The 121067-nt window shown below is 42.5% G+C and overlaps 5 protein-coding genes and 2 long non-coding RNA genes across 10 annotated transcripts; 4 read left to right on the top strand and 3 right to left on the bottom strand.

Moving 5' to 3' along the window:
* Positions 1-15414: 15414 nt before the first annotated feature.
* yipf4 (Yip1 domain family, member 4) lies at positions 15415-30173 on the bottom strand. 2 transcript variants are annotated; one of them, XM_029127516.3, is made up of 6 exons: positions 29931-30173; positions 28665-28818; positions 28160-28331; positions 27307-27384; positions 27068-27181; positions 15415-15715 (listed from the first exon to the last, which is right to left on the bottom strand). In XM_029127516.3, the coding sequence occupies exons 1-6, from the start codon at positions 29986-29988 to the stop codon at positions 15710-15712; spliced, it is 582 nt and encodes a 193-aa protein (XP_028983349.1). In that variant the 5' UTR covers positions 29989-30173; the 3' UTR covers positions 15415-15709. The 2 variants fall into 2 exon arrangements, with proteins under 2 accessions (XP_028983349.1, XP_028983348.1); XM_029127515.3 differs by lacking the exon at positions 15415-15715 and adding an exon at positions 25720-26198 and having other exon boundaries at positions 29931-30172.
* A 310-nt stretch (positions 30174-30483) lies between these two features.
* On the top strand, positions 30484-32228 carry LOC129603073 (uncharacterized). The gene is made up of 2 exons (XR_008692652.1): positions 30484-31505; positions 31663-32228. It is a non-coding gene; the product is annotated as an uncharacterized LOC129603073 (long non-coding RNA).
* Positions 32229-32381: 153 nt separating this feature from the next.
* On the bottom strand, positions 32382-39455 carry LOC129603072 (skin secretory protein xP2-like). Its single transcript, XM_055502727.1, has 2 exons — positions 32865-39455; positions 32382-32605 (listed from the first exon to the last, which is right to left on the bottom strand). Exon 1 carries the CDS (start codon positions 34971-34973, stop codon positions 33702-33704), a length of 1272 nt encoding a protein of 423 aa, XP_055358702.1. The 5' UTR covers positions 34974-39455; the 3' UTR covers positions 32382-32605; positions 32865-33701.
* On the top strand, positions 39397-40617 carry LOC114841807 (uncharacterized). Its single transcript, XR_003783210.3, has 3 exons — positions 39397-39534; positions 39622-39704; positions 39777-40617. It is a non-coding gene; the product is annotated as an uncharacterized LOC114841807 (long non-coding RNA).
* Positions 40618-42803: 2186 nt separating this feature from the next.
* On the top strand, positions 42804-71395 carry exo1 (exonuclease 1). 2 transcript variants are annotated; one of them, XM_029127301.3, is made up of 15 exons: positions 42804-43007; positions 43295-43330; positions 44444-44610; positions 45083-45202; positions 45680-45803; positions 45984-46121; positions 47040-47252; positions 47559-47647; positions 48008-48110; positions 48199-48376; positions 48581-48767; positions 66849-67329; positions 67464-67562; positions 69903-70099; positions 70923-71395. In XM_029127301.3, exons 3-15 carry the CDS (start codon positions 44450-44452, stop codon positions 71032-71034), a joined length of 2202 nt encoding a protein of 733 aa, XP_028983134.1. In that variant the 5' UTR covers positions 42804-43007; positions 43295-43330; positions 44444-44449; the 3' UTR covers positions 71035-71395. The 2 variants fall into 2 exon arrangements, with proteins under 2 accessions (XP_028983134.1, XP_028983133.1); XM_029127300.3 differs by having other exon boundaries at positions 47460-47647.
* A 5372-nt stretch (positions 71396-76767) lies between these two features.
* Positions 76768-83836, top strand: si:ch211-125o16.4 (neuroblast differentiation-associated protein AHNAK). Its single transcript, XM_029175837.3, has 5 exons — positions 76768-76911; positions 78286-78376; positions 78497-78617; positions 78728-78903; positions 79211-83836. The coding sequence occupies exons 2-5, from the start codon at positions 78374-78376 to the stop codon at positions 83090-83092; spliced, it is 4182 nt and encodes a 1393-aa protein (XP_029031670.1). The 5' UTR covers positions 76768-76911; positions 78286-78373; the 3' UTR covers positions 83093-83836.
* Positions 83457-111429, bottom strand: edaradd (EDAR-associated death domain). Of its 2 annotated transcripts, none has more exons than XM_029175839.3 (6): positions 111256-111429; positions 103199-103260; positions 102209-102251; positions 101871-101941; positions 85182-85233; positions 83457-84976 (listed from the first exon to the last, which is right to left on the bottom strand). In XM_029175839.3, the coding sequence occupies exons 1-6, from the start codon at positions 111311-111313 to the stop codon at positions 84588-84590; spliced, it is 675 nt and encodes a 224-aa protein (XP_029031672.1). In that variant the 5' UTR covers positions 111314-111429; the 3' UTR covers positions 83457-84587. The 2 variants fall into 2 exon arrangements, with proteins under 2 accessions (XP_029031672.1, XP_029031671.1); XM_029175838.3 differs by having other exon boundaries at positions 101871-101944; positions 111256-111428.
* Positions 111430-121067: the final 9638 nt, after the last annotated feature.

Below are 121067 nucleotides of genomic sequence, written 5' to 3'. Positions count from 1 at the left end.
GGCCGGGTTGCGGGGGCAGCAGTCTAAGCAGAGAGTTCCAGACTTCCCTCTCCCCGGACACTTCCTCCAGCTCTTCCGGTGGGACCCCAAGACGTTCCCAGGCCAGCCGAGAGACGTAGTCTCTCCAGCGAGTCCTAGGTCTTCCTCGGGGCCTCCTACCGGTGGGACATGCCCGGAACACCTCCCCAGGGAGGCGTCCAGGAGGCATCCGAACTAGATGCCCGAGCCACCTCAGCTGGCTCCTCTCTCTAAGGGAGCGCCCAGCCACCCTGCGGAGGAAGCTCATTTCAGCCGCTTGTATCCATGACCTTGCCCTTTCGGTCATGACCCAAAGCTCATGGCCATAGGTGAGGGTAGGAACGTAGATTGACCGGTAAATTGAGAGCTTTGCCTTTCGGCTCAGCTCCCTCTTCACCACGACGGACCGATACACCGACCGCATTACTGCAGCCGCCGCACCGATCCGTCTGTCAAACTCACGCTCCTTCCTTCCCTCACTCGGGAACAAGACCCCAAGATACTTAAACTCCTCCACTTGAGGCAGGAACTCTTCTCCAACCTGGAGAGAGCAAACCCCCCTATGAAAGACAAACCACCAAGGCCAGAGACGTCGCCCGGTTGGGGCTCGTATGCGAGAGCCTGGTGGCCGGGCCCCGTGGGCTGGCACAGCCCGAAAGAGCGACGTGGGGCCATCCTCGAGTGGACCCACCATCCGCGGGAGGAACCGTAGGGGGCCGGTGCAGAGTGGATTGGGCGGCAGTCGAAGGCGGGAGCCTGGGCGCCCCAATCCCTGGATAACCAATCTGGTTATTGGGCAGGATATGCAGTTAAATAAAACAAGCCTGCATACTACTGTTAGGCAGATTTAAATAGCCTAGTGACAGAGACAGTAGTTCATTTAAAGTCCTAAGAAATAATAAAAATTAGTACTACAGTGGTAAACTTACATTTCACTAAGTTACTCATGTCGTGGGAGGTAGTGTGTGCGTGAAGTGCCCCAGGAATGCCCTTAACCACTGGTCCCCATTTATTTAGGGACAGAGCCAGCTCCTCAGATGGGGCGAGGGGAGGTGGTGGTGGCCCCACCCGTCTGACGAGCCTCTGCCTTCTTTCAATTAGCTACATTAGAGAAAGAATGTTAAACATGTATAATACATAGATCATGTAATTGTGTAATCAAATCTTAACTTTTTGTGTTTCATTTTGACTTGGGACAGAGTTCTTTTTGCTCCAGAAGGATTATACCTTATTAAACAAGAATATTACTATTATCCAATATTATTCGTATCCCATGGAATTAATAGTACAAAACGATGTAGAAGTTATGTTTAATTTTCCATTTCAATAAAAGAGGAGAGGATAACGTAACGGTAATTAAATAAACTAATTTATTTACTTTCACTTTATTTATTTACTTGATTCATTTATTTATTTTGCCAAGTCAATCTGCTTAAATTTTTCATACGCCAGCATTAAAACCTCCAACTCCGCCGTTAAAATATGCTGCATGTCGCTTTGGCTTTCCATGGTGACTCGTGAATTTGGCGATCCATTGACAATGTCTTTATATATACGTCGTGCACGTGCGTTAACTCTGGGCTACCGACAGAAGGTAGATTAACCTAACTCTTATCAGGTGTTTTGGAACTGACATACCCAGGGTAAGCAGGTTCTGGGTTAATCAACCGAGAGTTCAGGGTTTAGCAGAAGGTTAATCAACCCTGCTTTCTGGAACACACCCCAGGTGAAGTTACCTACAAGTTCCCACGTGGTAACAGGACCGGATGTCAACCGTTCTGGACAGCAGCAGATGACAACAAAGGGCACAGGGACAGAGTGGACCTACCTGAATCCATGGCTTGAATTTTCTTTACTGTTTTCATAAGTGTCACTATTAAGCTAATGTATTGGGCCACTGGTACAATGTCAGTCAGTATACTGTATGCAACCCAGTGTTTTGCAAATCCCTGCAAATCCTACATAAAACGGAATTCAGATGATTCACAGGCTGACATTCGCAAGTTGAGCGTAACATGTGAACATGAAAAACTATCAGATGCAATATCAACACTTATGCTTATGTTGATAGAAAAGAGTCCTCCTGTGAATGGAAAACTGCTTGAGTAGTATATCAGTCAAAATACCAATTCACCACAGCAGCAATCCCTGACTTTTTATGAAACATTAGCCTGCGTCCGTCAGCCTGTGACCGTTTTTTGTCCATTATAAAATGTCTTCACACTGTATGGCTCAGGTTCTGTAATATGAAGTAAACGGTCTGGTCACAGACAGATTGTTTACTATGCGTCTTTTCTGTTTAACTGCGCATTGATGTTTAAATACTCGTCCTGTCTTTGCCACCAAATAGTTTTATGTCATACAGAAATGCTAACGGATAAGAAAACTAAAAGCGAACACACGCTGCATATATGTAGAACCAGACCAAACGTATGAATGAGATGCTGCTGGCTGCTCCGCTTCCGCACTACAATAAAGTGACCATGACTGTTTATCACAAACACGACACAGAAGACGAGTTAAATGGGTGATCTGATAACACAGTAACAACAGACACACAATAACAGCTGCTGGCGTCAACATAGAAAATGAAGACACATTATAAAACAACTGGATTTATTATAACATCGAGTCAAAATGGTCGCAAATTGGCCGCTGCTGTTGTGCGAGACCACGTTATGCTTGTTAGATACATTTAATGCGGGGTGGTGAGGGCAGATCTACCTGTGGCTCAGTGGTTCCGTACGTAGAATTATGGCCTGTTTTTGTTGGAGTGGTCGCGGGATCTGATCCCTCAAAATTTGTTTAAGTGTTTGTGAATGTTTTTATTTATAATTGATGAATATTAAACTTAGTCAAGGCTCCGAAGACAAAATGCAGAAGTTTGACATTTGATCCTTTATTGAAAGCAGAGCATAGCAATTCAGGAGCAGATTCACTCAGTCCTCACTTTCTTTTAGCTACTTTCTTAACTGTAACACGAGCAGCGTTCAGACTGACTTAAAACTTAAATCGTGTACAGATGACAAGACATTATAAAAACATTGGGACACAGCATCGGCATGGAAAGCTATTTAATAGTTTATGATATATGTTTGTCTTTTACACCCGGACTCTGGCTCCATCCTATCTGACTCCCCACCAGACCCAAGGCTGTTAAAGCGAATGCATCTTGTCTTGGAAGCTCTGTGTTCCTTCCTTTGGATAACAAGACATGACGATGCAGAAGTGAGAAAGCAAACATTCTCACTCACAGCGAGATAAGGTGGCACAAACAATTCCATTGCTACAGAGAGACATTCCACCAGAGCCAGAGAAAAGGGTTAAAAGGCACAGACAACTTGAGGATCGTGGGCTCTTTGCATCACACCTTCGTGGTGTGTGCACTGATCTCCCCAGTTGGTTTTTGGTTTGTTGATGTGCACGATCAACATCCATGCTTTTTATTTGCTTTCCCCATTATTATTTTCCTTTATTTTTATAATAAATCTCACAGAAGACAACTCTCTCATCTGCTTCTTTATGGGAAATTTCCAGACAGTTTTGGCGTCTACGAACAGGATCCGCTGCAGGTCGACTGGACGATGTGACCATGGACGATAGTCCTGAGGACTAGGGTCGCTCAGCCTCCAAACTTCTACGGACATTCAGAGTTGGGAGGACTGCTCACCGGTCTGGATCGCCTCTGACTAGATCCAACAAACTGAGAGAGATTTCTTTGTGGAGATTGATTTGATTTGGAAAAAACAAAAGATTGGAACTTTTATTTTTAATTTGGCTAAAACATTTTAATTGTTTGAAAAAAAAGAAAGAAAAGAAATCCTCTATTTGGTTGAAATACTAAATTTGAATTTGGAAAATTAATTAGATCGAAAAAAAAATAATAATCCTAATAATACATGTTCTTAATTAGGTCAAAGTCTGCTCTGGCTGGTGAGACGGTAGTTGCTAAGGGTCTGCTCGTGGAACCCAGCTTTTTGTCTGTACTGAGGATACAGACCAATGTGCAGATCTGAACGCAGTCCAACGGGAGTGGACAAGAAATAAAAGACGGCTTCTGAAAGACGGAGCGCGTTTGCAGGGGGAAGTGTTTTCGAGATACGAGAGACCCGGGTCTTGGAGGGGCCTGACGGTGAGGAAGAACTTCGGAGAAGTCTGTCGCTGATTTGAGCGGTTCCCTTTCTACGGAGACGTCCGTGGAAGAGAAATTTCGAAAAGGTTCCGGCCGGAACACACAAAAATCTAAGGCAGGAAACCGCCGGGTCTCTGAAAGATGGGTTCGGGGCGATCTAAGTCTCCACCACCAGACTGCAGCATTACAAAAGTAAAAGTAATTAAAAGTACAAAGTAAAAAAGTTACTGTGGTTATTAGTGCGTTTCATGTTTCCATGAGCGGGAAACTGGTTATGGGTTCAAAAGGAGAATCACTTAGTGTAAAAGACATACGCACCTTAAAAGAAAAATTAGATACAAAAGATGAGATTTAAAAATTAAAACTAACCCCCTAAAAGAAACAAACAAGAGATGAAAGTAACAGGAAAAAAAGGAGATAACAACTCTGGAGAAGAATTGTTTGCACTCTCACACACACACACACACACACACACACACACACACAGCATGGACACCTCACAGACTCCCACAACGTGGGCTCATCAGACTCACCAGCTACTACAAGCCCTGCACCAGCATGAAACGACTTCAGAGGCCGTGAAAACTGTCATACAAACGTGTGTGTCTGACACAGACACCTGCTTATGACAATCAGCAAAGGAAAACAAGGAAAGAGCAACAGCAGAGTGACAAGACGTTCTCTGACACAGACACTGGTTGAAACAGCAGCAGAGGCTTCAGACGTGATTGGCCCAAAAGAGCTGTATCCGAGGATCCAGGAAAGGTCTGTCATCGAGGAACAACTGTCCCATTGAAAGGCTTCACCCGCTGGCGCTCACATGAGACTGATGGTTGGGGAAGGAGGAAGGTGACGGTTCCTTTTCACGTGATGTAGAAGACAGTACCGCACACACACACACACACACACACACACACTCATACGCGCAATGAAGAAACACGCTTACAGCTGATACACGCTCAAATTCATGTTCATGCTTACAGTATCTGCTTGCAATGAAGAAGCGCTTTTTGCTCTAAAAAATCCCACAGAGTGATTTTAAAATGATGACAAACAGCTAAATGACAACTGCTGCATGACTTTACAGCCTGATGGGTTTAAACTATTTCAATTTACAACAAATTTAGTAATAAAATCTTCCATGTTTCTAAAAAGATTTGTGCACACTATAGGTTTGTCTGGCCAGACTCTAGGAAAAACAAAAAACAAAACCAAAACCAGACTGTGGAAAACAAAAACCAGACTATAGGAAGACTGAAACAGACTGAAACAGAGTGTTAATGACTATTTAAGGGAAGACGACTATTATAGAGAAGTAATAATAATTACTGTACGTACCAGACTATTAAAGAAAAACATACTCTTTCACGGTCTTGTGCAACATCTGACAGCAAGACACCTTAACGTTCATTTTTGCTTTCAAACTTATGCCCAGTTAATTTTTTGGAAGCGATCTCATTCCACTCCAGACGGAGTACAGGTTACATCTACAGACATTCTAAATGATCCCTCTTTTGTTGGTGTTAACTTCAGCTCAGCTGTGCTCTTATCATGCTGAGGGGGGGCTGTAACTGAGGCCCTCACACGGGCCGCATCACAGCTTGTTTCCCATGTGATACGACCTCCAGAGACGCATCTGACCTGTCCTGTACAGCACATGTGTCTTCTGGTCCTGATGATGAGTTTGACGAGTTGAAGAGTTAGGATTTCACGCACACACACACACACACACACACACACACTGACAAACTGACCTCAACTTCCCTCTTTTAGGATGAACGCAGGTCTGCGCTTGCAATTACTTTTACTAACGAACAAAAAGATTTTTGATGTTTATTCTACTGTTCCACACGTCCCTCTATGAAAACATGATGGAGACAGATGACAGGACGTGGGTCATTCGTGAACAGATGTCAACGGGGTGGAGACCGGTGAAAGACTTCTGACCCCATGTGACGTATTCACCTACTTTCACCTACTATTCACCTACATGCTTTTTGAAAACTTTTTTTTATTCTGCCCATCATGTGCAACAAACACTGAACTTGGTACCTCAGCATTCTAATGACACACATTACATTCTTTTGTTTTCATTTTTATTTTTCAGAGGACGCTCTGACCCAACACTAAGCCTTACAGGAAACCCCTGCTTCCCTGTGACCCACACAGAGATATTATGTAGGTTTGATCAGAATGTGACCAGTGGTCATCACACCTAAATCTGACCACAAACCATGTAAACAACAACACCCTCTGAAAGGAAGCCATACTCTGCTCAGGCTGCAGAGTTGATCGCGTTTACTGAAGCTACTAAACTAGCAGAAGGAGAGTCTGTTACCATGTACACAGACTCCACAGATACTTTTCACACTTTGGTGCTCTGTGGAAGCATAGGAAGCTTTTGAAGTCTGATTGCAAACTTATCTTACATCATGATTAGGTTGCTGCTTTGCTGGACGTAATTCTGCTGCCTACAGCTATTGCTGTTTGTAACTGTCCCACTCACACCATCAGTGAGGACTTTGTTTCTGCCGACATGTAGCTGCAGATGCTGCTGCGACGGTCGCTGCCCAACAACCCCTCCCTCTCCTGATCCTCGCTCCCTCTCCTCATCCTCATTTCCTCTCTCCAACTCTCTCTACCCTCTCCTTCCTCCCTCTCCTTCCTCATCTCTCCCTGTACTTTAAACATTTTCTACCTCACAGGAATGCAGACTCTGGCAGACGAATGGTTCCACCTGTAGCCATGGAGTCTGGTTTGGGCCTGATGACAAGCCGTGCCGTCCAAACAGTTTTTCCCCACAATTCAGATTTCCCAACAGGTGAAAACAGTCAACAGGACCATTACACCATCCAACCAGGGTACTGGACGATCGTTCAGTAGGAAGCACTAGAGGTCCAATTGGTGGTGAGGCCACCTTCAGGTCCTTTTGACGACCCACACGGCTGCAAAGGTCACAGAGAGAGCGACTTGGATCCATTCCATCCACTGCAAGAAGGTTCCCGGATCCGATAGACGACCCTCCATCTACATCCCACGGAGAAAACCACCACTAACGAAAGGACTGAGAAGGACGACCCTCGCTGTGCTCACACACGCACTGAGGCGAGGCTGCGTTGACCGTTCAGTTAAAGGTCAACGCCTGAAGCTGCGCCGGTAAATCACACAAACATCACACTTCATACACATGAATATGAGCCGTCATGTCTGTCTGCTCATTAAATATAGTTGAAGTCATCAGTCAGTGGACTAGCTTGTTGCTGCTTGTGGAGCTTTCAGGATCTGCTGTGGCACGTCCTTGTTCATTAGCCAATCAGAGCGTGGAGGCAAATTAAGGTCAAGTTATTTTACTGGAATGCTGACTTAATACGCAGACAATCTGGCAACTAGATGAGGTGAGTACTGGACTTAAATGCAGGGAAGTTATTACTAACAGTTTGCAGGTGGTGAATAATGAGAACTGGAAGAAAAGCTGGAACCAGTATCTGTGACAATTTTTGGTTTTATTTAGTCCATCCTATGCTATCCTAATGTGTGTGATGTTGTTGTGCTGGTGGACAGTTTGAGTTGAGTTGCAACCAGCAGCTGAAACCAAACAAATCCGATAAGCAAACATCCATCCATTTTCTTAACCGCTTACTCCCTAGTGCGGGGTCACGGGCTACGGGCGAGAGGCAGGGTACACCCTGGACAGTCGCCAGTCCATCGCAGGGCAACACATAGACAGACAACCATTCACTCACACACTCACACCTACGGGCAATGGAGAGAGGCCAATCAACCTAATGCACAGCTTTGGACTGTGGGAGGAAGCCGGAGAACCCGGAGAGAACCCACGCAAGCACGGGGAGAACGTGCAAACTCCACACAGAAAGGCGCCAGGACCGCCTCCGGGAATCGAACCCAGAACCTTCTTGCTGTGAGGCGACAGTGCTACCCACCGCACCACCGTGCCGCCCGATAAGCAAACAATAGGCACAAAATAAAGAAGGGATGTACCTTAGGCTGACACATTCATAACTAAACAACTGCTGTACTGTGGTTTACCTGTGAAATAATATTAATACTGATAATAGTGTTAAAGTGTTAAGGTGTGTGCACACTCTCATACAAGCATATACATATCACATTATGTGGTATTATTATTATTATTACTATTATTATACACAATCTCATAATACTTAATATTAGCCATGACATACAACATCACAACAACCATAATCACACACACTGATAGTAATAGTGATAAGTACCAGTAGTACTTAAAGCTAAATTTAGAAAGTTGAGTGCCCCACTATAAGGTTAGTAAGGCTGTAGCTTAACAATGTTCGCCCAAAGGGTGAGCCAGACGTTGGTGCATGAACAGTGCTACTTGTGAAAACCAGGTTGATAGGAGGAGCGCGGCCACTACACCCAGCCAAACGAGGGAAGGGAAGAAACCCAGTAGCCAGGGAGCCCACACACCTTCAGTTCCAGGAGGGCAGGTGTTGCGACCCAAGCCGCCCACACGGAATCCCCCCAGGCAGAGCTGCAACAGCCACAGAGACAGCACCCGAGGTCAGAGTGGGCCACCGTGGGTCAATGCTGTCCGCCCTATGAGAAGGCAGAGGCAAACGCTCCCCCCAAGCCAGAGGGTCGGCCTGAGAGAATGGAGCCTATGGACCCACGGTCCGTAGGGAGCCCACCAGGAGATGCCCCTGCGCACAGTGTGGAGCTCTCCCCCAGTCTGCCACCCCGGAGCGGGGCGGGCCCCATCAGCCCGACTATATCCCCCGGCACCCCCCCCCAGGCCTGCAATGAGGCTGGCAATTGGTGGGGGCTGGCAGGAAAGTGACCACCCAGGCAGCGGATCCACGTACCCCAAGCGGAAAATGGTGCCCACACACACCAATCGCACTACCTGCATACACAGTCACACCCACAGTCATACTGACACGCACTACCACAAAATCTCTCACAAACAACTACTCAATCATACGTGAACCCATGCACTCTCAGATACATTCTCACACCCACACCATTCACTTGTTCTCATTCATGGGGAGGGTAGATCTCTGGCCTGCGTCCCATGTGGCCCCAGGCAGGGACCGCAGCACTTCCCAAGGGGTCCAGTGGACAGAGGTGTCAAAGTGAAGACTCTGTCCACTGGCCCCCTGGATGCAGCCCCCAAAGTCCTGCATGAGTGTGTATGACTAATGCAATTTTATTTATATAGCGCCAAATCACAAGGTTATCTCAAGGCACTTTACAAAGTAAGGTTTAAGACCTTATACAACTAAACCTAATAGATCCCACATAAAGCAAGCCTTTAATTTGTATTATTAATTTAATAAAACCCAGAGATAGTTCAACAATAAATAGAAATATATTATATAAATTGGTGGTGCTGCCACTGTATTTAACATATTGTATTTAACATTAACATGTATTTTTTGCAGATTGTACAGGTTGCCATTGTTTCATTTTCTGCTTAAAAATAAAACCACACTCTTTCTTGCTTCCATCTTTCTGCTTCGTCTGTGTCCTCCTCATGCTTGTATGTTTGGTGGCCCGGATCGCTGAGTCACGTGAGATCTCAAGGCAGGAGGGAGGTGTGGCATTCTGCCTCCGCGCCGCTAGAGGCGCTCCTGGGGCTTTTTGTGTGGGTCCGTTTTAAGTTAATTTCCTGTCTAATTAGTTGACCCAGCTGTGGGTTTGTATTTAAGGGATGTCTTTGTTTCACACAAGTGTTGGTGTGTACACTCGGGCGTAGCTGGATGCTACCCCATTGTTACGCTTAAGGAGAGTTTGATGCAAAGGAGTTCTGGTTTTGGTTTATTTCCTGTCTCACCACGTAAGGTTTGAGTGTCTTGTGTTTATGTTCCATGTTTAGGATTTTGCCCGTGTACGGAGCGTGATTTGTTTAGCCTGTTAGACAGTGCTGTGTTTTGTTTTAGTTGTCCTGTGTTGTGTGTTGTGTTCCATGTGTAGGTTTTTGCCCGTAGTGTACGGAGCGTTTAGTTTTGATAAGGAGTTTAGTTGTTAATAACATTTACCTGCATTGCACCAATTTTTGTTCTTCCCTTTTGTGTTGAACTGAGTCCTGCTGTGCATCGAGTTTTTGTTGTATATTAGTAAAGTCCTTTAATGTTGATTGTTAACTTCTGTGTTTGGGTCGTGCATTTGGGGTCTCCCCCCTCTCCTGTGTTCCCTGCGACCTGGTCTGCCGGTTGCGGCCAGGTGTCTGTGTGAGGGATTACACAGAGAGCTGTGTGCTGTAAGCACGTCGGCCGTGGTGCCTGAACCCTCCGCTCAGTGTGAGCGCGTTCTCCTCCCGGCTCCGTGAGAGCCGCAGCCTTCCCCGCTCGGAGCGGGTACTGTTATTGTTCTCTCCACCGCATCTCCTCTCCTGCCCCAGGGTTCCGTCAAACCCCGCCGGTTTGGAACCGACGGGGCGAGTTCGTAACAGGAGGGGTGTTGGTGTGTGTCTGCTTTGCTCTTCTTAGCATACAGACGCAGGCACGCCACTTATACACAGGCACTTAGAGACAAGATAGTCACTGTAGGTTGCCTATTTGAAAAAACGGCAGCAGTGTGGAGGATATCTGAAAATACGTCATTATTTGCCATTGCGCCGTTTTAACATTTATTTCCGAAATGTATTTCCATTCTGACTAAGCACAATTCCCTATCGAATTTTAGATATCCGTAATGAAATTTTTCCCTTTGAATGGGAAGGTAGTTTCGGATATCCACAATTCAGGTTTGCCTATGTAGAAAGAGAATTAAAGATATCCACAACTACATTTTGCCTAGGCACAATTTGAATTTTGGATATCCGTAATACATTTTTACCTAGGCACAATTTGCCACATTTTACAGATATATAAAATACAATTTTGTATATCTCAAACTAACTTATTACTAGTCATAATTCAATTATAGAGATCTGTAATTATACTTTTGACTAGGAAAAATGTAGTTCCAGATATCTACAATTACAGTTTTGACTAGGCAAAATTCCTTTTCAGATATCTAATAAATATTAAAACCAGTGACGTGCGGTCAGCATAGTCAGGGGAGGTGGGGCCTCACCTTGCTTGACAATACTATAACGTGACAAAAAAAATAAGAATTAATTTCTGTCCATTGATCTGTTTCATACATGTTATTAAAAAAATATTTCAAATATCTTAACATTTTCCTGAGAAAAAATTACTAAGTCTGCGCATTTCCTTATCTAATATGGCGAGAAACCGGAAGTGAGGCGTCAGCGAGGGGTACCTCAGCCCCAATGCTGAGACTGTCAGTAAATGGGCTGATACAAGGTGTAATCCTTTTCTGTTTCACATTTTGTCTCTAGTATAATGTTTGCAGCCTTTTGTGACATGGTTACTTTTCTGATCGCACTAAAACCGACAGAGAAAACTCTGTTAAAACCCTTTAACACAGGGTATCTCCACATATGGGTTTCACTTTTCTAAAAAGACTTGTAAAACAATTCAAGTGCTTGAGAAGTAAATTTGAACCTTGAGTGAAGTATTCTATGTTATCCTAATGAAGAGCAAACCTGTAAAACTGATTAAAGCAGTATTTAAAGTTTTAAAAACAACTTAAAACTTCACTGAGGGTCAAAATTGAAAATTTACACCTCTCTATACTTTAGAATGAGTATGAATTGTGAAAAATACTGTACATGGAGGCTACAGGTCAGGTCTCCTACTGCTATAAAAGACATGTTTCTTCAAGACTAAATATGTTCCTTTAGGTGAGATACTGTAAGAATGATGTGAATCGTGGCCATTATTTATATGCATTTTGACAATTAAATAGTGAAAAATACACACTTTTAAGGTATTATGATTGTTAAATCTGACTCCAGAGAACTTTGTGCCTCACCAGCTATGAACCTCACCACAGGCCACTGGTTAAAAAGGTGCTGTACCTAAGACGGCACAGATGTCACCGACATCGTTTCTGATATCCAAAATTCAAATTGTGCCTAGGTAGAATGTAATTGTGGATATCTGGAATTTCCTTTCTGCCTAGGCGAAACTAAATTGAGTTACATTACGGATATCTAATAAATATTAAAATGGCGCAGTACCTGTGGTATCTGTGACGTCATTTAGGAGGGTAGCCCGTAGGTGCCATACAACGAGAAAAGCGAGAATGTCAGGAATGACGATGGAGGAAGGACCCAAATGCACGGCGTTGGCTTGGTTATAACAAGAAGTTTAATAAACACGGTCGGGCAGGCAGAGGTCATACACGTAGTTATAGCAGTCAGGAACCGACAGGAAGCAGGCAGAGGCGAGGTCAAAAAACAGTCACAGATCAACTCACGGCACAGGCACTATCACGGGCTAGGCAAAGGCAGGGTCAATAACGAAGCAATGTCCAAATACAAGGCACGAGTCTCAGGAATGCTGAAATGCTAGTAGGTGATCAAAGTAAACGATCTGGCAGGGAACTATGGCTAGAGGTGGTTCTTATATACTGACTGATTTGATTACTGATGAAACACAGGTGATGTAAACAAGAAACGGAAGTAAAGCTGGGTAAACTGGATCTGAGCTAAGCAGGAAGTGGTAACAAAATAAAACCGGAACTACTGCGCTAAAACAGGAAACCATAACATAAGTGAAACCAGAGTCCTTCAGAAAAAAAAAACCCAGATCGTGACAGTACCCCTCCCCCTAGGGCGTCTACCACGGCGCCCATGGAGGCCCCCCCCCCCCCCCCCCAAACCAGGGCGGGCGGAGGGCGGTCTCAGGAGGAGGGACCGAAGTCCACAAAACAGAAACAGAAAGTCCATAACCGGGAAAAACACAAAGTCCAGGGATTCCCTCACGGAGGGTGGTGGCGAGGAGAGGGAGGCCGGCAGAGTCCGGGAGGGTGGAGCCAAGTCCAGCCTCCTCCCGACGAAGATGATCCCAGGATCGTGGTGGACGGCGCCGCAGGAGGCAGCGCCACCCAAACGGCAGGAGGTGCCGAGGGCGAGGCCACCAGTCCGGCAGCCGGGACCAGAGACGAAGCCGGGACCAGAGACGAAGACAGAAGACCGGAGCGAGCCGCCAGGAACCGATGCGGCCGGGGCCGAGCTGCCAGGAACCGATGCAGGTGCGGCCGGAGCGAGCCGCCAGGAACCGATGCAGGTGCGGCCAGAGCCGGGCCGCCAGGAACCGATGCAGGTGCGGCCGTAGCGAGCCGCCAGGAACCGATGCAGGTGCGGCCGGAGCGAGCCGCCAGGAACCGATGCGAGTGCGGCCGGAGCCGAGCCGCCAGGAACCAATGCAGGTGCGGCGGTCCGGCACCCCCTGGAACGGCTCCTGCGCACAATTTAACAGAAACGAGAGTCTCTGCAGGACCACCAGTGCGACCTGCCGGAGGTCGTCGGGAAACGCAGCGGGGGACTGCGGCAGGCGTGACCTCCTCCTGGAGAACGGGAGCGGGAATGACCTCTACCGGGCCGGCGGAAACTGGAGCTAGAACGACCTCTATCGGGCCGACGGGAACTGGAACGACCTCTACCGGGCCGACGGGAACTGGAACGACCTCTACCGGGCCGACGGGAACTGGAACGACCTCTACCGGGCCAACGGGAACTGGAACGACCTCTACCGGGCCAACGGGAACTGGAATAACCACTACCGGGCCGACGGGAACTGGAACGGGGGTGGCTCCCTCGTTGGAGCCGGCAGGGCTGCTCGCGGCCTCCTCGCGGGGGCCGGCGGTGCTGCTCGTTGCCTCCTCGCTGGAGCCAGTAGGGAGTGGGACGGCGTCCTCTCTGGAGCCGGCATGGATGCTTGCAGCTGCTGAGCTCGACGGAGTGGACGTCGGGCCTGATTGGGTGTGAATAGCACTAGTTTAACAGGTGGTGCCCTCTGGCTGGGACAAGGCCTGAACGTGACTCGACTGAACCGGACCCTGAACGTGGCAGGACTGAACCGGACTCTGAGCGTGGCAGGACTGAACCAGACTCTGAGCGTGGCAGGACTGAACCAGACTCTGAGCGTGGCAGGACTGAACTGGACTCTGAGCGTGACAAGGCTGAGCTGGAACCTGAACGGAGCATGACTGAACTGGGACTGGAGACTGAACAGAGCACGGCTGAACTAGGGCTGGAGCCTGAGCAGAACACGACTGAACTGGGACTGGAGACTGAGCGTGGCTTGACTGACCTGACTGAGAAGTAGGACCTGGTGTGGCTGCTGGCTGCAGGCCTGGGAGTTGCAGGGCCTCACGCAGGGCAGGTTCCCTCAGGATTAGCGCTGCTGCCTCCCCAAACAACTGTTTCCTGGTGTTCTGGTCTGATGTCGCTTCGATGGTGTTCATGAAGTGAGTGAAAAGGAATAACACCGGAGGAGAACAGTGGAGACGGATGCGCTGGACGGTGCTGTCCGGGATTCCAGCTATCGGTGTGGCAGAGTCAGCCAGCGGACCGGAGAGACCCTCCGCCTGGGAGGGGAGTCGTTCGGGGGCCGTGACCGCGATCTCTGGAACTAGGACCCTGGAACCGTGCCCTCGCCGACGTCGTCCGGGGCGCTTGCGACTGTCTGTCAGCTGAGGCGCTGGGAGCGGCGCGGGCTGGGTTTCCCTGACTGGGTCCGCGGGGCGGGCAGAGATGGCAGCATCTGGGGCTTGGACTGGAGCCGATGAAACGGGGACAGGAACGGGAACGTGAGGCGATGAAACAGCGGCAGGAGCAGCTGCGGAGACACAGGCGGACGATGCGCGCAGCGCGCACGCCAGATCCCTCTGCAGGGAATATAGTCTTTCATAGTACGTCTGCACTCCGGGATACGCACGCCACCAAAACTCAGCCGTCAGCAACTTGATGCCCTGCGTTACGTGCAAAGGTCCGATAATATCATTCTTCACTGAGTCCTGCATCTTTCGGTGGTGTTTTGAGTGTCAGCCTCATATATTTTAATGTTACAGTATAATGTGATAAGAAAAAATTGAGGATTACATCATGAAAATTTCCCTGTATAATTTCAATATGTTCCTGTTGTGGGAAAAGTTATATTTCGTGGCCACTATTTACTTGATAACAAAGTAAGCCAGATAGGAAAGTTTATCCGTAAGGGTCGACCTGCAATAAACTTTAGCTAGTAATTTTGATGTGATTGTGTGTGTATGTGTACTGTATATGTGTTTCCATTTTATTATGTGTAACTCTACTTGCAACACCAATCAAAAGTGTGCAAAACAATTTCCCTCTAATGAATAATGTTATTTGAATCTTAAATATTTTTTAGTTGAAAATGACTAACAAACCCTACTGCTTATACATGTCTTTATTTTATTTATTTCACAAAATACATGCAGCACACTATAGAGATTTCTCTACATACTTTTTATCTAAAGTGTAACAGCACAGTAACAGTCTAAGACACCACTTAAAGGTAGCTGCTGTTATGGCAGATAAATGGACCTGTAACGTTTTCTTCAATAAAGTCTTATATGAGGCTAAGTAACTTGTTCCACACTTGTTGATTGCTTCTTGTTGGAATAGACAATGTGGATAGACAATTAGATCCGTAGAAGGCGGCTCATTTTCATCTTGAAGAGCAGTCAGATCTGACGATCAAAAATACACAAAGAATACAAAAATCAATAATTACATCAACTTGCTTGTGTTCCACCTAATGAAGCTACTGTAGCTTCATGGTTTTCAAAACTGCATTTCTTTTGTGTGTGTGTGTCAGCACAATAGACTTGGTTTGCTAATCTACAACATTGCAGCAAGGAAAAATGGTGAAAATGTAACTGATTAAATCTAAATATAACTACTTACAACAAGATGTTGCATGTCATGTCTGAGCAGTCAGCCAGTTCAGGTTCAGAAAATCGATATACACACACACACACACACACACTCTATTCTCATCCACTTTCCAAGCTCGGGTCCTCTACCAGAGGCCAGGGAGCTTGAGGGTTCTGCGCAGTATCCTTGCTGTTCCTAGGACTGCACTTTTCTGAACTGAGATTTCGGATGTTTTTCCAGGGATCTGTTGTAGCCACTCCTCCAGTTTGGGGGTCACTGCCCCAAGTGCTCCGATCACCACAGGCACCACTGTGGGCTTCACCTTCCAAGCCGTCTTCAGTTCTTCTCTGAGCCCTTGGTATTTCTCTAGTTTCTCATGTTCCTTTTTTCTGATGTTGCCATCGCTTGGTATTGCCACATCCACCACTACGGCTTTCCTCTGCTCTTTATCCACCACCACAATGTCTGGTTGGTTCGCCATTACCATTCTGTCAGTCTGGATCTGGAAGTCCCACAGGATCTTGGCTCGCTCATTCTCTACCACCTTGGGAGGTGTTTCCCACTTTGATCTTGGGTTTTCCAGTCCATACTCCGCGCAGATGTTCCTGTATACTATGCCAGCCACTTGGTTATGGCGTTCCATGTATGCTTTCCCTGCCAGCATCCTACACCCTGTCAGGTTTGGCAGAGCTCGGACCCACATGCACAGCACAGAGACCACAGGCAGAAAGTAGAGTTTACCAGTTTATTCAATGTCACAGACGGTCCGGGTCATACACAGTAAATCGCGGGGCTTCGGTACCGGTGGGGCAGGCTGGTTCAAATCCGAGGGCAGGCAGAGCTTCGGTAACGTGAGGGCGCAGATTACAGTACCGTTAGGGAGTAGGCTGTCTCGTAGTCGGGCGATCAGGTTCGGTGTTCCAGAGCTATCCAAGCAACAGTACAGATCGGGGGCAGGCGAGAGTCAGGAGTCAGAAACAGAGCAGGATCAAAACACGCAAACAGGATAACGAATTGCTGGAAAGTGATGTCTGGCATACAACGATCTGGCAAGGTGTTCTGGGGCTGATGGTGCTTAAGTATACTGAGGATTACTGATACGGAACAGGTGAGACTAATGAGGACCGGAAGTAAAGCTTAAACTAATGCGAAGTGGCAGGAAACCGGAAATGTTATGCAATAAAACAGGATGTGACTCGTAGACGTGACACACCCTGCAGTTATGTGCTGGATCGTCTCAGGGGCCTCTTTGCACAGTCTACACCTTGGGTCTTGTCTGGTGTGGTAGATCTGGGGTTCTATGGCTCTGGTGCTCAGGGCCTGCTCCTGTGCAGCCAGGATGAGTGCCTCTGTGCTGTCCCTCAGCCCGGCCCTTTCAAGTCATTGGTAGGTAGTGATGGGTCCGGCAACACCGATGCGTCGGCGCCTGCGTCGAGCTCTTAGAGCAAAACACTGTGTCGGTGCGCGTATCGCGTCGGGAAAGCACGTGACCGATACAGTTCCTGTATCGGTCACTGTCTGACGCGCCAGACTGTGTTTATAAGGAAGCGCATGTGTCGGGATGCATCTGCCAAATGGAATCCCTGAGCGTTTGCCGTTCATCGTCAAATTCATCGTCAAATTCATCTCATATCGGAAAATAAGGTTTCTTTTTTGATTTAATTTTATAATAAAGTGAAAGTGTATTATTAAAATAATTAATTAATTTTAAAAAGTTTTCACTTGATCTATCTGAATTCAGATTAATTTCCAAAGTGACTCTTTACTAATCATATTGTTTTATGCAGGTTAAATTTCGTATTTGTTCGACAGAACTTTCCTATTTAAGCAAAACCACCTCACAGTGTGTTGACCCCAGCAACACTTCTAGACCCCAGATTTAAATCACTCCGCAGTTCCTCCAAGTGCAATGAGGCCATCAGTAGACTGCAGTCAGAACAGCAGCTGTCTGCACCATCTTCAGGCATGTTATTCAGCATTATTTGTTTCTTGTTGTTTAGAAATGGTGTACTAAAATGGCAGTGTGTTGTTTCTAGATAACCTTTGGCAAGATCTCCTCATTGCAGTGGACAGAGAGACCAAATTTGTTTAAAAAAAACAAAAAAAAAAGGCATCTTCATTCACAACATGTTCACTTAGATTTTTACGTTATGATACACTTTATCGACTGTATCTAAAAATATAAATTTTAAATGTAAATGAAGATATGAAATAATACTATATAACATACAATGGCTTAAATTATATTATTGTATATATTAAGTCACAAAATCAGTGTCATCCTCCCACATTTCTCGAGCCCGAATGACATTCCGATGTCTGAGCTGTAGATCCTTGTGGTGTGGATCAGCGAGTCGATGTCTCGCTCATTCTTACAAGCTGGATGACAAGATGGATGACATCAAGCTGTATGCTTGATGTCATCCATGTGGAGGAGGTGACTTATGGTGGCCCCGTTCCGGAGTCGGTATCCATAGCCAGTCTTGTTTATTATTTGGCTGAGGGGGTTCAGACCTATGCAGAACAGCAGTGGGGACAGTGCATCTCCTTGGTATATGCCACATTTGATGGATACTTGGGCAAGTGGCTTCCCATTGGCTTCAAGGGTGGTTCTCCACAACCTCATCGAGTTTGCAATGAAGGCCCTTAGAGTTCTGTTGATGTTGCACAGCTCCAAGCATTCAGTGATCCATGTGTGTGGCATTGAGTCATAGGCTTTCTTGTAGTCGATCCAGGCTGTGCACAGGTTGGTGTGTCGCATTCTGCAGTCTTGGGCGACTGTTCTGTCAACCAGGAGTTGGTGTTTGGCTCCTTTGGTATCCTTACCAATGCCCTTCTGTGCTTCGCTCATGTATTGACCCATGTGCCCACTTATCTTCTTCTTATATCTGCGATGATGCCTGACATGAGCTTCCATGTTGTGGAGAGACAGGTTATTGGCCGGTAGTTGGATGGGACTGTACTCTTTGAGGGATCCTTCATTATCAGGATTGTTCGCCCTTCGGTTAGCCATTCAGGGTGAGTCCCATCCCTTAGCAGCTGGTTCATTTGTGCTGCCAGGCGCTCATGGATTGCAGTGAGCTTCTTTAGCCAGTAGGCGTGGATCATGTCAGGGCCAGGTACTGTCCAGTTTTTCATACCTGAGACTCTTTGTTGGATGTCTGCCACTGTGATAGTCACTGGATTCTGTTCAGGGAGGTTGCTGTGGTCTTCCCTCAGATCCACCAGCCACTGTGCATCGCTCCCATATCGTTCGTCATCTCTGGTGTATCTCTTTAGGCGGCTGGCCAAGGCTTGTAGCCTTTGCTTGGCAGTTTCGAGTGCTTTCAGGTATGGGCATCTGGCTGTCCCTCTTGGGCATATATATATGCCTTGTAATGATGAGTAAAGAGATAAGTTCTGGCCTAAAAAAGTTCTCACATTCTAGCTGTGACATCACGCACTCTAGCTCACACAATACACACTAATGGTAAAGCTGAGAATTTCTCAAAAACCACCCCATGCTTAATCTGCTATAACTACAGCGTCTCCCTGACCAGGATTCTGGGTCACGTGGTGCTGAGGCTGTTTCACTGATTAGCGCTACTTAATTTAGCCCAAAAGGGTAAACTGTCTGGAATTGAGTTTTACTAATTCATTTAGAATTAGCGAGTCAACTAAGTATGGTTGATTATAGTTTAGTTTCAGTTTCATTGGAGTTTTTTGATGACTTCTAAAGTAACAAAAATCGCTGCTTGTTCGTATTTCTAAGTTTAACGTAAGTTTACAATATTTATCAACAAAAGTAGGGTAAAGAAAAGTAATGTGACGCAAAAAGAGAAGTAAACAAGTTTGAAGAATTATTCACTGGTTAAATACCCACTTAACTCGCAAGATCCCCCAGGTGTCCCTGATCAGAATGTAATTCAATAAAGGGTTTCGGTCCAAAACACACCATAACGAGCCATAACTCGCTGAAATTAGAACCGAAACTAACTTCGGCAATTCAAGATAGAGACAGCAGGGCTTCCGCTTCTAACGAGACCAAACAAGGAGGAAAATTCTCTTGCACATGATCTCCAACCCCCATGCCCCCCTCCCTCCACTCCCAGGCCTATAGACTTAACCTCATAAATACTGTAACAAAACGGATAACGCAGCCGTGTAGCAGAGAAAGCACTGATTACCCGCTGCGGTGGGTAGCATCGTCGCCTCGCAGCAAGAAGGTTCTGGGTTCGATTCCCGGAGGCGGCCCTGGTGCCTTTCTGTGTGGAGTTTGCATGTTCTCCCCATGTTTGCGTGGGTTCTCTCCGGGTTCTCCGGCTTCTTCCCACAGTCCAAAGATGTGCATTATGTTGATTGGCTTCTCTCCATTGCCCATAGGTGTGAGTGTGTGTGAATGGTTGTCTGTCTCTGTGTTGCCCTGCGATGGACTGGCGACCCGTCCAGGGTGTACCCTGCCTCTCGCCCATAGCCAGCTGGGTTAGGCTCCAGCACTCTCGTGACCCCGCATTAGGGAATAAGCTTAGAAAATGGATGGATGGATGAATTTATTGACCCAGATTGTTACATATAAGCTTTTAGGTTATAGTGAACACTAATATAACATTATAGGGTATTTTTACAGCCTGTAATATTTCATTTGAGCCCTCCCTGGTGTCTGCAGGTTGATCCAGGCTTGAGTTGTGTGAGGGTTACCTGGGCCAAGCGGATTATGTGTGTGTGTGTGTGTGTGTGTGTGGGGGGGGGGGGGGGGTAATTAATTAATCATAAATGTAATTATAATATGTCCCATATACTGGTTTCTAACACTATTTAATTTATTTCTTCATATATAAATGCACAATGCTTCTTTTTTTAAATCCCTTTTGTTTTTTTGTCCTGCTACCAGTCACCAGGGAGATATGGGCTTAAGGGAAAAATCCAGGCGAGGGTTTATCAAAAATGTTTTTTCAGGTTTGTGTTTTCTTCTTTTTCTTTTATGTTTCTTTCTTTGAAAACTAGAAGAAGTTTCCTTTCCAATGACACCAAGCTCAATATTGCACCATTGAGGAACTACAACCATTTTAATTGGAATATGCCAAATCGGATCCTAATTAATTAATAGGCTTTAAATAGGGCTCGAACGCTAAGGGGATACCCAAGGCAGTGGTCACATTGGAGAGGGAGGATAATTTCATCCAGTGGTGGAGAGTAATAATAATTGCAAGCCACATCAAAATATAAACGGATCCATCCGTCCGTCCGTCCGTCCGTCCATCCATCCATCCATCCATCCACCCAGTCAGCCACCCAGTCAGCCACCCACCCTCCCTCCCTCATCTGGGGCTCGTTTGCGGGGGCTGCAGTCTAAGCAAAGAAGTCCAGCCTCGGCTTTCCACCCTATCTCTAAGGGTGGAAAGCCGAGGAAGCTCATCTCGGCCGCTTGTATCCATGATCTTGTGCTTTCGGTCCTGACCCAAAGCTCATGACCATAGGTGAGAGTAGGAACATAGATTGACCGGTAAATTGAGAGATTTGCCTTTAGGCTCAGCTCCCTCTTCACCGCGGCAGACCATGAGGTCCCTTTGTTGTTCATGAGTATTCTTGAGTAAACCTGTAGATCAAGCATTCAACATCACACAGAAACCAATCTAATATCAAATAGCATTTTGTACACAGAATACAATGGCATTAGTCTCATGACAGTTGAAAGTTCTGGTGCATCTGAACAAAAATGAAGAGCTTTCTCTTTTTATTAGTTCACATTCCAGGTTTACGATCCAGATCTCCTAGGCTGGTGGGAGAGTCCATCAAATGCGTCTCGCTAGAGAAATTATGAGACAAGTCTTAGTCTGGTTACTGATAAGGTGTTGGAGGACCCTGCTGAGATTAAGGTTGGGTCACCTAAAAGTATCCATGGTCTTTTGATGTCGCATTCAGAGTTACTGTGTTGTTTATGTTAAACTCACAGTTCTGTTGTGAGAGGAAACAGTGTCCTGTGGAATAGACAAGAATTCAGTGTATTCTTGTCTTCTGGTAAATCACAGCTTTGTCTCTGTGGAAGGGAGTGAAGCCTACAAGTGGTGTTAATTTACCTATGTTCAGACGTGGATTGCAACACCATGTCTATGGAACTTTACCTGAGGACATATGTATATATGCATGGCATACCAAATTAACAGAAAACCACAACAACTTTATTTTAACTTTTTAAGAAAGACAACAAGGACAACAATGTAGTGAATCTGGAAACCTGTAAATTAATGAAAACTAACGAATTTAAACTCACATCAAATTGAAGCATATTGTCTCACAAACTCGAATATTTGCCCTCATTGTACAGATAATACAGCAGATAAATTCCTACATGCATTCGGGTCATATTCACCTGTGCAAAAGGTAATTTGACAAGAAGTATGCAAACAACTGTCAACCTGGTTAAGGTTTCAAATCCCAGTAACCACTGCACTCTGTCTTTAGTAAGTGGGCTTGATCTAGAGATAAACACATCACACACACTTCTTTTTGCCTTCTGTGTCACAAAGAAGATCATCCTCATGAACTGAAAAACTAAAACTAAATTATAACTCAGTACTTGAACATCTTGTTAGATTTCACCACCTTGAACACCATTACCATTAATATTAATTTAACACTTAACCACGGTACAGCAGTTATTTAGTTATAATTGTGTCTGCCTATGGTACATCCTTATTTATTTTCTGCCTATTGTTTTGTTTCATTAATTTGTTTGAACACACACACACACACACACACACACACACACACACACACACACACACACACACACACACACACACACACACACACACAAACACAAGCAACTTGTTCTCATGTTTGTGAAAACATGGGGTCTGATTAACAGAATTTGAAAAATGATTAGAATCCTGTAGGTGGCAGCAATGGAACAATTTTGGATGGCAGATCCTGTAAAACTTCAGAGAGGGAAAGGGAGGTAGTGGAAGGCATGGAAAGCTCTTAAGTTTGTGGTGGGTGAACCTACCGAGGGCCTGGACAGGTCTGGACTGGTGTACCTGTGGCGAGCTGGACAATTTAATTTTTAATTTTTACACAAATTAAATCACCACAATTTGTTTACTGGACACTGAATTCCTTGTTTTGCCCACATCAGATACATTTACCTATAGTGCATAAGTGGCATTTTAAACTGAACTTTATTGATAAATCACCACTACAATGGTTTTTATCAAACTTTTGTTAGATTACTGCAAAGTTATAAGCATTATTTTATGTTTCATTAAGAGTTGCTATGATGTATGCATTTGAAGGATGTAACAGTCTTCTTACTGATGCAAAATGTCAAACTCTTCACAAAGCAGACAAGGTAGCAAAACAATAAGGTAGTGCATTAATGGCACAGTGCTTTAGTTTACATGACTGATGTCCTCGGCTGAGCTGATGTTGAAGCTGTTGCTGAAATCTATATAGAGAAGGAAAATTCTGTCTTCCCACTTTATAATAAAGAACACTACTCATTTTTTTTCGTATTTAGCACTGCATTGTTCAGCATAAAGAGTAATACTGGAGAGAGTTGGGAAAAGCAATCTTCATATTCACATGCAACCTTGCAATTATCTCCAAGTCAATGAACAAAAAAAAAGTGGTGTAGCAATCCACGTCTGGACTGAGGTAACCTGACCTACATGTGAACTTAACTCCCTCCTTTGAAGAGCCCCTACGTCCCTTTCAGTCCCCAGAGATAAGGGACCCTGAATCTGGCTGAGACTGGCTTCTATCACCACAGGCACCAATTGACGCCAACATCTCAAAGGTCCATATCAAAGAACCATGAGTCCACTTTGTTGGTCTACCTGTAAATCCCTCAGGATTCCACCTCTGCTTATCATGCCAAAAGGAGAGGCTGTCACATTTATCACCAAGAAGCTGTCTCTCCCAGAACTGGGACCACCAGCCATAAAATGTGGAATGTGCTCATCAAAGAGAACGAGAGACTTCATTTGGACACAGGTTCTGGTTCAGATGCACCAGAACTTTCAACTTCCATGAAACTGATGTCATTGTATTCTGTGGACAAAATGTTTTCATTTGATATTAGATTGGTTTCTGTGTGATGTTCAATGCCTGATCTACAGATTTGCCAGGAAATTCTTAAAGTTCCAAAGGGACTTCAACTAATCACCCTGCTTTCCTTTGTGTGTAGGCACAAAGTTGAAATAGAGAGACTCACCTTCTTTACTTCTTTTAATCTGTGCAACATACACATGGACTATTTCCACCAGCTACAATTCGGCATCCTCATTATTGTATCACATTTTTAAGTGTTACAATTGTTTAATGAGTAATGTCCAGATTAGGTCATTTATAGTTTGATTTTGCTTGCATTTATTATTCGTGTATGTTTTAGTGTTTACTGGGTGTCGCATAAGACAAGACCAGGCATCATGAATAACATTTAATTTGTTACAGCATTGTAAGGGACCACATATAAGACCTTAAGATTCTATGCATTTAATATTGCTGTTTAACCATTCTGACTTCTCTGCTCATTTGAGTGTCAAAGTGATCATTACATGTTTATTGTGTTATGGTGTGATGGAACTTTGAGCGTGATGAAAAGAGGAAAGCTTAGTTATCCCAGATTTAGGAGCGATCCAAATCAAATAGTTTGATTCCTGATCTGAAGAGGCGGAACTCTTCACCACTGGTTGAAGTCATTTCTCCGCCCTGCAGTGACCACTGCCCCAGAGGTATTTAAACCAGTGACACCCAAGGCAAAACGGATTTCCCTCTATCTTCAAACTTCTTTCACTTTTTCCTTTTTGCGTCGCATTACTTTTCTTTAATTTTCCTTTGTTCTTAAATTTTGTAAACCTAAGTTAAACTTAGAAACATGAACGAACAACGATTTTTGTAACGTTAGAAAGTCATCAAGAAACTCCGCGAAACTGAAACTATTACAAGCAGTCCTTAATTGACTCGCTATTTGTGATCGAACCAATTAAATTAGATTCCAGCCCGTTTGCTTTTTGGGTTAGTTTAAGTAGCGCTGACGCTTGGAAACACCTTGGAAGTCCAGCCTGGCTGACTGTTACTTCGCTGAACCCGAGCCGTCATCATCACCGCGGGCGACGATTCCTGACTCAGAGGCCGTGGCACCTGGACCAGAGAGGGCACGCCTGCTCAACCGAACCGGTAACGGGAGACGCTGTACAGCGGCTACAGCCCAAAACTAAGGCAAGACGAACATCTCTAATCCTCTGAGAATTCTGGTGTTTCTCAAAGCGCTAAAATTGAAAATTCCAAATCCATTAGTTATCCTAAGATTTGAACTAGTTAGAGACAAATACTCTTTTCGCTTGATCAAAGCCATCACACACTCAGGTCTTGACCATTCTTTGGGTTTCACTCATTGATTCATTCACTGTTCATCCTCTCATTCTGATCGTTCTCTCATTTTCTATTGTTTATTTGAGTATTTCCATATTATATTATTCATATATCCAGTAGTGTTAGATTAATAAAACGTTAAAAGGAATCTGGTTTTGTGTGCATTGTTCTTCAGATTTAAACAGAGGTCACTGAACCGCGACAAGAATTCACGGCATAAGAGACTGATTTGGTTTTATCACAAGAAAGTGGTTATTGTTGTTCATGAGTGGTAACTCATTGAATTGATATCTGGCATTGACTAGATTGACACAAGCGTGGTTTCAGCTTTAAAACAAACCTGGTGCCCCAACTTCGAGGTATATTAATGTTTTACATTAATATCAAACTATTAATAATTTGAATCCGCTACAGTGGTAAAGTTGAGACTAAATTGCACCATAGAACAAGAAGTCAATACAGTCTATTGTTTGAGCTGTGAGAGTATATGCAATTTATTGGCTAACATAGGGGACAAAACTATATACATACATATACATATATACACACGTATACATACATACACAAACACAAACATATATACATATATACATATATACATATATGTGTGTGTGTGTGTGTGTGTGTGTGTGTGTGTGTATATATATATATATATATATATATATTCCCTATATCCACAGTGTGTACAATTCAACAGAGTTAGAAAATGAAATAGACACCTTCTGAAAAAAATCCTGATTCTGTAGTTTGATTTGTAGTTTGAGTTTCATTGTCCATTGAAACGGTCCAGAGTTTCAGCCCATCCCGTCACACACCAGTATATAGCGACAAGAAGTAGATATACAAAAGAAAAATGGGATATATGAGAAGGGGCTTCTTTGTTTTGAATTCATCTCCAGCAAGCAGCGAAGCAGCACTGTAAGCAGCCCAGAAAACTCCGAACAGCTGAAAGACAAGAAGTTACTACGTTTATCCAGTAGAGACCATGAAGACGGTTGTTGCTATATATAACCTACACTCAAACCTTTATTAGAATGACCCATTTCATCTATTCCTTACTTTATTCTGACAACGCATAATGTGAGGTGATGACCATGGTGTTTTTATTGTTTAATGTATGGCTTTATATCACAAATTAACAAAGGCAGGAACTGCAATCATGCCTTTTCTAGGTCGTTTTTCATAGAACAGATAAAAATTTTTGGTTTTAAATCAGAATCCTGAAAGGAGCAATGAACTGTGACTCAAAGAGGCACTGTTTTTTGCAATCTGGGCTAATAACAATAACAAGTCCAGTCCCAGAAACCTAAACCCACTGGTGTTGTATACCATGCAAAATGAATCAATTGTTACTTCAGTTATCCACTTTTCTCTAGTTTAATAGGCTAAACAACTGAAGATTCCTGTGAAATTAATTAAGCACAGCAGTCTGCTTAGTAGCAGCATAGTTCATTTTTCGGAAAATCAAATATAAAATTTCAAAGCTTTCATGTTTTCATTTGACATTCACAAAATATATAGTAAATGGAATTTTAGGTTTCTGATGTTATTAAATGCCAATCGAGCCTGGTGTTAGCAAACCTAAAGTCTAGTTTGTGTGCCTAGTGTTTAGAAAAGACATGACAATGATGATTCTGTAGCTTTGAAATAGTGCATTTGGTTTACATCTGCAGTGAACGGACTATTTCTAGTCCACCACTGTGCCTGTAGGTTATTTCCTGATGTAAGTAAAATTTTTTTTCCTGATGACAAAATAGTCTTTCTTTGATTGTATGCTTGTTGCACATGTTGTAGCCACATAGATTCCTACTCACTTTGATTAGGGTAGAGACCACTTCAAACCCCCCAATCACTAAGAGCAGGGGGGCTATAACGATCAGAGGAAGAAGAGAATATCCAATTACTCCCAGAACCTGGCCATAAGAAACCTGAATTTGAAAAAACAGAAACAGCTGAGCTTCATACAAATGTCTTTGTGTTTTACAGTAACTATTTAATTTGACTAGTGTTGGTATCTGTCTGGAGAAAATTACTAAGTGGTAAGTGTACGTACTTCACCTCCGAGAACACGAGCCAGGAGAAAGATTGTTAGTGATCCGAATATCCAGATGGTGATAATCCAAGACACAACCTGTCACATCAAAGTAGAGCTCAGTCACTGTGTTTGCATGCACTCGAGTAACCAAAATGTTCTTTATCAACACTGCAAACTAAGTTAGACATGAGAGAAGTCACCGATTTTTTTCCATGTTACTATACACTATCACAGTTTCTGCTCTTTTTGCTTCACTAAATCTTAAACAAATCTGGTCTACTGTTCAGGAGATTTGTTTATTATGAGTCAGAGGTGGTGCTTACTCTAGTCATTTTTACTGTGGGACTTGATCCTTTGACTCTAAGATGCATACCACACAAGTATGTCAGAAGTGTACTCGCAACTTTTTTTTACATTTTGCTAATTAGGCCAATCGTGTACCCAAGCATCAATGGTAAACTGACCAGTACCAACACAGTCAATGGATTTTTATGTCTGTGAACACCATTTCACTTGTGTGTTGCTTATTTACTCAGTTACCTATAATTGGTGTAACATAACATTTAAATTGTATTGCTCTTACAGATATAACTACTTTATTCCTATACAGATGGGCATATCCCAGTTAAGAGAGAATGAGTTTGACATGTCGGCATTCCCAGGATGCCAAGAAGGACGCTGTGACCTGTGTGCTTCCTCAAAGGGGCGTGGGGATCACATCTTATTTGCATACTTAGTGACCCAACCTGAAAACATCTTGTTCTGTCAGAGGACTTGAAATGCAGTTTCAGACAGGCCAGTGAAGGTGATCTACATGTTACATTAACATTAAAGTTGGGTTTTATAATGAAATGCCTCTTGTCTTGCTCACCCTGAACTGTCCATAAATGGAAATCATGGAGAACAGCAGTACCACAGCCAGAGGGCCCCAGAAGTCTGGGTTATCTCTGACCACCTGCCGGTTGTATCCCAGTGATGGCACTGGCATCAATACACAACGAATCTTGTAATAGATGTCCCTCAGGTCAATGTCTAGCTCCTCTCTGTGAACAAAAACGGCACAAGATTATGATGAATCACACACCACTGCAACCAGGCCCCTCAAGACGCAATGTATCTAATTGCCTATATTTTCTACTTTCTATTTTGAATATATAAGTCTTAAAATCTGAATAAGGCAAATGTGCCGAGGTTCACCACCATTTTAAAGAATCTCAAACATGCATTATCATTTCAAATATAGTAACTGTTACAGTAATAGTCCTGTGCCTGTTCAGTATTGTATTTAAGAGTAGGATAGCGGTCTGAGCCTCACAATTTACCTAAACAATCAGGAAGACATTTGGCAGGAGTCACTGTAAATATTATGTGCTTACAGAAGAGGCTTATTCTCTTCATTATCCTCTTCTTCAACCTCCAGAAGCCAGCCGTAGCCTCGCTGCCTCAGAAAGGTGGTAGCATATGGATTTTTACCACTGTCACTGCTCATGGTGAGTTTAACGTCTGGGGCACTGATGGTGCCACTGAAATCTGTGGAGAACATATTTTTATTTAGACACACCTTCATCTGTCACTACTTTTCTAAACTTTTTAGACTTCAAACTATCAGAATTTCAAGTCTAAGTCAATCACACATTGCAAAAATAGTTTAACAGTTTAGATCTCATTATTACATATTGGTTTGTTAAATCACTATTTGTAAATGCCACTAAGGCTATGTTGTCCTATTGCTTCTCTAAGTAACAGACTAAATAAAAACACATCTAGACTCAAAACTATAGAATTTTGAAAATTTTGATTAATAATTTTCTCTTTGATTTGTGAAACTTTTATTCTATTTCACATAAATATTTTCAACCATTAGCTAACATTCATATTTCTCTTGGTTCCCATCTTCTTTTTTACCCCCCTTGCCACATTAATGCGTATTACTAAAATTTTTATTGTTTGTTTGTCATGTGCATTCTGAATAAATATCATTCATTAAAATAGGCTTAATAAATATACTATTCTATGTATATCAAGTGTCTAGCTTTAGCAGACAGTGTTAGAAATCAGAAAAAAAAAAACATTTATTAACACTTTTAATGTCTCCTTGACAATCTGGAACTGGTTTTAAGCAAATGTCTATTAAGGGTGCACACCTGGTCTAATGTGGTCGGCCTAAAGAAAAGTTAGCAAAATGCAAAATTATTTACAATTATTTATTATTTAAATTTCACTAAGTAGAAACTGGAGCCGGTGAGCAAGCAATAGCGCAACACAGCCTTAGAGCACAAATAAACAGACACTGGATAAATTCATAAATAACTCGCTGAGAGTCTGGGTGGGTTAATATTGTCCATGTTGTCTTCAAAACAACTATTTTTGTAACAAGATGATAGCTGTTTTAACCAAACTGAACTCTCCCTTGATTTGACGGGAGGCTGGAATCGGATGCTAACTTTGGATTCGCAAGCTGCATTGTGAAATCTCAACCGTAGTTAAATGTCGTTTCATTTTCACGTGTCAACCCAATCCTTGCGTCCCTCGGGCACTGAAATTGCCCAAACAAAGGACGTAACTAAACAGGTATATGAAATGGTTAGCTAACACTAGCTCGTTAAGGGCCTGCTAGCGCAGGAAGTAGCTAGCCTAGTTACCTTCTGCCTCTGTCGATGAGACGAAAGTGAAATCTCCGTTGGTGGGAGAGAATTGCATGGCTAGTTTGTTATATTACTTCCACAAGCCTTAAGTCCAAAAAAATGATTTAAAGAAGGGGTCTGTAAAAGATATAGGTAAGCATAATGACGCTGTCATTGATAACTGGTCATCAGTTCAGTTAAGCCATCACGAACTATTATCGTTCTTTCTCTAGTACTACTGTGGAAAGAAGGAAGCGCAGAGCATGCTGGGAAATTAGACACGTCTTATGAAGCGTTTAGGGCGAGTCGCACCGTTGGAACGTCTTCTTCTGTGGCGCAATACAACGAAACTCCACACAATATTATAGGTTATATACAAAACTCGTGGCATATTCCGTGTCGCCTGGAATACCTATGATAGTATGACTTTTCATAACTGTTGCCTCAATTGTGAAAGCACATTTTTCTTCCCACATTCCTTCCCACACACCTGTGCCATTTGGATTTTGCGAAGGATTATGTCATTGTGGGTTGTTTGTATTCTTTCGGTAGTCTTCCTCCAACCTGCAAAAAATTTAAATTTACTTAGACATAATGTCCTCTTATAATTTCCTCATCACTGCTCTCCCAACAATTACTTTGACATTTTCTTTTTGTTGCTTCAGCATCCCTGAACTTGACTACTATTATAATCACTTTTACCATTGACCCATCCTCAGTTTGTAAAGTCTGCCCTACACATAGATAGACAACCATCACACACACTCAGACCTACGAGCAAGTTAGAGTGACCAGTGAACCTGATGCATGTTTTTGGACCGTGAGAGGAAGCCGCAGAGAACCCACCCGAACAGATGCAAACTCCACACTGAAACGCACCTGGGGCCCGTTTCAAGAAGGTGGTTTTGTGGAAACTCTGAGTTTGTTAACCCCGAAATAAGGAAAACTCAGAGTTTTCGGTTTCAGAAAGCGGGGTTACTTAAACCCGTAAAGCGGGGTAAGTTTAAACCCGTTTCAAGAAGCGAGGTAATGGAAACTCAGAGTCAGTTACTAGCGAGCAGGTTTTATTCGGGAAACCCAGAGTTTCCTTCGGTCTCCGCCCATTTTTAAAGTGAACAGTGTTTAAATACCTCGTTTAATCTTTCAGTTCATTCATAGATTTCACCTGTTTCCTTCGCGCAGAGACCAAAATGTCCGTTTCTAGAGGATCCTGTAGATGAGGACGATGTATATTAATTCACACGGCATTGAATTTACGCCGCGAGAGGATTTTGACGCCACGAGTTAATTTTCTGTCATATCGCCGTGCATATTTATTTGAGCGGTACCGTTTTTATCGAGACTCCATACATATATTAATAATCTTATTCACCCATACGTCAAACACATCACCCATCGTGACCGCGCTTTTACATCCGAGCAGATTCTTTGTGTTGCGTTACGTTTTTTTTTTGCAAACGGTAGTTTTCTTTATAACATTTGAGATGCTGAGCACATTAGTGAAATCACTGTATGTAGAAAAGTTCGACCTCAAGCGCTTTCCTTGACACAAACTCCTTAAAGCCATTAAAGAGGAGTTTCACAGGATTGCAGGTATGTGGTAATTTGTTTCACTGAGGCTAATCTGAAAAATGATGACCAGTTAATAATATCTTGCTGTGATCTGAAATAAACTGATAAATGTGCAGGTACACTGACTACTCTTTCTAATGGTCACTGTAACTGACGTATCATTGTTTACATCACCAAGATCATATGTGATGCTGCACATATCATAAACGTGAACTCATGAATATATCGTGATTCAACCTTAAGTAACAGGCTGCACTGTGGTAAGTACATGTATGTCCTATACACTTATTTCAATGCATGCACTCACACTCACAGGAACACTTCTATGCAGCACTAAAGTAATGTAAACTTTCTTCTAGGAGAGATTGACGGCTTTCTGCTGGAGATAAGGGTTAATGGCAGCCTACACTACTGACCCCTCACCCAGAACCTGAAGCAGGCCCCCAGCAGCGCTTTAAAGTGGCCCTGCAGAACAAGAGCCCAGGTGGAAATGACCATAGACCTGTTGAAAGCACGTCTTCAGTGCCTACGTCACCTCAGGGAAACACCTGAGAGGTGATGTGAGAGGAGATGTGTTGTTCTCCACATTATTCCAATATTAGAGAGGAGCAACACCCTGCCCTACAAATACAAGACCCTGAGGAGAATCCTTCCATTACAGTAATCTGCAGAGTGGATGGACAGATTTGCTTTAATGTCTTAATCAACCATCACCACCACCACCAATAAAATAAATTGAATAGATGTAAATCATAATTTATTTATTTTTTTCATTTCCTACAAATACAAAGGCAATTGTTAGATTTTATGATTCTTCCAATAATTCATACAATTCACCTTTAACTATACACTCATCTCCAGCTTGTGTTTGGGAATTTCAATTTCTAGATCTGGATTTTCAATCTTGTGGTACAAGTATAACATTTCCTTGAGATTACGTTTATACAACTCTGTAACCGGTAACTTAAAATACAGAAGATTTAGAGTTACATGACATCTTGACATGACATGTTCCTCATTACTCTTACAGAATTGAACTCTGGCATTTACTGAACATCACTGAACTGTGTGCATCTGTGCAGCAGAATGTGACGGACCTCCTCCTGCTGTTCTTCCACACTCTGGGGCAGAGGGGAGATAATAATGTCACTATACTTGGAGATCAAGTTACATCCTTTAAGCTACGCAACATAAACATCAGAAATCATGTGATGTGTATAAACTGTATTAATATTACACTTTATAATACTGCTTATCATAATTTAAGCTTTATTTAGTAGACTCTAGACTCAGACTCTAAGAAAAGTAAAAGAAACTAAAAAATGGATATATCAAAAGTAGCCTACGTAAAAAAATCAAATATATAGGTAGACCTCTTACATTTTACACATGCACTTGTATCCTGGGGAGTGACTGGTTCTGATGAACTCCCTCCAGGAATTCCTTCAGTCTCTGCTTTCCAGTGTTCAGGCTGAGGGCCTTCTGTCAGACTAGGGCAGGCGACGGACCCACATGCACAGCACAAGGCGGGTTGAGGGAAAAATACAGGCTTTATTGCTACAAGCAGAGTCAGACGGTCCAGGTCATACACAGAGAGCTTGGTAATGATACACAGAAGGGAGCAGGCAATCTCAGGTCCAGTAGACAGGCAGGGTTCGATACACAAGAGATCGCGGCGATGGTACAAACAAGGATTAGGCAAACTCACGGTCAAGCAGGGTTCAGTCAGGATCAACACACGGGAGGTAAAACAAGAAATGCTGGGCAGGAGTGCTATGGCAAAGAAAACTTGACAATCTGGCAAGGGACTATGGGAACTGGTGGTGGCTAAATACACGGGTGAGTGATTAACTGATTACTGACAGGTGTGCGTGGTAAAACCGGGATACGGGAAACAGCTGAGGTGAGACAGGAAGTCCTCTCAGGATAAAACAGGAAATGCTATCAAGGTAACTGCAGGACGTGACACGGAACGTGACAGTACCCCCCTTCCACGGCGCCATAGGCGCCATGGGGGGGGGGGTACTGTCACCAGGGCGGGCGGAGGGTGGTCTCAGGAGGAGGGACCGAATCCCTCCCCGACAAGGCAGACAAGCAGGGTGGGTGGAGGGAGGACTGGAGGAGGATCAAAACCAAAACAACAATAATCCACGACAGGGCAGGAACGGGAGTTCATGATGAGTCTGTAACACAAAGAACAAGGTCCAAACTGTCCCTTCACGGGGGGAGGTGGCGAGGAGGGTCTCGGCCGCGCAGTCGCCAGGCCGAGACGGCACATTCCGTCTCCACGGACAAGGCTGGAGTCCCAAGAGGGCGGCGTCGGAACAAGACGCCTCCAGAGGTCCAACGCACGCGCCGGTGCTTTCCATGCGGGCGGTGCTCCAGGAGGCCAAGGAGGCGCGGCGGTCGGCAACGGCAGAGGCAACGCCATCGCCACCGCAGGAAACGGCGACCCCCGGGCAGGGAGTCGCCCCCGGAACTAGACAGCCGAGGTAGCCGACGACGCAGGAGGCAGCGCCATCCACGCCACAGGATGCGCCAAAGGCGAGGCCACCCATCAGGCAGACGAGGTACAAGCCGGCAGAATGCCGGCCCCAAGGAGCAGAACAGACGTGCAGATGCGGTCAGCGCCGGACCACCAGGAACCGATGCAGATGCGGTCGGCGCCGGACCACCAGGAACCGATGCAGATGCGGTCGGCGCCGGACCACCAGGAACCGATGCAGGTGCGGCCGGAGCCGAGCCGCCAGGAACCGATGCAGGTGCGGCCGGAGCCGAGCCGCCAGGAACCGATGCAGGTGCGGCCGGAGCCGAGCCGCCAGGAACCGATGCAGGTGCGGCCGGAGCCGAGCCGCCAGGAACCGATGCAGGTGCGGCCGGAGCCGAGCCGCCAGGAACCGCAGCGGGAGCTGCGACAGGAACGACCCCCTCCTGGAGTTCGACAGGAACCGCAGCTGGAGCTGCGACAGGAACGGCCCCCTCCTGGGGGTCGACAGGAACTGCAGCTGGAGCTGCGACAGGAACAACCTCCTCCTGGAGGTCAGCGGGAGCTGCCACAGGAACAACCTCCTCCTGGAGGTCGGCAGAGACTGCGGCAGGCGCGACCTCCTCCTGGAGGTCGGCAGAGACTGCGGCAGGCGCGACCTCCTCCTGGAGGTCGGCAGAGACTGCGGCAGGCGCGACCTCCTCCTGGAGGTCAGCAGGAACTGCAGCGGAAGCTGCGGCAGGAACGACCTCCTCCTGGAGGTCAGCAGGAACTGCAGCGGAAGCTGCGGCAGGAACGACCTCCTCCTGGAGGTCAGCAGGGCCCGCAGCGGAAGCTGCGACAGGGACGACCTCCTCCTGGAGGTCAGCAGGAGCTGCAGAAGGCGCGACCTCCTCCTGGGGGTCCGCAGGAGATGAAGCAGACGCGACCTCCTCCTGGAGGTCGGCGGGAGCTGCGGCAGGAACTGCAGCCGGCTCCGAGGGTGACAGGGACACGAACGGCATCCTTGCGGGAGCCGACAGGAACGGGAACTGGAACGACCGCTACATGGCCGACAGGAACGGGAACTCGAACGGCCTCTACATGGCCGACAGGAACGGGAACTGGAACGGCCTCAACATGGCCGACAGGAACGGGAACTGGAACGGCCTCGAGATGGCCGACAGGGACAGGAACGGCCTCGACTTGGCCGTCAGGAACAGGAACGGCCTCGACTTGGCCGACAGGAACAGGAACGGCCTCGACTTGGCCGACAGGGACTAGAACGGCGACCTTACTGGAGCCGACAGGGACTAGAACGGCGTCCTTACTGGAGCCGACAAGGACAGGAACGACCCCTAACGGGCCGACAGGAACAGGAACGACCCCTAACGGGCCGACAGGAACTGGGACGGCGTCCTCTCCGGAGCCGGCATGACTGCTTGCAGCTGCCAAACTCGACGGAGTAGACGTCGGGCCTGATTGGGTGTGACTAACACTCGTCAGACGGATGGTGCCCTCTGGCTGGGACAAGGCCTGAACGTGACTTGACTGGACTGGAACCTGGACTAGACTCGACTGGGCTGGAACCTGGGCTGGGCTCGACTGGACTGGGACCTGGGCTGGGCTCGACTGGACTGGGACCTGGGCTGGGCTCGACTGGACTGGGACCTGGGCTGGGCTCGACTGGACTGGGACCTGGGCTGGGCTCGACTGGGCTGGAGCTAGAGCCCGAACGGAGCTCGACTGGGCTGGAGCTAGAGCCTGAACGGAGCTCGACTGGACTGGGGCTGGAACCTGAGCGTGACAGGACTGCGGCTGGAACCTGAGCGTGACAGGGCTGCGGCTGGAACCTGAGCGTGACAGGGCTGCGGCTGGAACCTGAGCGTGACAGGGCTGCGGCTGGAACCTGAGCGTGACAGGGCTGCGGCTGGAACCTGAGCGTGACAGGGCTGCACTGGAACCTGAGCGTGACAGGGCTGCGCTGGAACCTGAGCGTGACAGGGCTGCGCTGGAACCTGAGCGTGACACGGCTGGGCTGAGACCTGAGCAGAACGCGGCTGGGCTGAGACCTGAGCAGAACGCGGCTGGGCTGAGACCTGAGCAGAACGTGGCTGGGCTGAGACCTGAGCAGAACGCGGCTGGGCTGAGACCTGAGCAGAACGCGGCTGGGCTGGAGACTGAACAGAGCACGGCTGGACTGGAGACTGAACAGAGCACGGCTGGGCTGGAGACGGAGCAGAGCACGAGGACGGGGAGCCGCATGAGAACGAGGACGGGGAGCCGCATCAGTGCAGGAAGTCCTCCCAGCAGAGCAAACGTGGAGCTGGGCAGGCTGGTGCATTCACGACGGTCCGACTGGGCTGGGAGGAGGAAACCGAAACCTTCGGCGGTGAGACTGGGGCTGGCGTAATCCGAGCGGACGACGTGGGGGCTGGTTTGGTGTGGAGCGCGCTGTTTAACTCTCCGAGTCGCACACACAATCGCTCGTAGAGACGATGGACACTGGGGCGCTCTAGCACGCTGTCCTCGTCCTCCAAGGTCCACACCGCCACCTCCACGGCGCTGCGCTGGTTTTCCGAGTTGGACGCCCTTCGGTAATCCTCGGCGAGGATTTTAAAATAAGTGCATAGGTCGCTGGGTAGCTCGGCACAGGTAAACTCCATTCTCCCTGCGGGAGAATAATACTCGCCGCCAAAAAAACCCAAGAAGAAACAGTAACTGACCTGGACGGAGGCTGAGTGCTGGCTGGGTCCAAGTCTGGCCAGATTGTTCTGTCAGACTAGGGCAGGCGACGGACCCACATGCACAGCACAAGGCGGGTTGAGGGAAAAATACAGGCTTTATTGCTACAAGCAGAGTCAGACGGTCCAGGTCATACACAGAGAGCTCGGTAATGATACACAGAAGGGAGCAGGCAATCTCAGGTCCAGTAGACAGGCAGGGTTCGATACACAAGAGATCGCGGCGACGGTACAAACAAGGATTAGGCAAACTCACGGTCAAGCAGGGTTCAGTCAGGATCAACACACGGGAGGTAAAACAAGAAATGCTGGGCAGGAGTGCTATGGCAAAGAAAACTCAACAATCTGGCAAGGGACTATGGGAACTGGTGGTGGCTAAATACACGGGTGAGTGATTAACTGATTACTGACAGGTGTGCGTGGAAAACCGGGATACAGGAAACAGCTGAGGTGAGACAGGAAGTCCTCTCAGGATAAAACAGGAAATGCTATCAAGGTAACTGCAGGACGTGACACGAAACGTGACACCTTCTCCTCTGCATGCGTCAGTGGTGGAGGTGCAGGTCCTCCACCAGTTGTTCTAGTCTCTGCCTTCTTTCTGTTGGCTGAGTAGAAGTCAAATGTTTAACTGTGTGAAAACATTACAGCCATGTTGAAAATGCTGCTGCACTGCTATACTCTGCATGCTATTTAGTTATTTAATATGTAAAATATTGTAAAGTCAGGTAGTCTACACCCATGACATGATGGTGCCTTATACCTGTTTGAATTATGTTATTACATTTCATTTTTAGCCATGTTCTTTTATGACTGCAGGATTGCGTCTACATAAAAACTGAAATTAATTTATTATATTATTACGTGTTTTGGGTAACTTTTAAAAACCTAATTAGATTAATGTAATAATTGCTCTCCATAAAATGTATTGGATTATTGAATTATCATTACTTTACAAATCCCACATCAACCACAACAGGAATTTTAAAAATGCATAGACATAACACTGCACTTTTAATTCATACAAACATCAGTATTTTATGCAATTAATGAAATAACTCCTTAGATGAGTGAACAATTACTTTACAAGTCCTTACTTTACGAGTGAAATATAACAACAATACTAAAATTATTTAGTATTTAGTTACTCTGAACACTGTATGATTAAAATGTAAACTTACGCATTGACTCGAGCAGCTATTTTCTTCCAAGCTAATTCTTTCTCTTTTGCCGCTGCAGCCGTGTTGCCTTTTCTACGGATTATAGACTCATAGTCGTTACATGCTTGAGGTATCATATCCATTTCCGGACGTATTTTGTTGTCCTGTTGCCATGGTGACTCGTAATATCTTCACTCCATTGATCAGGGCTTTGTATCGTCGCGGTGCACACGCTTAACTCTGAGTCAGTCAACTCAGAGTTGAAAAGAGTTGGTTTAAGCAACTCTGAGTCAGTCAACTCAGAGTTGCTTAAACCAACTCTTTTCAGCTGTTCTGGAACCGAAAACTCCAGGTTTGCAAACTCAGAGTAAATCAACTCAGAGTTTCGTTTTAACTCAGAGTTTGTTAAACCTCCTTCTTGAAACGGGCCCCTGGTCCGCCCCGGGAATCGAACCCAGGGGCTTCTCGCTGTAAGGCGACACCGTGCCACCCACCATAACCCCAATCAGTTAAAAATTAAACCAGGGGCCCGTTTCAAGAAGGAGTTTTTGTTGAAACTCTGAGTTTGTTAACCCCGAAATAAGGAAAACTCAGAGTTTTTGGTTTCAGAAAGCGAGGTTACTTAAACCCGTAAAGCGGGGTAAGTTTGAACCCGTTTCAAGAAGCGAGGTAATCGAAACTCAAAGTCAGTTACTATGGCAACTTACTCTGTGAACCTAACCTGGTCGGGAGCAGGTTTTATTCGGGAAACCCAGAGTTTTCTTCGGTCTCCGCCCCTTTTTAAAGTGAACACTGTTTAAATACCTTGTTTAATCTTTCAGTACATTCATAGATTTCACCTGTTTCCTTCGCGCAGAGACCAAAATGTCCGTTTCTAGAGGATCCTGTAGATGAGGACGATGTATTAATTCACACGGCATTGAATTTACGCCGTGAGAGGATTTTGACGCCACGAGTTAATTCTCTGTCATATCGCCGTGCATATTTATTTTAGCGGTACCGTTTATTTCGAGACTCCATGACATATGTCAATAATCTTATCCACCCATACTGTACATCAAACACATCACCTGCAAACGGTAGATGCTGAGCACGTTAGTGAAGCCACTGTGTTAGAAAAGTTCGACCTCAAGCACTTTCCTTGACACAAACTCCTTAAAGCCATTTAAAGAGGAGTTTCACAGGATTGCAGGTATGTGGTATTTAATGCGTTTCAGTGAGGCTAATCCGAAAAATGATGATCAGGTAATAATATGTTGCTGTGATCTGAAATAAACTGATAAATGTGCAGGTACACTGACTACTCGTTCTAATGGTCACTGACGTATCATTGTTTACATCACCAAGATAAAATGTGATGCTGCACATATCATAAACGTGAACTCATGAATATATTGTGAGTCAACCCTAAATAACAGGCTGCACTGGGATAAGTACATGTTTGTCCTATACACTTATTTCAATGCATGCACTTGTGGTGGTGTGGAGGTTTGCCCCACCCACCATATAACCTAATTGGCTCCCTGGGAGGCGGGCCAGGCTGGTGCCTTTAAGTACAGGTGAACACCTGATTAGGGCTCTTTGTTGGCCTGTGGCTGGTGCCTATGAGCGCAGGTGAGCACTTTAATAAGATCATCGTGGTTTATCCGTGGCTGCAGTGGTGCGCCTGTGTACGATCGCTACAGGTAAGGGGAGCTGCTGTCTGTGTGGTGATGCAGGGTTTTGAGTCCCCCCCCCCTCAGGCGCAGCGCTTATGAGCGACTCTTTTCCAGAGCCGGACCCCTTCACAGAGCCGGCGTCATAATAAAAGCTATCCGGCCTGACATTAGCTCGAGTCACGGCGGGGGGTGTTCAGGTAACAGACTGATCTTGCCTTTAAATCCCTCGGTTTCTCCCTGCTTGGTAGTTTACCATGTCTTTAATTCAGCGCGCCAGCGGCTGGGAGAGCGGCGCCTCGCTGGTAAGCGACGACTGCGGGGGCAGCGACCGGGACGCACAGCTGCGCTACAGTCCAGATTACCACTTTGGGTCTGGATACGAGTGACCCATGGGTTTGTGCCCTTCCCCGACGCTGCTGTTTCTGGCTTCTTCGGTGTCTCTTTCTTTTTATTGTGTCCCGGTTTCCGCCAAGGTTTCGGTCCTTCGGATCGTCCAAGACCTAAGGGGCGGAAACCACTGTTGGTGTAAGTGTGTGTGTGTGCGCGTGTATGTCTGCGCATTATAACTGTTGATTCATCTCTTATTGTTAATTTAGGTTGGTTGGTTTTGTTTTAGTTTCTATTTTGTTATTTTGTTTATTTTGTTTGCCGTGATTCTGCATGGTGTGATTTTGATTTGTATTACTTTTGGTGTTTATATCACGTAACTTACCTCGTGTGGTGTATTTTAATTGAGAATTATATTTTAAAGAATAAATATTGTTGAGTGTGAACGTCCTCCTTTGCCTCCCCTGGCGTCCTTTCCGTGCGGGCTCTTGCCGCCCTGTCACACACTCTCACTCACGGGAGCACTTCTATGCAGCACTAAAGTAATGTGAACTTTCTTCTAGGAGAGATTGACAGCTTTCTGCTGGAGATAGGGGTTAATGCCAGCCCACTCTACTGACCCCTCACCCAGAACCTGAAGCAGGCCCACAAAAACAAGACCCTGAGGAAGACTCCTTCCATCATGGTAATCTGCAGAGTGGATGGACAGTCAGAGATGTGATTTGCTGTAATGTCTTAATCAACCATCACCACCAATAAAAGAAACTGAATAAATGCAAATTATATATTTTTTTCCATTTCCTACAAATACAAAGGCAATTCTTGGATTTTATGATTCTTCCAATAATTCATACAATTCACCTTTAACTACTGTATACACTCATCTTCACCTTTTGTTTGGGAATTTCAATTTCTAGATCTGTCTTTTCAATCTTGTGGTACATGTATAACATTTCCTCGAGTTTTAGTTTATACAACTCAATAACCGGTAACTTAAAATACAGAAGATTTATAGTTACATGACATAGTTCCTCATCAGTCTTACAGAATTGAACTCTGGCATTTACTGAACGTCACTGAACTGTGTGCATCTGTGCAGCAGAATGTGATGGACCCTCCTCTTGCTGTTCTTTTCACACTCTGGGACAGAGGGGAGATAATAAAGTCACTATACTTGGAGATCAAGTTATATCCTTTTAGGCTACGCAACACAAACACCAGAAATCATGTGATGTGTATAAACTGTATTAATATTACACTTTATAATACTGCTTATCATAATTTAAGCTTTATTTAGTAGTTTACTTACAACATCCTGGGCTTCTGTTGTGACAGGAGGATTCACATATTACCATCAGAATCTGTTAAGACCAACAAAGAACCCAACCCAGAGTCTAAGAAATGGATGTATCAAAAGTAGCGTATGTAAAAAATCAAATATATAGGTAGGCCTCTTACATTTTACACATGCACTTGTATCCTGGGGAGTGACTGGTTCTAATGAACTCCCTTCAGGAATTCCTACAGCCTTTGCTTTCCAGTGTTCATGCTAAGAGGCCTTCTCCTCTGCAAGCGTCAGTGGTGGTGGTGCAGGTCCTCCACCAGTTGTTCTAGCCTCTGCGTTCTTTCTGTTGGCTGGGTAGAAGTCAAAAGATTTAACTGTATGAAAACATTACAGCCATGTTGACAATGCTGCTGCACTGCTATACTCTGCATGCTATTTAGTTATTTAATATGTCAAATGTTGTAAAGTCAGGTAGTCTACACCCATGACATGATGGTGCCTTATATCTGTTTGAATTATGTTTTTACATTTCAATTTTAGCCACGTTCTTTTATGCCTGCAGGATTGCGCCTACATAAATTAAATTCTTATATTATTACGTGTTTTGTGTAACTTTTGAAAACCTAATTAGATTAATGTAATAATTGCTCTCCATTAAACTTATTGGATTATTGAATTATCATTACTTTACAAATCCCACATCAACCACAACAGGAATTTTAAAAATGCATAGACATAACACTGCACTTTTAATTCATACAAACATCGGTATTTTATGCAATTACTGAAGAAACTTCTTAAATGAGTGAACAATTACTTTAAAAGTCCTTACTTTACGAGTGAAATATAACAACAATACTAAAATTATTTAGTAATGAGTTACATTGAACACTGTATGATTAAAATGTTAATTTACGCATTGACTCAAGCAGCTATTTTCTTCCAAGCTAATTCTTTCTCTTTCGCCGCTGCAGCCGTGGTGCTTTTTCTACCGAATATAGACTTGTAGTCGCTATATGCTTGAGGTCATATTCATTTCCGGACGTCTTTTGTTGTCCTGTTGCCATGGTGACTCGTAATATCTTCACTCCATTGATCAGGGCTTTGTATCGTCGCGGTGCACGCGCTTAACTCGGAGTTGCTTAAACCAACTCTTTTCAGCTGTTCTGAAACCGAAAACTCCAGGTTTGCAAACTCAGAGTAAATCAACTCAGAGTTTAGTTTAAACTCAGAGTTTGTTAAACGTCCTTCTTGAAACGGGCCCCTGGTTCTGCTGGAGGTTTTCTTCCTTCCTCCTTAGCTTCTCCACAGTTGCTGTGAAATTCTAATAAATTTAATAAAAATAAACATGAAACATCTTCTAAAAACCTTAAAATCATTGAGCGAAATGAGGCACCCTTTTAATGGTTAATCGGTTAATGTTAATGTACACGGACCGAAAAATGACACATAACGTTAATTTTCCCTTAATAGTGCATTACTCGATATTAACACCGGTGTTCCGTCTTTCACCCAGTGGTAGGAGTCGGAAACTAGCTGTTTAGGCAGAGAGGCTGTTGCAGACGTCTTATAGCGGTAATGTTTTCAAACGCACGCCCTTCATTTCGCCCCCTCCGATTGACCAATAGCAGAACAGCATACTGAATCACCCATTTTGCCGCTAAAACTAAATTCGCTCCAACTTGCTAACTGCATTTGTGACTGTTTACAAGACAACGGTGGATTATTGGCGTCCCAGCCAATAATACGAATATTAATATCACATAGTCTCAGCTCTACACAAACGTCGATTAAACCCACAATCAGTGTTAGGTATGCAAGCAAGGAAACGTGTTGTAACAACGTTACTGACCTACTGTTTGACATAAAGGACGCGGTCAGCTAAAAGGTAAGAAGTGTAGAACTACCGCTAAGCCAGTTCCTAACTGTTCAACATGAGTGTATACTGCTCTAGATAGCCATATAATTACTATTGACCGCCTGTTAGTTCTGACTTAACATACTGTAGTTTTAGCACAATGTTTGCGGCACAACATAACAGTTGTTAAAATAACGTAACCTAAACGCCCAACTTTAAGTCGTACGGCGAGAAGTTATCGTGTTAGCATGCTGTTTTGGTGGATGAACGTATCTTGGTCCGTGGAAGTGTCAGCCCTTTGATTTTTCCTTCTCTAGACCAAGAAAAAACGGTTGTGGAGTTCAAGGCAACAGGTGAGCGGCCAGGGCTGGTCTACTAAGAGTTTACCTCCTGTCAGGTTAAATCACAGTTACACACATCATAGATCACTGCACAGTAATGCTCTGTAATGTGCTTTTCTCACCCTCTATCCCCTAACGCACGTCATCAAACTCTTGAAACCTATTCTGTTTCGGAGACTAAAATGAGAAACAAAATATGTCGCAGCTGCTCATTAGGTAACTGTAGTAGGAGCGTAATGCGTATAACCACATTTGATTTTTACACACGTGGTTCTATGGTGCTTGTTTGTTGGATGATTAGTTTTTCTGACGTTTGATACATAGACATGTAAGTATATTTTAAAGCCCTTGTATTGTGATGCATGTCATATGTAGCTCTACTAACTCAGCAACATCTCAGGAGAGGGAGAGCTAGACTGCAAAAAAGCACTGTACTGAACATGAAGCTGAGCCACACATTGCTTACTCACTGCCCTGGTCTTTCATCTCTAGGCCCACATCAGTTTTTGTCTGACTGTGGCTCTTTGCAAATAGTTTATTAATAATTTAATGTTTGAAACATGATTTTACTCAAGTCATCAATTAGCAATTCAACCAAGTATACACCTAGTCTCTTGAAGGTGCACACACTGAAGTGGAGCTTCTTTATGGAGCAGTTAAGAGAGTCAGTTATGTAGATGGAATTTGCTCGTTTTATTTGCAAGTTTCAATTTCAATCAGTTGTAACTTGACATAAAATAGTGGGGAATGTCAATCATATGTGTATGGAACTAGAAAAAACAAATTATTTATTTTATTAAAGTGATTTCTAAGCCTTGTATAATTTAATGCTTTTGAATATAGTAGGATATCCATATGGCTATTAATATGGCTTTAATAGCCTATTAAAATATTTCCCATTGCTTTAATTAACACTCTCATTGAAAACTGACAGCTCTTAAAGTTACCTCCTACTGGGTATTTAAATTCATTCATACTGTATGAGGCAGTTTGATTAGCCCTCCAAGAATGCTCTTTATTTATAAATTTATGTTGCTATAAGTGAGCTTTGTTAGTATTGCATAAACAGTTTCCTTCCTTTCATATTATGTTAGAACTTCCTGTCACTGTTGTTTAATCTTGCAGTTGAAAATGGGAATCTCAGGTCTGCTGCAGTTCATCAAAGATGCAGCTGAGCCCATCAATGTTAAGAAATACAAAGGCCAGACGGTGGCCGTGGACACATACTGTTGGTTGCACAAAGGAGCATTTTCATGTGCTGAGAAGCTTGCTAAAGGAGAACCAACTGATCAGTAAGCATTTTTAACATTCAAGAATAATGTTAAAAACCCTACTGTACTTGTGACCTGTCAATGGTGTACCCTGCATTTCACCATGTTTTGGGCATCTTTTTATTTTGATTTCCTAGTCTGACTTGAGTAGACATTTAATGCAGCCGTGTGACAGAAGTAACACCCTGGAGTGAAAACAATAAATTACTACAAACACTATCATCACAATTTATTTAAACAAATTAAATAACATATTTGACAACTGAGAAATGAAGGAATGCGTAAAACAAACTTTTAACACACTAAATACTGCTTTTGATTATTTTTTATTGATTGTCTATTAATTTAAGCATTGTAAATCAATGGTTTGAAAACCTCAGTATTTGACCATTTCAGATTTTTTCCAACAACCTTTCTAGGAAAAGTGGTAAGGATGATGGATGGACTGATAAAGAAAACATTGGCGCTTACTTTTTAATTTGTGAAACCCTAGATATGTGCAGTACTGCATGAAACTTGTGGACATGCTGTTGACCTACAGTGTAAAACCCATACTGGTGTTTGATGGACAGAATCTTCCTTCCAAAAGAGAAGTGGAAAAGTCTCGCAGGCAGTGAGTATTAAGCTTAATTTTAGATCCAGGATACATTTACACTAAATCTTATTCTATTGTAAGCTTTTATGGCAAAAGAAAAAAAGCAAAAGTAACGGGAGGATCTGAAGCTTTTGCGAAAATCCTAAAAAGGCAAATCAGTACATGGAAACTGTATAGTCAATCATGAAAGCAATGGTTCTCAACTGGACAGCCTTGAAATGCTCTAAATTGCTTTGTTGTTTTAGTTTTACATTTAATCTGCAGTGCAGGTACAAAAATATATATATATTTTTAAGTGCGTCTAATGTTTCTGTTGTTAAACTGCAGCAGTAAATTGACAGGTTTTTAACAAGTATTTTCTATTATTATTCTTATCTGATTACTCAGTCAATAAAGTCCACAAAAGAAGATTTGAATTATGCAGCCTGTGTACGTGCATGTTGTTGTTTATTATGTAGTTTTATTTATCTTCCATGTATTTGTATGATGCTTTAGGCGCAGAGAAGCCAATCTCCAAAAAGGTCGACAGCTCCTACGTCAGGGTAAACTATCTGAAGCCAGAGAGTGTTTTACCCGTTCTGTTAACATCACACCAGCCATGGCTCATAATCTTATTAAGGTGAGGACTTCTATCCATGTCTAAACATTTTTAATGGAGCAATTGGTGCTGCAGTAATAATGAATGTCATCACAAAAAATTCTACACGGCTAAAAACTATGTTTAATGACATCATAGCTTCACCACAGTTGAATGAATCATACAGTATAGTTGATATTAATTAGTGTTGTGTTGATCCAGGCAGCAAGGTCAAGGGGAGTGGACTGTATTGTGGCTCCATATGAAGCTGATGCCCAGTTAGCTTACTTCACCAAGTCTGATTTGGCCCAGGCTGTAATCACTGAAGATTCTGACCTTTTGGCATTTGGCTGCAAAAAGGTATGAAATGGTCTAAATAAATTTGGGACGACTTTCACATATATTATACCCATATTATTTTGAAAGTTTGCATTGATACTATTTATGCAAATTTTTTTTCTCCCAAACTGTTTTAGGATTGTTGCTCATGTACCACTCTCATTTATAAACTAGCTTCTTTTAGTTGTTTGTTTTGCGGACCGTTGTTCTCCCTCTTTTCAAGCAGGTGACGTTAATGTCTTTATGTTTGCACTACTGCAATCATGTTTGATACTAGGTCACAGGTACCAGGTGGAGAGCCAAGATTATGTATAATCAACTTCATGGGCATTTTAGTACTACTACATGGCTATGTGTGTAGTTGCACACAAAGTAAGATAGATGAGATCTAGCAGGTGTTAATGAAACCTACTCCCTGTTCCAGCCTCCCACCTGATGCTAGCCATCAATGTGGGCATTGTGTGCTTTTCTACATCAAATAACAAGAGGTAGGCCAGCACATGTTCCCCTACTTTGTAGGTGATCCTTGTAGACTCTCTACGCCCTCTACTGACACCAAAACAGCAGTTTTGAAGAGTGAGATACGTGTTGCTTCTGTTAGGCTGAAAGAAACGATGAATGTAATTTCTTATAATACTTGAATATAAAGAAAGACATTTAGGAGAAAGCAATACTATTAGGCATTTAATGCATGTATGTGCATTTTAAAGCTTGTTTTTGTATAGTAGAAGCCTGCTCTTTGAGATTTAGGGTGACTGTGGTCACCAACTGTGGTTTTAGGGTTTCTCTACACAGCCCTGACAACGTGTGACAAATGGCTGACAATGGCTGTTTTACACAGCAACTTTCCACCATTCTTACAGGGGGGGGGGGGGGGTACATTAGACAAAAGCAAACAATTGTTGGTCAGTTTATCAGTCATTGTTCACTGTCATGTAGGTCATCCTCAAAATGGACAAGCAGGGAAATGGTCTAGAGATAGACCGAAGTAATCTGGGCCGTTGTCGCTCCCTGGGTAACATTTTCACCGAAGAGAAGTTTCGCTACATGTGCATCCTCTCTGGGTGTGACTATCTGCCCTCCATTCATGGGATCGGACTTGCAAAGGCCTGCAAGCTGCTACGACTAGCCAAAGACCCTGATATTGTCAAGGTAAGTAGATCAAGTATAAGCAAAAAGGCGTCTTTTTAAACTAATTCAAGGCAGATTGTGTCACATAGCAGGTAAAACTAAATGTATAGTATCTGCCTTTACCCATGATTGCCACTTTTGGCAAACTTTGTTGGTGAATAAAAAGAACATGATGTTTTGCATCCAATTAAAAATTTTAAAACTCACTAAAAATGTTTCTGCATTCAGGTGATCAGAAAAATGGGCCAGTATCTAAAAATGAATTTAGATGTACCTGAACAGTACATCGAGGGATTCATTAGAGCCAATAACACTTTCCTCTACCAGCTGGTGTTTGATCCTGTCAGGAGGAAGGTAGTGCCCCTTAACCCATACCCAGAGCACATTGACCCAGCTGCCCTTACCTATGCTGGACTGTATCCACTGGTTCTACTTGAGCCGCCTTATAGAAAGTGTCACCAATGTAGAAGCTGTTTTGTTACTTTTTTCACAACCCCAATTCCAAAAAAATGATGCTATCATTAAATTCAAAATGTTGGTAGAACGGTACAAACATGGTACATCTACCAATGGTACAAACATTGGTAGAAATACTTCAGTTTCTACATCTGATATGTTATTTACATTCTACTGTCAGATATTTTGAGACCTGCATTCTGATTTAATTCATGTTTTACACATTCATTTTGTCGATTGGGGTTGTACATCTAATCTAAAATATACAAATAGTAATAAGAAACATTTAGCTTTCAGTCCTTAATGATACTTAATTCCAGTAATGTAGGAGATGACAAAGGCTTACAGATGGCTTTAGGAAACCTGGACATTAACACTCTGGAGCAAATGGATGACTTCAACCCAGACATACCTTCTCTGCAGGTATCAGACTGTAAATTATTTAAGAAGTCCTCTTAATCAAATTAATGATGAATTTAGAACAACTGTTTATTTGTTTTTGTTTTTTCAGCTATCAATACACCGCAGTCACAGCTGGAACAACTTGCCAGCCTCTTTTGGGCCCAGTATTTGGAGTGAAGACATCAAATCAGACAGGTTCTCCTTCACCAGAGGGAAGGAGGGAATTGTTAACCTGGCTGGTCTGAAGCTGTCCTGCAGAGAACTACAGGTGAAGAGACCAAGAGAAGGTGAAGTGTTTTACTGATAAATGTCTTGCACCCAACAACATAAACTTTAACCCTATACTACTATATATATGTATACTACTATATTCTACTGATAGATACTAATTGTATCAGACAGGATATCTCAAAGTTAATAACAACTTGCTAGAGAATGTGACGCACACACTTTTTTTTTTTTAATCAGGGCTCCACTTTTTCTTTACATAGACTCCACTATAACAGACCAGGATGTTCTACAGCAGTACTCAGTCTCCATTCAGAAGCGATCCAAGCATGAACAACCCTTAGAGAAATGGGTACCTACTAGTCAGCCACGGCCTCGCAACTGTTTCACCACGCTGCTTCAGAGAAGAAACCAGGAAGCTGAGGAGGACAGCCAGGGCACATGTAGCAGGTGACATCAAACATCAGCATCAAAAGTTTTTGATCTTTTCTCTTGGTGATAAGTATCATTTTTAATTCCTCAAATTAAAGTGTCTTTTTGAAATACTGTTGTTTTATAATGAAGAAAAATGAGAATGAACAGTCATTAGTTGTTATTTGACTGTCCATCCATCCATTTTCAACCGCTTTTCCGGGGCCGGGTCACGGGGGCAGCAGTCTGAGCAAAGAGTTCCAGACTTCTCTCCCTGGACACTTTCTCCAGGTCTTTCGGTGGGACTCCAAGGCATTCCCAGGCCAGTCGAGAGACATAATCTCTCCAGCGTGTCCTGGGTCTTCCCCAGGGCCTCCTACCGGTGGGACATGCCCGGAAAACCTCCCCAGGGAGGCGTCCAGGAGGCATCCGAACCAGATGCCCGAGCCACCTCAACTGACTTCTCTCAATGTGGAGGAGCAGCGACTCTACTTCGAGCTCCTCCCGGGTGACAGAGCTCCTCACCTTATCTCTAAGGGAGCATCCAGCCACCCTACGGAGAAAGCTCATTTCGGCCGCTTGTATCCGAGATCTTACCCTTAAACTTTACTGACGAGAGTGAGAGCGAGAGTGAGAGTGAGAGAGGACGCGATGCTGTGAGAGAACGCGAGACTCTGCGAGAACAGCACGAGAAATTCAACAAGGCGGCGCGACACCGGTAGTAAACAACAGCGCGAAAAACTATCCGCCAATTTAAATAAATAACTACCTTATTTTTCGGAAAATAATCAACCACCCTACCATTCTGGATAACACCGAAGAAAGTTTCGAGTACATCGACGAGTGCTTCGAGCGTCTGGTAATGGGGAAAAAGGAGACGGCTCCAAACAAGCGTTCCCGTCCGTCTGACTCACCTGAGTCACCTGGAGCTAGCTCGGCGGACAAAAACATCACGGACATCCTGGAGTCCATCGAAAAAAAAATATCAAGTTTCGACGCACGTCTGGCGCTAGTGGAACTCCTCCACAAAGAGTTTATGGCCCTCCGCGACTCCCTGGAATTTAGCCAGCAGCAGGTGATTTCTCTCGCCACCGAGAACGAGGCCCTGAAAGGAACGGTGCAGTCCCTGACGGAGGATGTGGCTCAGCTAGCGGCCGAAAATAAAAAAATAAAAGAAGGTATCATCGATCTGCAGGCCCGCAGCATGAGGGACAACCTGGTGTTCTCGGGGATTCCAGAACAGGCGGAGGAAAACACGGAAACCACAATTAAAAACTTCATTAAACAACAGATGAAGATCCCAGCGGAAGTTGTCGACAAGATGGCGTTCCACCGTTCGCATAGACTAGGAGGAAGACGACCGGATGGCCAGCGTCCTCGACCCATCGTTGCCAAGTTCCATGACTTTAAGCAGAAGGAACTGGTTAAGAGCCGGGGCAGACAGCTGAAGGGAACCGACTACAGCGTCAACGACCAGTTCCCCAAGGAGATCCTCGACCGCCGCCGCCGACTGTTCCCCATCCGTAAGAGGTTCATGGCAGAAGGCTGCAGGGCTGTCATCAGCGTCGACAAACTGTACGTCAACGGAGAGCTCTACCGGGACCGGGAAGCAACTCCGTGGCTGTACTAGCAGGTGGTATGTAACAACAATGGTTTAATGTATAAGGTTTGTTAAAAAAAAACAATAGATGTAATGCAACTATGTGTTATAACTTTACATCCAGTATTCAAACTCGTTCTCTCGCAGATGTTTCATATAAATGTTTATTGTCATTCTAATGTCACTCACTCACTCACTTTGCAAAGCGCTCACCATACGTAATCACCCACTTTCCTTTCACTTTAATTTTCCTTCCCTTTACTCTTTTTCCTTCACCTACTTTCACTCCACACTGTGTACATCCTTCTTTCCTCGATTCTTCTCCCACGTAGTCAGCCAGCTATGTAGCCCTCCAGCAGCCACACACAAACATCTACTGCACAGGGGAATCACGTGCACATACATAGATAACACACAACTCAGAATACACAGGTACTTAAGGTTAGCCACACACCTAAAGTCTGTCACACTACATACACACAAGACTAGTGATCCACAGCAGTCAGGTAAGATATGACACCACTGAAGATTGTCACTTGGAATGTACGTGGAATCAATAAGAAGGAGAAACAATTTAAAATATTTAACCATTTGAAAATCCTACAAGCAGACATTGTTTTACTACAGGAAACTCATATTCCCAAAATTATAAATTACACTCTGGCATCAGCAGAGTTCCCACATGCTTACTTAGCCGGTTACAATTCTAAACAAAGAGGGGTCGCCATCCTGATAAATAAAAAGATTAACTTTACGCATAACGATACCATTGTAGATCCAGAAGGGAGATATATAATCATTAATATCTTGATAGGAAACATTGAATATTGCATAGCTAATGTGTATGGCCCTAATGCTGACGACCCCTCTTTCTTTCACAGCTTCTTCACATTACTGTCTGCTCACTCTGGTTCCAAACTTATAGTAGGAGGGGACTTTAATTTAGTATTTAACCCAGAGTTGGACAGGCTAAGCAAAGCTGTGAGCAACAGGAACTGGCAATCAGTACAGACCTTAAAACAGTACATGGATGACTTTGGTCTCTGTGACACATGGCGTTCTCTTCATCCTACATCCAGGGAATATACCTTTTTCTCGCCAGTTCACCACTCTCACTCCCGTATAGATTATATTTTAGTAAATAACTCAGTCTTACAAGATGTCTCTGACACCAATATTCACTCTATCACAATCAGTGATCATGCACCAATGTCGATTTCGATGATTAAGACAGCCACACCATCAACCAGGAATTGGAGGTTTAATACATCATTACTCAATGATCAAGACTTCATCAGTTATGTCAGGAGAGAATGGAAAACCTTTATAGAAATCAACGATACACCGGAAATCTCACCCTGTGTTCTTTGGGAGACTGGGAAGGCAGTTATGCGCGGTAGAATTATTTCATATTCATCACACAAGAAAAAAAAGGACATGTTACTTGAATTAGAATTAGAGCAAAAAATAAAATCTCTAGAGATTAAATATGCAGCCTCTCCAACCAATGATGTCCTAGAAGACCTAAAGAATCTAAAGCTGAAATTAAATAATATAATTGATTGCAAAACTCAGTTTCAGATAGACCAATTACGCTGGGAGAATTTTGACCATGCTAATAAATGTGGTAAATTTCTAGCTAACCAATTAAAAAATAATAAAGAGAAACAAATCATCCATTCAATAACTAATAAGGAAGGCAACATTACTCGTGATCCCCATGAAATAAATGATACCTTTAAAAACTTTTACCAAGAGTTATATACGTCCCAAATAGATCCACCCACCTCAGCCATAGAGGCGTTTCTGAATAAACTAGAACTGCCAAAGCTAAATGAAGAACAATCTACAACTCTAGACTCATTGTTATCTTTGGCAGAACTACATGAAGCTCTGCAGGAGATGCCCAATAAAAAAGCTCCAGGACCAGATGGATTCCCAACTGAATTTTATAAAGAGTTCTGGTCCATGCTGGCACCCAGCTTTTACAAAATGTTAGCTGAAATTAAACAACAACATTCATTACCCACAAATATGAATTCTGCCTTCATAAGCCTGCTCCAAAAACCAGGGAAAGACCCTACACTCCCATCGAGTTATAGACCAATTTCACTAATAAATGTAGATCTAAAAATAGTGTGTAAAGCACTTGCTAGAAGATTAGAAAAAATCACTCCATATATAATTCACTCTGATCAAACAGGCTTCATTAAAGGTAGACAGTCAACAAACAATATGAACAGACTAATTAATTTAATTGATTATGTCACCATCCATAAACTAGAGACAGCCATCGTCTCCTTAGATGCAGAAAAAGCTTTCGATAGAGTAAACTGGAAATTTCTTTTAGCCACTCTGCACAAATTCGGCATTGGGGAAACATTCATAGACTGGATCCAAATATTATACAACTCAGCAAACGCTGCAGTCAGAACAAACAACCAGATCTCACCAAGGTTTAATCTGCATAGAGGGACAAGACAGGGCTGCCCACTGTCCCCATCACTATTTGCAATATTTATTGAACCTCTAGCCACAGCAATAAGACAGCATGAAGGAATTACTGGAATATCGACCAAATCAGTAAATCATAAAATAAGTTTATATGCTGACGATGTGTTACTGTTTCTCCTTGAGCCACAGACGTCTCTTCCTACAACTATCAGCCTCATAGATGAATTCTCAGGACTTTCAGAGTACTCTATTAACTGGACCAAATCTATAGTGCTACCACTTAACCTTAAGGTGACTAACATCTCCTCTACCACACTCCATTCAGGAAACATTAAATACTTGGGCATTGAATTGTCGTCTAGGCTATCAGAGCTTATTGATCTAAACTACAATCCACTATTAAAACAAATAGAAGCCAACCTCAAAAGATGGCAGTCCTTACCCATTTCACTTATGGGAAGAATTGCCACCATAAAAATGATGATCCTGCCAAAAATTAATTACATATTTTCAATGATTCCAACTCAGCCAGCCCAGGCGTGGTTTAAGACATTAGACTCCTACATCTCACAGTTTTTGTGGAAAACCAAGCCACCACGAATTAGTTTAAAAACTCTTCAAAAATCCAGACGCTGCGGCGGCCTAGAACTACCTAACTTCCACCACTATTTTCTTGCCAATAGACTGAACCATGTCCACAAATGGATAAAACCCATGCCAGCAGACTCCTCCTGGATAGACATTGAACAAACATTTTGTGGAAATATTAAAGTTGCAGATCTGCCCTTTATCAGCACCAAAATCAAACATCATAGTTGTTACCAGAACATTAGCATAAAAGCATCTCTGCAAGCCTGGTGGGAGTTTCTTAAAATGAATGGGTCTTTGCTTACTCTTTGCCAAAACACACCTCTCTGGAACAATCCAGACATCATACAAAACAAAAAGGCAATACACTTTCCAACTTGGCATATCAAAGGGATAACACATCTGAAACATGTTTTCACAAGAGACAAGTTTACCTCTTTTGAAGAACTAGTGTCTCACTATGAAATCACTAGTGCCAATTTCTTAGAATACCAACAACTAAAGTCAATACTTAATGCAAAAAGTAAGAATACTGCCATCCACATGCAACCACCACCAGTAATAGAGCGATTTATTGATATATCAGGGAAAAGGACAGTATCCAAAATCTATATCTTAATTTCCAATGTAGACCAGACAGTGAGCCTTCCGATCTCTAAATGGGAAGCTGATCTCAATATCACCACTAATTACACATTCTGGAATAACATATGTTCTAATTTATTCAGAATGACAAAAAATACAAATTTACAACTAATACAATACAAAATTCTTCATAGAACTCACTATACAGGACAAAGGATGTTCCAAATGGGTCTCACAAACTCAAATATTTGCCCTCACTGTACAGATAACACAGCAGATAGATTCCTACATGCATTCTGGTCATGCTCACCTGTGCAGCAATTTTGGCAAAGAGTATGTGAACACCTGTCAACCCAGTTAAGCTGTCCAATCCCAGCAGCCCCTGCACTTTGTCTTCTAGGAGATCTAAGTGGGCTTGATCTAGAGACAAACTCATCACACACACTTCTTTCTGCCCTCTGTGTCGCAAAAAAAAATCATCCTCATGAACTGGAAAACAAAAAAAAAATTAAGCATTACTCAATACCTGAACAGCTTGTTAGATTATACCACCTTAGACACATTGTCTGCTTCATCAAATCAATGACCAAAACTATACTCTGATTGATTCCATTTCCAGGTAAGGATGCGTGGGGCTCGGGTGCTGCGTCATGTCTGGCACAGTGGTGGGGGGGTGACTGGTGGTTGGTGGTGCCTGCCTGCCTAAAGAACCGGGACAACGGGTTGGTGGACTCAGGGCTGGCCGCAGGGGTCCCCTGCGGCGGGGGTGTGGTGGCTGCTGGGACCGGCGGCCCTGTGCCGGGGTGGGACCATTTTGAGGGTTGGCGTGTGCCTGTCTCCGGAGAGCCGGAGGCGGGCCTCCCTGCCGGTGTGCGGGGGCGGACCTGGGGGTGGAGACCTGGGTAACCTGCGTCCGGGGGACTCCCTCTGGGGGTGCCTGCCTGTGCCCGGAGGGGTGTCTCTCCCCTGGGGCGCTGCCCCTGCTCGGGTGGGGCGCTGCCTGCCCTAGCGGTCCGACGCCCTCTGGTAACTGCTCGGGCCTGTTGCAGGGGGGGTTGGCGGACTACTCAGGCTAGAACCTTCATTGGGCCCTGGGCGGAAGCTGGCCCTCAATGCACAACCGCAGAGTATGTGTGTAGGTTTGAGTGTAGCACTACACGGGGCGAGCATGGGCATACTTGAGCGAGAGAATGGGTAAGTGTGAAAGAAGGGTGAGGATGGCTCTGGCTGTGCTGCGTGTGGCGCCTGGGCAGTAGTACTGCGGTCCCTGGGTCTCGGCTGTCCCTTCGTGGCTGGGGGTTGTGGGGGGTGGTGGGATAGGTAGCAGAGCCAGTCGGGAACCTGGCTCTGCGGACCCTGGAGCTCTGCTTCCCAACTACATTTCTCCGCATTCATCCACTTAGGTCTGCAAGGGGCGTCCTGCTGATGGAGGGACCAGGGCTACTGGGAAGTGGTTCCGTCCCTTCCAAGTGGGATGCTCTGCAGTTTTAATTGCATTAGTCATACACACTTGTCCAGGAATCTGGGGGCTCCTTCCGGGGGGGCCAGTAGACTTCCCATTGATGGCTCTGTCTGCTGGACCCCCCGGAGAATTGGGTATCTCCCAAAGTTCCTCATACTTAGCTACATACACATACATTTAGGGCCGGGGGTGGGCTCTTTCACTGGGGCCTGGGGCTGAGGCCAGTTGTGGCCTCGGCCACTGGCCCTGATGGAGAGATCACCACCCAGTTTTAACTACAAAAAGACATTTAGGGCGCGGGGGGGCACTGTCCGGGGGACACACCGTCAGCCAGCGGTTGTGCTCCTGGAGGTGTCACCCACCTTCAGTGCACTTTAGTTCCACACACTCACGTCCAAGCTGGGTTGCAGGGTTCTGGGGTGCCTTTTTCTGCTGCCCTCTGCCTCCTCCGGGTTGGGGGGGTTGGTCGGGGCTCGGGATGAGCTGCGGTCCCTGCCTGGGGCCACATGGACGGCAGGCCGGAGACCTACCCTCCCCACGAATGTGATCAAGCGAATGGTGTGGGTGGGAGAATGTATCTGAGAGTGCATTGGTTCACGTATGATTGACTAATTTGTTGTGAGGAAGTCTATGGTGTGTGTGTGTGTTGATGTGATGATGTGTGTTGCACATGTGGGTGGGTGTATGCATCTGTGTTTGTGTGAGTTGGTATGCGTGTGGTGCGGTTGAAGTGTGGGGGGTCCGGTTTTTCGCCCGGGGTACGATGATCGTCTGCCTGGGTGGTCTCTTTTCTGCTGACCCCACCAATTGCTGGCCTTGTGCTGCAGGCCGCTGTAGCGCCAGGGGATGAGGTCGGGCCGATGGGGTAGGCCCCGCTCCGCCCGTGTGGGGGTGGTGGACTGGGGGCGGGCCCCACTCTGGGCGCGGGGGCATCTTCTGGCGGGCTCCCTACGGACCGTGGGTCCTCGGGCTCTACTCTTTCAGGCCGACCCTCCCGCCGGGGGGAGTGTTTGCCCCTGGTTCTCATGGGGCGGACAGCGTTGACCCCCGGTGGCCCACTCTGGCCTCGGGTGCTGTCTCTGTGGCTGCTGCAGCTCTGCCTGGGGGGCTCTGTGTGGGCGGCTTGGGTCGCAACACCTGCCCTCCTGGAACTGAAGGTGTGTGTGCTCCCTGGCTGCTAGGATTCCTTCCTCTGCTTGCTGGATGGGCGTAGTGGCGGAGCCCCTCCCATCACCCTGGCTTCCACAAGTGGCATTGTTCATGCACCAACGTCTGCCTCACCCTTTGGGTGAATAATGTTAAGCTACAGCCTTACTAACCTTGTAGTGGGACACTTTCCAAATCCAACTGTAAGTATTATTGATACTTATCACTACCAACATGAATAATGTGTGAATATGGAATTTGTGGTGTTGTATGTCATGACTTTTATTAAGTAGTATGGGATATGTATAATAATGCACATATGTATGTATATTGTATGTATATGTTTGTATTAGTATGTGCACATACCTTAGCACTATTATTGGTATTAGTATTAATCTCCAAGGTAAACCACAGCACAAAAATTGTTTAGTTATGAATGTGTTAGCCTAAAGTACATCCATGCTTCTTATTTATTTTATTTATTTTATTTTTTTTTTTGCTCCGATTGTTTACTTAACAGATTTGCTTGGTTTCAGCAGCTGGTTGCACCCCTTACCCCCCCTCCCCCCCACCCTCCCGCATACACACCCTAAAGCAGATCCCTAACCTGTCCACCAACACAGCAACATCACACACATTTTGGATTAGCTAAATAAACCATTAAATAAACCATAAATCAGGAAGAGTATATATATTCTATATATACTCTTCTTGTTAAAGCAAAGCTGTCCATCACAATATGGCATTCAGCGTAATATATGCTGCTTGCTTAACTGCTGGACAGAACAAAAAAAAAAAAAAAAAAAAAAAAAAAAAAAACTTTACTGACCAACACTAAACAAATCCTGAATCTAGGTCTATATTTAACAGATGTGAGAGATTTTATCTCTTCTCGCTTGTGATACTGACTTCAAAGCCAGAACTATTAATACTCTTTCGACTTTTCCCATTAAAGGTTGCCACAGGGAATCGTACTTTTCCATCTCATTCTATCCTGGGCATTTTCTACACTCACACCAGCCAACCTCATGTCCTCTGTTAGCACATTCATGTATCTCCTACTTGGACGTCCTCTTGTCTGGCAGCTCCATCTTCCTTCCAACATCCTTCTACCAATATATTCACTATCTCTCTGCTGCACATGTCCAAACCATCTCAGTCTGACTTTGTTGCTAACACAGGCAACGTGAGCCATCCTTCTCATGAGCTCGTTCCTGATTCTGTCACTAAAGAGAACCTCTTTATCTTTGCTGCCTCCATGTCTACCTCTTGTCTCTTTCTCACTTCTACCGTCAGCAGCAGAGCTGGTCTCACCACTGTCTTGTCCACCTTTCCTTTGAGTCTGGCTAACACTCTTCTGCCACACAACACTCCTGACACTTTCCTCCACGTGCTCCCACCTGTCTGCACTCGCCTTTTCACCTCCTTTCCACGCTCGCCACAAGTACTTAGACTCTGGCACCTTCTTCACCTCAGCCCACTGTAACCTCACTGTTCTACCTCGCTCCCTCTAGTTTAGACACATGTATTCTGTCTTACTCCAGCTGACTTACATGCCTCTTCCCCCAGAGCAAACCTCCACCTCTCTAGCTGTTCCTCCACTTGCTCTCTGCTTTCACTGCAAACATCATTGTCCAGGGAGATTCCTGTCTGACCTGATCACCTGTCAGCCTGTCCATCAGCATAGGAAACAAGAAGGGACTCAGTTGATCCTTGGTGTAGTCCCACCTCCACCTTAAACTCCTGCCTGACCTATATCTCACCACCGTCATACTCTTCTCATACATGTCCTGGACTACTCTGACGTTCTCTCTGCCTGAATTCCTCGCAAGTTTCTTCATTCTTTAACTTCCACCATTTGGTCTTCTTTTCTGTCTTTCCTCTCTTCTTATTCCTGACCACCAGAGTCATCTTAGACACCACCATGCGGTGCTGTCTGGCTACACTGTCTCCCACCACCACTTTGCAGTCACTAACTTTTCTCAAATGACCTCGTCTACATAGGATATGGTCCACCTGCATGCTCCTACCGCCACTCTTGTGCTTCACTCTCTGCTTCACTCTCCTCTGTGCTCCTCTCACTCCTCTGCTTCCTCTTCTGAGTGTTAACTACAGCCATTTCTATCCTCTTACCAAAGTCCCCCAAATCTGTCCTTCTACATTCCTTTTCTTGACACCAAACCTGCCCATCACCTCTCCATCATCTCTGTTCCCCTCACCAACATGCCCATTAAAGTCTGCTCCAACCACCACCCTCTCTCCTCTGGGGATACTCTCTTTGACCTCATCAAACTCACTCTCCCTTCAATAGAATTGAATTGAATTGAATTTGGTGTAGAAACGGCATTTCAACTTCAAAAGCGTCTATAATCTTTAACTTATAAACTTATAAACTTTATCTGTCATTCAGTGTCCTTGTATCTTCTATACTTTTCAATTTCAGCGTTAAAATATCGTGTATTTTTTGTTACATTTTCAGCTTTTCCATTAGTGTGTATTGTGTGAGCTAGAATGCGTGATGTCACAGCTAGAGTGCGAGGGTGCGCTTCTTAAAGACAGAACTTCTGTCTTTAACTCATCACTACAGCCACAATTTTTACCCTATCTAAACTCCTAATGCTCAGTCTACACAGCAGATCCATGCTAATTACTGATTAGTCAAGTACACTAAAGTGTGTGCTTAATTACTACACAATCTAATAATTTCTTTCAAAAGAAAAGCACCAGGCCAAATAATTGGCCTTAATAGCAATATTTTTGCTTTTGCCTGGGTAAGTATGACTTTTTAAAGATTAACAGTTTAGCAATTACCCACACATGCTTTCCACAGTCCTTTCAAAATAAAAGCATCAATGCAATTTATTAGCTTTAACTGCACTATTTTTGGCTTGAATGGTTAATTATGACTATTTAAAAACTAATTGACAGTCACGTTATTACACCCACACATTTCATCTAAATCCTTTCAAAATAAAAGCACCAATGCAATTTATTTGCTTTAAGTTACTGGTTCTGACTGAATATTTACTAACCGTTAATGAGACCATTTTACAGTTCAGCAAATAAACACAAACACACTTACTATGGTGTATTTATTCGGAAAGGGCTTAATCTAAATCTATTGCTGTAATAGGGCTATTTTTGGTTTTGAATGATAAGTTATGACTATTTAACGACTATTTTATAGTTTAGTAATCACTCTCACATGGCCTCTAAATCTTTTCAAAATAGAAGCACCAATGTAATTTATTACCTTAAGTGGCAAGATTTTTGGTTTTGACTGGGTAAATATGAGTACTGTCCTCAATGTCTGCTATTGTTCCTTCTGGCAGTGAGACCCCTTCTGTGTGGATAACCTTGCCTCTCTTTGTCACCATCCTTCCACATTTCTCAAGCCCGAATGACATCCCAATGTCTGAGCTGTGGATCCAGGTGGTGTTGATCAGCGAGTCGATGTCTCGCTCACTCTTGGCATACAGCTTGATGTCATCCATGTAGAAGAGGTGACTTATAGTGGCCCCGTTCCGGAGTCGGTATCCATAGCCAGTCTTGTTTATTATTTGGCTGAGGGGGTTCAGACTGATGCAGAACAGCAGTGGGGACTATGCATCTCCTTGGTATATGCCTCATTTAATGGATACTTGGGCAAGTTGCTTCCCGTTGGCTTCAAGGGTGGTTCTCCACAACCTCATCGAGTTTGCAATGAAGGCCCTTAGAGTTCTATTGATGTTGTACAGCTCCAAGCATTCAGTGATCCATGTGTGTGGCATTTAGTCATAGGCTTTCTTGTAGTCGAACCAGGCTGTGCACAGGTTGGTGTGTCGCATTCTGCAGTCTTGGGCGACTGTTCTGTCTACCAGGAGTTAGTGTTTGGCTCCTCTGTACCAATGCCCTTCTGTGCTTTGCTCATGTATTGACCCATGTGCCCACTTATCTTAGCTGCGATGATGCCTGACATGAGCTTCCATGTTATGGAGAGACAGGTTATTGGCCGGTAGTTGGATGGGACTGTACCCTTTGAGGGATCCTTCATTATCAGGATCGTTTGCCCTTCGGTTAGCCATTCAGGGTGAGTCCCATCCCTTAGCAGCTGGTTCATTTGTGCTGCCAGGCGCTCATGGATTGCAGTGAGCTTCTTTAGCCAGTAGGCGTGGATCATGTCAGGGCCAGGTGCTGTCCAGTTTTTCATACCTGAGACTTTTTGTTGGATGTCTGCCACTGTGATAGTCACTGGATTCTGTTCAGGGGGGTTGCTGTGGTCTTCCCTCAGATCCACCAGCCACTGTGCATCACTGTTGTGTGATGCCTCCCTTTCCCATATACCCTTCCAGTACCGTTCAGTTTCCAGCCTTGGTGGGTCTACTCTGCTGTTATTACCCTGCCATTGAGAGTACACTTTCGCAGGTTGTGTTGCGAACAGCCGGTTTATTCGTTTGGCTTCGTTGTCTCTGGTGTATTATTGGCTGGCCAAGGCTTGTAGCCTTTGCTTGGCAGTTTCAAGTGCTTTAGGTATGGGCATCTGGCTGTACCTCTTGGGCATCGGTCTTTTCATTGCACCTCTCTGGGCCTCTGTCATTTGGCTCACTTCCCTCCGAGCTGCCTTGATTTTTGCCTCCAACCTTGGCTTCCATGGTGGGTATTGTTTCTCATGGCTCCCATGGTTGCTCTAATAGCCAAGCTCCTCTAGGATCACTGATGCTGAAGCGTATATCAGCTCATTGGTTTCTGTGATTGTTGTGGTAGGGATCTCTCTCAATGCTCAATTCAATTCAATTCAATTTTATTTATATAGCGCCAAATCACAACAAAGTTATTTCAAGGCACTTTACAAAGTAAGGTTTAAAACCTCACACAACTAAACCCAACAAATCCCACATACAGCAAGCATTTAATTTGACAGCAACAGTGGAGAGGAAAAACTCCCTCTCTAACGAGGAAGAAACCTCCAGCAGAACCAGACTGGATGTGGGCGGCCATCTGCCTCGACCGGTTGGGGTGAGAGGATAGAGAGATAGAAAAGCACAGCAACAGCAACAAGCAACAACAAGCAACAACAGAGCACAGGCAGGATGGTAGGACCAGGGACTGGATGCAGGCAGGATGGTTGGATCCGCAGCTGCCCATCACAGACACCAAACTTTGAGTCCAATGATACCTGTGGGTGAGGACAGAGAGGGAGAAAGAGTGGGGGTGGGGGGGGAGAGAGAGGAGAGAAGCACAACTACTGGACAGAAAGAGACAAGGTTAGTTAAACATTGGACAATGATGGGAGGTTATGGGACAGAGGAGGTAGAAGGAAACAGAGGAGCTCAGTGTATAAATTAAGTCCCCCAGCAGTCTATGTCTATTGCAGCTTAACTAAGAGATGGTTCTTGTGACTAACAATAATTGCCAGTGACCTGAACCATCTCTAACTATAAGCTTTATCAAAAAGGAAGGTTTTAAGCCTAATCTTAAAGGTGGAGAGTGTGTCAGCTTCTCGAACCTGAAGAGGGAGCTGGTTCCAGAGGAGAGGAGCTTGGTAGCTAAAAGCTCTGCCCCCTGTTCTACATTTAAACACTCTAGGAACCGCAAGTAGCCCAGCGCTCTGAGAACGAAGTGTTCTGCTGGGAGCATAAGGAACTATAAGGTCTTTAAGATAAGAAGGAGCTTTATCATTGAGTACTTTGTATGTGAGTAGGAGAATTTTAAATTCTATCCTACATTTTACAGGCAGCCAGTGCAGAGAAGCTAATGTAGGAGAAATGTGATCTCTCTTTCTAAGTCCTGTCAGAACTCTGGCTGCAGCATTTTGAATGAGCTGTAGGCTTTTTAAGGAGCTGTTAGGACATCCTATGAGTAAGGAGTTACAGTAGTCCAGCCTAGAGGTAACAAATGCATGGATCAGTTTCTCTGCATCGCTCTGAGAGAGGATGCTTCTGATTTTAACTATATTTCTAAGGTGGAAGTAGGCGGTTCTGGAGATTTGTTTAATGTATGATGTAAAAGAGAGATCCTGGTCAAACATGACACCGAGGTTCCTCACAGTAGAATCTGAAGCTAATGTTATGCCATCCAGGGTGGCTATCTGACTCAATAGTGTCTCTCTCAGATTTTTAGGCCCAACAATAAGAATCTCGGTTTTATCTGAGTTTAGTTGAAGGAAGTTTTGGGACATCCAGGATTTGATGTCTTTTAAACAACCCTGAATTTTGACTAGTTGATCTGTTTCATTTGGTTCCAAGGACATGTATAGCTGAGTATCATCTGCGTAAAAATGAAAATTAATAGAATGCTTTCTAATAATCTCACCTAGAGGAGACATGTATAAGCTAAACAGAATTGGACCCAGCACAGAACCCTGTGGAACTCCATAGCTAATCCTTGTGCGTGTGGAGAATTTATCATTAACATGAACAAACTGGAATCTGTTCAACAAATAGGATTTAAACCATCCCAATGCTGTTCCATTAATCCCGATTCTATGTTCTAGTGTCTGTAATAGAATGTGATGATCAATTGTATCAAATGCAGCACTAAGATCTAACAGGACAAGGACAGAAACTAGACCATTATCCGAAGCTAATAGAAGATCATTAGTGACTCTAACCAGAGCTGTTTCTGTGCTATGATGTTTTCTAAATCCTGACTGAAAATCTTCATACAGGTTATTCCCACTAAGGTGGTCAGATAATTGTTTAGCCACGATTTTTTTCCAGAATCTTGGAAATAAAGGGTAAATTTGAAATGGGCCTATAGTTGGCTAGTTGTCCAGGGTCAAGGGTTGGTTTTTTCAATAGAGGTTTGACCACAGCCACCTTAAAAGCCTGTGGTACATAGCCTAGTTGTAAAGATTGGTTGATTTGATTTAATATGGATGAGCTGATTAAAAGTAGAACTTCTTTGAGTAATCTGGTTGGGATTGGATCTAAAAGACAAGTGGACAAATTGGAAGAGTTAATTATTGGGCATCGGTCTTGAGGTTAACTCCATATGAGTTATGGGGGAGAAGCTGTCTAGGTAAGACAGAGGATTTAATAAATTTAAAGTTGATGGATCTAGACAGTGCTTTCTGTCATTTGGAAGAAGTCGCTGCTGAATGTTTTTTCTAATGATGATAATTTTATTAGTAAAGTAGTTCATAAAGTCATTGCTGCTGAGATTTAAGGGCATAGTAGACTCAATACAGCTATGACTCTTTGTCAGCCTGGCTACAGTGCTGAAATGAAACCTGGGGTTGTTTTTGTTTTCCTCAATTAGGGAGGAATAATATGTTTTTCTAGCAGCACAAAGTGCTTTTTTATATTTCATTAGACTGTCCTTCCATGCAATGCAGTTTACATTTATTTTGTTGGAACGCCACTGTCTTTCTAGTTGTCTAGTCCTTTGCTTTAGACTGCGGATGTCTGAGTTATACCACGGAGCTAACCTCCTCTGATTCACTGTCTTCTTCTTCAGAGGAGCCACTGTGTCTAACATTGTACGTAGAGAAGCTGCAGCATCATCTACAAGACAGTCAACCTGTTCATAAGGATTAAGGTGACTGTTCTCTGTATCTGCAAGACATTGAGGCAAAAGATGATGGAATCATCTGCTTGAATCTGGCAACAGCATTGTCAGATAAACATCTGCTATAGTAACATTTCTTTCCAGCTGTTATAGGGTCAGTTGTGCTAAATTCAAAAGTTAATAAGAAATGGTCAGATAACAGAGGGTTTTGGGGAAGAACTATTAAATTATCAATTTCAATCCCATATGTCAGGACAAGATCTAGGGTGTGGTTAAAACGATGAGTGGGTTCATTTACCTGCTGTGTAAAACCAATAGTGTCTATTAAGGAGTTAAAAGCAGTGCTGAGACAGTTGCTGTCAACATCTACATGAATGTTAAAGTCTCCCACTACAATGACTTTATCTGTGCTAAGAACTAAGTCAGATAAGAATTCAGAGAATTCAGTTAAGAACTCTGAATATGGAGCAGGAGGACGGCAAACAATACAAAACACAACTGGTTTCTGAGTTTTAGAGTCTGGGTGAGAAAGGCTCAGTGAGGCTCTCAAATGAGTTATAACTATGTTTAGGTTTAGGAGTAATTAATAAATCTGATTTATAAACTGCTGCTACTCCTCCACCTCTACCTGTACTTCTTGGAACATGATAGTTGATGTGACTCATTGGAGTCGACTCATTTAAAGTAACATATTCATCCTGCTGCAGCCAGGTTTCAGTCAGACAGAACAGATCTATGTGATGGTCACTTATCAAGTCATTTATTAAAAAGGATTTAGATGAGAGAGATCTGATATTTAATAAACCACACTTTATTAGCTTACTATTACTTTGTTCCGTAAGAGGAACTGTTTTGATGTTTATTAAATTCTGGTAAGTCACTCCTCTTTGATTTGTTTGTGACTTGTATAGTTTAGGTGGTCGAGAAGCAGACACAGTCTCTATGCGATAACTAAGACTAAGAGTGGGTCGCGGCTGTAGAGAACATGCAGAGAGGCGTGTAAGACTGCGACTCTGCGTCCTGGGCTCCACTCTGAGTTGTCAAGCTCAGAGCTGCAATGCTGCATTCACATCTTCCATTAGACTTTCTGACGGTACTTCACTTAGCCGTTGTAGTTGGCTTCGGGGTTGCCTGTTCAATCTTTATCTTTCAGGTCAGTCGCTGCCTCGCTCAGCGTATCTGTGCTCATTGGGGCTTCGTACCCAATTTCCGGTTGGGGAGATGGTGAAACCTCCCCTCTGACCTGGCGTCCTGGCTCCCCCTTGCCGTAGCATTTGTGTTGTACCTCGTCAATCTCAAGTTGTGATAGCAGTTGCCGTTTGTGGATGTTGGAACACTGAGCTACTAGTTGCTTCGTCGTCAGCCTTGAATATGGGTTTCTCCGTTTTCATTCACCGCACATTCTTTGCATGTAACTCCTCTGACTAGGGTTACTTGAGTAGTAGCATTCCAACAGAGCCTTGTTCTCGCATCTTAGCCATTTCTTTCTTGTTCCAGTAGCCCACTTCTTGCCAAGGTGCTCTGGTTCCCCAACACCTGATGCATACCTTGTTAGACCGGGCGACGTCTGAGCCGGTATCATGTGGTTCATTGTCTCTGATCTTTATGTGGTAGGCGGTAGCTTGCAGGGTCTTGCTCAAGACGTATATATATATATATATGTGTATATGTATGTATGTATGTATGTATATATATATGTGTATATATATATATATATATATATATATGTGTGTGTATATATATATATGTGTGTGTATATATATATATATATATAGATAGATAGATAGATAGATAGATAGAGATATATACGTGTGTATATATATCTTGGACTTTAAATTTTTTTTGATAATTTAGTATTTGTTTCTGCTGTAGGAAAACCACACCCACATCCATATATACTCAAAGTATTTGTTTGCTGATCTTCATGAAGATAAAGTTTTTCCCAATCTGGATCTGTCTCTGCCTTTATCTCGACTCATCTATACAGAGATTGTTGTTCTGACCGGACACCCTGAGATGATAGCCCTTACACACCAGATATAGTCATCTGTACGGTTGTACTTCATAAAATGTTTTGTAATGTCGCAAAATGAAGTCCTAAGTACTAGTGAGAAAAAGGATAGTTACTATCAAACAACAGAATTGCAAATTATTCCCAAACAAAAACAAGAAAGTATTATACTATCATAGTATGAATTGTGCATATGCAATTTTTTTCTCATGAGAATACCTTGCTAATATCATTGCTACAGTATGTGACAGTGAGTCAACCAGCTCCTTTCAGTCAAAACCATTACAATCAACACTGTATTATTGTACACTTAAACTAGTGTTGGCTGGTTTGACGATGGAAGTTGATCAGTGAGACAGGTGTATGTCGGCATTACTAGAACGACCTGACCTTTCCTATGCCATATGCACTTTCACCTGAAAAGAGGACACATTTTCAGAAAGGCTTTTCTTTTGCATGAAAATTTACAGACACCTTATTGAGAGATACAGGTCCAATATCTTTTAGCCTGAAAAAGCACAATACCTAAATAGAAAATCTGGTTGCGACTATCTGCCCTCCATGTTGTTCGCACACGTCCCGTAAGTGACGTGTGCAAACTATAAAAAATCACAGATTTGGAGCATGGCTAATAACACAACAGCATAAACCATTCACACTGGAGACACTGGTTTGCTTGATGCGTAATCCTTTTTTGGCTTAAAAGGAACACTTAACTCAGTGACTATACTTGTGGTTACGATGCTTGGCAATTCTTGATGTCGTTGTGTTTGTTCCCACATGTAGGTTTTTCAGCAGTTCAAGTTCAGCAGACAGATCTAGTGATTTGTCCACTAAGAAGCGTGCAGTTGTGACCCCCACTCAAGACAAATCCTGCCATGGCATTAAGACTGGTGACTGCGATGGTCCCGAGGTTCCATCCATAGGAACCCCCAGTCCTCCATCACCCATTACTAAACTTGCTACGTCGGCCAGTCAGGGCCTCAGAGAGTTCAGTTGGTCCGGCAACTGCTCCTACACTGAACCAACAAAAGACTGTACGGCCACCTCACGTCTGTCCATCCTGCCACATTATAAAGGCGAGACATTTTCCTCATCTCCAAAGACCAACAAACTCTCTGGAGACATATCATCATTCCATCATCTATCTTCTGGACCAAACTTGTTGGACAATCTCCTACACTCTCCACCATCCAAAAACATCACCATTAACAATGAGGACATCCCCAACTACACTCCTCCAGCGTTCCAAGCGAATGTAGCTTTGGTATGCTCATACAAATTGCCATTGTCTTTATAAATACCTAAACATTCAAAGGTTGAGTCAGCTTTCACATACGCATTTCATGCAGAAAGCCATTTTGATACCATAACTGTGTGTTCTCATTTGTGCTTCCTCAGGAAATGAATTCTAGTAAGGATTCAGAGCAAGTGAAGGACACAAGGACCACAATCACACAATCAAAACAAGCAAAGAAATCTGAGATGCTGACTTCAAAGGTGTGTTTGTGCCCACGTCGTCACAATGCATAACACGCATGTGTGTTTAGGTTCAATTGTGGTTTGAGTACACAACTACTTCATATAGATAAATGTAAAAACAGTATACATTTAAATATGTGGCCTAGGAATTTGATGATTGATAAGGATAACTAAAGTAACAACAATATGACCCAAGAAAAGAATATACAGAGTGATATAGTGACAAAGATTTAAAGCAAATATTATGGATAAAATAATAATCGCAATACAGTGAATGCTTCCAGCATCTAATCTTAATATTATTTTTGTTATTTTTATTGTTATTATTGTTCTGTTTCTTCCGTACGTTTTTTGCAAGTTAACTAGTCCAGCATACTTTCAGTTACAGAAACCGTTCAAATATTAAATTATTCACCTTTTTAAGAAAAAGTGTGTTTCCATTAACCATTCTATTATTTTTCATATCGTTCATACCCCCCCCCCCCCATTGAGAAATTGAAAATCATTTTTTAAATATTTTTCAGTTTTGTCTCCTTTAAGCTACTGACACTGTTCAAACTTCAAACTAATCTTCAAACATTCAGCTATCAATCTTCCAGATATATTTTAAATATCTTTAATAGTTTCTGATTTATAGCAGTTTAAGTATAGGGTGGTTTTTGGTTAATTTTCAACTTTTCCATTAGTGTGTATTGCGTGAGCTAGAGTGCATGATGTCACAGCTAGAGTGCGAGGGCTTGTTTTTTTTTTTTTTTAAGCTAGAACTTTTCTTTTTAACTCGTCACTACAGCCACAGTTTTCACTCTACGAATATAATTTTTTCACTCGTTCGTAGTCATACTCGTCGTCTTTCTAATGTTGTGTCTGCTTAAGCCCTCAGACATATACTTTAGCTGCTTCAAAGTTCAGAGTTCCAGAATTCTTCCCATTCACACTAATACATTTGGCTGTGATACTTTTTTTTTTTTTTTTTTTTTTAGAGAAACGCAGAGGTACACGAGGCTGTGGCCACAATTTGTAGTCTTCAAACATAAAACTCACACTAGTTGCTCATTAAAGCCTTGGCATTCAAAAAGTTGAGTTAATTTTGTGATAGATAGACTTTTGCTGTAAGAAGCCTATTTAGCAGGGGTGTAACTCTGCTTTCACAGAACAGAATAAACCTGATTTTCCTGCCTTTCATCTATTTGACTGACTGCTCACACTCCTGATGCTCATTGTAGCAGCTCTATGCATATAACTTATTGGTTCATTACACTGTTTTATTGTTTAGTAATTAATCAGACACTTCCTCTGAATCCTTTTTAAAATAAAAGCACCAATCCAAATTTAGCATTAATAGCACTATTTCTGCTTTTGAATGGGTAATTGTGGGTAATTGTGAGTAGTTAATTAGACTATTTTACAGTTTAGCTAATAAGCACACACCCATCCTTCTGAAAATCCTTTCAAATAAAAGCACCTCCAAAGCATGCCTCTGAATGGGTAATTACTGCTAATTAATAAAATTATTACTTAATGAGACTGCTTTATAGTTTAGTAATATTACCTGCATGTTTTGTCCATATCCTTTCAAAATAAGGCCACCAATCTAAAGCTAAATATAACAATATTTCTTCTTTCAACTGGCGTATTGAGTAGTTAATGAGTCTATTATACAATTTTTTCAATTACCCACACAGTCTTCTTCCATATACTTTCAAAATAAAAGCACCAATGGTTTATTATGACTAGCTAGGAGCTGCACACGTTTCCTCCAAAGCGCCAACATTTTCCTCTGCAGCTACTTTCAGGTGTATTAACTGTTTCCATAATTTTAAGCTATTCTTTTATCTCTAACTTATACCTAAATGCAACAAAACAGCTAAATCTAATAAATAAATAGTTTTATTATGCATTCCTGTATTTTTCAATCTTTCAATTTCAGCAAATCTTTTTCAACTTTCCTCAATTTGAAATTCAACTGCTTCTGCTTCTTCTGCAAACATTCAGCCCTGTTTAAACAACTCATTCTCTTCAAATACATTCTAATTTCAGCTACTTTCAGCAACTCTCCAGGAATACATTCAGCATGGCAGCATTTACTGTGCATTTTCCTGTAGCAATGCTTTATCTAGTTGTGTTTACTGTTTGCATATATTGCCTTTCTGTGTAACCAGCTTTAGAATTTGCTTTTGATTTGTGGCAATCACACACATTGTGTCATTGTCATCCTTCCCAAATTAGCTTGGTTTCTGTCTGTATGTAGGATCCCACAGATAAAATAAATATTCTGCTAGTAAGCTAGCAAGAGCGTGTGTATCTCAACTTCTATGTTTCATTCTTGTCTTTCTGTATATGTTTTTCTTCCCACTGTAGATTTCAGGTTTGTCAAAGCTGCAGCCAAGCAGTAAGAGTCACATAGGAAAGGGGCAGACATTTGGCCCAGCCAGAGCAAGTGGATTAAGAAAGCGATGTGCTGGTTCTCAGAGGGAAGCCTTTTCCCCCAATAATGAGAATAAGCCTGGTGTCCAGACAACCATTAGCAGCCTCTGGAAGAACTTCAGCTTCAGAAGGTAAATATCATACTTCTGCACCCATCCATAAATTATTGCATTTTCTCACATCTCTTTTTTTGTACTTTGTTCCATTCTGGCTTTTAGAATGTGATCAGAATATGTTGTAGTGAATGTTACTCTGACTAAAACATAGACCACTCTTTTGAGTAATTCAAATGAGCTCAGTCTCTCTCTCGTTCTCAGCTTTTGTACAGTTCATTTTAGTTTTTTTTTTTTTCTTCATATTTTTTTGTATAATGGTCGTCAGAGGCGTCAACTTGCCCCCTTTCATCTTTTCCGTCTTTTGTAGAAACGCACGATGACAGTTTGTAAGCAGTTTTTTGCAACAGGACAGTTCTCCTACGTAATTTCTTTGAGAAATAAGATTTAGTTCCTAGTTTCTGCAACTAGTTAACATCTAAAATTTCGGAATCCTCCTACACGTGGAGGACCCATGTAGATGTGGTGGTTTTATTCTGTGTCTCACTTATACACAGTGAGACAGGGTTCCCTCTCTTCCTCTCTCAATCCCTTGACTTTTAAATTCCTTCTCAGCCAGGAAAAGGTTATGTTGTTGAATTTTTAATGTCGCAAATTCTTAAAATAAAAAGTGATCTTTCAGGCAGTAATCTATTTTTGAAAGACATTTCACTTCATGCCACCATTAACTTGTGAGCAACATTTGGACTTTTTGATTGTTACTGATTATTTAATTATCTTGGGTGGATCAGCTTGGACAACAAAAGTTATGTATGTAATATTCTGACACTAGTACATCACAGCTGCAAAAACTAAAGCTTTCCCAACACTACAACGACTCTAAAACCACAATGTCTTACAGAGATACCCAAAAGATGTGTTCCTGTAAACCAGGAGCACCCATGTCCCCAGTCAAAGACAACCTTTTGGACAAGTTGCCACAGAGGGACAGGGCTAAAGTCACCAGCCTTTGATGGGGCAGGCTTTGTGTCTGGGAAGCTTTTGAACATACCCCGTCAGTCATTTGTCATTTGTTTTTTAATATTTAATTTTTAATAAAGCTCTCTGATTCTAGGGTGTCATGTGTTGGTTCCAGATCTTCTAAATGCACACAAACCACAGCAAACAACTATGATTTATGTCAGAGTCAAAGAATGTGTCACATGAAAGGCTGACTGAATATGCACATACCTAAGAAGGTACTGACTGTGTGCTAATTACACAAGGAATGTGTTAAGACTGCTGCAAACAGTTGTACTCTTAAAGAATTACAAGATTTGTATATGTTTTTTTAAATAGAAGTACTTATTTTAATAAACACAATACCCTCCTTCAGCAATTGTTGGGTCCTTTGGTTCAAATAGGCCAGCTGGATATCCTTAGTCCTCACAATTAAACAACATGCCGACTAACTGATGACTCTAGATGACACAAACATAAAATCTGTGTAAAACCTAGTACGGATATTAATCTTAGCCAGTTCTGTGGGATTTTGCATAAATACATGTCCACAGCTACAGTGCTGTCTTAAAGATAGAATTTGATTTGTGTAAGGAATTTCACTTCATCCACCATTTCAACAATTTGTAGTGGGGGTGGAACTAACCAGATACCAGGCATGTTTTAGTCTGCTTCTAATCAGCCTGACACATTGCACAAGGGGCCATGACCTCACTGACAGGTAACATAATGAGGACATCATGTACGACACAACAGTCTTAATAGTTTCATCTTAAGAAGTAGTTATATTAATGAGAACAAAAATTATATTACCCTGCTGTGTTTAGGTGCAACTACAAGAGGAGAAAACTGCAGCTGCACATAAAAAACAGACCGTTTGTAGCTTACAGGTGAGCAGCAGGTTTAAAATTCAAGTCTGAACATGGACGTATGCTAATCAGAAATGTACCGTATCAAACATGTTATTACTCTTTAAAGGGAAGCCATGAGTCTGATTAGTATTGTGTACATTCATGACCTGGTGTCTTTGAGACTGTGTTTAATGTGGAATGTGTCAAACTTTTGTAAACATTAAGGACAGACTTCTTTACACAACACTGCCAGGAATGCAGTGTCACAGCATTCTCCTGTCAACGCATATACTGTCACTATCGTGCTAAGCAGAGTGGTGGAGGGCTATGATGAGATTTAACACCACCCACAAAGCATGCAGGAGCTGTAGAGGGCTCTTAAAGTCATGAGACAGAATTACTTATTCTATGTACTTATAAGTACTTAGCAAAAGTGCATCATAGGTGTGGATGTAATAAGTGATCATATACTTTGAGAAGTACGTGTAGGTGTTGTTTCTTTATCCTGTTTTCAAATTTCATGTGAAGGGATCCTCTAAACTGTCTGTGAGTTTCTGATTATACTGATCATACTGACCTCCTCATTTCTGGGTGGGACATGTGAGTGCATATAAAACATGGATTGCTAAAAAGAGCATGTGCTGTCACAGAACGTGAACAACACTGAATGTTAGAGCACAGCTGGCTTAAACATACCAGGTGTTAATGCAACATTGGTCAAATTAATCCACTCTGGAACCTTACTGTTTGGTTGGAGGGTGGTACAATGGCCAGCACTCACAATTAACTCATTCTTTATTAGATCACCCTTACCCTGCATTGTCCTGTAGTGGTGTCATTTATGTTAACCGCCAAAGCATCTTAGAACTCAGTGGGATTGTAAAGGGTTCTACATAACAGCCTTGATTCAGGTTTGCATTACTTTGGAATGAAGCAGAAGGCCTGAATCATCCCCCCGCATGTCCTCTGTGTGAGCCAGGACAAAGTTTCTATTTCCTTCGGGGGAATTCAGGGTTTGTAGTGGTTAGTTTCACTGTTCTGTGCTGTAGCATTTCCTCACTATGGGCCCACTTAACAGACAGCTAGACTGACATCTTCACACCCTCTACAGTGCATTCTGTTAATGGGCTTGACTCAAGCCAGTTAATTTACTTTAGTCAAGTCATAATTTGAAGCAAAAAAAAACAGCTGAAGAACTTGATGCCAAGCTTATCCCTGTTTGATTGTGCTTCGTAAGAAACCTATTTGCATGGGACCTTTAATGGGTTAATATATTTGAGCATTGTGTGGGTTCAGTTTCTGTCCAGGCAACTTTCACTCAAATGGAAAAGTTCACCTTTTCAAAACTGAAACTCTATAGGCACATCTCTGTTGACTAGTCCAGTCCTGCACTATGATGGTATTCTTTTTTTTTTAATAATATTTCACGCGTGTGGCACTTTAAAAGTAGTCATAGAGGGTCCACATCACAATTACACACTGTTTGCATGCTTCAGTGCCTGATATTAAGTAATGTATTTTCCTTGTTTAAGCCTGTCTTCTACTCCAAATAACATCTTCAGTCCTCAAGCCCATAGAAAGAGTGTGGAGGATGGTGGTTGTGTTCTGGTCATTGTTACCACTAATGAGTGAGTGGACTATACTTGCAGTGAGGCCACAGCATTCAGGTTTTATTGTGTTTAGTTCCTGTCCTAATTTGCACATTTTTATTTCTGCTTTATTTCCAGTCTTTGTCACCACAGCTGTTCCCTGTTTGTGATTAACTCAATATATAAGCACCAGTACTCACCTCACTCTTTGCCAGATTGTCTGTTCTTGTCAGCATTCTTCCATTGATCTTGTTTTGCCTAGACCATGCATTGACTGTGTTTGTGCCTTGACTGTGTTTTTGCCTAGTCCTCGTAAGGAACTGTTTACTGTGAATGACCCTTGCCTGTTCTGACTGACGCTTGCCTGATCCATCTATGTATTTTTGCCTGAGCCTCCTGTGTACCGACCTGTGCCTGTCTTGACCAACCTATGCAGCTCCATTAAAACAGCATCTAATCAGTCTGTCTCTGCACTGGTTTCTCCACCAAGCATGATCCCTGATAAAGTCAACATTAACATACAGTCAGGACCATAAATATTTGGACACTTTTTCTTACTTGTTTTTTTCTGTACATTACCACTGTGAATTTTACATAAAACAAGATCATTCAGAGCATTCAGAAGGAGAAAACACTACATCTGGTGATGTCCATTAGACTTTCAAGACTTCAGTCACTGCCAACAAAGCTTTAGATTTTCACGTTTTTCACATCTTTTTGTTCAACCCACAGAATTAAAGCTGAAAGTCTGCACTTCAACTGCATGTGAGTTGTTTTATTTAAAATTCACTGTGGTAATGTACAGAAACACAATTAGAAAAAATTTGCCTCTGTCCAAATATTTATGGTCCTGACTGTAGCACTTCGCATGTCAGCACAGAAGTGTGTTTATGAAAACAATAGTTTGCATAGCTACTGTTAAAGCAGTGTCTGTGAGGTGGTGACATGACCGTAATGTGTAAACTTTGAGGAAAGATGTGACAGAATCGGAAAAAAAAGCAGTAACCATGAATCAGCCTTATGCAGAAAGACATTTAACATTTGAAAAGGTTTATTCTGTTAACTGACTAGATTCATCAATCTGTCACATGACTAGAAGTTGACATACGACATCTGAGGGGCAGTCATACCTCACATTCTCCCTGCCTCAGGTTTTCTGTCTCTCTACACCTTGAAAGATGATCAAGAAAATTCCCATGTGAATGTGCAAGTTATTATGTCCATACATGTCTGTTAGCCAAAGGCTGCATTTTCTAGGATCAGAGAGCAAGAAAAAAACATGGCTCCATGACTGCGGAGCACATCAGGATTACTCTCAGGATTATTCTATGTAGGCATACAGGCAGTCCTTGTTAGTTCATGTTGCGTTTGCTGCCTCTGCTTCAGGTTGAAACTTGTGCGCTTTAATGAATACCTGTGAAACAGGGTTACTCACACCTCTACTCTACTGTTACAACATCACCAATGTTACATCAATCATTGGAACCAGTGTGTTAGTAGAATTCCCCTCATAGTTGGCCTCCTCCTGAGTACAAAACTACATTCTTCATTTACAATCAGTGGGCTGCAGCTTGTATGAGGGATTTTGATCAACTTGACTCAAATTTGTCTGGTCACTGGAACATGTTTGCACTGTGTTTATACGACAGGCGTGAGCGGAACCAAGTTAATGAGTTAGCTTGAGTTGAAATACACTGAAATAGTTTTAATAATAATAATAATTGAACTTTATTGATTCCACATTGGGGAAATTATTCTCTGCATTTTTACCCATCCCCTTAGGGGAGCAGTGGGCAGCCACAGTGCGGCGCCTGGGAGTGCCTGGAGTAGTGCAAAGTGCCTTACTCAAGGACACACTTGGTGCTCTTGAATCTGGGACCTTCTGCTTCCCAAGCCAATGCTCTACCAACTGAGCCACCAAGGACTAGTGGTTACAAATCAACCCCAGCTAATTATTACATCCTCACTTTATTTGCTAAAGAGCAAAGGACTCACAACTCAAGAACTTGTAAATTCCTTGTTTCTATTGCTCATCGTTTAGTTATTGTCTAAGACTGGCAACACCCTCTAAATCATTCCTGTACACAGTCCTCACATTGCATTAATTGGTTGGATGGGTTGGGTAGTGACTCATGCTGCACTCGCTTTGGTTATATACCACAATGTCATATCAGTGTTAGCAGAGGTACATCAAATGCTCGACACAGTGACTCACACCAAGCATCGCAGAAGGCATCAGGTCGTTTCTTGACCCACACCAGCTGCTTCATTTATTCTTGTTTATTTAAAACACAAACACTGGTTTATTTAAAAGACAATGACAGTTAAGCCTCTCATGCAGTATTAGAGTCACATGTTCTATTCTGGCTTGTTGTTGTTGCTGTGCTTTTCAGTCTCTCTCTCAACTCACCCTAGACGGTCGAGGCAGATGGCCGCCTCCATCCAGCCTGGTTCTGCTGGAGGTTTCTCCCTCATTAGAGAGGGAGTTTATTCTCTCCACTGTTGCTGTCAAATTGTAATTAATTACAATTCAAGGCTTGCTGTATGTGGGATTTGTTGGGCTTAGTTGTGTAAGGTCTTTACCTTGTAAAGTGCCTTGCATTATAAATAAAATTGAATGAAATTGAACATTGATTTGCTTGAAACTGGAGTAAGATTGGTCACGTTATTAGGATCACCTGTAGAGTCTAATTCAATCCAAAGGATTGAACTAACAGTCATAGTAGAGAGCATTATGTCAAATGTTACATAGTTGTAATGTTTTGACCCCCCCCATTTATTATATGCATAACAACCATTTTCCATATGTTGCTGCATGCTCATGTGTGTATATTATCATATATTATTACAATGTTAAATGTCATAACTGCAACTGATGTTGAAATGCTAAAGGATAGTTATGTAGTTATACAATTATGTATGATCGCTGTACGTTGTCCAATTCAGACACTAGTCTATGTTTTGTATGTTTGGTCATGAAGAAAACACATGAAGAGCTTTGTTCAAGAGGCATATGGTGATGAAATGATGTTGGTCCTTTTTTGGATTCAAGCACCCTGACCTGCTGTACAAAACCCAAAGGTATTGTAAAAAGGTGCAAGTGAAATGTTTCGTTTGATACACTGTTGCCATGGATCTGCTCCTTGAAAACCTGGTTCATCCTGTTAGAAAGGAGTGTCTTTGTTTCTTGTGCATTCTACTTAGGTTTCGGCTGCCAAGAGGCCTGCCTGTCGCACTCTGTGACATAGTTTGAATTCAGATGGTGTGTGTGTACGTGTGTATGTTTGTGATAATGAGAGAGGTGGTGCTAATGCTGCCCAACCTGTTCTCCAGGCTTTCAGCTTCTGGGTTTTTTAACAGGCTCATTCATGTGATCCTGTCGGACAGAACAGCAGTGACACACTGACAGGTGACGTCTCTCCCATAGTTGCATCTCTGGTAGCAGTGTATGGTGAGTCTATTAGCATGTTGACTTACTCAAATACAGCATTGCTGAGGGTTTGCTGTGTTTATCATATACAATTACTTCATGAACTTGTCCTTAAACTAGTCTTTTGATAGTTAACTCTATTCGTGAATGTGTTGTAAGTTGGTAATTTTCCTGTAGGTTATTCACCAACAGTTAGCGGAAAGACAAGGAAATCTGCATTAGAGAAGGGTTGTGGCACCTCTTTAGGAGGACCTCACTGAAATTTTAAAAGAAAAGATTATTTTGTATTGTTTTCTGTACTAGCAACTGATGGTTAAAGATACATTCAGGATTCAGTGTAACTTGAACTGTATTTCTGTTTTAGAAAAATGGTATAAACTGCATGGCTCAGATTTGTGTGTGTGTTTTCACAGATCTAGTCATTTGGCATTACTTCTGTCTCTTCATAATTCAAATATGCCTGAACATACTGTGCACAATTGTAATATCCCTAAATTGTTGTGGGTTTGGAGATCTAATTGTATAAATCATTAAGCTTAGCTCCCAACAAGAAGTTAGCAATTAACCCACATGTGGTCTTGTTCTCATCAGGGTATTAGCCCTACAGTACCTAGTTGTTAATCACAACTTGGCATCATTTTAATGACCCTTTGCTCTTGCTTACTCACTTATAAAAGTGGTAAAATATGAAGAAAAAAAATTCATACTTTTTTAAATAGTCTGTTTTTAAGCAAGGGCAAAAAAAACGTCATGCAACCATTTTGAGAGGCCGGTGCGTGAGCGAGGATGTGTATGTGCATGGGCCTTGTGTGGCATGTTGAGTTAGAATGCAGGTAAACTGACTGGCTTAGATGCATACTTTCCTCTGAGCAAACCTGGCAGAAGCACTGGATTCCTGAAATGTAAGGTGAACCTGTGGGTGGGTGTTTGCTCTCTGTCAGTCATGTTTAGAATGGCTTACAGGCAGGTAAGGATTTGTGATCAGGAGCAGGGTTGTTAAGGAGCTGAACTGAACTTTCATCTGCCACTTCAGATATCAGGACCTAAAAAATATCTGCTAGTACCTGCCATTATTTGTCAACATGGACTAAAAGAATGAATTGTGCTTTGATGGAGTCTTTTGGTAGCATGAGTGTTATAGCATATTCCATGAAACTATTGTCCCTGTAGTGATTTGTACATTTCAAACCTTTAGATGCCACATTGAATGGTCAATAACATTTTCATGAATGGTGATATTTCACTATTATTATCTTACAAAATGATTAATCATTATCTATGTTACAATAGAGCACACAAATTTTGAAAAAATACATGTTTATCTTGGTTCTCATTCTGCTTCACTCTAAATTATATGACTTCATAGCTAACAATGCTTTTTTCTGCTGTTTACAGCTCCATTTGCTTTGATTTGGCGTTTCTATTGTTTTCTGTGTTTTATATAAAGCCAATGATAATGCAGATGTAAAGATTCCTACAAAATATGGTAAGTATAAGTACCAAAAATATGTAAACATTTTAGTTCAAACTTAAAAACCCTCATGATGTAATGCATGTGTATGCAGATGTTTTATCTTGTGTGTAATTGAAACTTTTTTTAATCAAGAGTGAAAACGGCAGGAGTACAAGTTTCTCAGAATGCCTCGTCCTGGATGACTCAGATAATGGAGTCATCATTAAAGGAATCACAAATGACACTCTTGCTGTGAAGAGTGGCCTGCAAGCAGGTATAAGTGCTGGGAAGAATCGTTTGCAGTGCCTGCTGCCTCCTGCCCAGTGACAGCTGGGATAAGAATTAATACATTTAAGTTTTTCCTCTTCTTTCTACTTGTGACAGGAGATAAGATTATGGCTGCCACTATACACCTAGACCATCTCAATAAAAATGATGTGCAGAACATTCTGAAGGTTCTGGAGCCATATGATAACAACATGAAGGTTCTTACAAAGAAGGAGTTGACTGGCAGCGTTGACTTTGGCTCTGTGGGATTGGGTCTTAAAGACTCAGCAGAGGTAAACATCACAGCCTCAGGCATGGCTAATTTATTATTAAAGATTGTGTGTTAAACCAGACCTACATACACATAGTAATACTTTTAAAACAAACTGTCCAGAAAAGCTAAAATATTTTTAGTAAAGCTTGTAAAGTCACCCTCATTTGTCACTGATTCAATGTTACTTTACATCATGACTTCAAAATCATCTTAATCCAGCATCAGCATTTTCTTAAAATTTCGATAAATTGAATGAATAACAGCATCGTTTTCTGTAGCTCTGTAATAAAAAATGTAACTCTACTTTTTCAATACTTTACCTACAGCTACTCAGTCCGCAGAAAGAGCTGTCACTGGACACATCATCGGGGACGCCAGCTGCTTTGCTTGATGGTCTGAATGGAAAATTAAATGATCTGCAGAGGCTGGACAGTGAAATAAGTGGGCCCACCCCCAGTCTTAGTATAAATCATCTGAAAGCTGATGTCACAACACCCCAGCTCACCACTCCTAGTGCCTCACTTGACATCAGGAAACCAGAATCTAAGCCAGGCAACCTGAAATACAATCCTCCAAAATTTGAAATGCCACAGCTCAGTTTGCCTCGTTTCAAAACACCAGAAGCAGTTGGGAATGTAGATCTGCCTTCTGTCAATGGAAATCTGGAGGCGTCTGGCCCTAACCTGTCATCACTGAAAACAAACCCTAAAAGTCCAGATCTAGACCTGAAATTGTCAGATGTTGATTCAAGTTCTCTTGATGTAAATTTAGAAGCTCCAAATACTAATATTGAAACACCATCAGGCAAAGTCACATGGCCCCATCAGAAATGGAAAGGTCCCAAAGTTAAAGGGCTGGATGCTAACTTGAGTGCTGACTTATCTCCTGCATCTGATGTCAACATTTCCAAATCAGATACTGATAGGAATCTAAATGCTCCAGATGGTGACATTAATTTGCCAAAAGCAGACGTCAAAAGCTCTGATGTAGATGTTCAAACTGGTAAAATCAATTGGCCTAATTGGAAGTTCAAGAAACCAAAACTTCAAGGTTCAAGAACAGACTTAGATATGGCAACAGATGTAAACACACCTGATTTATACCTTTCAAGCCCAAAAATAAAGGGTGACATTGATTTACCAAATCCTGAGCTCCCAAAAGTCGATCTTCCAAGCACTTGTGTAGATGCTCAAGCTCCAGATGTTGACGTTGATACATCGGGTAACATTAACTGGCCTCATCTGAAATGGGGGAAACCCAAGATTCATAGCCCCAACACTAATATAGAAACAGATCATTGCATACCAGATGTTGATGTTTCTGCAACAAGTATTGGGGGTGAAAGTGCACCAGAAGTAAAGGCTAATATTAACGCCCCAGATGCTAACATCAATGCATCTTCTGGCAAATTCAGTCTCCCAACATTTAAAAAGCAAAAGGTCTCTGGATCCAAAGTGAAAGTACCAGATGTAGACCTGGATTCTGACGTTTTAGCCCCAGAGCTAAAAGTTTCAGTACCAGAGATTGATGGTGAGATAAATGCACCAGAAGCTCAGGTGCTTTTACCCAAAGGAAAAGCTGATATTAATGCCCCAGATGCTAACACTGAAGCCCCTTCTGGCAAATTCAAATTCCCAACACTTAAAAAGCAAAAAATCTCTGGATCCAAAGTAAAAGTGCCAGATGTAGACCTCGAAGCTGATGTTTCAGCCCCTGACTTAAAAGTCTCAGTACCAAAGACTCATGGTGAGATAAATGCACCAGATGCTCAGGTGAATTTACCCAAATTAAAAGCTGATATTAACGCCCCAGATGCTAACATCAATGCATCTTCTGGCAAATTCAGATTCCTAACACTTAAAAAGCGAAAGGTCTCTGGATCCAAAGTGAAAGTACCAGATGTGGACCTGGATGCTGACGTTTTAGCCCCAGACCCAAAGGTTTCAGTACCAAAGACTGATGGCGAGATGAATGCACCAGAAGCTCAGGTGAATTTACCCAAAGGAAAAGCTGATATCAATGCCCTAGATCCTAACACTGCAGCCCCTTCTGGCAAATTCAAGTTCCCAACACTTAAAAAGCAAAAGATCTCTGGCTCCAAAGTGAAAGTGCCAGATGTAGACCTTAACGCTGATGTTTCAGCCCCTGACTTGAAAGTCTCAGTACCAAAGACTGATGGTGAGATAAATGCACCAGAAACTCAGGTGAATTTACCCAAATTAAAAGCTGATATTAATGCCCCAGATGATAACATCAATGCATCTTCTAGCAAATTCAGATTACTAACATTTAAAAAGCAAAAAGTCTCTGGATCCAAAGTGAAAGTACCAGATGCAGACATGGAAACTGACGTTTTAGCCCCAGAGCTAAAGGTTTCAGTACCTAAGATTGATGGTGAGATAAATGCACCAGAAGCTCAGATTAATTTACCCAAAGGAAAAGCTGATATTAATGCCCCAGATGCTAACACTGAAGCCCCTTCTGGCAAATTCAAATTCCCAACACTTAAAAAGCAAAAAATCTCTGGATCCAAAGTGAAAGTGCCAGATGTAGATCTCGAAGCTGATGTTTCACCCCCTGACTGGAAAGTCTCAGTACCAAAGACTGATGGTGAGATAAATGCACCAGAAGCTCAGGTGAATTTACCCAAAGGAAAAGCTGATATGAACGCAACAGATGCTAACATTGAAGTCCCTTCTGGCAAATTCAAAGTCCCAACATTAAAAATCCAAAAAGTCTCTGGACCAAAAGTGAAAGTGCCAGATATTGATGCCAATCTTGACTCAAGAAGAGAACCCAACAATCTAAATCTTGATATGTGTGATGTACATGGACTACCTAAAACTGTATTTACTTCTCCTAATGTGAATACTGAACTGCCCAAAGCAGACCTCAAAGGCATTGATGTAAATGTTAAAACCCCCAAACTTGACACTATAGATCCCTCTGTGGAATTGCCAGCAGGTGTCAAAGCATCTAATCTGAGCCTCTCTGCCCCCAGAATTAAAGGAGACTTCAGTCCTTCAAGTCTGGCTGATGATCTAATGACAGATGTAAAAGAACCAAGTGTTAATCTGCCACAAATATCTGATTCAAACTTTGAAGCACCAGATATTAGTCTCTTGTCACCCAAAAACGTCTCAGCCAAATTGTCAAATTCTGAATTGAAAGCCCCTGATGCCACACTGACAGGTCCAAATGTGGGCATCAACCTGCCCACAGAAGGTCTCAAAGGACCTGATGCACTGATTGGAAGACCAGATCTAGACTGTAATTCACATCTTGGTGACTTTAAGCTACCTCGCTGCAAGTTTCCAAACCTAGGTCTTTCAAGTCCTGAAGTAGAGGTTCCCACTGTCCATTCCTCAGTGAATGTAGAAGCACCCAGACTTAATGTAGGCAGTCATACAGGTGATGCCACTACCTCTGCTCCTTCTGTAGACTTGAGTGAGCTTAATTTAGAGAAAGATATTAAAAACCCTAAAATAGACCTGAAAGCTCCAAATGTAGATACTAGTCTTGAGAAGTCCAAAGGGCTGAATTTTAAATTTCCAAAGTTTGGTTTTCCAGGGTCAAAAACAAAAGCTCCAGAAGTTAATGCCAGTGCAAAGCTTAATGTTTCGCCTGATGTGACGGTCAAAGCTCCCAGTGTGGAAACAGGGGTTAGTTCACCTGATGTCAATGTGTCTCCTTTAGACCTGAAGACATGCCTAAAACAGCCAGAGCTTCATGTCAGAGATGAAGAAGACACTGAAAAAAAAGGTTCTCAAAAAAGTAAGCTATCATGGCCCATCAAATCAAAGTCTGCTTTAGGTAATGTGGAAGATGAAAGTGGTGTCTGCTCTGAACCTAATATGTCAAATGCTGATGCGGACTTCCCTGTCTTCAAAATCCACAGGCTGCCCAGAAATAGCATTAATGACATCGGAGAAATTGGTGAAGCCTTAAACTTACCAAAATCCGATGCTGAAGACAAAAATTATGTTGTTAGCAAAGGGATACGCTTGCCAATATTAAGCAAATCAGCCAAAATAGGTGAAAAGATTGACATTATGGAGAGATTAAAACTGGCAAGGGAAAAGGTTCCAAGTCCTGATGTTAATCTAGCAGGAATTTCCTCTTTGGTGAAAGGAGATAAGTCATTAAATGAAAATGACAAATTGTCATTGGGCCTTTCTAACATGCTTGGCCTTAATTCTTTGGCCTAATAGTTTCAGATGCTAACTGATACCTGCTAGGTTTAATTTTAGCCCAGAAATGTACATATATAAATAACAGACAATAAACTGTACTAAATTCTAAGTTTATTTTACACTTGCCAGTTTTACTAGAATTAATATCAGATAGTATCTTTGCTTAATTACTCTGGATACCTAAAGAAAGAAACTTGTTTTATAAACTGTGTATATTACTGTTATTTATATCTTTGTGAATTCTGGGGTCATGCTACTTATATATTAGGTATCAGCGTCCGTACTGCATATGATTACACCTTGTACCTTGAATTGTGTGAATGTTTCTGTTACTTCTATATTCCATAAAAAGCACAACACAGTTTTTCTTCTTCTGAGAATAATCAGCATAGTGTTTGCTTAAAAATGTTTGATGCTTGTCAGTGATCCCTGTACTTTTTTGGGTAAACTATTTTGTATAGCTGTGTCCACCCCCCTTTAATGTTGAAGGCATTATACATCAGAGAGCAAATAATTGAAATTAATAAATGGGAGATGTAGAAAATTATTTCTTTCTAACATGCCTTTGCCTATAGTAGTTATTGGAACCTTGAAATTTCTTACGTCATAAGAGGTATTCACAGGTGTCTTGATAGCAAAACTTAAAAAATACTAAAGAATTGTATTGATTTTGATGTGTTTATTTCTCAAAGACAAACAAAAATTTTGTAGAGAAGAGAAACACTGAATGACAAAAGACATTAAACGATGTAAAACATTTTTTAAGACCTGCTATACTTAATACCCAACACATTCCTCCATTCTAATGTCTCCACTCAGGACAACAGAACCACAGTAAATGAGACACAGCAAAATAGATTATTACTCAAATCTTGTTTCATAACATGCTTTGCATATTTCACAAATATACGTGTTACTGCCAAAAATAAATACCATGTTACTACAGGTACACACATACTGTATATTGTCATGAACACATGGTCAGATGCACATTAAAAAGCGTAAGTGTGTTCAGCTGGCTGTACTTAAGTACACTATGATGACAATATGGTGAGGTTTCGCAGGTGTAATGTTTTCATGTTTACTTGCAGTTGGGTGTGTTTCCATGCTCCAACAGGCTAGTTAGCAATAGGCACAAAGTAGATCTAAGAATAAAAATATTTTTGTATTTGGTAGACAAAAAGTGTTATATAAGACAAATTCAATTTCAAGAAAATTATTGCAATATAAAAACATCAGGGCATTACCATTTTTGAGAGATTTTGAGAGACATAAATGTTCATAAAATCCATTTTGGTTATAATTTGCTCAAAATCGCATTGTAAAAACGAAGTTATTAGGGCATATGTCTGAGACACAGTCAATTCTAGATCTTCAAGCTAGATGTTACATGATTTCAGCCTAGACCGACAGACATACATCACAATGCTATATTGTCTGGGAGATATAGTTTCACATGAAGCAGTTCTTGATGCTGAAGACAGCCATGATATGTATGCAATCAAACTGATTAACTAGTCTGTTGCCACCGTGATGGCCAGTCCTTCTCTATCCAACTCTGCAGCAGTCTTAGCACATCAATGCGCTGATAGATGCGGCAAAGTTCTGTAAGCTCTGTGACAGTTTTCTGGTTGTAGCGCAGCAGAAACTCCTGGGTGGGGCTGTAGGATAAGGAGCCCTGGGTCCGGTGCTCCAGCAGGGTGAGTTCATCGTAGCTCATTCCCCAACGACTTGCGAAGTTCTTCCAGTTTTTGATGGTGCAGTGGTTTGGATCCAGTTTGAGCCGTAGTAAGTCCAAGAGATCTTTGTCATTCATGAGGTCACTGATCTTAGGAGGCGGTGCTGAGCTGCACCAGTTTTCACAGGGGCTGTTTAGTATCTGCAATTCTTTAGGGTAGTCTGAGATCAGAGATTAGTTTATGAACATCAGTGTCTGTCTCAATTGCAGGCTGCTATCACAGAAACACTATTCAGTACTCTTGTTATTACAGGTTAAACGTTACAAGTTGAAATGTCCATGCTTCAATAAGGCTAACAAAATATACATGTGCGTTTCCTGCTAAAAGACATAGTACTAATGTATGGATGACAATAAAGGTTTTACCAGCTGAAGTAGATGTTGATGAGCAGATGCACTCTTCAACATCTTCAACTGGCTGCAACACAGGAAAAAAACACATTATGTTGGTAAACTCAAAGGCCAAATTACATACATGCCTGAAATAAGAAATGATCACAAACAGTTAATATTAATACAACACAATACAATACGGCTTTATTTTTTTCCACAATGGGGACACTTTTTTTCAGCAGCAATAGACAGTAGACAAAAACAATAGACAAATCTTTTTCAATGACAGTTGACCAAAAACATGTTGAGTAGTATTTAACAATGAAGGGATACTCTTCATTCCACCATAATATCTATGCAAAGAAAATTATCATTTATTCCTCGGTGGATTGAGTGCTGTGTGCCCACACACTTCAACTAATGCTTCCTGATTTTCTCTCTACCTGCCCTAGCAATAGTCAGGCTAAGAGGGGGCGGAGCCAGCCTGCTGTAGCGAAACCGCTCTGTCCATCATTGTTTTTTCTCGCATACAGCACTAATATTCAATGGCTGGAGGTTCTACTCTTGATTATTTATGAGATAGTGAGTTCTTTCGAGTATTAGCACAGTCTGATATTCGTGGTTACATTTATGGGTCAAAGTTGCGAGACGAGACGACACAGACGAGTTACGCCATATGGAGGTGGACGAGGCTGCCCGAAGGAGCCAGCAGCCCACAGCAGAGAGCTGAGAACCGGCAACCGGCAGACTTGTGCCTTTGCGCTGATAGAAACACAACTGAATATCCCGGTGCTGCAATAAATCTACTGCTGCCGGTTTGTCTTGGATGAAGTTGTGGATTCTACTGTTTTGGGCTACATGTAAACAAAGGTCCACTCAAAACCAGCTTCAGAATACCAAGGACAAACCAGAAAAAACACCCAGGACCTCAAATGAGCACTGAGTAAGTAATATAACAGATTTTTTAGCTTGCGCTGTGAAGTATGAGTTACAAGCTGCTGCTCTCAGGAGTAGCGCTAGGTTACGTTGCCCACATTAGTTTGTGAATTAGCTTTCATATTCCATACTATCATATAAACTGAAATTAAAATGTCAGCAGAACCACCTTCTAATCAACGCAGGAAAGACCAAGGAGATGCTGGTGGACTTCTGCAAATGTCAGTCTACACGCCCCCCCCCCCTCCAGTGAACATCCAGGGAATGAACATCCAGAGAGTGGACTGTTATAAATGCCTGGGTGTTAACCTAAACAACAAACGGGTCTGGACTAACAACTCAGATGCACTATACAGGAAGGGCCAGAGCCAGCTCTACCTCCTAAGAAGGCTGAGGTTGTTTGGAGTAAAGGGGCCACTCCTGAGGACTTTCTATGACTCTGTGGCGTAATCACGACCACCACAAGTCTCACCCACTGCGGTAAACACTGTCTGCCCTGCAGAGCAGATTTAGCAACAGACTGATCCACCCTCGCTGTGGGAAAGAGAGATTCCGCAGGTCTTACCTTCCTGCTGCTGTCAGACTTTATAATGAACAATTATAACATGGTGCACATTCCCACCACACTGCCTGTGGAGTTCTCACCCTGTTTGTTGCCGGTTGAATCTGTCCCTTAAATGTTGCATCCAACACCTATACAGGCCAATTAGGCTGCTTGATTTGCTTACCAGAGTCTTTTTAGGAGTTTGCTTCGGCTATGAACTCATGGTTGCTTATTTTCGCTTTTGTCGCAATAGTGGAAGAATGGTGCAAACAAACACGAGCAGCTACAGTAACTGAACCAATGAGCAACAGATGTGATTGACAGAGAGAGGAGCCAACCAGCTACGTGTGAAAAGTTTATGGTGATCTATCGTATATTGGCTCTACGATATCGTAGATTGTACAGACCCCAAAACTATTGTATAAATACCATAATTATCGGAATTCTGGCAACACTGCTGCTGATGGAGAACGTGTGTTACGGATCATTAGTTTTGGGCTGCATGTACTGTAAATAAAGGCCAACTCGAAACTAGCTTCAGGATGCCGGTCGAATGAGCACCAAGAAGGTAATGTATTCAACCTTTTAATGTTTTAGCTTGCAATGTGAAGTTCGAGTACAGTAACGAGCTGCTGCTTGTCCTGTTTTGGACTGTTAGGAGTAGCGTTAGCTTATGTTGCTAACGATAGCTTGTGCATTACTTTGGCACGCAGCAATTCTAAAACTAATTCAATAGTTAATTTCATCATTTTGTATGTAATATCTGCATATTGTCCCAAGGCTTTTGGAAGGGACAACTATCTTGTTTTGCCAGTCACTAACAAAAGATGATAAAAAGAAGAAGGTTTTGTCTAAATCTGTGGCTTTCTATCATCTATTATTTTTTTTTTTTTCTCCGGCGCCGGTCGAGCTGGCTGCTGGTCACAACAGCTCCTGTCCTCTTACTTCTATTTATTACTTTCTTCACTTATTTAAGTTTACCTTTCTAGTGTGTTGTTAGTAACATTAGTGTACACAACCTGTACACAGCTTTTTTATAGTTTTTCTAAGTTTGGCGCAGTACAAACGCTGTTTTTAAAGCTACGATGTGCGTCGGGGTCGGAGCGCGCATTGTTTACACCGCGGAGCAGCTGATCGCGCTGCGCAGCGCTGTAGTTCTGCCCAGAGACAGACACGAGATCACCGCTGAGGTGCTGGTGAAGTCCCGACGTGGGCGCCGCGCTGGAAAACTACGACGGGAGAAAACGAGACGCTTCAGGCCCGCTGTCCCCTCCGTTATCATGGGGAACGTGAGATCTCTCGCCAACAAGATCGACGAGCTCGCGGCGCTCACACGGTACCAGCCGGAGTACAGAACGAGCAGCGTCCTGCTGTTCACGGAGACCTGGCTGACGTCACTCATCCCGGACTCGACTGTCGCACTGGACAATTTTCATCTGCTACGTGCGGACAGAACGGAGAACAGCGGTAAGAGGAAGGGAGGGGGTCTGGCTGTGTTTGTGAACATCAGGTGGTGTATGCCACGACATTGCACTGTCAAAATGAAGCTGTGTAACAGAGACATTGAGCTGTTGGCGGTGGGCATGAGGCCATTCTACCTGCCAAGGGAGTTCACACACGTTATAATAATTGCTGTGTACGTCCCACCCTCCGCTAACGCTGACACAGCTTCTGAGACCCTGCTCTCAGTCACCAGCAGGCTGCAAACACAGCACCCACAGGCCCTCTTCCTGATCTCTGGGGACTTTAACCATGCACCTCCTTCAGCTGCTCTGCCTACATACACCCAGTATGTGACCTGCCCCACCAGAGACAATAAAACACTGGACTTATTCTATGCCAACACCAAAGAGGCCTACGCTGCATCCTCCCTCCCACCGCTGGGCAGAGCTGACCACAACATCCTGCATCTCCTGCCTGTGTATAAACCTGTTGTACACAGGCAGCCGGTGGTGCCCCGCACAGTGAAGAGGTGGACAGCTGAGAGCGAGGAGGCTCTCAGGGACTGTTTTAACACCACTGTGTGGACAGAGCTCTGCGACCCACATGGGGAGGACATTAACGCAATAACAGACTGTGTAACGGACTACATAAACTTCTGCTGTGAAAACACTGTTCCCACCAGGCGGGTTCGGTGTTTCACTAACAGCAAACCATGGGTCACCCCTGATATTAAAGCTCTGCTAAAGGAGAAGAAGAGAGCATTTAAATCAGGGGACAGGGAGGAGCTGAGGAGGGTGCAGAAGGAGCTGAGGAGGAAAATCCGTGAGGGGAAGTCCAGCTACAGGAGGAAGATGGAGGAGCAGCTGCAGCAGAACAATGTCAGTGAGGTGTGGAGGAGCCTGAAAACCATCTCAGGCTTCAAAGCTCCACACCCACAGGCTGAGGGGGACCTGAGCTGGGTCAACGAGCTGAACTCACACTTTAATAGGTTTGACCAAGCACCCACTCACACCTCCCAGCAGCTGCCTCCGAACCTCTTGTCACCTCATACCACTGGATTACCAGCCCCCACAGCCCTTCACACCTTTACACAAAGCCCTCTACCCTCAGCCCTGACGACTGGTGACTCATCCCAACCACACCCCCTCACTTCACACCACACTGAGTCACTTCCTCAACCCCTCATTTCACACCACACTAAGACACTCCCTCCACCCCTATCCTTCTCCAGCACCCAGGTGAGAAGTGAGCTCAGGAAGATCAAGGCCAGGAAAGCAGCTGGACCAGACGGCATCAGCTCCAGACTCCTAAAGTCCTGTGCAGGCGAACTGTGTGGAGTTATGGAGCATGTCTTCAACCTGAGCCTCAAGCTGAGGGTGGTACCACAGCTCTGGAAGACCTCCTGCGTGGTACCAGTGCCCAAGACACCGCACGCCAAAGACCCCAGCAGCTTCAGACTAGTGGCTCTGACATCACACCTGATGAAGACACTGGAGAGACTGGTCCTGGGTCACCTCCGCTCTGCAGTGGGAACCTACCTGGACCCGCTGCAGTTCGCCTACCGACACGGCATAGGAGTAGACGACGCTGTCATCTTCCTCCTACATCGAGCCCTTTCCCACCTAGAGAAGCCCAGCAGCACTGTGAGGATCATGTTCTTTGACTTCTCCAGTGCCTTCAACACCATCCAGCCGATGCTTCTGAAACACAAACTGGAGGAGGCTGGTGTGGACCTTCATCTGACGGAGTGGATTATGGACTATCTCACAAACAGGCCTCAGTTTGTGAGAGCCAGGGACTGTGTGTCTGACACTCTGACCTGCAGTGTGGGGGCCCCACAGGGGACTGTACTGGCCCCCTTCCTTTTCACCCTCTACACGTCAGACTTCAGACACAACACGGACAGCTGTGTTCTGCAGAAGTTCTCTGATGACTCTGCGATCGTCGGACTGATCACCGATGATGACGATGCAGAGTACAGAGGACTCACTCAGAACTTTGTGGACTGGTGCCAGCGGAACCACCTCCTGATCAATGTAGGGAAAACGAAGGAGATGGTGGTGGATTTCCGCAGACAGCAGCCTGCTCTCATCCCACCGATGCACATCCAGGGAAGGGACATTGAGAGAGTGGACTCTTACAAGTACCTGGGAGTGCATCTGAACAATAAACTGGACTGGACTCATAACACGGATGCACTGTACAGGAAGGGTCAGAGCAGACTCTACCTGCTGAGGAGACTGCGGTCTTTTGGAGTGAAGGGGCCACTCCTGAAGACCTTCTATGACTCTGTGGTGGCATCAGCCATCCTGTACGGTGTGGTCTGCTGGGGCAGCAGCATCACAGCGAGGGACAGGAAGAGACTGGACAGGATCATCAGAAAGTCCAGCTCTGTCCTGGGCTGCACTCTGGACACGGTGCAGGAGGTGGGTGAGAGAAGGGTCCTGGCTAAACTGACATCCATCATGGACCAGGTCTCTCACCCACTGGAGGACTCACTGTCTGCTCTGGAGAGCAGCTTCAGTAGCAGACTGATCCACCCTCGCTGTGTGAAGGAGAGATATCGTAGATCCTTCCTACCTGCTGCTGTCAGACTGTACAATCAGAACTGTTGACCACATCCCACCACAGTCACTCACCCACTGCATCAGTGGTTTATATAGCAACCTGCTCTGCACAATATTTGTGTAAATCTGTGAACAATCATGTATATTGTTACCGGTACAATTCTACCCATTACTGTGCAATAACCCTGCAATGACCTCATACTCACTCTAACTGTACTGTACTGCTTTGTACTGTGCCAACACAAACTGTTCTGTACCTGTATTCTTGCTCATCTGTACTGCTGTTGTGAGAGGTAATTTCCCCACTGCGGGACTATTAAAGGTTTTCTTATTCTTCTTTCTTATCTATCTGCTTCAGTCCAAAATAAAAGGCTGTTAAAAGGACTTAAAAACAATGTCTTTATTCGAAGCAATGTCCAAACGTTTATCTGCGTCCGAGTCACCACTCTGTGCAGTAGCTTATGCTGCTGCAACGTTGGCCGGGGGGGGGGGGTACACAGCAAGCACCACAACATATGAGAACTCCCTCTAGGTGTAGTAAGGTGATGACAGCAAGAAGCTCAATGTGCCTGGTGCACAACTGTTGTTGTAACAGAGATGTGCACTGGGCTGCTCCATCTGTTGTTAACCAACAGTGCCACACCACCTGCTGCTAATTCTTCTCAGTCTCTCTCAGGCTCCTGGCCCCCCGGGCTGACCACTGAGTCCAGCATCAATGTGTTCAGCCACGTTTCCACATTACACTACACTCCCTATACTTCTGCTGAAGCAGAGTCGGTGTATACCTCAATTTCCTCCCACGGAGTCTTCATCCTGTTCTGCGGCCTCTCCTTTTCCACTGTATTTGAGGTGGAACCACCTGTGTGGGGAGGTGCAGAGCTGGTCTTTGGTATAAAGAAAGGTATGTGTAGGGCTGAGACGGTCCTCTATTGTCTTCCCCAAAAAAATTAAAAAAGACAGGAACGTTGAGCACAACAGAAATAAAAGTGGTCTGCCTGTGTTTGGACTTCAAGTAGGGTTTACCACTAAGACCAACAACCCGTAAAACAGGTCAAAATACGATAGAGAAAGTAAAGAAGAGAAGAGAGATAGTAGGAGCTGTTCCAGCAGGCTGCTACTCAGGTCACGCCATCTTGCAATTATATTATATATTTATTATAAGAATAATATTATTATTATGAATATAATAATTACCATAACAAAAATTAATCTTTAACAAATGTTATTGACTGACTCAACAATGATTATAGTAAACACTGCTTTAATTAACAAGTCTAAATACTAACAGTATAACTTTCAAGTGGTTATTTTTGTGATCTGCTAAGGAACGTGTTCCAGGTATTAGGATAGGATATGACTTTATTTATCCCACAATGTGGAAATTCTTTTGTTCGCAGAAGCTGAAAACAGAGAACAAAATAGGACAAGAACAATAACAAACAGCATTAACTGTGCAAAAACTAGGTAATTAGTGGATTCAAGAGAAGAGTTGCGGAAATATTTAGGGAACATACATGTAAAAACGCACCTACTTATGGAGACATTCCTTGTAGGGATAAGACACGTCAGTGTTACAGTTTTAACCCCGGTTCTTTGGGTGCAGTATCTATGTCTCCTCACCAGTTATACATTACATATGTTTGGGATGTAGACCTCCCATGGTCAGGGTACATGGATACAGCTTTAAGTAACAGCAGTGTTACCAGTCACACCTCCTCCTGAGGCTAGCACTTCTTGAGGTGTGAGCTCAGTTATAGGTTGATCAGAACCAGTCTCCGCGTGGGCTAAAGACAGAGATAAAGTCTCTTCCCTCAGAACCGGGGTTATGCTTGTAACCCTGACATTCTCTAACGCTTGAGACTATCTCTCCTCACCAGTTACATATGGCATGAGAACTCTTCAAGACACACTGCAAGGAGACTAGGCAGGTGAAAGAATGGTCACACACAACTGTACACAAACCACGACGAAGGCCCTGTCCTGTCCAAGGCCGGAACCAGATCCTTGTTAAGGTTCGCTAAGATGACAAACTCTCCACCTTTAAGATCAGGCTTAAAACCTTCCTTTTTGATAAAGCTTATAGTTAGAAATGGTTCAGGTCACTGGCAATGATTGTTAGTTACAGGAACCATGTCTTAGTTAAGCTGCAATGGACATGGACTGCTGGAGGACTTAATTTTCACACTGAGCTCCTCTGTTTCCTTCTAACTCTTCTATCCAATAACGTTCTATTATTATTCCATGTTTATAAATAACCTTGTCTCTTTCTTTACCGTAGTTGTGCTTCGCCCTTCCTCTCTTTCTCCCACTCTGTCCTCACCTACAGGCATCACTGGACTCAGAGCTGTGTCTGTGATTGGCAGCTGCGGATCCATCCCTCCTGCCTGTGTCCAGTCTCTGGTTGAACCATCCTGCCTGTGGTCTGTTGTTGCTTGTTGTTGTTGCTGTGCTTTTCTCTCTCTCTATCCCCTCACCCCAACCGGTCGAGGCAGATGGCCGCCCACATCCAGCCTGGTTCTGCTGGAGGTTTCTTGCTCGTTAGAGAGGGAGTTTTTCCTCCCCATTGATGCTGTTAAATTATAGATATTATAATTAAAGGCTTGCTGTATGTGGTGGGACCTGTTGGGTTTAATTATGTAAGGTCTTAAACCTTACCTTGTAAAGTCCAATGAGATAACGTTGTTGTGATTTGGCGCTATATAAATAAAATTGAATTGAATCGAATTAAACAAGTAACATTAACTTAAAAATAACAAAAAAAATTAAAAAAAGAATTTAAATCGAAAGCTTAAAGTGTGCAAAGATTTTCAATTCAAATCTATTTTCAACTTTAGTTTTTATGTTCTCGAGTTTCAAGTCTTAATTTTTCGATTTGAAAGCTCTTTTTCAGTTAGTTTTTTTTAGGGTTCAACTTTTTTTTTCAGGTTCGGTTTTTGGGTCTACATGGCGTGTGACAGCGGGAATAACACAGAGGACCTATAAAAAAGTCTTATGGACACATTGCCTTTAGGAGCTGTGGGAACTGGGAAAATTATTATTATTGTTTTATTCTACTTAAGTGTTTGCTTCAAACAAAATGGGCATCAAAGACAAGCAAATACCACTACAGTACAGCTCAGGCCACTGTAGCTGCTTCCACAGTACGTTCCACATAGTACGACCCAGACGTTACCCAGCAAGTGATTACCACGGTCCACAGCCTGACAGCCACAGCCAGACAGAGGCTCTATGATATGGGACTCCTGGCGAGGGACGTCCCGTCGTTAATAGTCATTGTTCGGAAACAGCAAAATAATATATTTGACATAATCTTTACAGTAACATTACCTCTGTCTTTGTCAAGTTTTTCCTCCTCTTCTTTTCTTTTTTTCCTCCCCTGGGCACTAGACAGTTTAGGACATTTTGATATTGACAGCTTGTTGACCCACCAAAAAATGACCACCGTGTAGCAGGTAAAGGCGGATTATTTGGAAGAAAGGGGAGGCGTCTTAGGCAAGTAGGCTTTATTATTATTATTATTATTATTATTATTATTATTATTACTACTACTACTACTACTACTACTACTACTACTTAGTAGGCTATTGTGGTGGGCTTGATGTCTCAATAAGGTGTCTGTAACTTTTCATGCCTAAAAGGTCTGTAGATCGCGCACACTGCCCGTCTGAAAATGTGTGTTTTAAGCTCCCATTCAGAATGACAGGTTTTAAGGGTGTGTCGTAAGCAAAGTTGATCGCCACAAGTGTTTAAGGAAGTGCACTGATGTGACCTGCAGCGGGGATCAAAATCTACGGTCACCAAATTCATTGTAACATCAAAAATGGCTAGCTCGTCCGGCAGTGGAGTTCAACCATATGTCTTTGATCCCGAATCTGACCCTGAAGCTTAAGAGGAGGCTGTGGAAGTGGTTACACTTCAACTGGCGCAAGATTTATCTCAATGGTAATTTCACACGTTCTTCTATGTATTTCATTAATATAATTTGCAACTCAATTAGTGGTTGTTAATAATAATGGTAACTAATAGGCTATGCACCTTGCACCACCTGCAAAACTCTTGCTAATTGAAAACACAGCTTTTGCTTTAACATAAATGCAAAAAGCTCGAATAACTCATTCATTCACTTTGTATGCAATTCGGTGCAAATGTGGGAATTGTCAATCCATGCCTAAGGAGGCAGAAATTTGCTGCTGTCAAGAAATTGCACAGGTATGTATGATATTTTAATCAATATGACGTGCTATTTCATATTAATATTTAGATAAACCTTACTAATTGCTTTCCAACAAAAGGTTGTAGGATGCCTGAACCAGTTGCCAAACCCACCGGCATGTATGGTTGAGCATCCAGGACTGGAGCCAGTATGTTTAAATATGTATTTGTTACAGAATGCATTTAATATATATCGGGCAGATTATGGACTATTACATGTGCGAGGATTAAACCAATAACCAATTTTCATAAAACAATTCTAGATCATTTACTAATTATATATTAATCACATGGCCTACCTGGTAACTCTGGCTCACAAACATGGCTGGGGTTTAAATTACATTACATTTTTAATACTTTTGTTAATGTATATTAAATATATAAAGTATTAATATATAATAGAAATGTAGAGATTCATTGGAGAACATTTTCTTGATAAATCTGTAATATCGCTATGTATCTCAAGTCGTTACAGGTTTCTAGCATATAGAAGTTTTATGAGCTGGTGCTGGGGATTTCTAGGAAGAAGAGTCCGAGTAGATCTTCCCGTCATGCGTGGTCTTGCGGATCAGGGCAGAGTTTCCTGAGGGACAAGGCAGCTATGTAGGATTTAGATCACCTGTCGAGTAACTGAATGTGTATTTTTCATTTCAATAAATGAATAAAAGTTAAAATATTATATATATATATATATATATATATATATATATATATATATATATATATATATATATATATATATATATATATATATACACACACTCTATTCTCACCCTCCGCGGGTGGTCTCATCCCCTTTCCAAGCTCGGGTCCTCTACCAGAGGCCAGGGAGCTTGAGGGTTCTGCGCAGTATCCTTGCTGTTCCTAGGATTGCACTTTTCTGGACTGAGATTTCGGATGTTTTTCCAGGGATCTGTCGTAGCCACTCCTCCAGTTTGGGGGTCACAGCCCCTAGTGCTCCGATCACCACAGGCACCACTGTGGTCTTCACCTTCCAAGCCTTCTCCAGTTCTTCTCTGAGCCCTTGGTATTTCTCTAGTTTCTCATGTTCCTTTTTCCTGATGTTGCCATCGCTTGGTATTGCCACATCCACCACTACGGCTTTCCTCTGCTCTTTATCCACCACCACAATGTCTGGTTGGTTCGCCATTACCATTCTGTCAGTCTGGATCTGGAAGTCCCACAGGATTTTGGCTCGCTCGTTCTCTACCACCTTGGGAGGTGTTTCCCACTTTGACCTTGGGGTTTCCAGTCCATACTCCGAGCAGATGTTCCTGTATACTATGCCAGCCACTTGGTTATGGCGTTCCATGTATGCTTTGCCTGCCAGCATCTTACACCCTGCAGTTATGTGCTGGACCGTCTCTGGGGCCTCTTTGCACAGTCTACACCTTGGGTCTTGTCTGGTGTGGTAGATCTGGGCCTCTATGGCTCTGGTGCTCAGGGCCTGCTCCTGTGCGGCCAGGATGAGTGCCTCTGTGCTGTCCTTCAGCCCAGCCCTTTCAAGCCATTGGTAGGATTTGTTGAGATCAGCCACTTCAGTTATGTTCCGGTGGTACATCCCGTGCAAGGGCTTGTCCTCCCATGATGGTCCCTCTTCCAGCATCTCATCCTCTGTTCTCCACTGCCTGAGACATTCACTCAGCACGTCATCTGTCGGGGCCTTATCCTTGATGTACTTATAGATCTTGGATGTTTCATCCTGGATAGTGGCTCTCACGCTCACTAGTCCTCGGCCTCCTTCCTTGCGGCTAGCGTACAGTCTCAGGGTGCTGGATTTGGGGTGGAACCCTCCATGCATGGTGAGGAGCTTTCGTGTCTTAACATCTGTGGTCTGTATCTCTTCCTTTGGCCACCTTATTATTCCCGCAGGGTATCTGATCACTGGCAGAGCGTAGCTGTTTATTGCCCGGGATTTGTTTTTGCCATTGAGCTGGCTTCTTAGGACTTGCCTTACTCGTTGGAGGTATTTGGCTGTTGCCGCATTCCTTGTTGCCTGTTCAAGGTTGCCGTTTGCCTGTGGTATTCCAAGGTACTTGTAATTGTCCTCAATGTCTGCTATTGTTCCTTCTGGGAGTGAGACCCCTTCTGTGTGGATTACCTTGCCTCTCTTTGTCACCATCCTCCCACATTTCTCGAGCCCGAATGACATCCCGATGTCCGAGCTGTAGATCCTGGTGGTGTGGATCAGTGAGTCGATGTCTCGCTCACTCTTGGCGTACAGCTTGATGTCATCCATGTAGAGGAGGTGACTTATGGTGGCCCCGTTCCGGAGTCGGTATCCATAGCCAGTCTTGTTTATTATTTGGCTGAGGGGGTTCAGACCTATGCAGAACAGCAGTGGGGACAGTGCATCTCCTTGGTATATGCCACATTTGATGGATACTTGGGCAAGTGGCTTCCCATTGGCTTCAAGGGTGGTTTTCCACAACCTCATCGAGTTTGCAATGAAGGCCCTTAGAGTTCTGTTGATGTTGTACAGCTCCAAGCATTCAGTGATCCATGTGTGTGGCATTGAGTCATAGGCTTTCTTGTAGTCGATCCAGGCTGTGCACAGGTTGGTGTGTCGCATTCTGCAGTCTTGGGCGACTGTTCTGTCTACCAGGAGTTGGTGTTTGGCTCCTCTGGTATCCTTACCAATGCCCTTCTGTGCTTCGCTCATGTATTGACTCATGTGCCCACTTATCTTAGCTGCGATGATGCCTGACATGAGCTTCCATGTTGTGGAGAGACAGGTTATTGGCCGGTAGTTGGATGGGACTGTGCCCTTTGAGGGATCCTTCATTATCAGGATCGTTCGCCCTTCGGTCAGCCATTCAGGGTGAGTCCCATCCCTTAGCAGCTGGTTCATTTGTGCTGCCAGGCGCTCATGGATTGCAGTGAGCTTCTTTAGCCAGTAGGCGTGGATCATGTCAGGGCCAGGTGCTGTCCAGTTTTTCATACCTGAGACTCTATGTTGGATGTCTGCCACTGTGATAGTCACTGGATTCTGTTCAGGGAGGTTGCTGTGGTCTTCCCTCAGATCCACCAGCCACTGTGCATCACTGTTGTGTGATGCCTCCCTTTCCCATATACCCTTCCAGTACTGTTCAGTTTCCAGCCTTGGTGGGTCTGCTCTGTTGTTATTACCCTGCCATTGAGAGTACACTTTCGCAGGTTGTGTTGCGAACAGCCGGTTTATTCGTCTGGCTTCGTTATCTCTGGTGTATCTCTTTAGGCGGCTGGCCAAGGCTTGTAGCCTTTGCTTGGCAGTTTCGAGTGCTTCAGGTATGGTCATCTGGCTGTACCTCTTGGGCATCGGTCTTTTCATTGCACCTCTCTGGGCCTCTGTCATTTGGCTCACTTCCCTCCGAGCTGCCTTGATTTTTGCCTCCAACCTTTGTTTCCATGGTGGGTATTGTTTCTCATGGCTCCCATGGTTGCTCTTATGGCCAAGCACCTCTAGGATCACTGATGCTGAAGCGTATATCAGCTCATTGGTTTCTGTGATTGTTGTGGTAGGGATCGCTCTCAATGCTGCATTCACATCTTCCATGAGACTTTCTGATGGTACTTCACTTAGCCGTTGTAGTGGGGTTCGGGGTTGCCTGTTCAATCTCGCCATGATCTTATCTTTCAGGTCAGTCGCTGCCTCGCTCAGCGTATCTGTGCTTATTGGGGCTTCGTACCCAATTTCCGGTTGGGGAGATGGTGAAACCTCCCCTCTGACCTGGCATCCTGGCTCCCCCTTGCCGTAGCATTTGTGTTGTATCTCGTCAATCTCAAGTCGTGATAGCAGTTGCCGTTTGTGGATGTTGGAACACTGAGCTACTAGTTGCTTCGCCGTCAGCCTTGAATGTGGGTTTCTCCGTTCCCATTCACCGCACATTCTTTGCATGTAGCCCCTCTGACTAGGGTTACTTGAGTAGTAGCATTCCAACAGAGCCTTGTTCTCGCATCTCAGCCATTTCTTTCTTGTTCCAGTAGCCCACTTCTCGCCAAGGTGCTCTGGTTCCCCAACACCTGACGCAGACCTTGTTAGACCGGGCAACGTCTGAGCCGGTATCTCATGTGGTTCATTGTCTCTCATGATATGAGGTAGGCGGTAGCTTGAAGGGTCTTGCCCAAGGACCCACACTGGATGCCTATTCGCCCTAACGGGGATTCGAACCGGGAACCCCCCGCATGCAAGTCCTGTGACTTTACCGATTGAGCTATCCAGCGAGCTCATTGTTATATATATATATATATTATATATATATATATATATATATATATATATATATATATATATATATATATATATATATATATATATATATATATATATATATATATATATATATATATTTACCGTCTGTTTTCTATATATATATCTATATATAAATATCCTCCTATAGAAAAAAAGAGTACAGTAAAAAGCCAAGTTTATTGTCGCCCAATGCACCAATTCAACTCAGTTCATTTATAAAAGGTCAAGTCACAACATAGTTTATCAAGGCACTTTCCAAGGTAAGGTTTAAAGCTGAATATTTAAATTGGTGCTTTTACTTTGAAAGGATTCATAGGACGTGCGTGTGGCCAATTATAAAATAGTTTTATTATTATTATTTATATTATTCATTACTCAGTCGAAAGCAGACATGTTATCCTTATATTTAAATTAAAATAAAACTAATTTTGATTTGTGCTTTTATTTTGAAAGGATTTAGAAGAAGAGACAGTGTAATGAAATAATCAGTAGTATAGTAATATATGGACACTGAGCATCAGGAGGTTGACATGTCAATCAATCTGTTTCTGAGCTCAGCCACTCATCTACTCTCATCATCTCTGTAAAAGCCAAATTTCACCCCTGATAAACAGGATTGTTCCAACAAAACCATAATGATTATCAGGAAAATAACAACTGGTGTAAATTATGCTTAAAAGAAAACTTCACAGATTTTTGATGGGGGTTGACCAAAACGGTCTCAGGAAGTATGTAAGAATGAAAGGACACTCTCCAACTCTCTCACTACTAAGCCAGTACAATATATACACTTTAAGGTTTCTCTTAACAGTCGCATGCTATTTCTAAGATGATGTAGTAAGAACCATAGAGACTATGATCATTTAGGCATCTCCAGGATATGTCCGCCACTTTTTTTAAGTTCTACATAAATGTATAGGCATATACAATAAAAATGTAAGAAACATTCTTATCATTTGTACAATATCGTAAAAAATTTCATTACTTAGCAGCTTGCAGTTATTGTATTTTCATTGACCTGCTGTAAATTGCCAAATGTTTTTTTCATTTACAGGTACCTCTTAAATTAAATTAAACAAATGAAAAATAAACTGCTGTTCGGTGCCTTAAACTTAAGCGAGGCGCATTTAGTCCCTGTTTAATCAGTAAATTTAAATATGAGGTTCTTCACAGTATCTGTAAACGTGTAAAATATCAGAAACATTTATCTTGATAAGGCTGAATAAGATAATGGATTTAAATCTGCATTTGGATTCCAATGGACATAAGGATACTGGCAGCAATGACTATAATATGACATTGGTCCTCTTTGGGAGCCTGCCTCAGTGCTGAAATTCGAACCAATGGATCGTCTTGTAAGTGTTTTCATGTGCAAATCAGTCATTAAATATTCCAACCCAGACAGAAAGCAATCAATTCATGTGAAACCGGGCAAATAGTTGATTAAATATTGTTTCATCTATGAATTGCAGTTGTTGCCGTATTAGTATTCAAAGTGCAGGGCACTAATAAAGTTTAAAAATAGACTTCAGGTAGGTTGGAGAGTGGGCGAACCTGTTCAAACTCAAGGATGTTTCATGCTTCCTGTGCAGTCTCTGTGTTCATGGCTAGTTAGCAGTGTTTAGCTAACTTGGTCAATCAAAGCATGAAAGCATCTACTCCATTAGCGTACAACATTTCACCTGGTAAACAAAATTCTGTCTCTGATGCACATAGGGGCATTTGTGGTGTTTTCCACATTAGGTTATGTTGAAAGTACCTTTATCAAACATAATTCTGTAGAATCACTTTCAGTTTAGTTCTGTGGGCAACAGAAAAGTAAAGTGTGGCTTATGATTTTAGTAAGAAGCATTCTGGATCTGTGCTCAATTTTCAATCATCCATCTATATTAGGATCCTTTAGTTTACACCATCATTTTCATTAGACTTTAATTTATTTAAATTCAAAGTAAATAAATTAGAGTGTATATTATTTATTTTAATTTATAAGGAGCCACCATGTAAAGTAATTTTGGGAAATAGGTTTTCATGCATGTGACAGTGGCAAAAATTTATCAAGTGTCATACAGTATGTCACATATTGTGTCATATAATATTTAAATTTAGAAACCTTAATTAGTCCCAGAGTGGGGAAATTTCCTTTTTACCTATCCCCCACTGTTTTCTTGTGGGGGATAGGTGAAAAGGAAATCGTGGAGTGTCACACCTAGTAACATAGAAGGGGATCAAACCAGCGTGCTAGCTATTGAGCACATTTCCTTGGTCAAATCCGCTGTCACTATAAATTAAATGTGTGATTGATACAGTGTTTACAGTGAAGTTGACGGTAAAGCTGCTGCTTGACCGAAAAGCATTTACCTGCGTGCGTTCGTCCTTTGGATGATAATTTGTGAAGCAGCTTATAAATATGAATCAACAAGGCCCCTGTGAAGCTGGCTGGTTCTCAACAGTCATTTAAAATGTTTCTGAATTGTCAGTCATCAGGGTGAGGCTGTCTGAAATTGAGTCATGTCAACTGTCTTCTTAAAAAAAAAAGATGTAGTTTTATAGATGATATATTGAGAATTTATATAAGTTCAGATGACATGACTCAACTTACAGAAAGTAATTCAAAATGGAATGTCAACTTAACAACTTATGTGAGTTCTGGAATTGTTCTGTTTTCACTCTATTGGATTGGAGCTCTAGTGAAAGCACAAACTTACAAAGAGTTACAAATCTACTCCCCGACCACAGACCCTAATGTAACTACTGTATATTCTTTTAAATATTTTTGTGGCTAAACTGACCTGTTTGATTCTGTTTGAGGAGGGGCTCAGGAATTCTGAAGGCATGGAGCTCAGGTGGAGGGTCACAGCATCTGCTGAAGTAGTAACAAACCTCAGTCACGTAAGAATTAATCACTGACAAATGGTGCGACACAGTAACAACAACAGATCATAGTTCACTAATGTACAATTTACACAGTTTATCATTGTCTAACAACTAAACGACAAGTTTCATAAATGAAACTCTACTTCCTGTAAAACCCTCATTTACAGTAACTTTACATTGATTCAAATGCAAAAAAAACCTACTTCGAAAAAACACAGCTGAAACACTTATTAAAAAAATTAACCAGACTTACCATGAGGATCTGTCACTTGCACAGGATAATTGGCCTCCAAGGACTGTGAGGCAGAACATTTGTTAAAATAATAAAATATAATCAAATGTAGAGAAAGTTTGTCTTGTATAGCTGTTGTTTTATATTTAAGCAGACAAGTTCCTTGAACATGTTAACTATAAAAAATCTTTTGAACTACATGGTTGGTTCTAATCTCCAGCAGAAGGTGGGTTTGAACTGGTGGCGTCCCGTTTAAACCCTGTTACTTTTTGCATGCTGGTGGATCACATCGGCTCCTACACTTATGCAATGGGAGTATCCACTGACACTGAAAACACTACTGAAATAAGATGACATCAACCTGACAACTTCGCCTTACTGTACAGTACTTCCATGTACCTGTACCTCCATCACAGGTAAGTAGTATGTAATATTTTGTCTAGCTAGCTAGCGATCATTAAATATTTATGCAGTTAATCAATGCATTTCTAGTAAGAGCACAGGCAGCATCCGTAAGAATGACTGCTAGTGTATACAATGTCTTAAAACTGTAAGAACTGTAAGATCATTTTCTAAATATTAATTCTGTTTCATCTCATACAGTGATTTTTAGGTTAACATTTCCATTTCCTACTTTGTAATACCCTCTTTGGCAACGGTTTTATGTTTTATGTTACACAAACAATTCTGGTACATCTGTTGTCTATGATTTCACATTTGCTGTGTTTCTGTAGCAGGAAGAATGAGACGTGTTTTATTAAAATTAGTATAATAAAGCTACTAGTGCTTGTATTTAGAGCCACATAATTTCATTATTAGGGAAGAGACAGGGAATAATTTAAGACAACTACAACTGAGAGCCCTACACTATTGAGTTATGGTAAGTTTTTTAGCAGAAAGAGGACAAGTTAAATAACTATGATGAGAATGAACCAAATAAATGAATAGATGAATAAGTAAGCAAGCAAGCAAGTAAGCAAGTAAGTGAATAAATAAATAAAAAGTGCTCACAAACTCTGTCACAAAGCTGGTGGTGTCTGTGTCCTCCACAGGTTCAGAGCTGGTTCTATCCGCTAGAGAAGGGAAATAATCTTTAGTACTGTGAAAATTTGTTGTCACCCCTACCCATTCACCCACTTCCTACCTCACCAAAATATAAACTGCAGAGAGGAAACCACATCCTCCAGCCACGAGCAGTTTCTGATTATAATGATGACGTAGTTTGGACCTGGTAATGTAGGTAGTGAAACTAAGGAGTTTGTGCCACGTCACAAATGTTTGAAGAGCAGCACGAGAAAAACTATAATTAGAAAGACTTGTTCTAGCTTATTACTTTATATTGGAACCAAATGTTTATATGGGAAAAGTGGTAGAAAATGGATGGATGGATGGATTAGTTTTGCCTCAATCACTTTTTTTTATTTGATAAATGAGCCAAAATGTAACACTCAAATAATTAGTTTGTCACTCACACCAAAGTAGAATTCCTCAATGCTTGAAGCTCAGTGCATTGTGTACAAAAGAAGACAATTCTTGATAAATTTGCATAGTACAGTTTAACTTACACTAACTTATTAGACAAAACTCACTCACTCACTAACTGCATGTAGCAGTGTAACACAACATACAAGCACTGTACAGAGAGTGATCGTTTGGGAGAGTTTGGGATGTCAGGTGCAGTAAAGTGACTGAACAATAATCAATCAGGCAAACCTACGTACATAAGTGGAGCCAAAGTGGGAGCCCTATCCCAGAGTGCACAGCCATGTCTGAATATGAAATGCACACACGTTCCTCCTGGCCTTCACACACACTTTACAGATGTCAATCAGTTTGTCTTGTATTTACTTCCAGAATGTCCTTATTTGGTCTGCATTCTGTCGTGTCTGGTTTCCACCATGCCACTGATTATTTCATTTCTACACACTATTAGTAAGAGCACAGCCAGTGTCCATAAGAATGACTGCTAATGTATACAATGTCTTAAAACTGTAAGAACTGTAAGATCATTTTCTAAATGTTAATTCTTCTCCTCCAACAGACAATTGCCAGATTGTGTGTTTGTGTTTTGTCCTAATCACATTCAAACCCCTTTCATGCTTTCCACTTCTATGGAGAAGCAGCTAGGCAGAGTTACCAGGATCACTTTCCAGCACTACCTACTTATTAACTCTCATTAGCGGATCTTTCACCTATTCCCCTCTGTAGGAAGCTTCCTGGTTTTCAGAGGCAGCACTGCTTTAGGTTCCTGGTGTACCGCTCTAAAGTCCTGAAGTCATCTCCTGCTCTTTCTACTCCTAGATACTCTGATTTAGTAGTGATTTAATAGTGCACCGCTTTTCATGTAATTTTCTTTCTGAGCCTGTTAGGAATAATGTCAGCTTTCACCCACTTAGCACTGTTAAAAAAGGGTTTGCTGTAAATCCAGAGATAAAGTGGGGAAAACAAAAGAATGTCAACCAACACAACCTACAGCAACTTACTGGATATAGCCTGTTCTAGGCTTTGTCCCATTTTACAGAAGAATATGTAATATCTCTTGGTAAAAAATGTATACTAGAAGTTTATTTGAGTATTAGTAAAGCAAAGTATATTTCTAAAGTATAGTAAAGTATTCTGTGAATCTACATCTAGTACCCAGCAAGCACACAACCGACATACAATTTTAAAATATGGTTGAAATCATGTCAATTATTGTTGTGTCGTTGACATTGAAACAATGTTTGATCAACGCTTGATCAATGTTGAATCAACGTTGGCCCATCAACGTTGATTCACCTTTCAAAATAAACACATAATATGACGTTGATTTAACTATGATTCAACGTTGAAATGCCTGCTGGGTATCCTTATGCATTTACTCATTTAATACTCGTTGGGACTAAATTGGCCCACTTTTCATTCCCCAAAGGTGCACTTGAGAATTGAAATTCACTTTTAAATGTATGAAACGTAAACTTTAAGCACAAATTATTCACATTTTATGCACTATTAATTCAGGTTTTATGCACTATTAACTGCATTAAAATGCACCTTAAATAAATTTGTGCATACTAATTATGTAATTCTAGGCTACTAATTGTACTGAACAACTAAACTATTAATGTACTTCAAACAGGCTATTAATATACCTATAGTTTATAGATTATAGTAGCAGTATACTGCTATATAAGTTATATATTAACTTATAAAAATATAACTCCATTGAGCCCACATTTGGCAACTTTCATCTCAGCATTTAACCCCCCCCCCCTTGGAGAGGAAATATGGAAAGTCTTTTAGAAGGATACTGGGGGCTTGAACCTTGGTCCTTCTGCTTCATAAGCTGTTCTCTCCCTACTGAGCTACAGTACAAGGCCACTTACAGATATTTGCTCATATATCAGCTCAAATAGCAAATATCGGGATTGAACCTTCAGATCAACACAGTGGTTTGACTAGATGAGGTAACCGACCCACAGATAGGTAATATTAGTATACTTTAAATGTGCACGTACTAATTATGTACTTCTAGGCTACTGAATACTGATCAACTAAACTATTAGTGTACTACAAACAGGCTGTTAGTACAGCTGTAGTTTATTCATAATATTTAAGTAAACATTTAGCATATTGAAGTACATTTTTTTCTTTATTCACAGTGAACTAAAAGTTTTTGTACACCTGATCACGTACCTCGCACAAAGTGTGAAACGCGGCGGGCCACTATGGGCTACATCACTTTTTGTATTTGAATGCAATATGGGCACTCTATTGTATTTCATGGAACAAAAGTATGTCCGTACACAAATAGCCATAAATATATGTTGTGAAGGGAATAGCCAATCTGTGTATTCATGGAAGAATTTCATTTTTAACAAGCAAAATACAGTCAAATGTGAGTAAATAAAAGCAAGGTTTTAGGGCATTTTCTGGTGCAAGAAAATGTCAGAAGTTTGTTTAGGTCTATCATATCCAAGCTGTGTGGTGTATCTTTTCTTCAGTCTGTCATATTTATCACTGACATAAAGCAACATACATTGTTTGTAAGACCATCACCAAGATCAAACATCTGCACACTGCGCATGTAGCATGCTATGCAATTTCTGTGATAGTATTCCTGCCTTATACATTCAGTTAACTCATAACTCATTCACCTGACCTATTTCGGCTTTACTTGTCAGTTTAAGTCAAGTACTGTATACTTGAGTATAATTACAAATCTAGACAAAAAACACTTAACCTCTTTTTTATATTTGTAAGTAGAAACCAAGTATACTTCATCACTTAAATATAGTTTAGTTTGGTATATCTTAGTATATATGTGAATAAAAGTCAACTTAAAGGATACTACAAGTATACAAATAGTCTACTTTGTAATACTTTGTGCCAAGTGATTGTGACAGTCATACAGTGATGATCTGTCAACAAACAACAACAAAAACAACAACTGTGCTTTGATGAAAATGTAAATATATATTATAGTGTGTTTTGATTGAATTGGTTTATTTTTTGATTCACTCCTATAATAAAATGCAATAGTCATAAACATTATATTTAGGAAGATCTAAACAGATTTCATTGATAATGAAATTGATAATTTTTGTCCTACATAGCTACAGAATGTCAAGGACAGAAAAACACAGTCCAAAACCCATTTCCCCCTCCACCCTCAGGTACGGTTATTAGTGCCAAGTAAAACAAATGATAATACTATGTGACTTGTAAAACTCCTGAATCAAATGCCCCAAGCACTGAAAATGAATACTGTACTATGAACAAGCATATGAACCTGAGTGTAGGGAACAACACAAAGGCATCTTTTCAGCTGCTGGACATACCTGGGCGGAGACATCTGGGCCTCCTTTAACCAACGTCACTATGAAGTCATTGTATCCTACAGCTTCTGAATAAAGAACTGCTATGGCCTTTCTTGGTTTACACCCTACGACAATGACATTTTTCATTTGCATGGGAAACTGTAATTAGAAGAAAGAAAGAAATTAACCCTTATTAGTCCCACAGTGGGGAAATTTGTTCTCTGCATTTGACCCATCCCTGCAGGGAGTAGTGAGCTGCCATAGTGAACGGCGCTCGGGGAGCTTGTGTAAAGTGACTCGCTCATGGTCACACCTGATTCCGCGGGAAGGGATCAAACCACGGACCTTTGCCTTCCGAGGGCGAACCATTACCAACTATGCTACCAGGCCACTGTTCTCTGCATTTGACCCATCCCCGCGGGGAGCAGTGAGCTGCCATAGTGAACGGCGCTCGGGGAGCTTGTGTAAGGTTACTCGCTCATGGTCACACCTGATTCCGCGGGCAGGGACCAATCCGTGGACCTTTGCCTTCCGAGGGCATTAGTATTAACTCATTAGGGTCAGGTCAATCACTGTGTGACTGGATCACCTGCCACTCAAAAAACGCTTTGTGGGCCTGCTCCTTAGGAATTCTCCTTATGTTATACAGTTGTATACAGTATGCAGCCAACCAGCAGCTGCTCAAAAGTGTGATACAGTTCATGGTACATGAAGTCGAGGTCTTTCTGGGTTTGTGTATGTAGCCTACTGTGACGGGAAGGTTTTATTTTTGATTTAGCTTTTCATTTGCCATAATATGATCATTGTCCTCATAGTTTAGAGAATGAGAAAAAGAAGCAGTTTGACACAGTAGTGTAGTGGCTAGCACTGTGGCCTCACAGAAGGACCGGAGCTGGGACCTTCAGCTTCCTCCCATAGTCCAATGACATGCAGGCCCTGTGATGGACCCTGTCTCAGACTATCTCCATATAAACTCCAGTAATTATACTCATTTACATGGTCTCCTACTTGAATTTCAACTCTGGGTAAAATGTTTCAACAGATGACACCATAGAAGGTGACAGACAGTGTAATCTATCAGAGTGGAAACGAAAAGTAAATTCCCATCACCAAGTTGTCTGTGGACCAGCCCACACAACTCTGGAGGAGTCTCTCAAGGAAATATTGACTTGTTACACTTTCTTCTATGTTGCACTTGTCTATTTCTAGAAAGTAAAAGTAAAAATAAATGAGTATTCAAATTTGATTTTTAAACGTGGTTTGATGCTGATGCAACATTTTTTCACACCCACATCTTTATTAGTTTATTAATTGCTTTGGCTTATCTTTCAAAGCAGAAAACCTCTTTTTCGAAACCAAGTGTCACAACAGTTTGATCACACAACTAAACCTTTATACAAGTCACCCAAATCATTTAGAACATGATTATGTGCCAGTGCCACCATAATGAAATTAATTCTCACTTTATCATTTGAACCATTCTGGCTGAATTGGATTATAGGACTATAGCAGACAGACCATTTTAGGTAGAAAAAAAAACAACAAAAGTCACTAATCTTTCAGTCAATCGAGCTTCCTACATAGTCTGCATGCTGACCTGAAGCAGATTTTTTTATACTACAAGCCTATATATTTTAAGTTCTCTGCATAACTTGTGTGCAGCCCTGTAGAACCCATTACTTCCAGTGTTGTGACACACAGTGTGCAACAATGTTGTTCACACCTCAGTTTCCTGAGTGAAGTCTGAGTAGTTTTAAAATAATCCCTTAATGATGCAACATTGCCACCCACCAATCACATGACCAGTGGTTTCATTCCTGGCTCTCACTGGACATGTGCGTTGACCAAGACACTGAAGGTCACCCCATACCAGTGGTGTGAGAACAGCTCTGTGTTTGCGTATGCGATTAGATGATAAGAAGCAGTACGAGCAAGGTAGAAGTGTTTACCATAGCATCAACATTGTGGTCAGGATTAAGGAAAATGTTACAATTCATAAAGGGGTTTAGTCGTTTATGAGATGTCTTGTATGCAGGTAGTCATGCTTATTCACAATCCCAAACCAAAGTAATTACTATAAAGCAAATAAATATTGATGTAAATCAGTTGATGAGTTGGCCTATTCTTGCATAAATCTGGCTATAAACCACTGTCTATGATCATCTGCGCCTGAAAATGTGTTATGGAGTCACACAGAGGCATTTACAGCTCAATTTATTGCAGTGGGGTATGTACAGAAGAGTTTCAGAAGGTTTTTATTTTCTTTCAATTCAGTTATAATGCCTGGTGTGTAAAAAAAATCAAGCTTGAGAATTTCTGATGTTTTTCTCAAATTACACTCTAAACTTATTTGATCTGCTTAGAAAACTACTAATACGCAACACTGCACCCATGGGTGGCATTTCCCTTTGAATTCAGTCCTTTAAGAACCCAGTCAGTTATCCTGTATAAGTCAAACCCCAAATCAGTTGTGCATTGTTTCTGTCTCTTGCTCTATGAATGCAGGGGCATGTAAGTGCATGTTTTGGATAAAGTTCAAGAGATGAAATACAAACCACATTGCCTTAGGCCATGAATCCACACAGAGGAACTAAGCTTTCCTCCCTTTTGACCACCCATGTAAAGACAAAGCACGATTCCTAAGCAGTCTGTGTAGTAGGTCATTAGCTTGTTTCCACACATGAATGGCAGTGAATGACATGTCAATACGTGACCCAGGAAAGAGTGAAATCTAGACCAAAAGTAGTTGCAAGGATACGCCTCCAGTACGTGTGTAACATAACTGATACTAAGTGAGAAATACATTTTGTATATATATCTATATCAGGCGCTCAGCTTAAGCTTAAGCTACTGTACCTACCTAATGACATCACATTATATAAACAAAACATATAAAACAAGCCGGCAGATCCCAGGCTGGTAGGGTCAAAACCGAGATTGTGATCAAAACCAGATTAGCCTAAGAACCAGATGAGAGAAAACTACAGTATAACTTCAGAATACATCTACAGACTAAAAAACTGTTCACACCAACTTTTGTCATACAGAGTGTTTTGTACCAGGGAGCAGTAAAGTGCCTAATGCGTCTTCATGCCAAAGAAAGCTGAACCAGATCCCGTCCTCCAACAAGACGAAGGTGGGTGAGTTTGTTGCTTAAACTAAACAGAATAGCTACCAGCAGCCAGGTGCAATGACTGCAATGCAGCGGTAAGGCTGTCAGATTGAATGCCATCCTGCATATACAGTACTGGATGGAACACTGTATCAAAACTATTATCATGGCTATATACAAATGATGAGGTCTAAATATAAGCTTGAGTCAATATAGGGACAAGTTCACATTAAAAAGCACTCTGCTCACAGGTGCAAATTAGCATAATTCAAGTTGAAACTAAATATACCAACACTGAAGGCTTCTAGTGAAACATAAACCAAAGTAGGACAAACACAGACATATGTGTTGAATGCTGTAATGTACAGTACTTTATACTGACCCACCCATTTAAATGTATTTAAATAATCTGCCGTATACATTTTTGGCAGCAAGTGATTTGGTGGTGGGGGAATTCATAGTTGTGATGTCAGCAGAAATGTAAAATCCCTTTCTCAGCCTCCCAAATGACAGTTCCTGTTCCTTTCACTAGAGGACCAAATTAAGTGAATAAATGAAATAGCCCAATCTCATTAAATATAATTTGACAAAGTGTCTAACATGACCTCCGTGAACCATTTTCTCCCAAAAATTAAGTGCTTACCAGCTTCGTATATTTACCCAAATATAGTAGATAGTAACAATAGTGAAAAAGATTAGGTCGTTTTCACAGTTCAGCTGCATTCACACAAAAACAAAGGAATCAGCACCATGAGCGCAAAAAAAAAACAATTTATGCGAACGTAGTCAGCGACTAAGTATCCAGTTAAGCGCGTTACACGTTCATTGCGTCTCGTTACGCTTTTTTCATTCTTCTAGTGAGGGATTTTTTTTTGATTGTGGAAAGTTTGTCGCTTGTGGTCACGGGAGACCAACAAGGAAACACTTACAGTTTTACTCCAGACTAACGGCGCTAAAACACTTAATGACAAATCAATAGGCCTTATAGTACGGACCAAATGGAACCTACTAGATAAAACATTATTACGGAATAATCATTATTTAAACACTCCAAGCTTAGAACACCTGCGCTGTTAACGACGTTAACGCGGAATAAAAACAAACACTGTAAAATTGTTATTTTCCTGACAAACTGTAAAGACAAAGCGTTCATTTACCGTATGTTTCCTTGGACGCGGCCAAACTGCTCATTTTTGAAGTCGTGACGTCTCCCATGCAGGTAAATGTGTCAGGTCGAGCTGTGGCTTTGTATACGAGTGCCACAGTTACTCTCTCGGTGAGCTCAGCGCCTGCGCGAGCCCAGCGGCTGCGGCTCGCTCAAATGAAACACCTCAGCACCGAAACGCAACGAACATCCGTGCTGCCTTCATGGACACTGCGTATATTTTAATTGTATTTCTTGTATTTCTGCCATGAGCGCCATGCAGACCTCCACAGCTCTTTACCTCGTTTCGTACCACACAGTGCTCTCCATCTACCCGCAAAATACGGTCTTGTCTTGTGTAAATTTGATTCCATATTTCCTCACTCGAATCATGTTTTTTAATTTGGAGCTCAGTTTGTCCATGATCAGGAAGTATGCTGTTATTATTAGGATGTTGGTACCTCTGTCTCCATCTTTCCTCACTACTGCTCAACTGACACACACTTCGTTCGTTCAGATCGTTATCAACGAAGGTCTTTCTTTTATTGCCTCACTAAGTCCGTGTACTCTGCTCCCTCACCTGCAGAGACTACATATCCCATTATCCTTCACACACACCTTTAGAGATGACCGTAGTAATAAGAACTCTACCTCTGTATGGAGGTTCTCTATTGCTTTGCATCACTTGCCTCTGACTCTTCCATAGATCGGGTTACCTAAAAGTGACACCTGCCCCTGTCACTGCCTGTTACAACTTTGTCATTAAAAATATTTCCTGTCTGGTATTTACCAAGGGTATTTGAATTGTTATTAACACACTAGAAGCATTGCTTGTGGTAATGTAGATTTGCTAAGATGTACTTATAGTAATTCACAACTACTGAAGAATTAAATTAGGCTCATACTAATACCTGAAAATTTCCTGGGGCCTGTGTGATCACATTGTCTGGTGCATTTAACACTAGACTAAAACATAACCTTACAGTATAACCACAACCTACACCGACACTACGGCAGTGTCCCAGTAATTATTTATTGTGTCCAGACTTTGTTTTGCCTTAAATATTCTTTAAATATAAATAAAACCCCGTGTGGCGCATTGGTTAAAGATGTCTGACATCTAGTTTGCTCCAGGTGCCTTTTACCTGAAATCTATTTTAAAGAACTAACTTAAATTCTGAGGAGCCATTTGAAATTCAGTCGAATAAAAGTCTCGCGTATCATTGTTAAATGGAAATAATTAAACAGTGGAAAATTCAGAGGCCATATACTGTACTATGAGTTGTTATACCTGAACCACATTCAGCCTTTGTAGTACAACGTTTACTCGGCTCCAAAAAAATATTGCACTTTGAAAGAGAGGTGGAAAATTAACTGGTTCTGTGTGTGTCAAAGACAAGACATACCTCAATAAAAATTAAACAATTGTATTAAAACAACTTTAGGTCACTGGAAATAATGTGATTTAAGAGAAGACATAAAAGCATTATATCTGGATTAAGTTGTGCTTGTATTTTTGTGTGCTATTCTCTGCTCAGGTGAGGCGCTTTCTTTTTTAAAACAAGTGTCACGACAGACAAAGTTAATTTCTTTTTTTAGCATGAACAACAGCAATGTTAAGAGAGTTATATAATACCTGATAATACTACTTTGATGTTTAGCATGTTTAGTGTCTACGTAGACACAGCTTGTATATGATAGACCTATACAAATGTCACATTTTTCTGCACTGGACAATGCCCAAAAACCTGTCTTTCATTTACTGTCACTGTGGTGGAAATTTTCCATAAAGAAGCAGATGAGAGAGAGTTGTCCTTTTGTGCGATTTATTGAAATAATAAAGAAAATAAAAATAATGGGGAAAGCAAATGAAAAGCATGGATGTTGATCGTGCACATCAACAAACCAAAAACCAGCTGGGGAGATCAGTGCACACACCACGAAGGTGTGATGCAAAGAGCCCACGATCCTCAAGTTGCTTCTGCCTTTTAGCTTCTCTGTCCGACTAGGGTGGAATGTCTTTCTAACCCAATCAAATTACATGCACCATCTCCTCCCTGTCGCAGTGTGTGTGAAGATATTTACATTCTCACACCTGCATCGCTGACGTCCAACTATCTGTGAGAAAGGAGCACCAAGTCTCAACAGACAGAGACACAACTCCCCGACCTTGGGTTTGGGAGCTAGAGTTGAGAGTCTATTAGGCAGAGACAACCATTGAACAATCTAGGTGAAATGTCAAATGCATACAGTAAGACAAAACATAAGATATTAATTGCAGGACATAAGTCATAAATCATATAATAACTGCATAGAAATAAGGAAGAGACATTTTTTGCCATAACAGTCACATTTGTCTGTATTTTTCTTGTTAAAATGAAATTCATCCATAAATAACTGAACTCTAGAACTTGTGATAGTGCTCTTTTTCATTTTCTGGCAATTCCCTCCACAACATATATTTTCTATTTGTGGTCTTAGTTTTATATATTTTATACAATATCCCGTGTTAGTCCAGACGTTCACAGGTTGAAAACAGTAAGTAGGAAAAACAGTACAGTCGGTTTGTGGCAGCACAGCCAGTCTTTTAAGGTGCATCGAAAAGGAGCAAGTTGTTTTCTGTCCCGTAGTTTGAAGCAAACTTCCGGTGTTGGTTCCAACAGGAAATAAATTAAAAACATATTTATATTTCCACAGATCAGTGGACAGATATTGATTATCTATTTTATGTCATTATGCATTCCTATTATGGTATTTTTGTCAGGCGAGGTGAGGCCCCTGTGGTGGAGATTTCCCATAAAGAGGCAGATGAGAGAGTTGCCTTTTGTGAGATTTATTGTAAAAATAAAGGAAAATAAAAATAATGGGGAAAGCAAATCAAAAACATGGATGTTGATCGTGCACATCAACAAACCAAAAACCAGCTGGGGAGATCAGTGCACACACCACGAAGGTGTAATGCAAAGAGCCCACGATCCTCAAGTTGCTTCTGCCTTTTAACCCCTTTCTCTGGCTCTGGTGGAATGTCTCTCTGCAGCAATGGAATTGTTTGTGCCACCTTATCTCACTGTGAGTGAGAATTTTTGCTTTCTCACTTCTGCATCATCATGTCTTGTTATCCAAAGGAAGGAACACCAAGCTTCGAAGACAAGATGCATTCAGTTTTACGGCCTTGGGTCTGGTGCGGAATCAGATATGATGGAGCCTAAGTCCGGGTGTAAAAGACAAACATATATCATAAATTATTAGTCAGTCAAATGGAACATCAGATGTTTAGACTTGATGTACGACAGGGCACAAGAGATTAGTTGTTTCTGTGAACCAGCACATGACGAGTGTGTTGGAAAAGAAAAAGCACAAAAGGCACAATTTTTCCATTACAGCCCCACCTCCCCTGCCTACCCTGACCGCAGGTTACTGGCGCTAAACCTCCACATAACGTTCTGTACAATGGATAGTGTGATAGTAAGTTGTGAGTCAGCTGTGTTTCTAATTACTACCAAGCCTGTCATGTGTGGGTTATGGCAAATTCTGTCAATTAATCTGATCTATATTATTGTCTATATATTTAGTCTGTATGTGGTTGGTCAACTTATTTTGAAATTTTAGGCTGTTTATGGGTAATTTGTAATTCTCGTGTCATGGTGTAAATTATGTGGTAAACCTCTCTTCTTAAAGTCCTGCTGAACCCAGGTCGTTATGTGGAGGACCATGTGAACATCGCTGTCCCACCGGCCGACTGAACAGAATTTGAGCAGCCTGACAGAAAGTAGGTCATTAATGTCATGCCAAGATTTAACAAACCATCACTATAAAAGGTAAGTTGAAAATGCATTTGCTCCAAACACCATTACAACTGATCTAAGTACCTCTGCATATTGTTTACATTTGTAAAGGTTGTGAGATACATAGGAAAGACTGGACATTTCATTAATATACTATTATATTCTCTATACCATCACTCTAGACTAATGTCTAGACTAATGTCTAGAGTGGTGTCAAGGATAAAAGCTGCATCCTCCATCTGTACAGCAGCTGCACTGCTTCCGATGTCTTCCAACACGTGAAGACAAAAAAGATCCTCACATCTCCCTAGCCAACTGCCCATGACTGTACCTGTTCCACTCCAGAAACTCTGCTTTCAACATAACTATGAATCCTACCCATTCATTCCATGGTCTGTACATTGAACTGTAAAGGTAACTTATCCAGCATTATAGTGCTGGTGCATTGGTTGACAATAAAGTTGGCTTTGACTATTGCTGTTTCACTGAACTCTTTTTTATGAGGGGAAAACAGTGTTATGGGAAAAATTGTGTCTTCTTTACTTCTATGCAGTTATTATACGATTTATGACTTATGTTCTGCAATTAATATCTTATGTTTTGTCTTACTGTATGCATTTGACATTTCACCTACATTGTTCAATGGTTGTCTCTGCCTGATAGACTCTCAACTCTAGTTCCCAAACCCAAGGTCGGGGAATTGTGCCCCTGTCTGTTGAGACTTGGTGCTCCTTTCTTACAGATAGTTGGATGTCAGCGATGCAGGTGTGAGAATGTAAATATCCTCACACACACTGCGACAGGGAGGAGATGGTGCATGTAATTTGATTGGGTTAGAAAGACATTCCACCCTAGTCGGACAGAGAAGCTAAAAGGCAGAAGCAACTTGAGGATCGTGGGCTCTTTGCATCACACCTTCATGGTGTGTGCACTGATCTCCCCAGCTGGTTTTTGGTTTGTTGATGTGCACGATCAACATCCATGCTTTTTATTTGCTTTCTCCATTATTTTTATTTTCTTATTATTTCAATAAATCGCACAAAAGGACAACTCTCTCATCTGCTTCTTTATGGAAAATTTCCACCACAATTTTGGCGTCTACGAACAGGATCCCGCGGCAGGTTGTCTGGACGGTGTGACCAGGGACTATAGTCCTGAGGACTAGGGTTGCTCAGCCTCCAAACCTCTACAGACATTCAGAGCTGGGAGGACTGCTCACCTGTCTGGATCGCCTCTGACGAGATCCACGAACTCAGATTCAAACTCAAATCTTAACTTGGCTCGGCCCGGTGAGAGAGATTCCTTTGATTTGGAAAAAAAAAAGATTGGAAGTTTTATTTTTAATTTAGCTGAAACATTTTAATTGGTTGAAAAAAAAGAAAAGAAATCTTCTATTTGGTTGAAACACTAAATTTGATTAGGAAAGTTAATTGGGCTCATCAGACTCACCAGCTACTACAAGCGTGTGTGTCTGACACAGACACCTGCTTATGACAATCAGCAAAGGAAAACAAGGACAGAGAAACAGCAGAGTGAGCTCCATCTGAGAAGACGTGCTCTGACACAGACACCGGTTGAAACAACAGGAGAGGCTTCAGACGTGATCGGCCCAATAGAGCTGCATCTGAGGATCCAGGAAACGTCTGTCATCGAGGAACAACTGTCACATCTACGTCAGGCTTGACCCACTGGGGCTCACATCAGACTGATGGTTGGGGAAGGAGGAAGGTGACGGTTCCTTTTCACGTGATGTAGAAGACGGTACCACAAACACACACACACACACACACACACATTCATACACGCAATGAAGAAACACGCTTACAGCTGATACACGCTCAAATTCATGTTCATGCTTATCTGCTCGCAATGAAGAATCGCTTTTTGCTCAAAAAAATCCCAGAGTGATTTTTAAATTATGACAAACAGCTAAATGACAACTGCTGCATGACTTTACAGTCTGATGGGTTTAAACAATTTTAACTTGCAACAAATTCAGTAATAAAATCCTTCATGTTTCTAAAAAGATTTGTGCACACCATAGGTTTGTCTGGCCAGACTAGAAGAAAACAAAACAAAACCAGACTATAGGAAGACTGAGACCGACTGAAACAGACTATTACACTATTAAAGGGAAGACGACTATTAGAGAAAAGTAATAATAATTACTGTACGTACCAGACTATTAAAGAAAAACTTATTCTTTCACTGTCTTGTGCAACATCTGACAGCAAGAAACCTTGAGATTTATTGTTGCTTTCAAACTTGTGCCCAGTTAAAGTTTTAGGAAGAGATCTCATGTGTAGTTTAGGTATTTGATTGATTTCCACTCCAGACGGAGTGCAGGTTACATCTACAGACATTCTAAATAATCCCTCTTTTGTTGGTGTTAACTTCAGCTCAGCTGTGCTCTTATCATTGGCTGCTGAGGGGGGTCTGTAACTGAGGCCCTCACACAGGCTGCATCACAGCTTGTTTCACATGTGATACGACTTCCAGAGATGCATCTGACCTGTCCTGTACAGCACATGTGTCTTCTGGTCCTGATGATGAGTTTGAATAGTAATGATTTCACGCACACACTGACAAACTGACCTCAACTTCCCTCTTTTGGGATGAACACAGGTCTGCGCTTGCGATTTCTTTTACTAACGAACAAAAAGATTTTGATGTTTATTCTACAGTTCCACACGTCCCTCTGTGAAAACATGATGGAGACACATGACAGGACGTGGGTCCTTTCGTGAACAGATGTCAACGGGGTGGAGACTGGTGAACGACTTCCGACCCCATGTGACGTATTTACCTACTTTGCATACTTTTAGAAAACTTTTTTTTTATTCTGCCCGTCATGTGCAGCAAACAGTGAACTTGATACCCCCACATTCTAATGACACACTACATGCTTTTGTTTTTATTTTCATTTTTCAGAGGACGCTCTGACCCAACACTCAGCCTTACAGAAAGCCCTGCTTCCCTGTGGCTCACACACAGACATGATGTAGGTTTGATCAGAGGATGTGAACCAGTGGTCATCACACCTAAATCTGACCACAGACCATGTAAACAACAACACCCAAAGAGCCTGTCTAAATTACAGTTTGTTCAGACAAAGGTTATTTTCTGGGTCATTGTAATTACAGCTGATGGCAAATCCATCTCACCCAACAGAGTTGAAGCAATTTGAAACCTGCCTAAACCGTGCACGTATAAACAGCTGATGTCTTTTCTAGGTTTTTGTTCTTATTGTAGGACCTTCAGTCTTAACTTTAATGTCTTTGAGGCCCCACTCAGGGTTCTGATGCAGATGTCTTCATCGTCCACTTCTTGTCTCACGTGGACATCTGAGGCTGAACAACGTTCACTGACCTTAAGCTTGCCCCTCTGTCGGCTCCTACTTTGGGTCTTCCTGATCTGACCCTACGCGACCTTTCACTAGGGGGGTGAGAAATCAGGTTGTGCGACTTCTGTTCTTTTGTCCTCATACTTTGATTCTTTTGGAATAGATCACATCTTTCTACAGCCCAACGGCTTAGATGCAACACCACCTTACTCATCATGCTGAAAATTTCTATTAAGAGGTCTTGAAGTCTGGCTCTTTGCTAAGACACTACTCTGCTCAGGCTGCAGAGTTGACCGCGTTGACTGAAGCTGGTAAACCAGCAGAAGGAGAGTCTTTTACCATCTACACAGACTTCACAGACGCTTGTCACACGTTGGTCCTCTGTGGAAGCATAGGAAGCTTTTTAAGTCTGATTGCAAACCTATCTCACATCATGATTAGGTTGCTGCTTTGCTGGACGCTGTCCTGCCACCTACAGCTAATGCTGTTTGTAACTGTCCCACTCACATCATCAGTGACAACTTTATTTCTGCCGACATGCAGCTGCAGACGCTGCTGCGAAGGTCACTGCCCGACAACCCCTCCCTCTCCTGATCCTCATTTCCCTCTCCAACTCTCTCTAACCTCTCCTCCTCTCTCTCCCTGTGCTTTAAACATTTTCTAGCTCACAGAAACGCAGACTCTGGCAGACAAATGTGTAGCGGATTCAAATTATTAATAGTTTGATATTAAGGCAGAAACATTAATATACCTCGAAGTTGGGGCACCAGGTTTGTTTTAAAGCTGAAACCACGCTTGTATCAATCTAGTCAACGCCAGATATCAATTCAATGAGTTACCACTCATGAACAACATTAACCACTTTCTTGTGATAAAACCAAATCAGTCTCTTATGCCGTGAATTCTTGTCGTGGTTCAGTGACCTCTGCTTAAATCTGAAGAGCAATGCACACAAAACCAGATTCCTTTTAACGTTTTATTAATCTAACACTACTGGATATATGAATAACATAATATGGAAATACTCAAATAAACAGAACAGAAAATGAGAGCACGATCAGAATGAGATGATGAACAGTGAATGAATCAATAAGTGAAACACAAAGAATGGTCAAGACCTGAGTGTGTGATGGCTTTGATCAAGCGAAAAGAGTATTTGTCTCTAATTAATTCAAATCTAAGGATAACTAATGAATTTGGGATGTTAAATTTTAGCGCTTTGAGAAACACCAGAATTCTCAGAGGATTAGAGATGTTCGTCTTGCCTTAGTTTGGAGCTGTAGCCGCTGTGCAGCGTCTCCCGTTACCGGTTGGTTGAGCAGGCGTGCCCTCTCTGGTCCAGGTGCCACGGCCTCTGGGCCAGGAATCGTCGCCTGCGGTGATGATGACGGCTCGGGTTCAGCAGAGTAACAGTCAGCCAGGCTGGACTTTCCAAGGTGTTTCAAAGCGTCAGCGCTACTTAAACTAGCCCAAAAAGCAAACCGGCTGGAATCTAATTTAATTAGTTCGATCAAAAATAGCGAGTCAATTAAGGACTGGTTGTAATAGTTTCAGTTTCGCAGAGTTTCTTGATGACTTTCTAACGTTACAAAAATCGTTGTTAGTTCGTGTTTCTAAGTTTAACTTAGGTTTACAAAATTTAAGAACAAAGGAAAATTAAAGAAAAGTAATGCGACGCAAAAAGAAAAAGTGAAAGAAGTTTGAAGATAGAGGGAAGTCCCCTTTGCCTAGGGTGTCACTGGTTTAAATACCCCTGGGGCAGTGGTCACTGCAGGGCGGAGAAATGACTTCAACCAGTGGTGAAGAGTTCCACCTCCTCAGATCAGGAATCAAACTATTGGATTTGAATCGCTCCTAAATCTGGGATAACTAAGCTTTCCTCTTTTCATCAAGCTCAAAGTTCCATCACACCATAACACAATAAACATGTAATGATCACTTTGACACTCAAATGAGCAGAAAGGTCAAAATGGTTAAACAGCAATATTAAATGCATAGAATCTTAAGGTCTTATATGTGGTCCCTTACAACGCTGTAACAAATTAAATGTTATTCATGATGCCTGGTCTTGTCTTATGCAACACCCAGTAAACACTAAAACATACACGAATAATAAATGCAAGCAAAATCAAATTATAAATGACCTAATCTGGACATTACTAATTAAACAATTGTAACACTTAAAAATGTGATACAATAATGAGGATACCGAATTGTAGCTGGTGGAAATAGTCCATGTGTATGTTGCACAGATTAAAAGAAGTAAAGAAGGTGAGTCTCTCTATTTCAACTTTGTGTCTACACACAAAGGAAAGCATGGTGATGAGTTGAAGTCCCTTTGTAACTTTAGGAATTTCCTGGCAAATCTGTAGATCAGACATTGAACATCACACAGAAACCAATCTAATATCAAATGAAAACATTTTGTCCACAGAATACCATGACATCTGTTTCATGGAGGTTGAAAGCTCTGGTGCGTCTGAACCAGAACTTGTGTCCAAATGAAGTCTCCCAGTTCTGGGAGAGACAGCTTCTTGGTGATAAATGTGACAGCCTCTCCTTTTGGCATGATAAGCAGAGATAGAATCCTGAGGGATTTACAGGTAGATCAACAAAGTGGACTCATGGTTCTTTGATATGGACATTTGAGATGTTGGCGTCAATTGGTGCCTGTGGTGATAGAAGCCAGTCTCCTGT

This window comes from Betta splendens, chromosome 15, assembly GCF_900634795.4.
Source record: "Betta splendens chromosome 15, fBetSpl5.4, whole genome shotgun sequence".
Lineage (NCBI taxonomy): Eukaryota > Metazoa > Chordata > Actinopteri > Anabantiformes > Osphronemidae > Betta > Betta splendens.
Note: the sequence above shows the minus strand (reverse complement) of the source record. Positions and strands in the feature narration are given on the sequence as shown.

Bases quoted from the DNA above. Each gene is read 5' to 3' on its own strand.
- yipf4 (XM_029127515.3), bottom strand. From the start codon at position 29,988: ATGCAATTCTCTCCCACCAACGGAGATTTCACTTTCGTCTCATCGACA. The intron at 28,332-28,664 runs GTAAGCACATAA...TTTTGTTCACAG, and splicing joins GAAGAGAATAAGCCTCTTCT to AGAGGAGCTAGACATTGACC. The intron at 27,385-28,159 runs GTGAGCAAGACA...TTGATGTGACAG, and splicing joins CCATTTATGGACAGTTCAGG to GTTGTGTCTTGGATTATCAC.
- LOC129603072 (XM_055502727.1), bottom strand. From the start codon at position 34,973: ATGCCGTTCGTGTCCCTGTCACCCTCGGAGCCGGCTGCAGTTCCTGCC.
- exo1 (XM_029127300.3), top strand. From the start codon at position 44,450: ATGGGAATCTCAGGTCTGCTGCAGTTCATCAAAGATGCAGCTGAGCCC. The intron at 45,203-45,679 runs GTGAGTATTAAG...ATGATGCTTTAG, and splicing joins GTGGAAAAGTCTCGCAGGCA to GCGCAGAGAAGCCAATCTCC. The intron at 70,100-70,922 runs GTAAATATCATA...AATGTCTTACAG, and splicing joins AAGAACTTCAGCTTCAGAAG to AGATACCCAAAAGATGTGTT.
- si:ch211-125o16.4 (XM_029175837.3), top strand. The intron at 78,618-78,727 runs GTATAAGTGCTG...TACTTGTGACAG, and splicing joins GAAGAGTGGCCTGCAAGCAG to GAGATAAGATTATGGCTGCC. The intron at 78,904-79,210 runs GTAAACATCACA...CTTTACCTACAG, and splicing joins GTCTTAAAGACTCAGCAGAG to CTACTCAGTCCGCAGAAAGA.
- edaradd (XM_029175838.3), bottom strand. From the start codon at position 111,313: ATGGGAGACGTCACGACTTCAAAAATGAGCAGTTTGGCCGCGTCCAAG. The intron at 101,945-102,208 runs GTAAGTCTGGTT...TTACTACTTCAG, and splicing joins GCAAGTGACAGATCCTCATG to CAGATGCTGTGACCCTCCAC. The intron at 85,234-101,870 runs GTCAGTTTAGCC...CCTGTGTTGCAG, and splicing joins CCTCAAACAGAATCAAACAG to CCAGTTGAAGATGTTGAAGA.